General features: G+C 40.9%; 2 protein-coding genes across 2 annotated transcripts; one reads left to right on the top strand and one right to left on the bottom strand.

Annotated features, from left to right (window-relative positions):
• Positions 1 to 16,470: 16,470 nt before the first annotated feature.
• On the bottom strand, positions 16,471 to 78,305 carry TDRD1 (tudor domain containing 1). Its single transcript, XM_068961364.1, has 28 exons — positions 78,223 to 78,305; positions 78,031 to 78,182; positions 69,622 to 69,798; positions 69,316 to 69,509; positions 59,015 to 59,345; positions 56,179 to 56,237; positions 51,291 to 51,435; positions 49,445 to 49,550; positions 48,865 to 48,928; positions 47,938 to 48,042; positions 47,535 to 47,717; positions 46,903 to 47,046; positions 46,167 to 46,341; positions 44,859 to 44,945; positions 42,918 to 43,085; positions 42,685 to 42,792; positions 41,494 to 41,664; positions 38,985 to 39,227; positions 38,491 to 38,631; positions 36,794 to 36,904; positions 35,915 to 36,085; positions 33,297 to 33,572; positions 28,159 to 28,278; positions 26,618 to 26,734; positions 24,066 to 24,233; positions 22,634 to 22,894; positions 21,789 to 21,871; positions 16,471 to 16,524 (listed from the first exon to the last, which is right to left on the bottom strand). The coding sequence occupies exons 1-28, from the start codon at positions 78,303 to 78,305 to the stop codon at positions 16,471 to 16,473; spliced, it is 4,197 nt and encodes a 1,398-aa protein (XP_068817465.1).
• A 9,677-nt stretch (positions 78,306 to 87,982) lies between these two features.
• Positions 87,983 to 115,038, top strand: CCDC186 (coiled-coil domain containing 186). Its single transcript, XM_068961696.1, has 15 exons — positions 87,983 to 88,617; positions 93,803 to 93,929; positions 96,868 to 96,996; positions 97,758 to 97,970; positions 99,161 to 99,280; positions 102,209 to 102,313; positions 102,792 to 102,890; positions 103,055 to 103,141; positions 104,623 to 104,765; positions 107,497 to 107,752; positions 108,545 to 108,734; positions 109,861 to 109,941; positions 112,097 to 112,307; positions 113,804 to 114,023; positions 114,701 to 115,038. The coding sequence occupies exons 1-15, from the start codon at positions 87,983 to 87,985 to the stop codon at positions 114,782 to 114,784; spliced, it is 2,700 nt and encodes an 899-aa protein (XP_068817797.1). The 3' UTR covers positions 114,785 to 115,038.
• Positions 115,039 to 134,823: the final 19,785 nt, after the last annotated feature.

The raw sequence follows: 134,823 nt of genomic DNA, 5'->3' as shown, positions 1-134,823 counted from the left end.
TTCAACCTGATGCCCTCGAAAGTTCCTTTAACATTCTCAATGAGGGCCATGCTCCTGCACCTAAGAACATGGATAGGGACTTCCCAGGTGGTCCAGTGGTAAAGAATCCACCTGCCAATGCAGGGGACAAGGATTCCATCCCTGGTCCGTGAAGATTCCACACACCTCGGGGTAACTAAGCCACAACTACTGAGCCTGTGTGCTGTAACTACTGAACCCCATGCACCCTCGAGCCTGTCTCCAAAACAAGAGACGCCACAGAAGTGAAGACTAGCGCCTGCTCACTGAAACCAGAGAAAGCCCACACAAAGCAACAAAGACCCATCAAAGCCAAAGATGTATATACACATACACAAACTCGGAAAGCAAGGCAGAGGGCCTAAGATTCCATTCATGCATCTTGGCCCTTGGGACCGCCCCTTCCCCCCTCCATTAGGGACACCACTTCTCCGAAACACCTGGCAGCGGTCTCCTGGTCATCTTCGGTGCCTCAGCCATGTGCCTCTAACTTAATCTGCGCTAAAATGAATTGTGTTACTTTTCTGACGCACCCCAATCACCTCTGTCTGGGCACTGAAGACATACCTGGCCGACGCAGGAACAAAACACAGCTGGATTCTGAATTCAGAGGATTTGCCAACCAGTGCTGACCCCCTCCTCCCTGGACCTGCACTCCTACCCTCAGGGGGCGCGCTCTGGTATCAAACTAAGGAGGAGACACAGTGAATAAGGGTACACACCCCGGATGTAAATGGGAAGGCGTCCCTGAGGCTCAGAAGGGGAAGAGTCCTGCGTCTCTGGGTCCCCGTCCAACGGGCTTTCTTCTAACCATGCTACCTACTCCTAGAGCCGAGGTCAGCTCAAGGTCCATGGGCCATCCCCCTGAACTCCATGCACACTGAGCTGGCACACCGTGACTCGGGAGCTACCTCTGCCCCACGATGACAGAGGGTGTGCACCCTGGATCCAGGGGTCCCACTTCTCAACTGATGCCGTGCGACCCTGAGAGTAACCACAGTTTCTCACCTGGAAATGAGGAGGGTGGACCAGAGGCTGCTAAGATGTCTTCTGGTTGGAAAAAAGAAAATCCCCTTTTGATCTCCTCTCCACCATGGAACTATGATGGTCAGACCTTTCCCCACCATTTATTCAGCTCTCTGGATTTCAAAACTCCTGAAGCAAACTAAATGGAATTGCCTAACCAGCTGAGAGTCTCTGTGCTTCAAGTAACTGAGAGGCTTCCCAGCCTCACCTCGTCTAAGTAAGGACCGGAGATGAGGTACTACAGGAGGGAGGAGGGCAGGAGCTCCCCAGGCATGGTCAGAGGGGGAGAGGGGGCTGGTGGGGGCCATGCCTCCTGTTCTCATTCCTCTTACTCCACACAACAGCCGTGGGACAAGTCCAGACCTGCCACCTGGGAGCCAGGCAGGGGCGAGGCCTGGGGACAAGGGCCAGCTTGGCATCCCTGTGCCATCCAGTCCTGAGGCTCAAGATTTTCTGGGATCACAGCTTCCGACCTTGGGCACACGCAGGACTCTGAGGCTCAGGCCTGTTAATTTTTTTTTTTACAAAACTAGGATTCTAGCGGCCTCCCGTGAAGACAAGGCGAAAGAGAGCACAGAAGTTTCCTGCTGCAGAGCACGGTGTTTGTGAACACGGGGCCCCTCCCTGTACTAGGGGACAAACCTAGGCAGATCCATCTGGCTCCACCATGTGCCTCTGCTTGCCCAGGTGAATGTTTTTCCAGAGCCTCTTAAGGTTCTACTCATTAAAACAAAATTTAGGTTGGCAATCTGGAAATCAAATGCCTCCTTGTGAGCGCCAGGCTCAGGTGGTACTGACCCTGAGACCTCAGCAGCACCTCCCCAACTGACCCCCATGCCCCCACCCCCACCTCAATCCCCATTGTCACACAGCCCACACTGAACCTGCCTGCCGCGTGGCAAATGGCTCAGAGACTAGGGGCTGTGTCTCAGTCTCTGCATGTGCCTGGCATGTGGTAGGTGAGACACGTGCTTGCTAGAAATCAGCATCATAACGCTTCAGGCGGGTGGGCTGGAGGGATACTTCCTGATGAATCTGTGCTCATTGCACTCACAGTATCCTTTTTTATACCAAGATAAATGAACCTAACGTTGTTTCAATGATGATACAGAATTAATAGTTCTCTACACTATCTATTCCCACTCAATCATCTCAAATATTCAACTCAATCCCCCTTCCTCAAACACCAAAACTTTCTTTCAATACTAATTCAACATTCTAAATACAACCCTACATCTAAGACTTGAAAGGATGAATTCCACAGTAAAGAAAAAAAAAAAAAAGCTGCTCCCTTCTAGTGAGCATTATTTACTCACTAAAGCACCCAGTACCGGGCTCTGAGGACTTCCCTGGTGACTCAGACGGTAAAGAATCTGCCTGCAATACAGGAAACCCAGGTTCGATTCCTGGTTCGGGAAGATCCCCTGGAGAAGGGAATGGCTACCCATGCCAGTATTCTTGCCTAGAGAATTCCATGGACAGAGAAACTTAGTGGGCTACAGTCCATGGGGTCACAAAGAGTTGGGCATGACAGAGATTAACACACACCAGGCTCTCGGCTTAAGTATCTTCTCTCTCCTAATGCTCACAGCAAGCCCCCATTTGACAGATGGGAAAGCTGAGACAGGGAGAATCCAAGGTGAGACAGATGAGACAGTTCTGCCCCAGGTGAGACAGTTAATAGTGGATCCTGCTCCTTCTGGCCTCCCTGTGTTCTGTTCCATCTGTCACCTTCCTGATTGTGGGGGATCAGAACAGAGGAACAGAGCCTAGATTTTTCTGAATCTCACCTGTTGGCAGTCTTCTATCAGCTGCCAGCAGCTCCCACACCTGATCACATAACTTGAGATTTTGAGAACTTTCTGCAGTCTTGTACTAAGCAGATGGGAGTGGTCTGCAACCCATGGGCAGAAACTGAATTTCCATTTCCAGGTATACCTTGTCAAGCCTCTTCCATTACAAAACACCTGGCTCATCACATTTGCTCCTTCCTATTCCATTACTCATGCTAATCCCACACATCGTCATTCCCGGCTTCTGGGGTTCTCACACAAGGACCTGGATCACTCCCCGACTCCCTGATCTTTTCATCTGATTGTTATTTTCACATTCTGATTCCTTGCAGCACCAGCAGCATGTGGAACAGCAGAAGTGTGAGGTTTGCTGCAGGGCATCGCAAAACATCACACTCTGTGCTGCCTGGAGATTGCATTTCCCAAGAGACAGGAAGAAAGCAAAGGCCAAACAAGGCTACATTTGAAAAAGAAGGGCCAGACGGAGGAGCAATAGCTAAAGGCGGTTTTGCAGGACAATGGCCACTTTCTCCTCAATGATCGGAAATGAAACAAGGGCAGGGTGAAAAAGGAGAGCGCTTCCACCTCCTTACAAAATGCAGTTCCAACCCCAAATATTAGATTAGCCCTTGGCAGCCTCCTCTCCATCAGTAGAATGGAAATCTGAACTGTTTACAAAAACAGTCCACACCAGAAGAGAAAGACTTTCAAATTGGAGGTAAGTCAGCCAGGAAACCTGTGGTCTTTTGCTGTAATAAACATCTTCCTTGTTCACTTGGCAAAATACTTGGCTCAGACCCAGGCAGTCAGGGGAAGTGGTTGACACGTTTCTAGTCCGATAAGGCATGAAGGGCATTTCACAAGTTGTTCTGGGCACTCTATGCTTTCCCTACCAAAATCACAAATTTTCAGAACCCAACAGTCTGGCAACCAGAAATCAGCCACAAGGGACAGACTGTGCCCTTTGGGTCCCTGGATGGCTGGGGAGAAGAGGCAGATGAACCACAGGCTTCCCACACTCTGTCCATGACAAGAGATTTTGATGCTTGTTTTGATAGTATTTGAAAATCCTTTATTGAAACTCAGTATGTGTATTAGTCACTCAGTTATGTCCAACTCTTTGAGACCCCACAGACTGTAGCCCCAGGCTCCTCTGTCCATGGATTTTTCCAGAGAAGAATACTGGAATGGGCAGCCATTCCTTTCTTTAGGGAATTGTCCTGATCTAAAGATCGAATAGGTCTCCTGAATTACAGGCAGATTCTTTACCATCTGAGCCACCAAATCCACTCTCATAGGGTTCTGGAAAGTGCATCCCCAGGACTGGAACTCCAAAGATGGAATTCCAAACTAGCTCTGCTTCTAACCAGATGGGCAACTCTGCAAACACCAACCTCTCGCCTCATTCATCTGTTTCATAACTGACAGTGTTTTAAAGGTCCAGTGAAACAGCATGAAAGTCCCCCATAATGGTAAAAGACTTTTTGAACATATGGTATTAAAAGATTATCATTGCATTTCACATATTAACGTCATATAACTACATTCATATACCTTATAGGGTAGACACGATCAATTCTACTTTCACACTTGTAAAAATGGTCTTGGAAAAGTTGGGGCCCAAGGTCAAAGAGCTGGTAAATCACAAGTCTGGTGTCAGGCCCAGTTTTTCAGATGCAGGCAGCCCAGACGTGACAAGAAGCAAGCAGCACACAGTTGGTGTGCAGAGGGCACCAATCGGACGTCAGGAGACCTGAGCACCAACCTCCCAAGTATGTTCTTTCACTTTAGTCACTCAATTTTCTTCTTTCAAAAATGGGGGTGACATTATACACCCTATTTACCTGCAAAGGTTATTGCCAGGATCCCAGGAGCCCACAGTGCCAAAGTCCTCTGGGCAAGGGCAGAGGTGCCCAAGTGGAGATCAGGAAATCTAGTTAAGAGAAGGGACCCAGGATCAGGAAGGGAAGTGAGGAATTGGAGGATCACAATCAGGAAAACCCAGCAAGTGGTTTTGCAGTGGGAAAGTAAGCTGCTGGAGCTGCTTAGATGAACGAGTAAACTAAAAGAAAGGCCTTTGAGTGTGTTCAGCTATTTTGGGTTGATGGCTTGGGATACTGAAGCAGGAGTGTCTCGCATGGCGTAGACCCACTCTTATGCAGGGTCCCCAAGGGACCTCCAATAGCTTTGTCAATGATGTGAGGGGTTTATCGCATTAAAAAAATATATCCTTGTGGGATAAAATTAAAAATTAGCAATTTTGTTACAGTCCTCTCAATTAAAACTGTTTTTTTTTTTTTCTTACTGCTCAACGTGTGGGAATCACTGTTCTAACACACTCACAGTGTTGACTCTTCCACTGATACAATGACGTGAAATTTAACTTATTCAATAACAACTATTAAGCATCTGCCCTGCACTCAGCACTCTCCCAGGTGTTGGGGATGCGGTGAAAAAAACTCTGTAAGATGCGCACCTGGTGGGCACATTCTTAACAAAGGGCTTTTACATTTGCACCAGTGGTTTATCCTCAATGTCATCACTTGCCAATTAGAGACTGTGCTCATTACAGACCCAGGAGCCAGGGTTCCTGGCAGACTCTCCCGTTCTCCCTCGGGCAGTCTTCCACCCTTTCTAAGTCTCAGTCTCCTCATCTGTAAAAACACGGTCATCTGACTATAATTCATTTCAAGAGCCTGAGCCTAGTGAGGGGGAAGGGAAACAGCTACTCTAAGCTCTGGGTGGTGGACCAAAAAGCCAGATTTAAACAAAAATGTCATTGATGGTTTTCAAAGAGACAAGTATGATGAAGGAAGGATGGAATCCCCGTGGACCTCTGGGATTTGCTTGGGGATCCCGACTGGGAAATTCTTAATACATCAAGAGATGGCTCTGAACTGGATTTCTACAAAGAAGAGTAAGGGCCGTATTCCACGCAAAGAACAATCCAGTAAAGCTTTGTAGCCCATCAGTCTAAGGAAAAGAATGGCTACAAGCTACTGAAAGCCAGCAGCATTTACAAATTAACTCTCACGGCCTTTGGCTGCTGCAGCGCTGAGTCTTCGGTTTCCTTCTTTTTTCTGACTCCTCTCAATAACTGCACATTTCTTAATACAATGTCACTGAGAAAGCAAAATAGACCTTGAATTTTTAGACTTCAATTTATAAAACACTTAAGAGGTTCTAGAGGGGTTGTTTTTAAAGGACCACCTAAATTGAAAATTGTACACGTTTTATTTAGTTCCAAGATACTAAACACACTTCATAGTGTCCCCATGGAAAGGCCCTTCTTAGCAGGACAGCCACTGATTTCACATTGAAAGGGAAGCAAGGTGCCCTCCTTTCCTCTATTCTGCCTGAGTGTCCACCAAATTTTTAAATCCATGCCCCCTGGCAAGCTTTTAAGGTGCAATTCTAAGACCCTCCCTTTTCCCCTCCCAGAAAGTGGCCACAGAGCTGGGTTCTGACCTGGAGAAGGACAGGAAGCGGGCTGGACCAGCTGGCCAGAGTGGGGTTGCGATGGAAGGGGGTGTCCAAGCAGGTGAACCACCACTGAGGATAAATCCCTTAAGACTTTCCAAAGGCCAAGGACTAGTCTTTCGGGGCCGCGGGCCCCTCAGGCTCTGCATGCAGAGACCTCGCTGGGGTCACTGGGTTGCCTGGGAAAAGCACGCAGGAGTGACTTTAACACCTGCATCTGTTCTGCAAAATGGGGGGCGGGGAAGGAGGAGTCGGCTTGTCCCCAAAGCCTTATATTCAAAAGATGAGCCTTGTCCCCAAAGCCTTTATTCAAAAGATGAGCCGGGTTAGGGGTTCCAGGACTCTGGTAGGACGGCCAGGTGTAATACAAGGTTCCCTCCTCCACTCACAGTCACCGAGCGCCCGTCCCCTTTACCTGCGGTCCGAGCCGCTCTGCTTGGCGTCCCCGAGGACCCACCGGAGGGGCTGCTGCAGGGCCCCCAGCGCGCTGGCTCCCAAGACCCCCGCCGGCTCGCCCCGGGACCGAAGGAGGGGTACCCCGAGGAGGGGCGCCAGGTGCTGTCTGCCCGGGACGCCGACTTCCCGGAGAGGCGTGCGGGCCCCGCCGCGGTGCTCGGGTGGAGCGCAGACAATGCCGAACCAAACCCGCCGCGCCGACGCCGCATCCAGGCGGGACGCCCCGTCTCTGCACGCGGGGCAGGGGCTCCCGGGGGCGGGGCGTCTCCTCCGGTGCGAGCGCCGGGAAGGAAGGGGGTTCCAGCGACGCGGAGACCACGCTGGCTGGACTCACGGCGAGGAGCGCGCGGCGGGACCCGGCTCGGGCCAGGGGGCGCTGCAAGCCCGGGGAGGGGAGCCCGGGCGGGAGCCACGTGGGACACCTGTGCTCTGCACCGAGGGGAGGCGGGGAGCGCGGCGCCGGCCGACCCCGCTAGGGCCGCTCTCCCGAGGGCGCTGCATCGCTTTGCTGGGAAGCCAGCCCGCAGCCGCCCCTCGCGTTCTTAAGCAACGCGTTGGCCAAGGTCGGGAGACAAAGGTACTTACTTCTGCTCTGGTCTCCCAGCCCCCAAGCGGTGCAGCAGAGAGCACTGTGCCATCCGCCTTGGACTCCGCAGGATTTATCGCTTTGACACTTGCGAAAATGTTGGCTTTGGCATGGTTACTATTTGTCATGGCAGTTGCCCTTTGTTTACCTGTGTGTTCTGTTACTGCCGTTGGGAGGTAATAATTGGGCCTTTTGGCCAGCATCCTCGTTGAAATCTGGAAGGTGCCTTGATTTTTTAAAAATCGAATACCATAAAGCAAAAATAGCTCAGTCTGGCACAACACCTTGTGCATAGTAAGCACTCAAAAAAAAAGTCTCTTATTGCATAATCTATAGTTTCCATATTTCATCAGAAAAAAAGTGTCATTGCATAACGTGTGCTCATTACAAAAGAAAAAAATCGGCTAAGCAAACCGCACCTACTCCACCACCCAGAGATAATCCCGGTTAACATTATGGTGTTTCTTCTTCCAGCATCAGTCTACTCAAAATTTTATTGTTAGCTCATTCCATGCATGGGCTTCCCTGGTGGCTCAGTGGTAAAGAACCTGCCAGCCAATGCAGAAGTAAGAGACTGGGGTTTGATACCTGGGTAAGGAAGATCCCCTGGCAAAGGAAATGGGAACTCGCTCCACCATTCTTGCCTGGGAAATCCAGTGGACAGAGGAGCCTGGCAGGTTACTGTCCTTGAGGTCACAAAAGAGTCCAACATGATTTCATGACTAAATAGCAGGAGCATTCCATGTATAGTGTATCATAGCCAGCTTTTCTTTGCCCCTTTTGACATCTTTCTTTGGCTTTTATCCACTTATAAGAATGCTCAAACTACCGCACAATTGCACTCATCTCACACACTAGTAAAGTAATGCTCAAAATTCTGCAAGCCAGGCTTCAATAATACATGAACCGTGAACTTCCTGATGTTCAAGCTGGTTTTAGAAAAGTCAGAGGAACCAGAGATCAAATTGCCAACATCCACTGGATCATGGAAAAAGCAAGAGAGTTCCAGAAAAACATCTATTTCTGCTTTATTGACTATACCAAAGCCTTTGACTGTGTGGATCACCATAAACTGTGGAAAATTCTGAAAGAGATGGGAATTCCAGACCACCTGACCTGCCTCTTGAAAAACCTATATGCAGGTCAGGAGGCAACAGTTAGAACTGGACATGGAACAACAGACTGGTTCCAAATAGGAAAAAGAGTACGTCAAGGCTGTATATTGTCATCCTGCTTATTTAACTTATATGCAGAGTACATCATGAGAAACGCTGGGCTAGAAGAAGCACAAGCTGGAATCAAGATTGCTGAGAGAAATATCAATCACCTCAGATATGCAGATGACACCACCCTTATGGCAGAAAGTAAAGAGGAGCTAAAAAGCCTCTTGATGAAAGTGAAAGAGCAGAGTGAAAAAGTTGGCTTAAAGCTCAACATTCAAAAAACGAAGATCATGACATCTGGTCCCATCACTTCATGGGAAATAGATGGGGAAACAGTATCAGACTTTATTTTTTTGGGCTCCAAAATCACTGGAGATGGTGACTGCAGCCATGAAATTAAAAGACGCTTACTCCTTGGAAGGAAAGTTATGACCAACCTAGATAGCATATTCCAAAGCAGAGACATTACTTTGTAAACAAAGGTCTGTCTAGTCAAGGCTATGGTTTTTCCTGTGGTCATGTATGGATGTGAGAGTTGGACTGTGAAGAAAGCTGACTACCGAAGAATTGATGTTTTTGAACTGTGGTGTTGGAGAAGACTCTTGAGAGTCCCTTGGACTGCAAGGAGATCCAACCAGTCCATTCTGAAGGAGATTAGCCCTGGGATTTCTTTGGAGGGAATGATGCTAAAGCTGAAACTCCAGTACTTTGGCCACCTCATGCGAAGAGTTGACTCATTGTAAAAGACTCTGATGCTGGGAGGGATTCGGGGCAGGAGAAGGGGACGACAGAGGATGAGATGGCTGGATGGCATCACTGACTCGATGGATGCGAGTCTGAGTGAACTCCAGGAGTTGGTGATGGACAGGGAGGCCTGGCGTGCTGCGATTCATGGGGTCGCAAAGAGTCGGACACGACTGAGCAACTGAACTGAACTGAATGTTCCAGTGTGCTTAACCTGTCTACTATCAAATTTTAATCTTTAGATATTTGTGTTTTTGCCCAGTAACTCCCTGGAGTAAACTGCAAGAATAATGTACAATTCTTAGATATACATATATACATATACACACTCTAGGGTATATATACAACTTAAGGCTTTTGATGTGTATTATCAAGCTGCCATCCAGGAGACTGGCCTGTTTCTCCTTTTCCAAGCTCCTCCCCTATTATTCTTATAAATGTCAATCTGTCAGACTAATAACAATTTTGTTTTTACACTTTCCTTCTTCAGAAAATTCTAAATATATTTCATTGCCCCCTGTGGTTCTCAGTTGGTTTCCAAGCCTTTCAGTATTGACAGCTTCCAGTGAAAGTGGCCTAGGGTAATGTTGGTGTTGCAAATTTCGGTAAAGAGGGGAAAAGATCTTCATTTTTTCACTCATTTATTCCTCCCAATAATATTTACTGGGCACCCAGATGAAAAAACAGCCAACCAGAGCAGCATAAGTAATGCACGAGCATCTGTGCAGGGGACTCATCCTCAGGGAGGGAGGCGTGGTTTCTCCTCTAGACGGGCACTGCCCCACATAAACAGGCTGCGAGCCACACAGGTGATAGCAAATGCTCTAGTAGCCGTATTAAAGTGGACTTAATAACCCAGTAGATCCCAAACAACTCCACAGGTAATCAAGGTGAGATATTTTAAGTTGTGCATGCATGCTGTCACTTTAGTCATGTCCCATTCTTTGTAACCCTGTGGACTGCAGTCCGCTGGGCTCCTCTGTCCACGGGATTCTCCAGGCAAGAATATTGGAGTGGGTGGCCAAGCCCTCCTCCAGGAGATCTTCCCGACCCAGAGATTGAACTTGGGTCTCCCTCATTGCAGGCAGATTCTTTACTGTCTGAGCCACTAGGGAAGTCCCATTTTCAGCCAAGTCTTTCAAATTCTGCTGTATCTTACATTTACAGCAGATCTCCTTTGCACTAGCCAGATTATAAGTACTCAAGAGCCACAAGTGGTGAGTGGCCCATGCCACTCTAGATAGAGCAGGGGTTTGAAGCAAGCAGAGCAAGTCCTGGCCAACGTGGGAATTTCATGGCCCTCTCACCTACTTGTTCTGACTGGTTGTTAACAAGTTACCAGCACACCTTTGCCTAAGCGAATTTACTTTAGAGAAGCTACATTTTAATTCTGGATAGCCTGACAGCTTTATATCTGGGGTTTTCATTCCATGATTAAGAAGTAAAAAAGCTGAAACTATAAATACTGGTGGAATCACCGAAACAGAGCAGTACCCTTGGTCCTGGGGGACTATGACCTCAGTCAGTCTTCTGTCTGTAAGAAAACTTCAGCCAAAGAATAAATTTAATCAGAGAAGTGAGAAGAGGCAGAAACAAAGGAAAACAGTCAAACAAGATTAAGTAATAATAGTTTAGTCATTAAGCATAATCAAGGATTTTTAGTTCAAGGGCTATAGGTAATATTCTTCAGCCATATCCTTTGAACTATCTTATAGAGACTAAAATCCCAACCAGGTGGAAGATGTTAACCACATGAAGACATGCAGCCGTGACATAAGCTGCTACAATTCTGAGAGCTGGTCTCAAAGAAATGGAAACAAACTGACCCTGGAACAAAAGACTAATTATACTTAAATCAAGATGCCACTGATCAAGCCACCACATGACCAATTTCAAAATGACTGTCAGGGCTGTTTCTTCAAGTAGTCCCTTCCCTTTACCTATAAAAGCTTTTGCCCGCTGATTGTCAGTGTAGGGGGAATCAGCCTTTGGACAGGAGTCTGCCCTCCTCTCAGGTTGTCGGCCTTGAAAATAAAGCAAATTTCTTTTCCAGCAACTTTGCCTCTTTATTGGTTTCAGAGTGGCGAGCAGCTGGACCCCCACTTTGGGTAACAATATTAGTTGCTTCAAACTCCTTCAATCAAAGTTTAATCACCTGTGCCTTTTCACCAGGTATGTGTGGGAAGGAGGCAGAAAAGCCAGTGGCCCAAGCTATGGAGGGTGCAGGGTGGTTGACTAGCAGGGGTAAAAGCTTCTAATACAGAGAGAAGCTGGGCAACTACTTTCATCATCCATGGCAATTCCTGCTTTATGAAGCTTTGTGGAAATTTTAAAAATAGTCACCATGAAAGATCTTCATCCCAGAGAGCTTGCGAGCCCCCTGTTTCCAAGGACTTGGCAGATTCATCCTTGTGGCCCCAGTGCCCAGAAATTATACACAGTGAAAGTTGCTCGGTCATGTCTGACTCTTTGTGACCCCATGGGCTATACAGTCCACGGAATTCTCCAGGCCAGAATACTGGAGTGGGTAGCCTCTCCCTTCTAAGGGAATCTTCCTGACCCAGGGAATGAACCCAGGTTTCCCACATTGCAGGCAGATTCTTTACCAGCTGAGCCACCAGGGAAGCCCAAGAAATCAAAATGTGAATTAACTTGTGATCTGCCCTGTAGGGCATGTCTCAGTTGTAAACACACAAGGCATGAAGACAACTTTGAATTCCTCGAAGAGATAAAGGCAGACTGCAGCTCTCAGCAATGTGCAGAGGGAGACGTCCCTTTGGAGATGAGGAGGCATGGGATTCCCCGTCCAGCTCTCTTCCCTACTGGCTGTCTGATAAAGACAAGATGCTTCATTTTTGACTGTTAAGGTTCCTGGACTACAAAATTAAAAGTTGATGGGCATGGTAGTTCCCAAACTTACTGAAGCCCAATTCAAATTCTTCATATGCTGTCCCCCAAATGATGAACCAAGGTGAAGCACATATTTTAAAACCCTGAGGAGGATTTGTAACAGAGCCACAAAACTTCTATCTTTTCCAGAACTCTGTTAAAAAATAAAATAGGAAACAATGCATATTAAATGGCAAGGAAACCATCTCAGAGGAAATGAAAGGCTTGGTTCTCAAGTAGTCCATAGGCAACAAATGAAGACAGAGCAAAAACTGTGGCGCTCATGGCAGCGACAGGAAACCAAGGCGTGGTCAGGGGGCATAAGGAACAGAAATGTCACCATCTCCCAGCTGAAGACCCTTAGGTTCGGGGCAGGCACCAACTGTTGTTCTTAGGGTGAAGGTATCTCCAGTCCTTAAGACAGTGAGAAAAATTATGCAGAAGATACAGCTGGATTTGCTTTTAGAAAATGTGATGTCTTCTGGCTGCAACAAGTAAGCATGTATGTCTACAAAGGCAAAAGCTTGGGTAACATTTCGTCATTCAATCTACATCCAATACCACAGAAGCACTAAGTCAATGCCATGAAATTAAAAGATGCATGTTGCCTGCAAGAAAAGCAGTGACCAACCTAGGTAGCATATTAAAAAGCAGAGATGTTACTCTGCTGACAAAGGTCCATCTAGTCAAAGTTATGGTTTTTCCAGTAGTCAAGTATGGATGTGAGAGTTGGACCATAAAGAAAGCTGAGCGCCAAAGATGCTTTTGAACTGTGGTGTTGGAGAAGACTCTTGAGAGTCCCTTGGACTGCGAGGAGATCAAACCAGTTAATCCTATAGGAAATCAGTCCTGAATATTCACTGGAAGGGCTGATGCTGAAGCTCCAATACTTTGGCCATGTGATGTGAAGAACTGACTCCTTGGAAAACACCCTAGTGCTGGGAAAGATTGAAGGCAGGAGGAGAAGGGGATGACAGAGGGTTAGATGGTTGGATGGCATCACCAATTTGATGGACAGGAGTTTGAGCAAGCTCCGGGAGTTGGTGATGGATAGAGAAGCCTGGTGTGCTGCAGTCCATGGGGTTGCAAAGAGTTGGACACAATTGATTGAACTGAATGCTTCCAAATTCTGTATCTTTAGCTTTCACATACGTATGCATGCCCTAATGTAAGTATTCATTGAAGGCATTTTCAGAGGAATCTGGGTACAACTTTGGAGGTGGCGAAGTAGGCCCTGCCTGACCTATAATTGACCTCACAGACCATCCCATTTCCTCAGTTCAGTTCAGTCAGTAGCTCAGTCATGTCCAACTCTTGGCAAACCCATGGACTGCAGTAGGCCAGACTTCCCTGTCCATCACCAACTCCCGGAGCTTGCTCAAACTCCTGTCCATTAAGTTGGTGATGCCATCCAACCATCTCATCCTCTGGACATGAGTCTGAGCAAACTCTGGGAGAGGGTAAAGCACAGGGAAGCCTGGTGTGCTGCAGTCCATGGGGTCGCAGAGTCAGACATGACTGCACAACTGAAGGATTAGCCCATGAGTGAGCCCTGGGACCCTAACCAGTGTGGGTGGTTCTGTAGGCAAGACTCGCAGCCAAGCCAAGTTGACTCATAAAACACAAGATCCTCAAGGCTGCTGTCTGTTGGCTTTGTTTTTCCAAATAAGAGGAACTGGAGGGCAGCCTGTGGTTCCAATCCTGTGCAGTTAGGAGTTGTAGGATGGTTGCTGGAATTAAACAAAAGCTTCAGATTCTGCAAGACTGCTGCCTACTTGCACAGGATGAGAGTGGTATAAGTCCCACCCAGAGAAGTGCTAACCTTTTTTCTATGCCTGAACATTGTTCAAGCTACCCTGTATGCAAGTGGTCTAACTTCCCTAGGAAGGCTCTCAAATCTTGGCAGTAGCTTTCACATAACACAGAATTGGTTTCATTTAAGGCTTAGCTGCCCAGCCTCAGTCACTTTCATATGCTTTCACCTTGAGATGCTGAGGTCAGTTCAGTTCAGTTGCTCAGTTGCGTCTGACTCTTTGGGACCCCATAGACTGCAGCACGCCAGGCTTCCCTGTCCATCACCCACTCCCAGAGCTTGCTCAAACTCCTGTTCATCAAGCCAGTGATGCCATCCAACCATCTCATCCCGTTGTCCCCTTTTCCTTCCGTCTTCAATCTTCCCCAGCATCAGTGTCTTTTCCAAGGAGTCAGTTCTTTGCATCAGGCGGCCAAAGTATTGGAGTTATTGGGCTAATCCTAGAAGAGCTCAATTTGCCAAACCTGGGCAGCTGCAGTGGTGCTAGCGATAAGCCCACCAGTTAGTTACACACTCAGCTTACTGACCTGGGCTGGCAGCCTCAGAGTGGCAGGCTTCACAGTGACTTTATTCCTCCTCTACAATCTGGCAGTTTAGGGCTCTGCTGAGAATGATCCTCAGGTTCTCTGGAGCAAGAGAGCTCGAGTTTAGACTATCCCTCACCCTCATTCACAATCTTGAAACTTTCACATTTCCAGCAGCCCTAGAAAAACACATTCCACCAAAAGAAAAGGCATACCAAATATATCTCCTTCCCCTAATCCCCCCACTATCCTTAATCCATTCATGCTTAAGAATTTCCTCTTGCAAAATGGATCTGATTAGTCTCAATATACAAGACCTCTGCCAAGGAATAAACTATCTATCTGATTATCTGGTCTCGGCTCTCGAGTACTTCTCTATGAGTGAACTAGGTATTCTGAGGAAACCCCAAGTCTGGGATTGGTGCGTGTGATGGACCATACATGGCCCTATTGGATGATAAACACATCACTAACCTCAGTGCCAGGCACACAGCTGGAGCTCAATACATATGTGAATGTGAAAGATCGAAAACAAGATCTGGTGGTCCAGTGTGAAAATATGCTGAATCAATCCAGGAGATATTCAATCCATCTGGTGTGAGACTAGCTGAATCATCAAGTAATATTAAACTGCATTTAATTTAAACTGTTTCTATCCCGACTTCCAGAGTGTAGCATAGCATAAAACCCTGGGATCTGAAGAACGTTGACCTAAGCGTTCCTTAGTGTGTTCTGTGACATATCTCTAACTTCCCTTAATAAAAAGGACAGTTCTGTGGTTCCACAGATTTCATTTGCATTTGCACTGTGGCTGGAACTGAACAGAGTATGAACAAACTCAGTGCCCAGTGCCCCTAGTATGTGCAGGAAGAAAAGGAAATTAGCAAAACGCTGCTGGTGATAACAACACAAGGGAAATCTGGCTGTGACGTAAAAGGATTTTATTGGGCACAGCAGCTTAAATTTTTATCTCATAGAAGCATATCAATGTTTGAACAACTTTTTACATGAGGGAAAACTCCATTTAATCTAGCTAACACATTACCAGCAAAGGTACATTTTAAAAGAATAAACAAACAAAAAGTCAAGTTTCTTCTTTTAGTTGGTGACAACATCTTCTTAGGCTTTCACAGTCTGATATTTAAATCGTGGAAAAATTCCCAAACAGAAACTTATGGGCTGGCAGGAAGGCTGGCTGGCCCGTAATTCCACACATGTGAGTTTACAGAGTTTAAGATGTCTTTATGTGCTTCAAGAAAAATATATACTCTAACTTGGCTTTTTACATTAAGCTGTTAACTGTTCTCCAGGAATCTGTGCTTCTGAAAATGTAAATTCCACTACACTAATAATCCAAGTGGCCACAGATCTGGAAGGGTACCTACAGATGGCAGGAGCAGAAAGTGCCTTCCTGGTCAGAGTGGGTGAGAGCCCAAGGGCAGATTGTGCCCACGGGCTAAAAGAAAAGTGATCTCAGTGAGGACGGAGAGAGAGAAACTGATGACCTCAGAGACAGGAACAGAAGGGCAGAGACCCGAGCAACAGCAAACCAAAGAACTTTTATTATGTGGAAGAGACAGGTTGTGACAGGGAGAGCAGGGTGTATTTTATTATGAAACACATCACACATGCAGAGAAAAGTCCAAAAAATACAACCTGTGTGTCTAACAACTAAACTGACCCAGTATTAACCTGGAGCCATATTTTCTTCAGCACCTTTAAGTAATAAAAAACTCTATGTAGACTAGACAGCCCCTATGTATCCCTTCCCGATGCTCCCATGTACTTACTGTGTATCTTTAATGTGAGACTTACTGAGAGGATGCATTTAGAGTGGGGAGGTGGGGGTGGGAGGGGGGAAGCCTACCCAACCTACACAGAAGCATGGTAAGCAAACAAAAATGCAGACATAAAAGGTCATTAAAGAAAAAGTTTCCAATAAACAAAGACACAAGATGTGGTACTTTCTCTCCTAAATCTAGCCTTGGCTACTTCCAGTCTCGTAAGTGTTGCTCTTCATTAGAGGCTGTATCTGCAAGACAAAAATCGATTCTCAGTATGCCTTATACAAAAACCCAGTCACTGTGGTTCTTAATTTCTATTTTAAGTACAAGAAAACCAAATACTCACTTTTAATCTGAAATTCCACATTTCTTTCAGTCAGATCTGCCAGTTAAAAAATATTCACCACTGCAATAACAGGGCTTTATGTTCAGTGTAGCTGTTTGTATTCCCCTTCACAGATATGCTCCCCTCCAAATATAAAAAATATTTTATACTAACCTGTATGCTGAAATACTTCTCTGATGAAGAGAGTTTTATGTTCCCATAACCACACCATTCCTAGTTCAGCAATATTACAATTATATATATATGACATATACATGCATGCTCAGTCGTGTTTGACTCTGTGACCTCATGGGCTACAGCACATCAGGCCCCTCTGTCCATGGGATTTTCCCGGCAAGAATACTGGAGTGGGTTGCCATTCTCCTCCAGGAGAGGCTTCTCAACGCAGGACCAGAGTTTTATGTTCTTGTAAGCGTATCACTCTTAGGTCAGCAGTTTTACAATTAAATTACTAACAAATTTTTCCAATCAGCAGTTCATGATCTGAGCCACAGTCAGCTCCTTGTTTTTGCTGACTGTATAGAGCTTCTCCATCTTTGGCCGCAGAGAATATAATCAATCGGATTTTGGTATTGACCATCTGGTGATGTCCATGTGCAGAGTCATCTCTTGTGTTGCTCAAGAGGGTGTTGGCCATGACAAGTGCATTCTCTTGGCAAAACTCTGTTGGCCTTTGCCCTGCTTCATTTTGTATTCCAAGGCCAAACTTGCCTGTTACTCCAGGTACCTCTTGACTTTGTACTTTTACATTCCAGTCCCCTATGATGAAAAGGACATCTTTTTTTGGTGTTAATTCTAGAAGGTCTTATACGTCATCTTAGAACTGTTCAACTTCAGCTTCTTCAGCATTAGTGGTTGAGGCATAGACCTGGATTACTGTGATATTGAATGGTTTGCCTTGGAAATGAACAGAGATCATTCTGTCATGTTTGAGACTGTACCCAAGTACTGTATTTCAGACTCTCTTGTTGACTATGAGGGCTACTCCAATTCTTCGAAAGGATTCTTGCCAACAGTAGTAGATATAATGGTCATCTGAATTAAATTCACCCATTCTAGTCCACTGTAGTTCACTGATTCCTAAAATGTCAATGTTCACTCTTGCCATCTCCTGTTTGACCACTGCTAATTTACCTTGATTCATGGACCTAACATTCCAGGTTCCTATGCAATACTGTTCTTTACAGCATTGGACTTTACTTTCATCACCAGTCACACCCACAACTGGGTGTTGTTTTCATCTTGGCTCCATCACTTCATTCTTTCTAGAATAATTTCTCCACTCTTCTCCAGTATGATATTGGGCACCTACCAACCCAGGGAGTTCATCGTTCAATGTCATATCTTTTTGCCTTTTCAAACTGCTCATAGGATTCTCAAGGCAAGAATACTGAAGTGGTTTGCTATTCCCTTCTCCCTTTTCCTTACTGCAAAATTCAGACTTAAATTGAAGAAAGTAGGGACCCCACTAGACAGACCATTCAGGTATGATCTAAATCAAATCCCTTACGAGTATACAGAGGAAGTGACAAATAAGTTCAAGGGATTAGATCTGATTGACAGAGTGCCCGAAGAACTATGGATGGAGGTTCATGACACTGTATAGGAGGCAGTGATCAAGACCATCTCCAAGAAAAAGAAATGCAAAAAAGCAAAATGGTTGTCTGAGAAGGCCTTAAAAATAGCTGAGAAAAGAAGAGAAGCTAAAGGCAAAGGAGAAAAGGAAAGATATACCCATCTGAGTGCAGAGTTCTGGAGAATAGCAAGGAGAGATAAGAAAGCCTTCTTCAGTGATCAATGCAAAGAAATAGAGGAAAACAATAGAATGAGAAAGACCGGAGATCTCTTCAAGAAAATTAAAGAGATACCAAGGGAACATTTCATGCAAAGATGGGCACAATAAAGGTCAGAAATGGCATGAACCTAACAGAAGCAGAAGATATTAAGAAGAGGTGGCAAGAATACACAGAAGAACTGTACAAAAAAGATCTTCACGACCCAGATAACCATGATGGTGTGATCACTCACCTAGAACCAGACATCCTGGAATGTGAAGTCAAGTGGACCTTAGGAAGCATCACTAAGAACAAAGCTAGTGGAGGTGATGGAATTCCAGTTGAGCTATTTCAAATCCTAAAAGATGCTGCTGTGAAAGTGCTGCACTCAATATGCCAGCAAATTTGGAAAACCCAGCAGTGGCCACAGGACTGGAAAAAGTCAGTTTTCATTCCAATCCCAAAGAAAGGCAATGCCAAAGAATGCTCAAACTACCTCACAATTGCACTCATTTCACATGCTAGCAAGTAATGCTCAAAATTCTTCAAGCCAGCTTCAACAGTACATGAACTATGAAGTTCCAGATGTTCAAGCTGGATTTAGAAAAGGCAGAGGAACCAGAGATCAAATTGTCAATATCTGCTGGATCATCGAAAAAGAAAGGGAGTTCTAGTAAAACATCTACTTCTGCTCTATTGACTACACCAAAGCCTTTGACTGTGTGCATCACAACAAACTGCGGAAAAGTCTTCAAGAGATGGGAATGCCAGACCACGTTACTTGTCTCCTGAGAAACCTGTATGCAGGTCAAGAAGCAACAGTTAGAATTGGACATGGAAAAACGGACTGGTTCCAAATTGGGAAAGGAGTACGGCAAGGCTGTATAATGTCACCCTGTTTATTTAACTTATATACAGATTACATCATGCAAAATGCTGAGCTGGATAAAGCACAAGCTGGGATCAAGATTGCAGGGAGAAATATCAATAACCTCAGATATGCAGTGACCCTTGTGGCAGAAAGCAAAGAGGAACTAAAGAGTCTCTTGACGAAAGTGAAAGAGGAGAGTGAAAAAGTTAGCTTAAAGCTCAACATTCAGAAAACGAAGATCATGGCATCTGGTCCCATCACTTCATGGCAAATAGATGGGGAAACAGTGGAAACAGTGACAGACTATTTTTGGAGGCTCCAAAATCACTGCAGATGGTGACTGCAGCCATGAAATTAAAAGACGCTTGCTCCTTGGAAGAAAAGCTATGACCAACCTAGACAGCATATTAAAAAGCAGAGACGTTACTTTGCCAACAAAGGTCCATCTAGTCAAAGCTCTGGTTTTTCCAGTAGTCATGTATAGATGTGAGAGCTGGACCATAAAGAAAGCTGAGCACTGAAGAACAGATGCTTTTGAACTGTGGTATTGGAGAAGACTCTTGAGAGTCCCTTGGATAGCAAGGAGATCCAACCAGTCCATCCTAAAGGAGATCAGTCCTGGGTGTTCATTGGAAGGACTGATGTTGAAGCTGAAACTCCAATACTTGGGCCACCTCATGTGAAGAGCTGACTCACTGGAAAAGACCCTGACACTGGGAAAGATTGAGGGCAGGAGGAGAAGGGGACAACAGAGGATGAGATGGTCGGATGGCATCACCGACACAATGGACATGGGTTTAAGTGGACTCCGGGAGTTGGTGATGGACGGGGAGGCCTGGTGTGCTGTGATTCATGGGGTGGCAAAGAGCCGGAAACGACTGAGTGACTGAACTGAATTGAACTTCAATATATTTAGAAACAGAAAACACTGGTTTCATCTGAACTCGTATATGCAACACTCAATACTCCTATGAGGTGAAAAAAACTTATTTCACAGATAAAAAGATGAAAGCACATACAAGTTAATCAACTTGATTAAAAGTATGATGACTTGGCACTAGGACTAAATGCCAGAAGTTCATGTCATTGCATGTTCCCCAAGCTATGAAATTTAAAGTATCATCAAATTTCAGATTTTAAACTCAAGTATACAAAACAGCTGTCAGTATAAAGACAATGTATTAGAAAGGATTGAAAGTTGGAACTGCAAGTTAGCATTTATTAAAAAAAAAGTAACCCAAACTTGTGAAGTAAATAAATCATCTGAAAATAAATCATGAGAATCAAAACTGGTGATCCTGCATGAATGACAGTTAGCTTAGAACTTAGTCATACTTTCTCAGAAACAGAAACCAAACAACTGTGCGTTAACACATGGAGAATACATGTGACCCCAGTAGGTACCTCCTTAAGAACTGCTACACTCACAGAGCCCCAGAGAGCAGGAGGACCTTGGGAGCTACTTGCAATGGTCAGATACAAACTGCACTTTAGCCTGCCAGAGTGTGGGAATTAAGTCAAAGTTTCTTGCTTTTAGCTGAAATTCTATTGATTCAAAGTGCCAAGAAGGGCAACTTCATTTTGACCAGAATCCTAATTGGTTACTGATCACAAAACACTTTCCAAGGGTCATCTTAGATCACAGCATCCCAGGCAGAAAAAAAATAAAATGCAGCAGCAGCAAGGGAACCACTATTTAAAATCCACTCTGGGTTCACAGAGTCGGACACGACTGAGCGACTGAACTGAACTGAACTGAAGGGTTTGCTTGTGACCGATGGCAGATTTGTGAGGATGTATGGCACAAACCAACACCACGTTGTAAAGCAATTATCCTTCAATTAAAAAGAAAAAATAAATAAAACCCACTGATAGCATCTTTAACCACTAGAGTCACCGTAGCTAAAGAAGGAATGACATGCTTTGTTCTGAAATGAAATCTATCAGTGCAGCCCATTTTCTTGACTCCTCAGAACTTCTTCACAAAAAGTATTAACCATCTTCATAGAATTATGTACAAGGAAGTATTAATTTCACTCTAGACACAATGAATTTCAGGCTAAGCTTGACCTCACAATAATTTTTACATATCCCTGCGCATACCATCACGAGCTTTCTCTATGTCAAGCAACAATAAGGACAGGATGGCCCTGGACTCAGTTCCATAAGCAGTGTCAAAGGGAGGCTACCAAACAAAACCTAGGAAGACGGCAGAATCATTATAGCCAGCCCTCTGATCCTCAGACCACAGAGTAAAGCACAGCCTCCAAACACACGCTCTGCCCTGAGAAAAAGACGGGCAATGTCCTGTTGGGGGTTGCCTAAGAGAAAAAACATCAAATTTAACTTACTTTTTAACAATTTTTTCATTTCAATAAATTTATTTTGATTGGTTGGATTGTTCAAAAGGAAGAGAAGAATTTGCTCATGCTTTTCAATCTGAGGGTGAGAAAGAAAATAGTGTTATTTCATTTCTTAAAATGTTGGGAGTATAATTTCACTTTAGGGACATTTACCCACTTGTTTCTGTAGCTTCGTGCAGCAGCAGGTCATCCTGTCTGCTGTTTCTAAAAGCAAATGCAAAGACCTGTTAGACCTCTTAGCTATTTAAACAACAGGAAAAAAAAAAAAAAGAACCCTGGAGTTTGAACATACACAAGCCTGCCCCGCGGGGCAGATCCTTTCCAACCACGAAGGAGTAGATGGATTAAACTTGTCATCGGCGCTTTAACGTCACCTACTACTCTGTCCTGGGTTCTACCAAATGAGTACCCTCATCCGTCCAAGGTTTCAGGTCTTGCCTATGGGTAAAGCGCCTGCCCGCAATGTGGGAGACCCGGGTTCGATCCCTGGGTCGGGAAGTTCCCCTGGAGAAGGAAATGGCAACCCACTCCAGTATTCTTGCCTGGAGAATCCCGTGGATGGAAGAGCCTGGTGGGCTACAGTCCATGGGGTCGCAAAGAGTCGGACATGACTGAGCGAGCTCACTATCCTGGACAGTGTATCTCTTTTTGGTGGCGATCAGGCCTGCCTAATCATCTTATGAAATAGCTAGTAAGACCCAGTCTCAAGTATATGAGTTCTTCTCACTTCGATCAGGACCAAAAGGAAGTGGGAAGTAACTCTGAATGCTTGACCTTTTTAAAGCTTGGAACATTATAATGCTATGGACAAGGTTGCTGAGCCTGATGTAAGAAAATCTGGACTGGGAGGCTGGCTTCCTTCCAGGCTCCTCTGAGGTGGCAACATGAGGCAGTACCCCACTGCCGGATTCATAGACGAGGACGACAAAGGGAACTAACATAGCCGTGAGAATAAAGATCAGACCTACTAAACTGATTACATCTGTTCCTGATTACACTTACATCTGTTATTAATTAAACTTGAAAAAACAATAGCTGTATTTAGAGCAGTTGGCTTTTTAGATGTGATGTTTTTTGCCAGACCATACATCACCAGCTTATCAGCTATGTTGACAGTACCATTCTCGGAACACTTCTCAACCGACACCGTGTGGACATTCTTGATAACTCCTTTTACAGAAATCATTACGTTCTGATTCAACATGAAATTCTTCAGTAGCTCTATCATTAGGTGAGAACATCTTCCATTCAATTCCATTAGTCCTGGAAAAAAATTGAGTATTAGAGTTAACCAACAAGTTTCTAAAAGATAATATTTAACTTAATTGTCTAAGGATAATAAACAAAAGGCTCACTGATTTTAGCTACCTCTAGTTATGTATGCTGTAATGTACAACTGCTGCTGCATTCAAAAAAATCAAACTTGACAAATATTCCTCAATCCCTATTATGTGTCAAGCACTAGTGAAGTGAAAGTTGCTCGGTCGTTTCCTACTTTTTGTGACCCCACAGACTATACAGTCCACTGAAATTCTCCAGGCCAGAGTACTGAAGCAGTACTGATCCCCTTTCCCTTCTCCAGGGGATCTTCCCTGGATCAAACCCAGGTCTCCTACATTGCAGGTGTATTCTTTATCAGCCAAGCCACAGGAAAAGCCCAAGAATACTAGAATGGGTAGCCTATCCCTTCTCCAGGGGATCTTCCCGACCCAGGGGTTGAACTAGGGTCTCCTGCACTGCAGGCAGATTCTTTACCAGCTGAGCCATCAGGGAAGCCCTGTTAAGCCCTTAATTTAGGTCTGAAAGCCAGAACACTGACAAATGTCTGCCTGTGTGGACTTTCATTCTAATGGGAGAAGCAAACAGTGATAAAGAGAATTTTCCAACTTTCCGAGTCAAACCCAAAGTAGACTGTGAGGCAGTCTGTTATCACCTGGTGGAAACTCCAGGTAAAGAACACAGGAGCAAGAATAAAAAGCTACTTTAGCATTTTGGTTCCTTTTGTTCAAATTCCAACTGAAGGGTTGAAAAAATACACAAATATCATAAGAGCATGAATAGCAAGGTAGCCCAAAACAGTGTCCCGTGAATGCCTCTAGTCTGCAACAAAGCCAAAAGACTCCTACAAGAGAGGTCAGAGGAGTGACCCCAGTCGGTCCTGGCTCTGCCACTTACTAGCTTTGCAACCTGAGGCCAACCAGAATCTCTGAGCCTTGACTCTTTGACACTAATCTGTGAAACCAAAGATGGAATGACTGAATATAATTTTTGTGAGAATGAAAGAAAGAATAAAAGACATGAGTTATTTTTTTGTTTTTTGGTAAACTCTGCTTGATATTTAGAAATAACCATTTGTTTCAGACTTAATGCTATAGAAGAAAGAAAGAAAAAAATCCCACAGACACCCATACTGGAAAGTGACTTAATTGTCTACCATCAAGGGAACATTTGATAATTTGGAAAGGAAGCTCCAGGTGGCTGGCAGAGATGGGCTGCACTCTGCAGAGAGGCAGAGTTTCAATGTTTCCATAGTCCGCATAGAGCACTTTGACATCAGCATCTGATGTCCCCAGCACAATGGCACGATACCAGCAATCATCACCTAAAAATGGAACAGAGTCTCAGGTGAGAAGTTACATTCAATGAAGCCCTCCTCCCTTAAGGTGGTTATTCACAGTTACATTGACATCACTTGGAAATTCACACCAAGATTTCTGGTTATATGCCAAGGATTCTAGATTAAATACAAGCATCACCTCTACTTCTTGCAGATTCTACTGAAAAGACAGTTACAGGATTGAACTGAAAAAAGGCTAAAACCACAAGGATAGAGAACAAGAGAGAAGACAATGTAAGGTTGGGAAGCTGGAAAGCAGATACATGAATGGAAATGACTTAGCAGAGCTCAACTGAAGCTGCTGTAAGGAAGCCAAGAAGCGTCCCAGTTTGCATTTCAAACCCCTAAGCAAGCAAGCCTCAATAATTGGTGCTACTCATTCAAAAGTAGGAGTAAAGATGGAACTGAGATGGTGACTGAATAGCGGAAGCAGAGTTCCTACCCCAAGACACGTGTGTAAACTTTAGTTTATAAACACATTTACACATAATAACTATTTTTACAGGTGCTGAAGCTTCACAATCAGCTTTGTGTTTACATGCTTTAATAACACTTAGAAAAGTCCCCCTTTCTAGGTAACGGCTCCTACCCACGGTCAGAAGACTAGTTTCTTCTCCAGAGAGGACGCACCAAAGAGACTATGGACTGGGGAACACGAGGCAAAGCAGAGGAGAGAGTTTACAAGATCCCTGTCAGGCACGTCACGCACTTCAGGCAGGGGACGACCGTCTCAAGCAAAAGCACTTCAAGACACCAGTGTGAGGACTTCCCAGTGAAACAGCAGAGCCAGCCCACAGGGAAGCCCACCAAGCAGACAAGCTCTGCTCCTACTCAAAGGAACACCCAATTAGCTTCTTAGTGCCTCACCTTACAAAGACAAACAGCAAAGGATGACCAAGTAGAAGAAGAAAGAGAAGACCAGAGCAAACAAACAGGATCTCGAGGAAACGGAGATCAAGGACCGAGGAAACCATGAAAATTAAACTATGACCATCCTCAGAGAAATGACCTTCCATCCTTAGAACAAGTACAAGGAAGCGTTAAAACCACACATTTGAGAAACATAAAAACTACTGGAACAAAAAATGTGATATTAAAAATGAGATAAGAAAGGCTGGAGGAGAAAACTCTTGAACAGAACAAAAAAAAGATGAAACAGCAGAGGAAATTCAGCAGAAGAGTTTAAGCCCAACATTAGAAAACTTGGGAGTTCATAAAAGAGCAGAAAATGAAAGAAAGGAATAAAAAAAAAATTCAGGAAAAAAATTTCAAAACTAAAGCTCATACATTTCAAGACTAAAGTGCCTGCCTGCTGAGTGCTCACTCAGGACAATGGTGCAAAGAAAGCCAGTGCTGGGGGAAGGCCCTGGATAGGGCTCCACACTTCCACTGACAGGGCCCGGGTTCGATCCCTGGTTGGCGAACTAAGATTCCACAAGCTGTGTGGAGCAGCCCAAAAAAAGAAAGAGAGAAAACCAATGCTAAGTCACATCAAAAAAATTCAAAACTCGGGATGAAGGGATTACAAGTTCCGGAAAGAAGAAAAAAAAAATATGTACAGAGTTTGGAGAACCTCAGTGACGTCTACCTCTCCACCAGCAACACCTACAGCTAAAAGACAATATGAAAGCAATGCCTTCAAAAATTTAAGAGGAAGATGATTTCCAACCTGGAATTCTATCTATAGGTAAGCTGTCAAGAAACTATTAGGGTAGAATACTTTTTCAAACATGAAACATAACAGAAAACTTATTTTACACATAACTTTTCTCAGCTTCCAGAGGATGATACCCAAATATTAAGAGTAAATCAAAAGTAAGGGATCCAGAAAGCACGTTGAGATGAGGGAGGGAGACAATCTCGCAACAAGGGGGAGGGGTGGGAGAGAAATCCAAACAACAGAGGGCTGGCGTGATGGTGACGCAAAACTTCCAGGAGGACAGCTCAGGTCCCAAAGACAAGCAGTCTAGACAGGAGCTGGCAAAAAGGCCAGGGCTGCCTACAATTATGACAAAAGTTGATTCAGTACATAAAGTACTCTTGGAGAGAATTTATACCAGTGCAGAGGACTGGAGATCATTACTGAAAGTATACAGAACACGAGTAACAAAGAAAAAAAAAAAAAGGCTGCGTAAGTATTTATAGTGACTACATGGCTAGGCTGTGAATCGCTTTTATGCAACCCTAGTTATCGTAACACAGAATACTTATCTAACCAAAAATTATGACACATTTCTACCGGGAAGAAAAGAGAGGGAAAACTGAAGATCCAATTGTCATATAAAATAAGTAGAAAGTTAAATACTTTTTAAAATTTTAAGTCTCATGTTTTAAATGCACACTGTTCTGGGTAAGAGAAAGAATCTTACTTGTATATCTGGCACAACACGCATCTCCAATTTTCGGTATATAGGGCGATCGGCTTTTCTGAGCATTGCAATATTCTAACAATTCAGCCGTCAATACGCTCAGTTTTTCCTGATCTTCTAAAAAATATATATAAAAAACAACGTTCTATGAAGAAACTTTCAGTTCCAATATGTATAAAAGTATGTAAAAAGGAAGATCAAATCTAAACTCCAAAGATCCTGTATATTTTTAATTTTTAATATTTTAAATATTAATATTTAAAATATTTTAATTTTTACTATTTTAAAACATTTCTGTTTTAAAAATAGGTAAAACCACTAGTGGGTACACTGTGGGGAAGGGACGCAGTACTGGGAGGGGGCAAGAAGAAAGCCACCTTCCTTCTTGGGAAGGTGGGCTAATTTGTTCATCAGGGTGTCTAGTCCAGTGTGCTCATTCTACAAAAGTTTATGATATCAGGCTACAGATTCACAACTGTTCCGTATACTTGTCAGTGTGTTATAGGTAAGAAAGTGAAACAAAGTACTTCCAATTCATCACACCGTATGTAGCTGCCAGGATGGAATAAGCCTGAGCCCATGCTTCCTACTATACGGTTTAAAGATGACTGTTCCTAATACGGAGAATAAATTTAAGAGCAGTTATTGGTATTACCACAATTCTTGGTTTGATCACTTCAAAAAGATACATTTTCAAGCATCTGCAAATAATTCTGAATATCCAACTTGTACTAACTCAGCTTCTGAACTACAAGGATAAACTCAAATACACTGACGAGATGACTGAATTGTAATCTTTCATGAAACAAAAAAGGAAAATTGAAGTCAACATTTAGATGCTACTCTTCTTCACAATTAGAGACACTGTAAAACAGTTCTCTAAGTTTCTAAGACTCAGTAACATTGTGATTAAAGAGTGATTTCAAAGTACTCTGCCAACATATCTAAAACAGAATTCAGTTCAAATTCTCTCAATGCTCGTAGAAGGTTAGGTTAGTAAGTACAATTCCATAGACAGTACCTACTTTTAGACAAGAAATTACACAGTAATCGAGGACACTGCCTTGTTATAAAAAGCTGCAGATGATCAAGACCAGGCAGAGTAGAGACTGAATGCAGGGCATATTCACATCTGGTTTTAAAATCGAATTTTCCTTACATATTACTATGATCAATTAAAACACTGAGTGGAAAAGAAATCATCACTTCTTCTCCCCGTCGCTTCCTAAGGAGTTCAGGTAAGTTCATTCTATAATTCCACTCCAGTACTCTTGCCTGGAAAATCCCATGGACGAGGAGCCTGCTGGCTGCAGTCCATGGGGTCGGTGAGTCAGACACAGCTGAGCGACTTCACTTTCATGCGCTGGAGAAGGAAATAGCAACCCACTCCAGTGTTCTTGCCTGGAGAATCCCAGGGACGGGAGAGCCTGGTGGGCTGCTATCTATGGGGTTGCACAGAGTCGGACACGACTTAAGCAACTTAGCAGCAGCAGCATTCTACAATTAAAAGACTAGCATAAATATGTCTCAAACTTTCTTACCTGCTATTTCATTTGGTAGAGCATAAAACAAGTTTGGATTTGTGATTTCTAAAATGCATGCCTGTACAGTTTTATTAACTGGCAATTCTATTGTACTCCACTGATCAGCTGAAGAGATGGCTGAAAATACATGAAATACAGTCCTCTCATGAAACAGATAAACTTTAGTATTCAACACTCCCAAAGTCCCAAAATGAAAATCTGTATTTCCACAAAAGACTTTGTTTAATTTTAGGGACTCTGGTGTGCATTACAAAAAAGCTCAACCTATGTAACAAGAATCTGTAAACTATGACACTCATATACTCTATTTTTATTTCTATAGTACATTTAATTCTTAAAATTTACTCAAACTTTAAGGGATACATAGCTGTATGATGTACGTTTGTTTACCTGACAAGTAACTACATTAAAAATGAGTACAGTGTCAATACAACCTTGTTTCAATAAACATTCAGTTCAGTTCAATCGTGTCCAATTCTTTGCGACCCAATGTACTGCAGCACGCCAAGCCTCCTTGTCCATCACCAACTCCCAGAGTTTACTCAAACTCCATGAGTTTACTCATGTCCATTGAGTCAGTGATGCCATCTAACCATCTCATCCTCGGTTGTCCCCTTCTCCTCCCGCCTTCAATCTTTCTCAGCATCAGGGTCTTTACAAACGTGTCCGTTCTTTGCATCAGGTGGCCAAAGTACTGGAGTTTCAACTTCAACATCAGTCCTTCCAATAATATACAGGACTGATTTCCTTTAGGATGGACTGGTTGGATTTCCTTCCAATCCAAGGGGCTCTCAAGAGTCTTCTCAAACACCACAATTCAAAAGCATCAATTCTTCACCGCTCAGCTTTCTATCTGACTCTCACATCCATATATGAATACTGGAAAAATGATAGCTTTGACTAGACGGACCACTGTTGGCAAAGTAAGGTCTCTGCTTTTTAATATGCTGTCTAGATTGGTCATTTGAAACAGTTCAACTGGAATTCCATCACCTCCACTAGCTTTGTTCGTAGTGATGCTTTCTAAGGCCCACTTGACTTCACATTCCAGGATGTCTGGCTCTAGATGAGTGATCACACCATCATGATTATCTGGGTAGTGAAGATCTTTTTTGTACAGTTTTTCTGTGTATTCTTGCCACCTCTTTAATATCTTCTGCTTCTGTTAGGTCCATACCATTTCTGTCCTTTATCGAGCCCATCTTCGCATGAAATGTTCCCTTGGTATCTCTAATTTTCTTGAAGAGATCTCTAGTGTTTCCCATTCTGTTCTTTTCCTCTATTTCTTTGCATTGATCACGGAAGAAAGCTTTCTTATCTCTTCTTGCTATTCTTTGGAACTCTGCTTTCAGATGCTTATATCTTTCCTTTTCGCCTCTCTTCTTTTCACAGCTATTTGTAAGGCCTCCTCAGACAGCCATTTTGCTTTTTTGCATTTCTTTTCCATGGGGATGGTCTTGATCCCTGTCTCCTGTACAATGTCACGAGCCTCATTCCATAGTTCATCAGGCACTCTATCTATCAGATCTAGGCCCTTAAATCTATTTCTCACTTCCACTGTATAATCATAAGGGATTTGATTTAGGTCATACCTGAATGGTCTAGCAGTTTTTCCTATTCTCTTCAATCTTGATGAAAGTGAAAGAGGAGAGTGAAAAAGTTGGCCTAAAGCTCAACATTCAGAAAACAAAGATAATGGCATCTGGTCCCATCACTTCATGGCAAATAGATGGGGAAACAGTGGAAACAGTGTCAGACTTTATTTTGGGGGGCTCCAAAATCATTGCAGATGGTAATTGCAGCCATGAAATTAAAAGACACTTACTCCTTGGAAGAAAAGTTATGACCAACCTAGATAGTATATTCAAAAGCAGAGATGTTACTTTGCCAACTAAGGTCCGTCTAGTCAAGGCTATGGTTTTTCCTGTGGTCATGTATGGATGTGAGAGTTGGACTGTGAAGAAGGCTGAGCGCTGAAGAATTGATGCTTTTTAACTGTGGTGTTGGAGAAGACTCTTGAGAGTCCCTTGGACTGCAAGGAGATCCAACTAGTCCATTCTGAAGGAGATCAGCCCTGGGATTTCTTTGGAAGGAATGATGCTAAAGCTGAAACTCCAATACTTTGGCCACTTCATGTGAAGAGTTGACTCATTTGAAAAGACTCTGATGCTGGGAGGGATTGGGGGCAGAAGGAGAAGGGGACGACAGAGGATGAGATGGCTGGGTGGCATCACTGACTCGATGGACGTGAATCTGAGTGAACTCCAGGAGTTGGTGATGGACAGGGAGGCCTGGAGTGGTGTGATTCATGGGGTCACAAAGAGTCAGACATGACTGAGTGACTGAACTGAACTAGGTTGGTCATAACTTTCCTTCCAAGGAGTAAGCATCTTTTGATTTCATGGCTGTAGTAACCATCTGCAGTGATTTGGGAGCCCCCAAAGATAAAGTCTGTCACTGTTTCTATTGTTTCACCATTCATTTGCCATGAGGAGATAGGACCAGATGCCATGATCATAGTTTTCTGATTGTTGAGCTTTAAGCCAACTTTTTCACTCTCCTCTTTCACTTTCATCAAGAGGCTCTTTAGTTCTTCACTTTCTGCCATAAGGGTGGTGTCATCTGCATATCTGAGGTTATTGATATTTCTCCCGGCAATCTTGATTCCAGCCTGTGCTTCCTCCAGCCCAGCATTTCTCATGATGTACTCTGCATATAAGTTAAATAAGCAGGGTGACAATATACAGCCTTGACATACTCCTTTCCCTATTTGCAACCAGTCTCTTCTTCCATGTCCAGTTCCAATTGTTGCTTCTTGATCTGCATACAGATTTCTCAAGAGGCAGGTCAGGTGGTCTGGTATTCACATCTCTTTCAGAATTTTCTACAGTTTGTGGTGATCCACACAGTTAAAGGCTTTGGCATAGTCAATAAAGCAGAAATAGATGTTTTTCTGGAACTCTCTTACGTTTTCAATAATCCAACAAATGTTGGCAATTTGATCTCTGGTTCCTCTGCCTTTTCTAAAACCAGCTTGAACATCAGGAAGTTCACAGTTCACATACTGTTGAAGCCTTACTTGGAGAATTTTGATCATTACTTTGCTAGTATGAGATGAGCGCAACTGTGAGGTAGTTTGAGCATTCTTTGGCATTGCCTTTCTTTGGGATTAGAATGAAAACTGACCTTTTCCAGTCCTGTGGCCACTGCTGAGTTTTCCAAATTTGCTGGCATATTGAGTGCAGCACTTTCACAGCATCATCTTTTAGGATTTGAAATAGCTCAATTGGAATTCCATCTCCTCCACTAGCTTTGTTCATAGTGAAGAAAATTATGACCAACCTAGACAGCATATTAAAAAGCAGAGACCTTACTTTGCCAACAAAGGTCTGTCTAATCAAGGCTATGGTTTTTCCAGTGGTCATCTATGGATGTGAGAGTTGGACTATAAAGAAAGCTGAGCGCCAAAGAATTGATGCTTTTAAACTGTGTTGTTGGAGAAAACTCTTAAGAGTCCTTTGGATAGCAAGGAGACCAGTCCTGGGTGTTTATTGGAAGGACTGAAGTTGAAGCTGAAACTCCAATACTCTGGCCACATGATGTGAAGAGCAGACTCATTTGAAAAGACCCTGATGCTGGAAAAGATTGAAGGCAGGAGGAGAAGGGGATGACTGAGGATGAGATGGTTGGATGGCATCACCAACTCAATGGACATGGGTTTGGGTGGACTCCAGGAGTTGGTGATGGACAGGGAGGCCTGGTGTGCTATGGTTTATGGGGTCACAAAGAGTTGGACATGACTGAGCGACTAAACTGAGTGCAGCACTTTCACAGCATCATCTTTTAGAATCTGAAATAGCTCAACTGGAATTCCATCACCTCCACCAGCTCTGTTCGTAGTGATGCTTCCTAAGGCCCACTTGACTTCACATTCCAGGATGTCTGGCTCTAGGTGAGTGATCACACCATCGTAGTTATCTGGGTCATGAAGATCTTTTCTGTATAGGTCTTCTGTGTATTCTTGCCACCTCTTCTTAATATCTTCTGCTTCTGTCAGGTCCCTACCATTTCTGTCCTTTATTGAGCCCATCTTTGTATGAAATGTTCCCTTGGTATCTCTTAATTCTTGAAGAGAGCTCTAGTCTTTCCCATTCTATTGTTTTCCTCTATTTCTTTGCATTATTTACGGAGAAAGGCTTTCTTATCTCTCCTTGCTCTTCTTTGGAACTCTGCATTCAAATGGGTATTTCTTTCCTTTTCTCCTTTGCTTTTTGCTTCTCTTCTTTTCACAGCTATTTTGAAGGCCTCCCCAGTTAGCCATTTTGTTTTTTTGCATTTCTTTTTCTTGGGGATGGTCTTGATCCCTGTCTCCTATACAATGTCATGAACCTCCATCCATAGTTCATTAGGTACTCTATCTATCATATCTAATCCCTTGAATCTATTTCTCACATCCACTGTATAGTGATTTAGGTCACACTTGAATGGTCTAGTGATTTTCCCTACTTTCTTCAATTTAAGTCTGAATTTGGCAATAAGGAGTTCATGATCTGAGTCACAGTCAGTTCCTGGTCTTATTTGTGCTGACTGTATAGAGCTTCTCCATCTTTATCTGCAAAGAATATAATCAACCTGATTTCTGTATTGACCATCTGGTAGAGTCTTCTCTTGTGTTGTCACAAGAGGGTGTTTACTATGACCAGTGCGTTCTCTTGGTAAAACTCTGTTAGACTTTGTCCTGCTTCCTTGTGTACTCCAAGGCCAAATTTGCCTGTTACTCCAGGTGTTTCTTGATTTCCTACTTTTGCATTCTAGTCCTCTATAATGAATAGAACATCTTTTTTGGGTGTCAGTTCTAGAAGGTCTCGTAGGTCCTCATAGAACCATTCAGCTTCTTCAGCATTACTGGTAGGGGCACACAGTTGGATTACCATGATATTGAAAGAATAAACATTAAACTGATTACTGTGATATTGAATTCAATAAACATTAAACTGATTTCAATTGCCTATTACTAATCTACTTCCACAAATGGTATTTCTACAGGAAAATTCTGTCACTTGAAATAGCACAATTTTCATAGCCTATAAAAGCAAAGGAGAGCACAAATTTAAATAACAGTTTAAAAATGTTACCTTGAAGCCCTGGGGTATCAATCTGAAGGTCATGCTTATCAACAGGTCTGGTTTTCGCTAAATCTGTATGTGGTGAACCAGCTTTTAAAACCAGATGTTCATCAATCAGAATATCACTAATGATTCTGGGATAAGAAGTGGAAAGGTCAGTGAGTTCAATCCCCACTCCGTTTTCAGTGATTTCAACCACTTGGGCTTGGAGTTTCATCCTGGCAACACACGTCTGAAATCTTGCTATGGCTTCTTTACTCCAGTGTTTGTTTCTAGGCTGTATACCTGACAAATAAGAACAGCATTAACAAGAACTCTGTGCCGCAAGAACTCTGCGCCCCAAAGCTACATTTTTTGGTTTCAATAACATCCAGGACTCCCCTTGCCAAGTTTACCGTTGAGGTCAGTGATCTTGAGTATCTGTTCTCAATAGTCAATTACGCACCTACATCCTCTGTGCCTGTGTTGCAGATAATGCATCTGCAGATACACTCCTGGGGTTTCAGGAGACTCAGGGTCTGTCATGACTTTCCTCACTAACTTATCTTCACCTGACATTTTTCCCAACAGGCAAAAACAGAAATACTGTTTCTAGAAGCCATGATTCTTATATATACAATCATGAGTATCAATTATTCTGATTTAAAAAAAAAAACATACTTTCACATAATTTTCCAATGATAATTTCAAAATGTCATCTTAAATTTGAAACCAAAAATTATTTCTAGGATAACTTTGACTTACACCCTAATTTTCATAACAGTGATTCTCAAATGTGGCTGTGCATCTAAATTACCTAGAGGGCTGGTGAACACAGATTTGGGGGACCCACCCTAGAGTTTCCAGAATGATGCTAAAGCTGAAACTCCAGTACTTTGGCCACCTCATGAGAAGAGTTGAGTCATTGGAAAAGACTCTGATGCTGGGAGGGACTGCGGGCAGGAGGAGAAGGGGACGACCGAGGATGAGATGGCTGGATGGCATCACGGACTCAATGGACGTGAGTCTGAGTGAACTTCGGGAGTTGGTGATGGACAGGGGGGCCTGGCGTGCTGCGATTCATGGGGTTGCAAAGAGTCGGACACAACTGAGCGACTGAACTGAACTGAACCGAACCGAACCGAACTGAACTGAAGCAGGTCTTGGATGGGGTCTGAGAATCTGTGTTTTTAACAAGTTCTCATACTGATACTACTCACTGGTTGTCGGGTGGGAGGGGATCACACTTTAAGAAGCACTGACATAAAACATGGTAATTGAAAATAATAATCCTAATCATACTCAGTGTAAAATAAGTAAAAAGAAACCAGATATGTGAAAGGAAAAATGAAAAGCATCTAATGCCTCCCTGGTGGCTCAGAGGTTAAAGCATCTGCCTCCAATTTAGGAGACCTGGGTTCGATCCCTGGGTCGGGAAGATCCCCTGGAGAAGGAAATGGTAACCCACTCCAGTATTCTTGCCTGGAGAATCCCATGGACGGAGAAGCCTGGTAGGCTACAGTCCATGGGATCGCAAAGAGTTGGACACGACTGAGCAACTTTGCTTACTTCACTTCACTTACTAATGCTTCCATACATGACTACTATTAACATTTTTGTATGCAACCTTCCATAATCTTTATGGGCATATGGAAATACTCATATGCATATACACTCATAATTCTTTTATAAAGAAATTTTATAATACTAAAAACTTGTAAAAATAATACAAACTTATAAAAATTTTATAATATAAAAAATTACTATGTTAGGCACTATTCAGTGCTTTATACTTTATTTCTCTTTTATTTTTTGAGGAAGGTACAATAATTCTCCAGATGAGCGAAAAGAAGCACATAGTCTAACCAGCCACCTAAGATCTCACAGCGAGCAGGCAGCAGAGGTGGTTCTAATCTGTTCTCTTAATCACAATACTACCCTCCATCTCTTTTATTAACTGGCTTCCTTCACTTAATTCATGAACTGCTCTTCGTGTCAACAACACATATTTAACATTTTAATGACTATGTAATAAGAGCAAACATTTAATGGAACTTTCTGAGTGCCAGACCCTGGTCTAAACATTCACTCAGTAATCCTCACAACATCCTTATGAAATAGGCAACACCACTACCCACTATGGGCTTCCCTGGCAGCTCAGATGGTAAAGCACCTGCCTGCAATGCAGGAGACCCAGGTTCAATCCCTGGGTTGGGAAGATCCCCTGGAGAAGGGAATGGCAACCTACTCCTGTATTCTTGCCTGGAGAATTCCATGGACAGAGGAGCTTGGCAGGCTACACTTCATGGTGTCACAAAGAATCGGATGTGACCGAGTAACACTTTCACTACCCACTATCTGGATCCTCATTTAACCAAGGCTCTATTTCTGGATATTTAGGTTGTTTTGCTACTATTAACAGGTAGTGTATTTCCATGTAGGTGAACTTGGTGAACTCATAAGACTGTTGTGGGGGGATGAATTATTAGAAGCAAAACTGCTAAGACAAAAGGCTGAACTACTTGAGGCTCTTTGAAACAAAATAGCTTACACAAAATATTAAAATTAGAGATACATTAACACTGAGAAGTTTATGTAATGTAAGTATTAGAAGACAATTGAGAAAATGTCTCATTTTGGCATCATACCTACTAACCAGCACTGTATCCCTTGAAATGGAAGTTTTAGAAACTTGGATGGGATCATTTGAAGTTCATCTGCAGTAACTTCTTCAACGTTTCCATAATCCACAAAATGTACTTTAAAGTTTCCATTTGGTAAGATTTCCTTGACCAAAGCACGATACCAATTACTGTCACCTAGATTTAACACAAAGTTTGCAACATGGAGTATTTCCCTTCTATTGAGATTTGAAATTTTTATTTTGAAAAGGACCATCCTTTGTCTAAAGTAGCTAATAAATTTGTTCTTTTTCCAGATGTTACCTTTAGCTTTTAATTCAGAAATCTCAAAATTCATTCTTAGAATTATCTCCAAAGGTTTTATAGCATCACACTTCTACATCTACTATAAAGATTTCATGCATAACCTAACCAGTAAGCAGAATATTAAGAAAAGACTTAATAAACTTTAACATATTTGTCAAACTGGAGGACATAATTCTCTTATTGCTAATGAGACTGTTTTCCCTGTTACTTGGTAAATAATATAAAAAATAAACAGAAAAACATGCAATAAAATTAAGGGATTTCATCAAATATATTTTCAAGATAAACATGCAAAGGGTAAGCAGAAGAAACAATGACTCTGCAGTGAACAGGTCTCCATTTCATTACTATCAGAAATTCTGCAAAGAAAAGCATTTGACAAACTTAAGTAAGAAAAGTATCATTTGGAACTTCTTGTTGTGAAGAGAGAAGACATAGGATCTTAAGCATTAATTTAATTTTGATTATGAAAAATATCTGCCTAAACAACAGAAAGAAAATACACACTAAAAATGAAGTTTGAATGTCAAGGAAAAAAAAGATTCTAATATAGTCAAGATTGTGCCAACTGCAACTTACCTACGAAGAAAGCACAACAAGGTTGCCCTATTTCTGCCTTAAAATCATTAGGCAACTTCTGCTGGCAATATTCTGCTAGTAAGTTGTTCAAATCATTGAGTTCCTTTAGGGCTGAAAGCACAACACACATACAGCATTTAACATTTTTAAAACATGCTGAGTAGCAGACTTTCCTTTAAAGCTGGAAAGTGTTTTGATCATAAAAATCCAGGTACATTTCTAGACAATTATAAAGTACACTAAATGCCGTTCCCTTTTCCTTATTAAGAACTTGGGCAAGTCAGTCATTATTTAGTTCATATTCTCGGTAAACCCCATACCAACAATTCACTGGGCACAGAGCCACAATGATGGCATCACTGTCAGTATGCTAGAGCATCTGCGTGTATACCAGGAAACAGCGGACGAGCCTGCACAGAAGGAAGTTACATACAAGTTGTCCTGAAGGAGAATATATGAAACCACCACGAAATGGGGGGTACAGACAGTGTCTGCTAAGGAAATCCAGAGAGGTGGGCTCTGTGCACTAAAGGTCTCACAGAGAAATCTCAAAGGAGAGGGCTAGAAAAGAAGAGGGCATTCCAGAAAAAGCAATGGCTCTGAGGCAAAGGACCAAATTAAGCAGCCAAAAACACTTGGTGGGAGCAGTCTGGCAGAGAAGAGTGGAAAGGTGAGCCACTGAAGAAAAGTACCAGAGACGTGCTTAGAAAGACACAGACCATGGAGAACTTTAAAAGCCATCTTAACACTATACAAAGGAAATGGAAAATATCTTTTAAACACGTGGCAAAGGCCCACTCACAGAAATGGAAATTAAACTCCATCAAGTTAGACCTGTCACCTTTCAGATTAGTCGAAATAAGAAAATTTAAGGACACACTGTTGGAAATGGTGTGGGAGAGGGCACTTTCACACACTGCGGAGGGGAAGTGGCCCGTCTGACCTCAAGGGCACCCTCCTCAGAGCCCAAGCACACACATCACTCTTATTTGTGCACTTCTCTATGTGTATGTTATACTTAAATGAAGTCAACAATTCAGTTTTTTCAAAAATAAATTTAGGAGACATTCTGTGAAACCTGCTGCTGCTGTTAAAGTCGCTTCAGTCGTGTCCGACTCTGTGCGACCCCAGAGACGGCAGCCCACCAGGCTCCCCCCTCCCTGGGATTCTCCAGGCAAGAACACTGGAGTGGGCTGCCATTTCCTTCTCCAATGCATGAAAGTGAAAAGTGAAAGTGAAGTCGCTCAGTCGTGTCTGACTCTTGGCGACCTCATGGACTGCAGCCCACCAGGCTCCTCCATCCATGGGATTTTCCAGGCAAGAGTACTGGAGTGGGTTGCCATTGCCTTCTCTGTTGTGAAGCCTAAATTGGTTTAAAAGGAGACACTACTGAAAACAGAAATCATGGCTTACAACAGAATAAAAGGCAACCAAGTATAACCAGGGGGCGTCCCTGTAGTTCAGATGGTAAAGAATCTGCCTACAATGCAGGAGACCCAGGTTCAATCCCTGGGTCGGGAAGATACCCTGGAGAAGGGAATGGCAACTCACTCCAGGATTCTTGTAAATCTTTCTTGGAAATACAAATAGCCACTTGGCCCTCACTGAAGAGGGAACAGTTATCATCAGCCAATCACAAACTTTTCTTTCTTTATTATCTATAACAATGTAACATAAATAGGTAAGAGTCAACTTACCATCATCCCCTTTAAGCACATGGCAGTAAAATTCTCCAGGACTATCAATCACACAGACCACAACATCCACTGTTTGATCAACAGCAAGTTCAACCCACGTCCACACCAGTGGATTGACTTTTGTTTCTATACCCAAGGGAACTGTGAAAATAAATGGACATTTTGCTAAACAAATGGCCAGAATGGTGTGTTGAAGGCAGGAAGAACCTGCTCTCGAAGAACAGAACTTCCAATGACTTTCTTAGTGACTTTACAGAAAAGTTAGTTAATCTCAGAATTAACCATTACTATCTCACTGAATTTCAAATTTCAAATTCACATTTCTGATCAATCTCTAGCTGCCAGTGACCCAAACACACACTCTGGATGAATGGTTGATTGAAAAAGACAAAAGGTACTCAACGTCCATTCTTTTTAAAAATATGAGAACCCATACATTCACAGAGCCATTTGAACTCCAACAGGGAGATTAACCTGGTGGACAATTTACTTACCACTGGCTTCTTTCACGTCACTGGGCTTATCTGTCACAAGCCCATTGTCCTCCACGGCAAAGCCTGCACTGAGGAGCGCTTTGGTGACACTGATGTGGGGTGTCACAGATCGATCTATAAGTTCCACCAGGGAACTGTTTTCCAACTTGTCCACCACGTTCACTGTGATAATTTTGTTCTGTACAATCTTCTTCATCAGACAAACAGCTTCTGGAGTCCAAATTCCTAATGATGGCTTTACTCCTAACAAAGAATTTTTGAAAGAATGTTCAAATACTTCTTATCGCAACCATCTAGAAATTTAGCTCCTAATTTCCACAAAGTTAGCCGTAAGGAATCTATGACAAACACTGGAACCAGCAAATTCCACTGGAGAAGGATTTTCTAGACATGAAAATGAAAGCAAAATTATAAAGTCTGTAAAAAGCTTCTCTATTTCTATGTAAACAATCCGTCATAAATCCATTGATAAGAAATGTCCAAAGAAGCAAACCTATTAGACAGAACAATCCGTCATAAATCCATTGATAAGAAATGTCCAAAGAAGCAAACCTATTAGACAGAAAGCAGATTAGTGGTTGCCTGGGAAGCTAGGATTAACTACAAATGGGCATGAGAGATCTCAGTGGGGTGATGGAAATGTTCCAAAACTGGGCTATGGAGATGATGGTGCAACTCGATAAATTTACTAAACATCACTGAAATTACACATCTAAAACAGTGACTTTCATGATATATAAATTATTGAAAGGTCGGGCATGGCTCTGATCAACGGTCCATAGAGGTGGCTCTTTCTTCCCGTGGCGTTTCTTACAATAATAACTCAATAAGGTTAAGAAAATCATAAACAACAGTATAAAACAATCCAAGAAGAAACCCGGTCACTGACACTGATGTATGAAACATCTGTACTATTTACTGAAAGAGCACTTACAGAATCAACAATCCTAACGTTATGCACAGTCATTTCATAAAACTAAGAGCCACGTGACTTACGAGAAAACCTCCGATCTCACTTGTAATGCAACAGACTAAAATGTTTTCGTTTATCAAAATTAGCCAAGATGAAATAACACAGAAGTATCTATTTGGCGCGCTGACGAGTGAAGGAACTGACTCCCTCCTACGTTTCTGGCTGGTGTGTAAAGTAGGTCCACCTTTTCCAAAGAACTATCAAAACAGGTACACAGACACGAAAAGCAGCAGACCTCCGACACCTCCATTCCACCTAAGGAGGCATTTTGCAATATAACTATATTTTACAACCTATCCCAAGGAAATGATCTTTGTAAAATATTAATTTTTAAATTGAGGTGTATTTGATTCACAGTACTGTATTAGTTTCAGGTGTACAACACAGTAATTCAGTATTTCTATACTCCACTCAAAGTTATTATAAAATATTGGTTATATTCTCTGTCCTGTACTATGTATCCATACAGCTTATTTAATTTATACGTAACAGCCTTTATCTCTTCCTAACAAAATGATCTTTGATAGGTTGTGAAATGTAGTTAAGAGAACACTACTAGTAGCAAAAACTTGGAAAGATCCTTCCGATAAGCAGATACTAGTTAAATTATGGTACTTTGAATCACAGTTGTAGAAGCCAAACTTTTAAGTTGGAAAGAAGCTCCTGCTCCTAGAGGGGCACATTACACGTACAGCAATTTCTAAGCATACGATCATTCATGTTCTTATGGTTTTTACGAGCAATGAAAATAAAAGTCGCTCAGTCATGTCCAGCTATTTACCACCCTACAGACTACAGCCCACCAGGCTCCTCTGTCCGTGGAATTCTTCTGGCAAGAATAGTGGAGTGGGTTCCCATTTCCTTTCCAGAGAAATCTTCCTGACCCAGGGATCGAACCGAAGTTTCCCACATTACAGGCAGATTCTTTACTGCCTGAGATCCCTGGGTCAAGAAGATCCCTACAGAAGGAAATGACAACCCACTCCAGTATTCTTACCCAAAAACTTCCATGAACAGTAGAATTTAAAAGCAGGTTTCCCCCTAATACACACAACTGACAAACTGCTGTGGTTATATTAAAAGGCAGTATCTATAAATAAGGAAACAATAATCAATTTCATAAACACAAGTATATTCAATTTTATTTCAGATTGCAAGGGCTTCCCTGGTGGCTCAGATGGTAAAGAATCCACCTGCAATGTGGGAGACCTGGGTTCAGTCCCTGGGTTGGGAAGATCCCCAGAGAGCATGGCAACCTACTGCAATATTCTTGCCCAGAGAATCCCCATGGACAGAGGAGCCTGGTGGCCTACAGTCCACCAGGTCGCAAAGAGTCAGACACAACTGAGCGACTAAGCACAGCACAGATAGCAAAAGAGTCACCTGTATGTCCCAAATGTTTTATTAAGGATTATTTTTGCATTAAGGTAAGTTGTATCTAAACATATTCCTTGATCACTAGTTTAATTTCAATTCCAATGCTCTTACTTTAGGTTTCAGTATTTTAAGAATATGAGAACCATAAAAATTACATACCTGCCAGCACACACTTTATAGCTTGCATTGGCAATTCCAGCAACTTGGGAGTTATGGGGCAAAGTCTTGTCAAGCTAAGGATCTCAAAGTTTCCATAGTCTACATATCCGACTAGTACAGATTCCTCAGAAGCATAAGCCAGAACAGAGGCACGGTACCACTGGTCATCCTCTGAAAAGAGAAGAGACTCATTGGAAACGTTTTTCCAAGGTAGACATAAACAAAAACCTTCCCTCCTCAATTTAGATGGTCATTTAGACTCCCTTTTCATGTAACATCAAGCTTTACTGACAACGTGTGCTTATTCAACACTGCTACTTCTGCCTATCAGAAGCTTGCAGCTCCTAAAATGTCACTTTCATTCAGCCCTCACTAGGCCACTCAGGTTGCATGCTGCTGTCGCTATTTCCTTTCATGCTCTGTCTCCCTAGGAGACAGTTAACTCCATTAGGACTGGGAAGATGTCCTGGTCATGTAAGTGAGTCCATGAAGTCTTGATCAACTATAGAGTACCTGACAGTGTGAGTCAACCAGACTCCATCACCCAAGCCACAGATTTACTGCAGGCCTACTCGGATCTGCCCTTTCGGGAGGGCCACTGGACTGCCCTTCAGCAGATGACTGAACCCGGTCATCACAGGGTCATCATCTGAGGAGCAACCGAGGCTGGGCCTCCAGACCCTTTTCCAGGTCCAAAGAAAACTAGCCAAGACATGACCCTGGGCAGTTCCGCATTCCCAAATGACATAAGTAAGTACCTGTATCAGTCTCCTAAACTAAAGACTTGATAAGATAAAAACCTCCTGCACCACCATACCCTCAAAGCCTGTTCACAGGCTTCCTCCCTCACGCACTTTGATTCTGCTTAATTGGATATATTTTAAAATATAATTGGTGCAGGACAAACTTCAAATGCAGCCATCTAATGCAAACCCAAGATTCTGTTTCATTTGTTGGTTCAGTTCAGTTTCGTCGCTCCAGTCATGTCTGACTCTTTGTGACCCTATGGACTGAAGCACGCCAGGCTTCCCTGTCCATCACCAACTCATGGAGCTTGCTCAAACTCATCAAGTTGGTGATGCCATCCAACCATCTCATCCTCTGTCATCCCTTTCTCCTCCTGCCCCCAATCTTTCGTTTGTTGGTACCTAATTGTAAGCAGAAAATTTAACACTACTCCCTTCTCCTTACCGGAGAACTGAGCACAGCAGATGTCACCAATGGTGGGATAGAAATCCGAGCGCGGAGGTACCTGGCTGCAGTACTCGCCAAGCGACCTCTGAAGCTCAGCAAGCTTGCCTGGAGACAAAGACCACATCTTAAACCACAGAAACCAAGTCTACATGTTACCTGCACAATTGCAGGTGGAGTCTCTTAACAGATGGGGTATGAAATGTTGACAACACTGATCCAGATTTACTTACGGCCACTTTGTAGCTGTTGACAAAAGAAGTCTTCTGGAGTCTGAACATGGGCGACCACGCCACAAAACTCATCACCTACATTCAGAGTCAACACTTTGGGGATGAGGTCACTTCTGTCCACGACAATTTTATTTTCAGCCATCATTCTTCTGACATCTTCAAGATCACCTTATCAGAAAACAGAGAGGCAAGCCATTGTGGTTTCCTTAATCCCATCCCCTGGTTTTTCAGAACTTCCTGTGCTTTTCACACTTCTAGGCCTCACTACATGCTGGTCCTTTTTCCAGAACATACTCCCAGATCGCCCAACAACTTGAGTCTTCCCTGCTCAGTATGACGTCACTGCAAAAGGCTTCCCTCCAAATCTGGGTCAGGTGCCCTTCCCAGGGTCCCCAGTACAGACCTGTGCTTCTGCTACCAACCATTTGACAACCTCTTCCCTCTGGGCCTTCCCTGGTGGCTCAGACGGTGAAGCATCTTGCTTATAATGTGGGAGACCTGGGTTCGATCCCTGGGTCAGGGAGATACTCTGGAGAAGGGAATGGCAACCCACTCTAGTACTCTTGCCTGGAAAATCCCATGGACGGAGGAGCCTGGTAGGCTATAGTCCTTGGGGTCGCAAAGAATTGGACATGACTGAGCGACTTGACTTCTACTTCCTTCCCTCTGGGCCTGCACTACCCACAGGTATTCTGCTGGGCGGCTTTTATTCCTTCCCCTGGACCCCTTGGTAGCATCTGTTACTGCTGATGACTCCTGCTCAGAAGACTGACTCTTCTGTTATTCTGGCAACATTCCCCACGTTCTCTTTCCACCTCTCCCAGCACAGCTTCTCTCTTGGTATTGTAAGCCCAGGTTCACCTCCCTCACTTTACCATCTCCCTAAGACACCACCATCACTAATGGTTCCAACCGTGACTACTTTCAGACCATGACGCGTTGGGTTTTTGCCTCCAGATGGCAAAAAACTACTGACAGCTTTTTTAGCAAGCCTGTCACATCAAGATTTATGTTTCAGGGACTTCATATAGGCAGTATTATAAGAATACAGACAGGAGACAAGAGATAAATTGGAAGGCTGCTGCAATGATCCATGAATGATAATGACTCCTGAACCAGAAAAATGTTAGGAAAAAAAAAAAAAGATTTTTTAAAAAGAAAGGGAAAATAAATATACAAATGCTCTTTAGGAAGAAGAACGAATAAAGATCTAGCAACCAATTATACAGAATAAGAGATGGGAGCTGAGAGAGAGAGTAGATTTGAGAAGGACTAGTTTCTCTGTGACAGGATGTGTCCCATCACAGCATTGTAAATCTGGCAACCATCTCCGAAAGAATGAGAAATAGAAGATAAAGTGCATCTACATCTAAAGTAATTGGAAAAAGAGCAAAAAAAAAAAAAAAAAAGAAAGGAGAAAGCAGACTACAAAAAGCAATACATAAGGCGAGGTAAAGAGAAAATAAAATGCCAACAGCAGAACTTCTTGGTTTTCTTGTTAAATAAAAACTACACAATTAAAAAAGTGGAAAATTTAAGAAGAAATACCACCCTACCAGAAGAGAATGTTATAGCCCTATTTATTATTACCAGCATGCGAAGGAAGGAGGAAATACAAATCACAGTATGGAAATGTTAGCTAAAAATCCCTCAACTCAAAGTGTTGTGATGTTTTAGTATTTCATAATCTCTGGTAATTATAAAATGGAGACTTAGCTGATAGGAGAGGGAAGGAAAACAAGCAGGGAAAACTGATTAGAAATAAGGAAATAATATACTAGTAAATTCAAAAGTATCATTTTTCTTCTATAAAGTTTACAGGACGGTCATCATTTCCATTAAATCTGACGGTGTGATAGTTGTGCCTTTTTCATTTAGTAGAGAATATATTCTTCAATAACTAAAATCACTATACCGTTCAGTATTAATCTGTATACTCACTTGAATCTGTACTTTGCTTCTTAGAATTCTGTCCCTTAGGTTTCAAACCATATCCCATTTCTATGAGCACATGGTCTAAGAATTTTCCTAAAAGTGATTCAGAAAACATATTTCCACTGAGATGTACCAAGTATTAGAGGAAGAGAATAAATACAAAACAAATGTATCATAATCACATGATTTAAAGATTATAAGTATTCACACACTGGCCTACTTTTTTTTGTTTTTACTAGTTCAGCTTCTATGTGAAAAACATAGTTTATTAATGCTCACCTTTAAAAACTGAGGCAAAAACCCCATCAGTACTTGACAAAAACCTTAATAAAAATATTTCACTTAAAAATGATGACTAACATGAAAGATTTAGCTACTACCTCACTGGCATGCTTAGAACAATCACCATTTACAAGAAAAAATAAATTTGGGATATAAGACGACTTCATCTCAGATTTAAAGTATGGTTGGGAAATATCAACAGTATCCAAAAGCTCAGGTCATAACATGAAACATACACAGAAAAGAAACAAAACACACAGATTTTATACTTAATTTCACAAAAGAGTGAACTGAATTTTCTACCAAGTAATCAACCAACGATGGGTCTCAAAATCAAGAGTCAATTAAAAGCTCATAAAGGGAATATAAGAAGTCGCTTTTAAAATATGTACAAAGCCACAAAGGAAGGACAGGATCTCAAACTGCTTCCGTTTCTACAACTCAAATTCTTGTTGTTGATTTGCTAAGTCACGGTGGACTCTTTGTGACCCTATGGACTATATAGCCCTCCAGACTCCTCTGTCCACGGGATTTTCTGGGCAAGAATACCGGAGTGGGTTGCCACTTCCTTCTCTAGGAAATCTTCCCTGACCCAGCAGAGGAGCCTGGTGGGCTACGGTCCATGGGGTCGCAGAAGAGTCAGACGTGACTTAGCGATTCAATGACAACAATGCTAACCAAATCCAGTTCTGTGAAAAAGCTCTGATGGTGAGGATGGACAAATTCAGAGAGAAATTCCTGAATTTTCCCAGTAAATGAGTAGAAATTAGGAATAAATATTACAGTAGCTGTATAAAAAAGATAATACAGGTTTCCGACACTAAGTCTACATCTAGCCCTTAATATACTCAATTCTATAAGCTCATGCTTTGTCTCTGACAAACTGCCAACTCCAACAGCAGAGCCACGGCGTATCTTCCATCAGAATCCAAGCGACTCCAGACTAGGGCTTACTTGGTCTCACTTCACGCTTCTATTTCTTTCCTGTGTCACACTAAGTGTTCCCCTTAAAAAGAAAGAGTCAGATCTTACCTGAACTTGTCATCATAACATCCACAGCAAAGGTAACCCCTTCTTCCTTTTTTAAGATGTCCACTATCTTTAAAGAGCAGTACTGCTCCATTAACAGCGATTTAATAGTTCTGATACAATCATTGCTCCAATTCCCCTCTGCCGGGATAACACTGGCCACAAAGCATCTTATGGCCTGAAAGATTTTATGTAAGGTACTAGAGATTAGTATTTGAAAATGACTTTTTTCTCATTATGTAAAGATTTTTTTGAAGAACGAGGTATTTCATGCTCAAGATTTGTCAAAAATCTTCAAGTACGAACCTGATAAACAATTTTGTGAATAAGTATTTGTCCCTCTTGATATTCTATCCACAACATTTTACCTTTTGCGACTTGAAGCTTGAGAAATCCATGAAAAGATAGTAATTATCCCTCAATTACACATAAATTCCTATCGATTTCAAATAATGCAATAAATATAGAAATGATTGCTTCTAAACAGCAGACTGATAAAATGTCCCTAAAAATGCCAAGTTTCTCACCCGTGGCAGTACTTTAAGTAAGGCCTAATAGGCTCCTAAAAAATGGAGCCAAGAAAGTCCATTAGTATTTCTCTACATAGTTAAAGAGATATCAATTGGTACTTTTTCATAATAACCATGGCAAAAGAACATGCAAACACTGTGTCCATCAAAACATAAAACATAGCTTCTCTGGGACACTAGCAGGAATTTAGAAAGTAAGAGAGACTCACACAAGGAGGAAACAAGTCAATTTTCCTGGTTAGTTGGTGAATTCTGTTTATTGGGATTATCTCTTCATTTCCATAATCAATATATAAGACTTGTGCCACCTTCTGCAGCAGGTCAACATCTTGAATTATTACTCTGTTCCAGGTCTGAAAGTGAAATATGACAGCATTCTGCTTCAAAGCAGCATTTCACAACCTTAGGTTTGAAAACTCTCAATCAATCTACAGAACTTGCTAAGGAAAGGTTACTGTTCTGTTCTGAGATGCTCCATTAACAAGTTAACTTCCTAAGAATCTGGCTCAGAATTCCCCAAATTCGACCGTTTTAGATGCTTTAGTATGCATGATCCCCAGGCTATTCTAGCCCAGCAGACTTGGCTATGCAAAATAAACGCAAGCTCTACGACTCTTACCCACCCAGCAATTGAGGAGTCTACGTGTTGAGTTGGAGAGGCCTGGGGCATGAAGGAAGTAAGCGAACAGGCCTGGACTCCTGACTGAGGAAGAAAAACTGCAGTGTGACCAGAGTCTCACCCCAAGCCATCTAACCCATCATTAAGAGCTCTGGTGACAAGCCGATAGAACCAAAGTAAATTAAAACATCTTATTTAATAATTCATTTCATTAGGGGTTACCTGATCAACAGTGTACTTGGCAACACAAATTTCCCCCTTCACAGGAACATGCTCTTCTTCATGTGCCCTATTTGCGTAAGTTTCCTTTAAGCTCGCAGAGAGTCGGTTCATGTATTCTAAAACTTCTGAAGAATATAACTGCACATAGAAGTCACCTGGGTGTTTGAATTCAGTAACTGTGCCCTTTCAAAAACAAAAAGTTGTAGTAATTTGTTGAGAAATACAGCAAATGCTAATTCTATAAAGCTTTGTAACAAGATACAAAAAGTGTTATAAGCAGTTTCCACAATTTGTATCAATTTCAGTACTATTTTGGAGCTATCTTATAAATTCAAATCAAACAAGGAAACAAGGAAAAAAGTCTGTAGTGCTTTGGAGCTCTGTGGAAATGAACAGCAAATACCTTTATTTCCATGGTCTTCCTGAGTTGTTGGCTTCTCAAATCAGAAAACATTATTTTATCAGCACAAACAGCTCTTTCTTTAGTGACTCTGAGAGGACAGTCACTCTGGTTTGAAAAAAAAACCACATAAGTGAGTTACTTTACAAGCACCCTTTTAAATACCATGGCCGGGATTTGCTAGAATCAAGGTCAAAACAGCTTAGGTTTGAATAAAAGCATAGAGAAATAACATTATCTTCAAGAATCATTAAAACAAACTGTCCACAGGCAGAGTACAGAGCATGGGGACCACCCAAGAATCAGGCCATGGCGGTGATAACGAGGTTGAGCTTATTTTAAAAAGGGGAGGGGGAGGGGAAGCGGAGGAGGCAGTGTTTCAAGTTTTCCCTTGTGATCGTTTTTATAGGGAAGTGTTTTCTGTTTGAAAGTAGAAGCCAGGACCAGCTAGAGAAGACTACAAGTTATCTATAAAATATGAGTTGGATTCAGTGATACTTTTCAGATTACAAATGATTTACTTCACATAGTTACCTAAATGGAAGAAAGGTATTAACAGGAAAAAAATGTTCTTTTAGATAACAGGGCCCTATCAGAATCCAGTACACAAAGCTAGAGAGCTGTGCACACAGGGACTATAAAAAGAAAGGACTCTCAGTCATCCGCCTACAGCCAGACACAGCATCTCAAGTCCTTTTTAGGGAAAAAAAAAAAAAAAACAGCTGGGCATAAACAATTCTTGTAGACCCCTGAAGATCACTAGGGTATACAGATTTATTTAACAGGAAAACAAAAACAAAAACAGAACACTGGTGAAATGGAGAAATAAGTCATAAATATTTTATTTAGCTTCAGTCCTCTTATTTTGAAATAATCGGCATCATTAAAAATTTGCTCTTAGGGCAAAGAAAGAGTATAAATATATCATACCTCATCTTTCACTTCCATGTTCTTTGTTTCAAAAGGTGATTTATAATCTTCAAGTTTGTGGAAACTGAAATAAAGCAACCAATTATAAAACATATGGCGCAGAACCAATTAATGGTAGCATAATTGTGGTGGGGCCACAGCTATGTTAAATTCTCCAGAAAACCCAGAAAGAACAAAACAGCTTCTTCCAGAGAGAATCACAGTAGTAACGCGGTAATACAACCCACGCTGGCTATGCAATGGTCTGCTCTGTACACAGGTGTGCTTTTGCCAAAAGCCGCCTAATGAAAGGGAGACAGTCCCATTCTCCAAGCCTCAGTGTTCCTAACTGCAAAATGGGAATACGTTACCTAAAACAGAGTTCTGAGGATCCAAAATTATATAGCTGTTCACTTCGGATTTGTACATTCTGTATCATACTTCAGTAAAAAAAAGTAAAAAGGAGCAACATTTACATACTTATGCCTGTTTACCTGATTTGATCCTATACTACCAAAAAAAAAAAACCCCATATTTTAAAATATCCAAAAAAATAAAAAATAAAATATCCTCTAATGAAATTTTTAAAACTCACACTTACTTTTGCTGGACAGGTCTGCACACAATTTTGTGGGCTGCCCAGTCCCTTCTCTGGCATACGCTGGAGCAGTAGTACGTCTGCTTACACTGTGAGCACCTCAGCGACCCTAGGGAAGACAGCCCGTGACACCGCCAGTGTGTTATTGCAAATATCTGTCACCAAGAGCAAGACAGATTCAAAGACCAGACATATCAAACGCCACTCTATTCATCATATCAAGGAGACTATGTGAAGAGGATCATGCTGTTTACGGTTCCGGGTTAAGACTGGACTTTTACAGCTCTCTTGAACTGCAGCAAAAGGGGAATGCCGAGATGAAAACCGGGAGGACGACAGACTGGAACCACCACTGACTTTCCTTGAGTAGAACCCAGAACGCGCGCTGGCAAAGGAACAATCAAAGGGGACAGGAAGTCTGGGGTGGTGGAATCAGTGCACAAACTGTCTCACAAGGTTCACCTTGTGCTGTTAAGAAAGCACAGAACAAAAACCAATGGGACAACCACACCTAGAAAAACCCAGGAAGTTTCTGAAATGAAGCTGAAAGAAAAAATGCTATGGGTATCCAGACAGAGGAAAACAAGTTATCTAAAAAGCAAAACAGAACCCACAAAATTAGGCTGACCTCGAATGCCTCCGCTCAAAGAGAAATAGGAAAAAAGGAGCAAATATCCAAACAGACAGTAAGCACAGGAAAACCGCTTGAGATCACTGATCATGAGGGGAAATGAAAATTAAAACCACAGAGAGATACCACCACACACACCCATGAGAAGAGCTAAAACTAAAAGGACTGGAAACACCAAATGCTGACAAAAGATGTGGAGCAATCAGAACTCAACAACAGAGGGAATGCAAAATGGGACGACTCTTTGGAAAATGGTTTGACTTTTTCTTATAAAGTGAACCATATATCTACCTTTGACTCAGTAATCCCACTCCCTAGGTCTGCACCCAAAAGAAATGAGACCCTAGGTCCACACAAAGATTTATGCAAAAATGTGGAGAGCTCTATTCATAATAGCCAAAAGGTGGACACAAGCAAAATGTTCAACAGAACAGATACACAAACGGTGGTATCACACAGTGAAATGCTACTCAGCAACAAACAAAAAAATTAATTGTACATGCAACAACATGGATTAAACTCAGGAATATTTTCTAAACAGAAAAAGCTTCACACACAAAGAGTCCATACTGTATGATTCCATTTATAAGAAATTCTGTAACTGGAAAAATTAAATTATGGTTAAAACACCACAGTGGTTGCTTCAGGTGGGGCAGGTATATGACTGAAAAGGGACAGGAGAGAACTTTCTGAGGAGACAGAAATCTTCATTTTGACAGGGCTAGGAGTTTGTGCACTTCAGTGCATATCATATTTTACTGAATATCTCGAAAGTATAAAAATAATCAAGCAAAGAAGCAGTAAGAGTGGGAAGATATGGATGAACAAGAATGGTAGGACGTTGGCAGCTGCTGAAGCTCAGAAATGGGTATATGATGTATACATTCATCTGTTTATGTTTTACATAAAAATATTTTTCAAATGTGAAAAGGAATAATTCAACAGGCAATACTGGAATGGGTAGCCTTTCCCTTCTCCAAGGGATCTTCCCAACCCAGGGATCAAACCCAGGCCTCCTGCACTGCAGGCGGATTCTTTACCAGCTGAGCCACAAGGGAAGCCTAAAAATACTGGAGTGGGTAGCCTATCTCTTTCTCCAGGGGAATCTTCCTGACCCAGAGACTCAAACCCGGGACTCCTGCATTGCAGGCAGATTCTTTACCAACTGAGCTATCAGGGAAGCCCAATCCAACAGGCATCTGAGAGCAATATGTTTACCGAACAGACCGCAGCGATGGCAGGTTGTCGATCGAAGAGAAGGTCCTAAGGAGTTGAAGAGTGCTGGATTATTTATAGACAAGGAATTCTCAACCCACTTGTATACTTTCTTTGACTTTGCAGGAGGCACATGATTGCTAGGCTTCTATGAAAAAAAGAGAAGAGCAGTATTAAAACCTGGTAAGAATATTCTGTTTTCTTTTATTTGTTAAATATAGATTTGGGATTTTGCTTCTGAGAAGTATATTAAGTAGATCAACTTTTCCTTACTCCTACCATTAATTATAACTGAACACCTTGGACTTACGTGGAAAAACACACAGCAACTCTGAAGGAAGGCAGAAGACAGACGAGCTACGCTGGGGCCCAAAGAAGGACCCAAATGGGGTACTGGAGAAGCCAGAAACACCCGAAGGCACATACAATAAAAGCCCCGGCAAAAAGCCTGCTCGCTCTCTCTCTGGCCAAAAGACCAAGAAAGGGGCAGCCCAGCAAGACAGAAAACCTTAATCAGTAACTGCTCTGGACAATCACCGCAGAAAAAAGCTGTGGTCCCCCTCCCACCAGCAAAGGTAGACTGGGGAGCCTCCACCTCCACCAGCACCAGGGCACTGGGAGGTACCCCTCTCTCCCACCCGGGGATATGGGAGAAGGCCAACAGAGCAGGGAGCCGTACTTCATCCCTGTGGGGGTCTCCCTGTAGAGGCCATGCGGAGGGCCTGGACTTTCTCCTGGCAGTAACGAGTGTCCCTCTTACCCCCATCACCACTACAACTCGGGTGGTTAAGAGGAAGCCTGGTGGACAGTCAGGATTTTCCACCGCCATTCAACAGGAAGGCGTGGAATCTCTCCAGATCCTCCCATCTCCAGTGCCCCCTCCACCCCATGCAAGTCGAGAGGATGTGGTGGGGGGCACGGGGAGGCGGGTAAGGACACTAGGGAGCTGAGCTCCCATCCTTGTCCAGCTGAGCACATTCTGGGCCGTAAGTCATACAGGCAACGGTGTTCTCTGACTACAGTGGCCTCGCGTTACAGATCAGTAACAGAATGAGAACAGATAAGCTCCACACATTTGGAAACTAGACAATACACTTCTAAATAACGCATGTATTGCTAAGACAGAAATTTATAGCACTAAAGTCACACATTAGAGAAGAGGAAAGTCTTAATACTGTAAGTTCTCATCTCAAGAACCTGAACAATAAGAATAAAACACGCCCAAAGCAAGCAGAAGGAAGGAAACAATAAAGATAAAAGTAGAACTCAATGAAATTACAAATAAAACTGGGAGAAAGAAATCATACAAGCCCTGGTTCATTGAAAAGATTAACAAAATTGATAAATCTCCAGCAAGACTAGCAATGGAGAAAACAAAGGCAGAAATCATCAATATCAGGAATGAAATAGGTATGTATTACCACAGACCATGAAGATACAAAGATGATAATGGAACACTTCAAACAACTCTACATAAATTTCACAATGTGGCAAAAGCGACCAATTCCTGAAAAATCACAAATTATCATAATATGAAATAGATAATTTGAATAACCTATAAATATTAAGGAAAATGAATAATTTTAAAACTCCCCAAAAAGAAATCTTCAAGCCCAAATGGCGTTTACTATTGGAGAATACTACCAAATGTTTAAACAATTTACAGTGATTCTATACAATCTCTATCCCAAAAAACTAGTGTTATCTTGACACCCAAACTATACAAAGACAATAAAAAAGAGAAAATTACAGACAAAACTCATGAAAATGGATACAAAAATCCTTATTCAAAGCAACACTAGATATAATTCAGTAATGTATAAAAAATAATTATACATCATAACCAAGTGGTGTTTATTCCAGAAATATGAGACTAGTTACATTTTTAAAAAATCAATGTAACCTACCAAATTAACAAGCTAAAGGGGAAAAGAATCACAACAGTATCAATGAATGAAGAAAAAGCATTTAAAAAATTCATTACCTATTCATGATAAAAAAAGAAAGCTCTCAGCAAAGTAGGAAGAGAGAAAACTTCATCAACTTGATAAAGATCATCTACAAAAATCCTATAGCTAACATTCTCAACAGCGCAAAGACTCAATGCATTCCCTGTAAGCTTGGAACCAAAGATATCCACTCTCATCACTATTAACACAGCGCTAGAGTTTTAGCTCACGCAATAAGGCAAGAGAAGGAAATAAAAAGCATATATTTTTAAAAGGAAGAAATAAAACTGTCTTTTATTTGCAGGTGATATAATTACCTATCTAGGAAATCCCAAGCAATCTACAAGAAAATTCCTAGAATAAGTGACTCCTGGAGGGTCACAGGATACAAGATAAACATGCAAAATCAACCATATTTTTACATATTAGCAATGAAAATGAAGACACATGGAAATAAAATGTATAATAGCATTTAGTCAGAAAAAAAAACCCACTTAGTTGTAAATCTAACAAAATATACACAGCTTATAAACTGAAAACCACAGTGAAAGAAATCAAAGAACATTTAAATGAATTGGAAGACAGATTGTGTTAATTAGAAGATTCAACCCAGCAAGTTCAGTTCAGCTCAGTTGCTCAGTTGTGTCCGACTCTTTGTGACCCCATGAATTGCAGCACACTAGGCTTCCCTGTCCATCACCAACTCCCAGAGTTTACGCAAATTCATGTCCATTGAGTTGGTGATGCCATCCAACCATCTCATCCTCTGTCATCCCCTTCTCCTCCCGCCTTCAATCTCTCCTAGCATCAGGGTCTTTTCAAATGAGTCAGTTGTTCACATCAGGTGGCCAAAGGACTGGAGTTTCAGCTTCACCATCAGTCCTTCCAATGAATATTCCCTTTAGGATGGACTGGTTGGATCTCCTTGCAGTCCAACAGACTCTCAAGAGTCTTTTCCAACACCACAGTTCAAAAGCATCAATTCTTTGGCTCTCAGCTTTCTTTATAGTTCAACTGTCACATCCATACATGACTACTGGAAAAATCATAGCTTTGAATATATGGACCTTTGTTGGCAAAGTAATGTCTCTGCTTTTAAATATGCTGTCTAGATTGCAGGCAGATTCTTCACGAGCTGAGCCATAAGGGAAGCCCCAACTCAGCAAAGGTGGCAATAATTCTCAAATTGATATACAGGCTTAATGCAATTCTATCAAAATTCCAGCAAGATTTTTCCTAGTTACAAACAAGAGTACTCCAAAATGTAGACTGGGAAGAAAAGAAACAAGAGTGGATAAAACTATTTTGAAAGATGAAAGAGAAAATGGGAGGAATCACTGTACCCAACTTCACGACTATCTATCACAGCTGCAGTACTGTGTGGTACTGATGCAGGGAAAAGACCCAGAGATCAGCAGAAAAGACAGCAAATCCAGAACAGACCCACACAAATTAGTCTAACTGGTGACAAAAAGGCAAAAGCAATCCAGTGGAGGAAAGATAACATTTTCATCAAACGGTGCTGGAGCAACTGGACATCACTAGCCAAAAAAATTTACCCTCAACCTAAGTCTCATGAGTTGGAATTAACTCAAAATGAACCACACATTGAAATATGAAACTATAAACTTCTTTGGGGAAAAAAAAATCCCAAAAGTTTCTGGAGCTAAACCAGCAAAGAGTTCTTAGACATGACACCAAAATACTCCATAAAAAGAAAAACTGACCAGAATTTAGTTAAAAACCTTTGCTCTGCTAAAAAGCTTGTTAAGAGAATGCAAAGACAAGTCAGGAACTGGGAGGAAATATTTGCAAATCATATATTTGACAAAGGACTAGAATCTGGAATACATAAAGAACTTTCAAAACTCAGTAGGAATAAATAAATAAATAAACAATTCAAATTAGAAAATGGACAAAAGACATGAAGAACATTTCACCAAAAAAGACACATGGATGGCAAATAAGTACATGAAAAGATGTTTATCCTTAGCCATCAGGGAAACAAATTAAGATCACAATGAGCTGTCAGTAGATAAATGTGAAAATAGGGAAACTAAAAATACTAACACTAGCAAACACTGGAGAGGATGCTGGATGGAGAGAATCTGGATCACTTATGTATTCTCGATTGGAATGTAAAATGGTAGAGCCACTCTGCAGAACACTTTGGCAGCTTCTTAAAAACCTGAACATGCAACTACTATATGACCCAGAAACTGCACTCCTGGGCACTTATTCTAAAGCAAAAACAAAAAACTCATGTTCACATAAAACTCTGCACAGGAATGTTTATAGTAGTAGTAGTTATAATAGGCAGAAACTGGCAACAGCCCAGATGTATTTCAATGGGGCCAGAATTAAATAGGCCTCAGCAATAAAAAGCAATACACTACTGATATCAACAACAGTCACGGTGAATCTTCAGAGAATCACACTGAGTGAAAAAAATTCAATCCCCAAAGGTACACACTGCATAATACTGTTTGTATAACATCCCATCCTTGAAATGACAGTTTGGAAATATGGATTAGATTAATAGCTGCCAGGGGTTAAGAAGGAGGTATAGGGGACAGGAGGGAAGTGCATGTGACCTCAAAAAGGTGCAGAAGGGATCCTTGGAGTGATGGAACTATTCTGTTTCTTGACTGTATTGTTTCATTATCCTGGTTGTAATATTATACTGCAGCTCTGTAGTGTGTGACCATAGGGAACACTGGGTAAAGGCTACAAAGGATCTCTATTATTTCTTACAACTGCATGTCAATCTGTACCGAAATAGAAAAAGTTTATGCTTTTAAAAGATACTAGGCTAAAGATAAAACAATGTGACCTTGAATATTACCTGCAAATTTAGTAATTCTTTACTAACATAATACAGAAACATGTTTAGAATCTTTTATCCAGAAACGCCAAAGAGAAGAAAATCCACATTAACTTACACTATTTACTTCCTTGGGTGGTGAATTATTTCCAACATTTAATGGTGACACAGAGTTACCTGGGGATATAAAACATAATGCCGAATAAAAGTCAAATATTACTTTATTCCTGGAAATGTACAATAACATAATTAGGTAATATTCAAATAGAGCTATATACCATAATAGCCTTAAACCCACACTATGAATAAGCAACATCCTACTTTTCCTAATGGAAAATAAGGATTTGCCTGAGATTTCCTCTACTAGTACACCCTGCTCACTGTGAACTTTTCTCCATTCACAACAGAAACAATTACCAGGCTATCTAAACTGCAGACTCATTTACCCTCTTATAAATTACTGAGGACCTCAGAGAGCTTTGGTCTACATGGTTTATATCTACCAATATTTAGCATTATTAGAAATTAAAACTGGGAATTCCCTGGCAGCCCAGTGGTTAGGACTCCATGTTCTCATTGCTGAGGGCCTGAGTTCAATCCCTGGTAAGTCCTACAAGCCACATGGCATGGCCAAAAAAAAAAAAAAAAAAAAGAAAGAAATTAAAACTAAGAAGTAGAAATTAAAACTAGACATTTGAAAATATTTATTAAAAATAACAAATGTATTATATGTTGCCATGATTTAAAAAAAAAAACAAACTGCATTTTCCAAAGCAAACAAAAAGACAACAGTTCGAAGAGTGGCATTATTTTGCATTTTTTCACATCTCTTTAATGTTTGGCTTCACCAATGATAGCTGGATTCTCATATCTGCTTTTGAATCCAATCTGTTATTATATGTTGCTTTAATTGACGTCTCTGAAGAAAATCTGGCCTCACGCACACATACGGTTACAAACAGGAATAGTATTTCATGGCCTTCTCAGACAACTGTGGATATTTTCCTTTAATTCACACCAAAACTCAAGTGGTAGTTTACGGGTTAGTTGCAATATGGAATCTAAAGCTATATCAATAAACTTTTCATCTGTTACATTAGAATCCATTGATTTATCTTGCTCTTTAAATGGATTTTTATCCATGCATGACTACAAAACACTACACATTGGTTTTTTGGAAAAGACTAAGAAATTCTTGAGTTATACAGATCTTACAAATGCTGACATATTTCATCACACAATATCAAAAAATCTTAAGTGTTAATATCACTGTGCACCTCAGCAGAAAAATCTTCTAAGTACTGGGAAGCTCTCTAGCTCACAGTGGCAGATACATATTTCCTCAAATTGTATTTTATCATTGTATGGCACGCGTCAGTCGTGTCCGACTCTGTGCGACCCATAGACAGCAGCCCACCAGGCTCTACCGTCCCCGGGATTCTCCAGGCAAGAACACTGGAGTGGGTTGCCATTTCCTTCTCCAATGCATGAAAGTGAAAAGTGAAAGTGAAGCCGCTCAGTCGTGTCCGACTCTTCGTGACCCCATGGACTGCAGCCTACCAGGCTCCTGCGTCCATGGCGTTTTCCAGGCAAGAGGACTGGAGTAGGGTGTCATTGCCTTCTCCGGTTTTATTATTAGCAACAAAATATTGTCGGCTGTTTCCTTTGAAGTGACAGGCCCCACTTTGCCCATTTTTGAGAAAATGACTGCCAGATATCTAAGTCTGAATGATCACAATTTGTCATTCTTTTCAAGCAAAAATGAAAAACTTCAAAAAAAATTCCAAAAAAATTTCCATTTAGCTACAATTCAAACAATTGCACACATGCTTTTCATACTTCAGTAAGCAGCAAAAGTTAGGGGTAATTCTCATTTTGTTACACAGAATATTAAAAATACCTGTACACAAGGGTCAAGACTTATTAATAAATTTGTACTGCCTTATCAAAGGCATTCTTACGTAAAATTGACATTTCTGGCTTGCTTTTGTCTTAAATGCAACTGTGTGACAATGAAAAACAATGACCCCTAACCCAGGCTGGCACCCCTGCTAAAGACGAGCTAATGAGGTGTCACAGGCTACCCACTTCTGCTTCTGCACCACCTGCATAAACTCAACACAGTGAAGAAGAGCAAATAATGTTTTAGTATTATTAGGAAAATACTTGTGACCCTAGAGGCCCATGGGCTTCCCTGGTACCTCTGATGGTAAAGAATCCACCTGCAATGCAGGAGGCTTGGTTTCAATCCCTGGGTCAGGAAGATCCCCAGGAGAAGGGAATGGCTACCTGCTCCAGTATTCTTGACCAGAGAATTCCATGGACACTGGAGCCTGGAGGGCTACAGTTCATGGGGTTGCCAAGAGTGGGACACAACTGAGCAACTAACATTTTTACTTTTTGGCCCAAGGGCCAAACTCTGAGAACTACATCACCATATTAGAAGGTCACACCTTACATACATTCACAGAGGCTGAATTCCACCAGGCTCCAGCCTCCTTAAAAAGTAGATTTTTAGAATTAAGATTAAAGGAATGATTTTTTAAAAAATCAAATGAAACAAATTATAGTCTTAGATACATCTTTGTGAACTATTATATGCACAAAATTTGCACAGTATTTCTAGCCTAAGGCCAATCTTTAGAGCATTCATAAAAGGCCAGTGTTTCCTTTCTACATTTCTAGTATATCTTTGGATTAGGTGGAGGGTTGGGGAGAGAAGTTCATTTGCAGACATTTTCTCACAAATCTTTCTGTGATTAGTGTAACCAAAGTAGCTACTTGGCACATGGTTTTCCTTTCTAAATTAATATTTACATGCAAAAACTGTAAGTTAGCCATTTGGTTGTTCTGTCAATCAGCACCTGGTGTGTAGCTACAGATACTTTCAGTAAGTCTAAGAAACCATCAGAATCAAGTGACTGTTAAATATTAAACCTGCAGTTTGTACTCACCTGTTGGCAATGTATTCCTGTCTTCCTTGGATCCAGCCATTTCTCCACTGACACCGTTAGGGTGTGAAGATAGTGAACTGTCTTCCTGACTAGCCAAAAACTGTTTGGTTTGCTCACAAAGCAAAAAATTGTTCTTTTTATTTCCATTCTCTGGGCTTTTCAACCTGAAATTAGGATGGTTAGGATGTCCTCCAGGACTTCTTAAAGACTCGTGTGATGGAAGCTTGCTTTCATTTTTCTCAAAATTAAATGGCTCTGTCATTTTACAGGTAGATGCCGCCAAACTATTTCTTGACATCATATTAAGCAGCAGTTTGACATTCACAGAAGTCTAAGGGAAGAAATGTATTCAAAAGGCAACTTTTAATTCCAAAAGTAGAAGCACTGCAGGCCCAGGTGGTTTCTTTTTTATGCAACAGCTCTTTCTCATAAATGACTCCAAAGCAGATGTAACTAACTGGGATACTGAACAGGAGGGAAAGGGGCAGGGCACAACTTTTGAAAGAATGACATAGAAAGTCAAAGAGGAGAGTGAAAAAGTTGGCTTAAAGCTCAACATTCAGAAAACAAAGATCATGGCATCTGGTCCCATCAATTCATGGGAAATAGATGGAGAAACAGTAGAAACAGTGTCAGACGTTATTTTTGGGGGCTCCAAAATCACTGCAGATGGTGACTGCAGCCATGAAATTAAAAGACACTTACTCCTTGGAAGAAAAGTTATGACCAACCTAGATAGTATATTCAAAAGCAGAGACATTACTTTGCCGACTAAGGTCCGTCTAGTCAAGGCTATGGTTTTTCCTGTGGTCATGTATAGATGTGAGAGTTGGACTGTGAAGAAGGCTGAGCGCAGAAGAATTGATGCGTTTGAGCTGTGGTGTTGGAGAAGACTCTTGAGAGTCCCTTGGACTGCAAGGAGATCCAACCAGTCCATTCTGAAGGAGATCAGCCCTGGGATTTCTTTTGAAGGAATGATGCTAAAGCTGAAGCTCCAGTACTTTGGCCACCTCATGAGAAGAGCTGACTCACTGGAAAAGACTCTGATGCTGGGAGGGATTTGGGGCAGGAGGAGAAGGGGACAACAGAGGATGAGATGGCTGGATGGCATCACGGACTCGATGGACCTGAGTCTGAGTGAACTCTGGGAGTTGGTGATGGACAGGGAGGCCTGGCGTGCTGCGACTCATGGAGTCGCAAAGAGTCGGACACGACTGAGCGACTGAACTGAACTGAAGGACACAACACTGAAGCATTAGAATCCAATGGGGCCAAGCTGGCGGACAAGACTAGACCTTTGTCCTCAATCAGCAAGTGAAATGACACACCCGCGAGTGCCAAGACAGTTCCAAGGCACTGTTCAAAGACCAAGGAGTGGGTGGTGGCCCAGATCCTGGAAAGCTCCGCCCCTTCCCTAAAACATGGAATAATCCTCCCACTCATTAGCATATGAAATTACCCAGCACGCCCATTTTCAGTCACACTCGTCCTCTGCCATGGCCCATACTCTGTGGAGTGTTCTTCTCTCTGTATCCGAATAAATCCACTTCTTACCTACCTATCACTTTGCTCTCACTGAATTCTTTCTGCGCACGATGAGACATTAAGAACCCGAGCTTCATTTGGTCCTGAAACCAGGTACCGTGGGTTTTGGCTGGGTTTGAGTCCCAGCCACGTGGGTTCAAGTCCCAAGCCAGGTTTTGACTGGGTTTGAGTCCCAGCCACATGGGTTCAAGTCCCAATCTGAGGTAAACGGTTTCAATACCAAAGCCTGCTCTACAGGCACAAGAAAAGAATGGTTCTTTATCATTTAAGTACAAACTCCAAGTTGAACAAAATTCAACAGGGGACAATTCGAGAGACATTAAGCATTACACCTCTGAGTTCCGCATCATTCCTTACTTTTAAAAGCTTCTGGAAACAACAGAGGTAGAAAAGGACTATTAGCTCAGTCGGTAAAGAATCTGCCTGCAGTGCAGGAGATCTGGGTTCGATCCCTGGGTCTGGATGATATCCTGGAGAAGGAAATGGCAACCCACTCCAGTGTCCTTGCCTGGAAAAATCTCATGGACAGAAGAGCCTGGTGGGCGGCAGTCCATGGGGTCACAAAGAGTCGGGCACGGCTGGGCGACTAACACTTACTGATTTACTCTTTTTTTTTAATGTATTTCTGACCTAGAGCCTACAACTCAGTGGTGAAGTATAACAGAGGGTAGTGTTTAAATCGGGTCATCATCTGCCTATGTAGCCTTTCAGAACCCCTCTACCCTCTCCTGCTTGTTGCTCTGCTATGACCTTGAACCTGGTCCCCAGAGTGGCCTCGCTCTCATCCCCCTGGTCAACACTTTGTTTCCTATTTGCCTCAGCTGACTTCTGTTTGGTCTTTTTTTTTTTTTTCCCTCAAGTCTTCTATTTCATAATCTCCATTTGGGTTTTATAAATTGTAACTTGCATCTGTTGCTTTTAAAGATTTATCTGTGTGAGCGGTTGGCTGTAAGTAAGGTACACATATTGTTGCAGAGAGCCTCTGAGAAACCTCTATCCAGACAGTAGGCTGGCTTGTTGTTTTTCTATTACTCCTTGAGAATACTAAGTGCTCAGGGGAAGTTGAAAAAGAGAGTGGAGAAACAATCTTACTTTGAAATACTGACCTATAGCTTTGTTTTCAGCCTGCAGGCAAAACGTCTGCCTATCTTCCCAAAACAGCTCAGAAAGGAAAAAAAAAAAAGGCAACAGATAGCCCAAATTGGTATGAGTAACAGCTAAATGTTATTTACACTACATTTTACATTTAAAGTCGCTCAGTCGTGTCCAACCCCTTGTGACCCCATGGACTATACAGTGCATGGAATTCTCCAGGCCAGAATACTGGAGTGGGTAGCCTTTCCCTTCTCCAGGGGATCTTCCCAACCCAGAGATCGAACTCAGGTCTCCGCACTGCAATCTGCATTGCAGGCAGGTTCTTTACCAGCTGAGCCATAAGGGAAGCCCAAGAATACTAGGGTGGGTAACATTGTTTTAAATAGAAGATAAAGAGCAGAAAAATCCTCCCCCTTGGTGTCCTAAAACTGCTCCTTGTTGTTGTTGTTCAATTGCTAAGTCGGGTCTGACTCTTTTCAACCACACAGACTGTAGTCCGTCAGGTTCTTCCATTCTTCACTATCTTCCAGAGTTTGCTCAAATTCATGTCCACTGAATGACAACACAGGAAAGATAATGAAATTTTAAAAGAAAAGATATACACAAGCAGACTTCGAGGTGAGGGAACTCTCAGGGGACCAGGTCCTGGGACAATGCCTAACAAGGCCTGCAGATGGGCAGCCGTGCTGGGAGGCAGGGTCAGGGAAAGCCTACCTGTAGCAAAAAGCACACTAAACTGAAGGATCAGACTGAGAACTACAACTCTGGATGCAGTAAGAGAGAAATACTGTGAAACTACAAAAGGAAAAATAAGTTCCAGGGGATATTGGGTGGGGATATGAACAGTGAGTAACTAACTCTGTGCAAGAAATATAAAGAACATCCAGTTAAATCATTAGGGCAACTACCACAAGGATAGAAACAGTGTGTAACTTCAAAATCCAAGGGGGGCGGGGATTCGAGTATGATAAAATGATAAATAGAAAACACCAAATAAGATGACCGCACAAAACCCAACTAACCAAAGTATCAACGATTAAGTCTCAATTAAAAGAGAGAGAGACTCAGGGAGAAAAATACCCAGATAGATAATATGCACAAAAGACATACATTAAACAAAATATATGGCAAGCTTGCAAATAAAAGGACTATAACATGTGCTATGCAGATAACCAAAATAAAGTTGATCTGCTAATGGTTAATAGCAGATAAAAGAACCTAAGGTAGAAAATATTCAGATAAAGGGAAATATTTTATATTGATAAAAGAAACACTCCCAGGAGAGAGAGCAGTGACATCGCCTTGAGATATATCAATATAAAGTAAAAACGGATTAAAGAGAAATTCAGCCTCCAAAAGGACACACCAGCTTTAGAAACATACTAGTCAACAATCAGTGATAAGATGCATTTTACTACCGCAATGAAACTTGATCTAGTAGAGACCAATACAACCAAGAATATTCATTTTTTCCAACATTGGGATATACCGGAGTACCAAGTCCACCTCATCTAACTCCAAAAGAAACTAGTACCATACAAGCCACATTCAAGCACCACACTATACCAATCTCCATCTCAGATTTTACTTCCTCGAAAACCAGCATGCAAACCCACAGTGGACGATGAAGGGTCCACTGTGGGTTTGGTTTTAGTTTTTTTTCCCGCCACCCCCTGAGGCATGTGGGATCTCAGTTCCCCAACCAGGGATCAAACTCATGCCCCTTGCATTGGGAACATGAGATCTTAATCATTGAACTACCAGCGAAGTCCCTGTTTTAGTTTAAAAGTGGTAAAATATTACACAGGAAATGATGGCAAGCCTGACTATAAGAACAATCAAAAGCTTACCAATAACAGTAAAGAGATCAGGAAATAAGTATTAACTCAAAGGTGACAAGTTGGATGCCTTTAAAAAGTGGGATAAACAGTAAAGAGACATCGAGACACTTGTGGGTGACTGGCCCAAACACCACCTTTCACCTCTGATTTGCCAGCCTCAGTTAGAGACAACATTGGCCATCACCAGAGTTCTCCTGAGTTGAGCTTCTCAGGAAGCTCTGTCCTTTTCTGACGAATAGGGACAGATTCAGCTAGCAGGGTCTTTCACTCTTTTCTTCCGGCAACACAGACCTGAGGCCTGAAGATGTACCACCCACATCACAATGAGGAAGCAATAGGCATGATCAAGCCGCACAACTTCAGGACACTAGAGGAGAAAATAACCAGGCTGGTGCCCCTAGCAAAGGCTCTGACTCTAGCCCGCATCAGCCTATGCACAGACTTGCTGTGGCATCAGAAAAATACACCTTTGGGTTTTCCCTTATTTGCAGCCCAAAGGATACAGACACCAATAAAATAAACGAGCAAAAGGTGTGAACGAAACACATAGAGGATAAAGATTACTTGATTAACATAAGGGGTTGGGAGGAGGGACATTAAATCTCACTTGTAACAAAAAAATTCAAATGGGAATACCTATGTATCACTTCCTTCGCAGCATACATATAATTAAAACACTCAGTGATGAAAGGAATGTAAATGAATATGTTCTGTCTGGGAAATAATTTGGAGATTTATATATGCATTTTGTTCTCTTGCATATATGTGTACATATATATGCACATATACATATGTAAACATATATATAATATATATTCTTAAAAATGTCCATAGCCACTCACCAGACAAATCTACTTCTAGAAATCATCCCACTGAAATAATTGTAAATATCAAAAAATACAGTATGTATAAGTATCCATTTAAAATAAAAAAAGAAAAAATAAAAATAAATTAATAAAATAGAAAAAAGAAAATTAACTGTGATGCCTCTACTAGATAGGATATTACACTACCATTTAGAATTTTAGTTTTCAGAAACACTGGAAAATGTTAGAACAGCAAACAAAAAATCAGAAAAACACTGTTATTTAGTATAATAACTGCAAAATAAAAAAGAACAAAACTCCATGTAAAAAAGAAGACTGAAATACATTAAATTTTAAATTTTAAAAAACAGTGGTCTGGGGTGGGTAAGTTGACAAGAAAATCTTTTTCACTATTGTTTTCATTTTCCAAATTATATTAAAGGATGAGTTATTTTATATAAAAAAGTATTTTAAGGTTAAAATATCATTTTATGTTCAATTAAACCTTTTTCCTAAAGTGTGGCTAATTTTAAAGCAAGTAAAAAATCACAGTAATACTTAAACCACAAAACTAGGGTACAGACAGCTTTTCAAAACACCACCAGGACCCTCAATATGCACAGTCTTTAACTCCTAAAATAGCCTCCCTAACTTTCTCTTTATTTGATAAGGCTGACAGTCAGTCCACAACTGCTTACTACCCTGTACAGTTACCCAAAGACAGTTATTTTAAGTTGGTGCTGGAATCATGTCTTACTAAAAAATTAACAAAAACCCTTCTAATTTCCTATAGCACCTACTGTGGTGTTTGGTATAAAGAAGCATTCAAAAGATACCTGTATGACAAACACTATCTAAAATGCCCTATTGCACTGTCTTCCTGACAACCTGGACAGGACAGTTAAATTCACTGTCCGAAAATCTCATCTGACCATTCTAAATGGAGAATTGCATCCTAGTATGAGGTTTATTGAAATTTAATAGCAATAATTCATGTCTTAGCTCAACTCTTCCAAAGTCCAAAAATTAATAAATATATATTGACTTTAGGAAGGATAACAGAACCAGTCTTAGACCTAACGTAAAAAGTTTAGTCTGCTTAGTGAAAGTTGCTCAGTCATGTCCGACTCCTTGCGACCCCATGGACTACACAGTCCATGCAATTCTCCAGGAAACAATACTGGAGTGGGGAGCCTTTCCCTTCTCCAGGGGATCTTCCCACCCCAGGGACTGAACCCAGGTCTTCCACATTGAAGCAGCAAACAAAAAGGATTTAAGCTTAAAAGAAGCTCCACCTATGGTGGAATCTTTAGGTTAGAATTTAGGTTCACTCGCCTCACCCAATTTAGGAATTTTCATTACAACCCCCAGGGTAAACAGACATCTAGACTGGTCCTATAACTAGAGACTTATAACATCCTTTAATTTTGGACAGCCAACTGTACTGCACGTCTCTATAAAATGATTTCCTTCCCAACTAACTACTGACTCCTGTTGTGACCCCAACCTTTCAAACATCTGAAATGGGCACCACATCCACTTTCCTCCAGGTCCTTCACCAGCTGAGGATCTGCCAGAGCTCCCACAATTTAGCATGTTCTCTAGTTCATGAACAACCTAAACACAGACAGGACTCTCCTAAAAGCACAGGATTCAAGATGTGGGCTGACAAATGGTCAGCAGGAGAATTGTGCTATCCCTGACTCTGAAAACTACTTTCGCTCATGCTCTAGCTTTTGGAGGAAGTAGGATTACTGTGAGCACACATACGGAGCTATCTAAAATCTTTTGGAAATAAATTTTTTTTTAATGTGTAATTATCATACCACGCAACTGCCTTTTTTCTTCTGATTTATAAAGTTCTATGAATTTTAACACATATATAGATTTATGTAACCACCACAACTGGGATACACAACAGGCTTTTAAAGCTGAATTTCAACATTATGAAACACTGAGAATGTGCATGTATCTTCATTTGGCTTCATCCTGGGTCAATCAGTGGGGCATAACTGAATATGAAGTCAATGGGCCCTATACCATAATGCTGTGCTTCCCAACCTTGGGTTGCAAACTTCCAATATATATAGGTACAGATATTGCTTTGAAGGTCATAATACCTCGAGGACTGCCTAACCTCACCCAGTTTTAAAGTAGTTCCTCCATATAAAATCCACTATTTTTTTTTTTTAACACGCTACTGGTGATGAATAACACAAACTTATGATCATCCTCAAATCCACAGTAAATAGTTTTGTTGTTTCCTTGGCCAACACAAGAGGTTAATTAGAAAGATTCCCAAATTTCTTTGAGGAATCACTGATGATGGAAAAAGGAAGAGAGTTTCAGAAAAACATCTATTTCTGCTTTATTGACTATGCCAAAGCCTTTGACTGTGTGGATCACAATAAACTATGGAAAATTCTCAAAGAGATGGGAATACCAGACCACCTGATCTGCCTCTTGAGAACCTGTATGCAGGTCAGGAAGCAACAGTTAGAACTGGACATGGAACAACAGACTGGTTCCAAATAGGAAAAGGAGTACGTCAAGGCTATATATTGTCTCCCTGCTTATTTAACTTCTATGCAGAGTACATCATGAGAAACGCTGGGCTGGAGGAAGCACAAGCTGGAATCAAGATTGCCGGGAAAAATATCAATCACCTCAGATATGCAGATGACACCACCCTTATGGCAGAAAGTGAAGAGGAACTAAAAAGCCTCTTGATGAAAGTGAAAGAGAGTGAAAAAGTTGGCTTAAAGCTCAACATTCAGAAAACGAAGATCATGGCATCTGGTCCCATCACTTCATGGGAAATAGATGGGGAAACAGTGGAAACAGTGACAGACTTTATTTTTGGGGGCTCCAAAATCACTGCAGATGGTGACTGCAGCCATAAAGTTAAAAGACGCTTACTCCTTGGAAGGAAAGTTATGACCAACCTAGATAACATAATTTAAAATCAGAGACATTACTTTGCCAACAAAGGTCTGTCTAGTCAAGGCTATGGTTTTTCCAGTGGTCATGCATGGATGTGAGAGTTGGACTGTGAAGAAGGCTGAGCGCCGAAGAATTGATGCTTTTTAACTGTGGTGTTGGAGAAGACTCTTGAGAGTCCCTTGGACTGCAAGGAGATCCAACCAGTCCATCCTAAAGGACATCAGTCCTGGGTGTTCTTTGGAAGGACTGATGCTAAAGCTGAAACACCAATACTTTGGCCACCTCATGCAAAGAGTTGACTCATTGGAAAAGACTCTGATGCTGGGAGAGATTGGGGGCAGGAGGAGAAGGGGACGATAGAGGATGAGATGGCTGGATGGCATCACCGACTCAATGGACATGAGTTTGAGTGAACTCTGGGAGTTGGTGATGGACAGGGAGACCAATTCATGGGGTCACAAAGAGTCGGACATGACTGAGCGACTGAACTGAACTGATGTAACAGAAGAGCAGTGGAATGAAAGTAACTAACTTCTGCAGTTCTATAGGCAAATATAAGGCCTTGGTTTTGTGTTGTCCATTAGCTCTATGCTTCACGAACTTATCTCAGTAAGACTGGACACACCGTCAAGGGTAAAAACTTTCTTTTATTTCCTTAGAATTCTCCAGCCCCTCTCCTATGAAGACAGGAACATCCCAGGATACACTGCAAACCGTGACATAAGGTCTCTCCTCTCTTCAGGACACCACAGCCAAGAGGTGAGAGTAAATTCACAGTGTGCTGTGCTTAGTCGCTCAGTTGTTTCCAACCCTTTGTGAACCCATGGACTGTAGCCTGCCAGACTCCTCTGTCCATGGGATTCTCCAGGTAAGAATACTGGAGTGGGTTGCCATGCCCTCTTCCAGGGGATCTTCCTAACCCAGGGATGGAAGCACTGCAGGCGGATTCTTTACGGTCTGAGCCACGAGGGAGCTAAATACCGAAAGTGCATGCAGCAGATAACTCACTTTTTCCCTTTTCTCTTTGCTTTTGTCTTCCCAGTAACCCCTTGCATTCAGAGAGAATGGCTACCCAAAAGAAACATTCAACTTTTCAAGCTCTGAAGCTCAACGATTCCACAGGAACGTGAGCTTTAAAGTCCGTCAGATACAAGTCTGAGCAGTTTTATCTTCCTCATTCAGTATGCTAGCTCAGGCAAATCACTTCATCTTTCTAGGATTCAGTGACTATAAAGTCTAGCCAGCAGCAGTAACTTCCTGACAATATCATCCTGAGGATTAAACATGAGGCTGTATGTCAACTACCTAGCACCGTGGCAGGTGCTTACTAAACCCCTAAAAGGCAGCTATTATTTTTACTTTACTTTTGTAGCACTCCCACACTCAAAGAATTTCTTCCACTCATGCGGAATTAGTTTGCTCCCTCAAGAGAGAAATAATTTGAGAATTCAAGTAGTCCTATTTCTTTATTCCCACAGAGAAGGAAAGAAGACCTGAGAAGGTTTAGTAACCAAACCCACAAGGACCAGCGCCCTCACACAGTTGAGATGAAAATTCAGCTCATGTTCCTCGGCCTTGCAATTGTGCATTCAATACCCGGATGGCTCAACAAGGCAACCAGAGGCATGTTCCTTAATTCCAGAGGCCAAAAAGGCAAGCGTATTTATCGCAGGGCCTGATTACCAAGAAAAGCGACTGGCACACTGCACACACGCTACAGACACATGTTAAACGAACCAGGGTTGCATCACCTATATCTAAGTAAATGCTGCAATGCACCTTCCTTTTACAGGAGGTAGGAAGGGGGCGGGGGGTAAAAATCTAAAAAATATTTTTTGCACTGTAGCTTTGAGTCAAATGAAAGCACTGAATCCACAAGTCAGATTCTCCTAGAAGGGGAAAGGGGTACTTGAAGGGGATGCAAGCGGAGGTTTGCACTCTGGAGAGTCACGTCTCGAAGTATGAGCTATTTTCCAAACCTGCTGCAAATCCCCCTTACGGCCAAAGCTCAGCTCTCACATCTCTCGCCCCTCCCCCCAGTATGCGATCTTCCCCAACCAGAACCTCCCACCCGAGACGTGCCTTCCCCGCCCAAGTTCTCAGGACCTCTCCAACCTTCGATACTCTCTCCACTTCCAGGCCCCTGGTACCCGCTCAACGCCCGACCCCAACGTCCAGCGCCCAACGGCCGGCCCCCAACGGCCGAAGTTCGGCAGCCCTCATGTAGCGCCCCTTTCGCTCCCCCGTGCGCATGGGAACCCCGACCTGGAAAAAGGCAAAAGGGCTGTGTATCCGACCCGCCTCTGAAGCCTCGTAGTGGTGGTGGCGTTTGCCCGTGCCAGGTCCCCTGCCGCCCAGTTGCGCACTCAGAGCTCACCTCGCTCCGGATGCCTAGCCGGCCCTCCTGGAGCCAGCGTGGCGCCTGCGCAGTCCACGCCCAAGTGCTCACGCTGCGTCCACGTGCATCCTCCGCGTGCATGCGGAGGCGTGCCCAGGGCCTGGTGGTGCAGCTTCGTGGGGGCTGGTACAAAGGCTGCGGGCTCAGGGCGATCCTCTGCAGAAACAGAAGGTACCTACTGTTTCAGCTTCTAGAAAGGAGTTGCTGGAAATTCCAAAGGCAAAGATACAAACCTTGTCTCCTCAAAGGTCACTTGGGTCATATTAACCACTTAAAGTCTTAAAAAAGGTTTTCAAATCAATCCCTGCTTCTGTGAGCTTGCGGAAAGTAGGTGCAGGTGATCACAGTTTGCCCTTAGAGCACTTCATTATAGGTTGATGTTTCTCAAAGAAGAACAATTGTAAACTTGTTTTTTTAAACGATGACTCTCACAAAAAATTCAGAAGAAAAACGTTACTTGTATGTACCCATCACCTAGTTCCAAGTGTATCTATTTAAGGTCTGTCTTGTCTGCATCAGTCGGTTTGCCACTGATGCAACACTCTCCGTTGATTGTTTGAAGCAAATTCCTGCTTCTGCTAAGCCGCTTCAGTCGTGTCCAACTCTGTGAGACCCCAGAGAGGGCAGCCCACCAGGCTCCTCCGTCCCTGGGATTCTCCAGGCAAGAACACTGGAGTGGGTTGCTGTTTCCTTCTCCAGTGCATGAAAGTGAAAAGTGAAAGTGAAGTCACTCAGTTGTGCCCTACTCCTAGCAACCCCATGGACTGCAGCCTACCAGGCTCCTCCGTCCATGGGATTTTCCAGGCAAGGGTACTGGAGTGGGTTGCCATTCCTACTTGTGTACTATTATCTTTTTCAGTTCAGTTAGATCGCTCAATCGTGTCCTACTCTTTGCAACCCCATGAATTGCAGCACGCCAGGTCTCCCTGTCCATCACCAACTCCGGAGTTCACTCAAGCTCATGTCCATCGAGTCGGTGATGCCATCCAGCCATCTCATCCTCTGTAGTCCCCTTCTCCTGCCCCCAATTCCTCCCAGCATCAGGGTCTTTTCCAATGAGTCAACTCTTTGCATGAGGTGGCCAAAGTATTGGTGTTTCAGCTTTAGCATCAGTCCTTCCAAAGAATACCCAGGACTGATCTCCTTTAGAATGGACTGGTTGGATCTCCTTGCAGTCCATGGGCCTCTCAAGAGTCTTCTCCAACACCACACTTCAAAAGCATCAATTCTTCGACACTCAGCTTTCTTCACAGTCCAACTCTAACATCCATACGTGACCACTGGAAAAACCGTAGCCTTGACTAGGTGGACTTTCGTCAGCAAAGTAATGTCTCTGCTTTTGAGTATGACATCTAGGTTGGTCATAACTTTCCTTCCAAGGAGTAAGCATCTTTTAATTTCATGGCTACAGTCACCATCTGCAGTGATTTTAGAGCCCCCTCAAAATAAATTCTGTCACTGTTTCCACTGTTTCCCCATCTATTTCCCATGAAGTGATGGGACTGGATGCCATGATCTTCGTTTTCTGAATGTTGAGCTTTAAGCCAACATTTTCGCTCTCCTCTTTCACTTTCATCAAGAGGCTCTTTAGTTCCTTTTCGCTTTCTGCCATAAGGGTGGTGTCATCTGCATATCTGAGGTTATTGATATTTCTCCCGGCAACCTTGATTCCAGCTTGTGCTTCCTCCAGCCCAGCGTTTCTCATGATGTACTCTGCATAGAAGTTAAATAAGCAGGGTGACAATATACAGTCTTGACGTACTCCTTTTCCTATTTGGAACCAGTCTGTTGTTCCATGTCCAGTTCTAACTGTTGCTTCCTGACCTGCGTACAGGTTTCTCAAGAGGCAAGTCAGGTGGTCTGGTATTCCCATCTCTTTCAGAATTTTCCAGTTTGTTGTGATCCACACAGTCAAGGCTTTGGCATAGTCAATAAAGAAGAAATAGATGTTTTTCTGTAACTTTCTTGCTTTTTCCATGATCCAGCGGATGTTGGCAATTTGATCTCTAGTTCCTCTGCTTTTTCTAAAACCAGCTTGAACATCTGGAAGTTCATGGTTCACGTATTGTTGAAGCCTGGCTTGGAGAATTTTGAGCATTACTTTACTAGCATGTGAGATGAGTGCAATTGTGCGGTAGTTTGAGCATTTTTTGGCATTGCCTTTCTTTGGGATTGGAATGAAAACTGACCTTTTCCAGTCCTGTGGCCACTGCTGAGTTTTCCAAATTTGCTGGCATATTGAGTGCAGCACTTTCACAGCATCATCTTTCAGGATTTGAAATAGCTCAACTGGAATTCCATCAACCTCCACTAGCTTTGTTCCTAGAGATGCTTCCTAAGGCCCACTTAACTTCACATTCCAGGATGTCTGACTCTAGGTGAGTGATCACACCATTGTGATTATCTGGGTTGTGAAGATCTTTTTTGTATAGTTCTTCTGTGTATTCTTGCCACCTCTTCTTAATATCTTCTGCTTCTGTTAGGTCCAGACCATTTCTGTCCTTTATTGAACCCATCTTTGCATGAAATGTTCCCTTGGTATCTCTAATTTTCTTGAAGAGATCTCTAGTTTTCCCCCATTCTATTGTTTTCCTCTATTTCTTTGCATTGATCACTGAAGAAGGCTTTATTATCTCTCCTTGCTATTCTTTGGAACTCTGCATTCAGATGCTTATATCTTTCCTTTTCTCCTTTGCTTTTTGCTTCTCTTCTTTTCACAGCTATTTGTAAGGCCTCCTCAGACACCATTTTGCATTTTTGCATTTCTTTTCCATGGGGATGGTCTTGATCCCTGTCTCCTGTACAATGTCACGAACCTCCGTCCGTAGTTCATCAGGCACTCTGTCTATCAGATCTAGTCCCTTAAATCTATTTCTCACTTCTACTGTATACTCATAAGGGATTTTATTTAGGTCATACCTGAATGGTCTAGTGGTTTTCCCTACTTTCTTCAATTTAAGATCTTTATTTTCAGAACAGTTTTAGAAGAGTAAGTGGATTCAGAAGACTATGGAGAATTCCCACATAAGCCAAATTGTTTCCCCTATTATTAACATACTAGTAGAATACATCTGTTACAATTAAGGATCCACTAGGACTTAGGGAGATCCAACCAGTCCATTCTGAAGGAGATCAACCCTGGGATTTCTTTGGAAGGAATGATGCTAAAGCTGACACTCCAGTACTTTGGCCACCTCATGCGAAGAGTTGACTCATTGGAAAAGACTCTGATGCTGGGAGGGATTGGGGGCAGAAGGAGAAGGGGAAGACAGAGGATGAGATGGCTGGATGGCATAACTGACTCGATGGACGTGAGTTTGAGTGAACTCCAGGAGTTGGTGATGGACAGGGAGGCCTGGTGTGCTGCGATTCATGGGGTCGCAAAGAGTCGGACACGACTGAGCAACTGAACTGACTGATTGACTGAGGACTTCCCTGGTAGCTCAGAGGGTAAAGAAACTGTCTGCAATGTGGGAGACCTGGGTTCCATCCCTGGGTTGGGAAGATCCCCAGGAGAAGGAAAGGGACAACCCATCCCAGTATTCTGCTAGAGAATCCCATGGACAGAGTAGCCTGGCCAGCTACAGTCCATGGGGTTGCGAAGAGTCCGAGGCAACTAAGCACAAGGATCCAATATTCATGCTTTATTAAAGCCCATGCTTTATTGAGAACGTTTTAGTTTTTACCTATTGTCCTTTTTCTTAGCCCGGGTCCCATTCAGGATAACACACATCATTTAGTTGTCTTGTCTCCTCAGGCAGTTTTTCAGTCCCTGGTTTTGATGGTCTTCATGGCCTCCAGCCCTGCGATTTCTTTGGAGGGAATGATGCTAAAGCTGAAACTCCAGTACTTTGGCCACCTCATGTGAAGAGTCGACTCATTGGAAAAGACTCTGATGCTGGGAGGAATTGGGGGCAGGAGGAGAAGGGGACGACCGAGGATGAGATGGCTGGATGGCATCACGGACTCGATGGATGTGAGTCTGAGTGAACTCCGGGAGTTGGTGATGGACAGGGAGGCCTGGCATGCTCCGATTCATGGGGTCGCAAAGAGTTGGACACGACTGAGCAACTGAACTGAACTGAACTGATGGCCTCCAGGGGTACTGGTGAGACATTTTTGTTGGATGCCCCATTGATGTTTTCTCATAATAAGAGGGTAGTTATTAGAAAGACTGCAGAGGTAAAATGTTATTTCTGTAGCATCACATCAAGCATTCTTTGAACATGACTGTTGCTATTTTTTGTGATCACCTGGCTAGTATTTATCAGGTTTCTCTACTATGAAGTTATTTTTTCCCTTCCTTTATGTCGTGAACACAGAAGTCATTTTGTGCAGTCTACACCTAAACAAAGGGAATTATGCTCCTCTTCCTTAAAAGTAGAGTATCTACAGAAATCATTTGAAATTTTTTTTGCATGGGAGATTTGTCTCTCCTCTTCAACTTACTAAATATATTCAATCATCAGTCAGTTCAGTCACTCAGTCATGTCCGACTCTTTGTGACCCCATGGACTGCAGCACACCAGGCTTCCCTGTCCATCACCAACTCCCAGAGCTTACTCAAACTCATATTCATAGAGTCAGTGATGCCATCCCACCATCTCATCCTCTGTGGTCCCCTTCTCCTCCTGCCTTCATCTTTCCCAGCATCAAGGTCTTTTTTCCAGTGAGTCAGTTCTTCACATCAGGTGGTAATAGTATTGGGGTTTCAGATTCAGCATCAGTCCTTCCAATGAATATTCAGGGCTGATTTCCTTTAGGATAGAATGGTTGGATCTCCTTGCAGTCCAAGGGACTCTCAAGAGTCTTCTCCAACATCATAGTTCAAAAGCAATTCTTTGGCGCTCAGCTTGCTTTATAGTCCAACTCTCACATGCATACATGACCACTGCAAAAACTATAGCTTTGACTAGACAGACCTTTGTTGGCAAAGTACTATCTCTGCTTTTTAATATGCTGTCTAGGTTGATCATAGCTTTCCTTCCAAGGAGTAAGCATCTTTTAATTTCATGGCTGCAGTTACCAGCTGTAGTGATTTGGGAGACCCAAAAAATAACAGTTTCCACTGTTTAACCATCTATTTGCCATGAAGTGATGAGACTGGATGCCATAATCTTAGTTTTCTGAATGTTGAGTTTTAAGCTGACTTTTTCACTCTCCTCTTTCACTTTTATCAAGAGGCTTTTTAGTTCCTCTTCACTTTCTACCATAAGGGTGGTGTCATCTGCATATCTAAGGTTATTGATACTTCTCCTGGCAATCTTGATTCCAGCTTGTGCTTCTTCCAGCCCAGCATTTCTCATGATGTACTCTGCATATAAGTTAAATAAGCAGGGTGACAATATACAGCCTTGAGATACTCCTTTCCTGATTTGGAGCCAGTCTGTTGTTCCATGTCCAATTCTAACTGTTGCTTCCTGACCTGCATACAGATTTCTCAGGAAGCAGGTCAGGTGGTCTGGTATTCCCATCTCTTTCCGAATTTTCCAGTTTGTTGTGATCCACATAGTCAAAGGCTTTGACATAGTCAATAAAGCAGAAGTAGATGTTTCAATCATATTCAATCATACATACATCAATAGAGACTCAGATATTCATTTTATGCTCTGGGTTATAATCCAACACTCCTTTATTTCCTTGCTCAAATTGTTCCAACTTTGACTATTGGCAACTCTTTCAGTTATGTTTTGTTCTTCTTTGACATACCCCCTCATCAATGTGATTGTTTTTATTTTTTGAAGTATGTTCTTTCTTTCTGGTATATTGTATCTTTACATCCATATATATTTATGTATGTATATTTAAAAGATCTTAACTTCTGAAAAACATCACCCAAATTTATCCCGTCTTTAAAAATAATTTCATAATATCATAAAGTTAGTATTTATAATTTCTGAGGTAGTCTCAAATGACTTTTAATATGTATGGTCAAATCAGATCCTATATTTGCATTCAGTGATGTATTTTATTTTATTTATTATTTTTTTTTCAGTGATGTATTTTAAAAAGAGATTTCTCTTTTAATCTTTTCATTTTCTTGCAACTTATATATTGAAGGAATGTCAGTTTTCCTCACAATTCTGTTGATTACATTCTCTCTGGCAAGAATACCGTGTTCCTCTGTTGCTTCACTCAGAAGACACTTAATATCTAGTCATTTCTATTTGGGGGATATACACTCTAAAGTTTCCAGCCAGCTTTCCATATGGTTCTGGATTTACTGGTGATCATTATCTAGATACATTACTTCATTGAAAGTGAAAGTGTTACTGACTCAGTGTCCAACTCTTTGTGACCCCATGGACCCTAGCCCCCCAGGCTCATCTGCCCATGCAATTTTCTAGGCAAGAACACTGGAATGGGTTGCCATTCCCATCTCCAAGGGATCTTCCTGATCCAGGGATTGAACCCAGGTCTCCTGCATTGCAGGCAGATTCTTTACTGTCTAAGTTACCAGGGAAGTGTTTCTAAAATGATAATAGTCTTCTTCTCTGCATTTGTTACCTGAAAGTCCACAAAGAAAAACTTTCTCCATCAACTAATTGAGATTCAGTTTGTAACAGAAAAGGCAGGATGTTTGATTTTTTTAGTTTTCAAAATGTGATGATTTATTGGCATCCGCAGTGGCACCCCACTCCAGTACTCTTGCCTGGAAAACCCCATGGACGGAGGAGCCTGGTAGGCTACAGACCATGGGGTCGCTGAGGGTCTGACATGACTGAGTGACTTCACTTTCACGCATTGGAGAAGGAAATGGCAACCCACTCCAGTGTTCTTGCCTGGAGAATCCTAGGGACGGAAGAGCCTGGTGGGCTGCCGTCTTTGGGGTTGCACAGAGTCAGACACGACTGAAGTGACTTAGCAGCAGTAGCAGCAAAGGTGACCAATACCATTTTAAAAAAATCAACACACTCATTACTTTTTAAACTGGTAGATTTGTCTCATTTGTTGTTACTTTTAAATGCTAAAATTGTCTTCTCTGTATGGGGAACACCTTTAAATTGGCTCAAATCTTTTTGACACAACTCCTTTGATCTTTACTTTCTGGTATAACCAAAATATCCTAAATTTTATTGTACATTTCTTCCCTTGTAGATTTAGCTCTTGAGTTCCTAGAGGAGCCTAGGTTACTTTTAGTGGGAAATTACATTTAGAGATGATTGGACAATAGGGGTGTCCATTGGGTTGATCATTATTCTAGGCCTTTTCAGTAGACAGCCTTTTTTTTCTTTTTAATGGAAATGAAATATATCATGAGTTCATGTTGAAATTTCTAATTTCAAATTTACTAATTCATACTGATGTTTCTAAATTCAAATTTAGGATTGCAGTGTTTTTATACTTAATTTCTTTGATTTTTATATTTGTATTTCCTTTCTCCAATATTGAAAATCTTGATTCCAAGGATTACATACATGCTTTATACTAATATAGTTCAGAAATAAGTGTCATTACTGCCAATGAGCATACTGAAAAAGCTTAAAGTTTCTTTTATATTTTTCCCCTTGGAATAACATCTCAGTAGGAATGCCTGGTGAAACATTCCAGTATTCTTGCTGGGAAATCCCATGGACAGAGAAGCCTGCTGGGCTTGGGCTACAGTCCATGGGATCACAGAGTCGGACGCGACTGAGTGACTAAACAACAGGAATGTTTGGTAAATTTATTGCTTGAAAGTCATTTCTTTACTGTCACACTTTAACTGCATAATGTGTTTTAACCAGTATCTTCATTGAAGGAGGGAAGTGCCATTTCCTGTTGGAAAGAGGAATAGAGTTAGACAGTGTTGAATGCTTTTTAAGTGAAGACTTTTTGTTTGTTTGGGGGGTTTTGTTTTTTCAGTCATGAGTTGTGCAGTAAGAAGCTTTAAATCCAACAGCAGCACTAAACTGGGCAGAGTAGGTTTGCAAAACCTCCAGACTGAAACTGCTCACCTTCTCCGGACGTGACCAGGCAACTGTATTCAGTACACGTTTTCCCCCCAGTACACAATATATATATAGGTAATTATTGAGCAGCACTGGCGTGCCAAACCCCACTTTGCATGCTAGGGTGATGACACTTCCCGTGCTCAAGGCTCACAGTCGGGTACTGGAGAGGAACGCACCAACAGTTTATTATTAAACAATGGCAGTAGGTGCCAAGCGGTGGGCATGAATGCGGTGTTATGGAAACCCCCAGAGCTTCTCCCAGAGATGAATTGTCTGAGGGGCAGGTAGGCAGCTCCTGCTGACTCCGCCCACGTCAGGTGCAAGACTAACGCATCAGAGCTGGGAGGTCACAATTTAAAATTCTCTTTATAGTCCCTGAGTAAGATGAGTAGGGGCCAAAGGGTGAAGAGGGATCAGCTCCAAGGAGCGCGTCCTACAGGAAGCAATAACCTACTTGGATTGGGGAGGGGCGTGAGAAGTAGGGCCGGTCTAGAGAGGCAGGACAGCCGGCTCGCCAGGATGGCCAAGGGGTGGCGAGCTCCGAAGACGAAGTGCCCGGGCAGGACGCTGGCCGAGCTGGAGACAGCGGAGCGTCGGCCCCGCCCACTGCAGACAGGTTCCCCAGGCCCAAGGTGCGTTGCGTCACGACGCCTTCGCCTCGTTGATTGGCTCCTCCGGGGAGCCCCGCCCCCTCAGCTGTAGCCGGGCCGGCTTCGGCGTCGCCGCCATCTTTGTTGATGTGTCAGCTCCGCGGGGGCTTGGGGCAGCCGCGGCGGAGGGAGCGTGCTGTTGGCCCTGTTCCCACCTCTGTCCCCACCGCCCCCGCATTTCCAGGTCTGCTGGGCCCCTCTATGGAGAAGTTGATCCCTGAGCAGTAGTTCCAGCGGCTTCTTTAGGGGTGTGGCCTGAGGCTCGGATCAGTGGGGTAAGTACCCTAGAGGGGCGCCCGGGGAGGACTGGGGAGTCGCGGTGGCGGCACGGCGGGCTTGCCACCTCCTGCGCCATCCTGCACGTCCCGGGGCGGCTCCCTGGCCTGGCTTCTCGAGGGAGTTAGGCGAGCGCTTGGTGGAGGCGTTCCCTCCTCTCTCTGCCTCCCGGCCATCAGTCCCGGGCCGCCCGGGCAGGAGGCGGCGGAGGGGTCGCCGGGGGCCGTGGGGGCCGTGCCTCCCGAGAGGTCCCTAGAGAGGTGCAGAACTTAGGCCGCCGGCCGGGTCTCCCCGAGTGAACAGCAGCTAAGCCCCACCTGCTCGGCCACCCCTCGTGGACTCGGCGTCTGTTTCTCCTTTCCTTAGTTGACTGTGTTCGTGTTTCATGTTTACTGCAGTGACTTTAAACCCTCTTCCAAACACTTTCATTACTGTGATTTTAAGTAATTTTAGAGACGATTCTTTGGGATCGTGGTTATGAAGGAAATCGTTCTTGGTATTTATATTGCCTCCCCCCTCCCCCCCGCCAAGGACATCAAGGCATTTGATAAATCTTGGTTGCTAAGGATCAGATTTCAAATTTATGTGTCTGTCAAACCTGTAAAATGGTAAACCCTCTTCTGCATGTCCCCTCGTAGCGATCTTGGGGAACAGTGCAGGTATAATTATTGATCGCCTGTTAACCATGGAAGAACTTTAGCTAGTTGTTACATCTTGATTTTGCTTAGAGGAAAGAGGCCTGGATTTGAAACATCTGGATTATCTTCGACTTGATGATCTTGTTACCTCCGAGAGTTATGTAGTATAGTAATGCCGGGCAGCTCCAGTCATTCGGCAGTTTTCTCTATGTGTACCTGTGTAATCTACCTTTCGTGCCTAACTTTTTAAATTTCTTCTAAAATGATAGGTTAGGAGTTTTTCTGAGGACAATATGTGGCAAATCAGTGAAAGTGTTTCAAGAGGTATGCTGGTAGTCGCTCAAAAACGAACAAAAACACACCAAAAAACTGTAAGTGTTTAGGTATGCTTGTGGGTGTAGCCTTCCGGACTGCTAACTACATCTTCATATTTGCAGAGTGTGGGAAAGATTAAGGTGCGAGAGATGTTGATAGTAAAACCGACCATCTGCTTGTGTATCTTCTCTCTTCAGCTACTTTCAAATTCCTTATCCATCATTGTACAAATAGAAAGCAGTGAAGATTGGCTTTGTTTTTCTTTTTCTCTTTTTTCCTTCCTTTTTGGTCCTTTCCTATAATTTTAAATTGAGTGGAAGATATTGAGTGATTCACAAACTTTGCAGTATAAAGAATTAAAACCCCTTGTTACATTGTAATAGGTGGGGATGTATAATCACTAAAGATTCTACCTGGAAATGCCTGGCTTACATTTATATTGGTTTTATTCTTTTTAAGACCTTTTCTTATTCATAATACCTGCATATAAATTCAGAGGTTCCTTTAAACAGTGGAGATTCCATAGAGTATCATTGGTATTTCAGAGTCTTGTTTATTGCTAACAAGGAAGGAGTGGTGGAGTACAATAACCGACCTTTAACCTTTTAGTCCCTTCAACCGTAAACTAAAGAGTTGTTCTTTGATGCTATTCAGTGACAGCATAGCTAATGAGGATTGCTTAGTATATTCTATTTAAAACCATCTATTTACAAATACATGCTAACTTCCTGGAAGTCTGCTCTTTAGGAGAGATGATAGGTTGATGCAGCCTTTATTTGAAGATGTAGTAAAATCATGTTTTCCTTTGAAGAATGACTAATAATCTGTACTAGTTTTCCAAATTCATCTTAACAGTTTCATGTTAAAGACTCCTTAGCCTGAAGTTATGTTTCTTTCACAAAGTAAGGATTTTTCTTTTACCTCTTATCTCTAGTTTTAAATAATTAAAGCTGATTCTTGAATTTCTTATAAACATGTCACTGGGTTTACTGTCGGAGAAGGCAATGACACCCCACTCCAATACTCTTATCCTGGAAAATCCCATAGATGGAGGAGCCTGGTGGGCTGCAGTCCATGGGGTCGCTAAGAGTCGGACAGGACTGAGCGACTTCACTTTCATTTTTCACTTTCAGGCATTGGAGAAGGAAATGGCAGCCCACTCCAGTGTTCTTGCCTGGAGAATCCCAGGGACGGGGGAGCCTGGTGGGCTGCCGTCTATGGGGTCGCACGGAGTCGGACAGGACTGAAGTGACTTAGCAGCAGCAGCAGGGCTTACTGTGTTGGGAATATTATGTTCAGTGTCATTTCGGGGCAGCCTTGGGAGCATCAGTTCAGTTCAGTTGCTCAGTCGTGTCTAACTTCTTGCGACCCCATGAACTGCAGCACTCCAGGCTTCCCTGTCCATCACTAACTACCCGAGCTTACTCAAACTCATGTCCATTGAGTCGGTGATACCATCCAACCATCTTGTCCTCTGTCATCCCCTTCTCCTCCCACCTTCAATCTTTCCCAGCATCAGGGTCTTTGCAGATGAGTCAGTTCTTTGCATCAGGTGGCCAAAGTATTGGAATTTCAGCTTCAGCATCAGTCCTTCCAATGAATATTCAGGACTGATTTCCTTTAGGATGGGAGCATAGATAATTTAAATTTGGGAGTGACCCTGTAATCTTATCATATTATTTCAGAAGCCACTTTTGAACTTTATTTCTCAGCTACTGAGATTTTAAAAATCTATCTGGGCTAAGAAGTAAACAAAAGAAAAAGTACTGGCGTGAAGGGGCAATAGACAGAAAGTAGAAATCAAACCCAGCAAAGTATCGATTGGATTGTGAGTATAGTTGCCTGTCATTAGGAAACACAAACTATTCACCTACTTCAGAGATGATCATGTCATAGCTAATAATTTAATTTTTTGGTAAACTGCATTGTACCAAATTAACCAAGCCCAGGCCAAAGGTGGCTTCAAAATATAAACATTAACCAGAACTTCTTAATATAAGGCAGACTTAAAACTTACCTTTTTAAAATTTTTTTAAGGTTATTAGCTAGTCCCATTTTGAAAAGGAAACTGTAGGTCAATCCTGCCCCCCCCTTTTTTTTTTTTTTTTTAGTTTTTAGGTTTTTGAGGGGGAAATTAGCTGAAAATCTTTTCGTGTTTTCTTAGAGTCATTGAAGTTTTTTTGATGAGCTCTATACAAGGAGCTTCAAAATGAGATTTCTATGCTAATAACTTTTCTGATTTAAAAGTTACTGTAAGAGATGTATAAAATTCCATGGATCTAAAATACCAAACTGATAATATGACATATAACTTGTAACGTGGTATATGATGTGGCTACTTTCCTTCTTTTTCCTGGAGTCTTGATGGACTGTAATTTCTCTTGTTATCATATCACAGGTTTTCATACTGTCTGGGGGGGGTGAGTGTCCTGCTGCATCTATTGCCCTGAGTCTTTTCACCATCTTTTTCTGTGTGTGTTATAGTATACATACTGTAAAATTCTGAATGCCCTGACCCCTGGGTGCAAAGCTAAACAAACCCCTACAGGGATAATTGAGCTTGGCCTCAGATGATACTTTTTAAACTAATGGACAAAGAGCTAGTGATGTGTTTCACAAAAAGGAAACGCAGTATATTAAAGTTGAATTTTACCAAAAAGCTCATTTACAGTGTGACTACTTTACAAATAAATCTTCCTTTTGATAGAACAAGTCTAGAGTTCTTTGAAATAACCAGCTCAAGTTTTAATCTTTTAAGAGTAGAATTTGATTCGCCGTGTATAAACTTCAGTGTCAGATATTTTCATTACGTGAAACGAAGTTTTATGTCTCTTGTATGGGTTCTTTTCTGTTCATTATTCTGTGTTTTAAAACTTTATCCAGGAAAGTATTTATATTTTGTAGTTCATGTCTATCAAAAATCAGACGCTTGGGAGTTGTGATCAGTTTATGTTGGACTGAGGATGATGATTTTGATTGCTTCTGATTTTAATTGTTTTATTAGAACATTATTAGAACTGGTCAGAAAGATAAGTTATCATTTTGTTTATTCTGTTTTCAAAGTGTATTTGAGGAATGTGTAAAAGACCTTTGGATGTACTTACTTTTTTTTCAAAGGACAGTGAACTATTATATTGAAGAACAGGAGTGCCATCACAGGCTCAACTTGCTTATCTTAATGTACATTACTTGAGAAGCTACAGCTGGTATTATTTGAGACTCAAATGGTACAATTTGTAAGTTTAAAATTTGTAGTTTGTTATAGATAACATTTATGCTGAATTGAGTCACATGTTTCTGTTGGAGTTAAACACTCATATGTTTCTTATATAGCTTCTCATGGAAGGCTGACCTTCCAGTTAAAATACTGTAAACAAAGAGTAAAAGATTTAACACAGATTTTTTGTGTTGGTTCATTACACCAGAAAGTAAATTCCAGAAAGATATCTGTTTTATTCACTGCTTTGTTCCCAACATGTAAGACAGTGCTGAACATAATACATATTCAATACATATGTGGTGAATAAATGAATTAATATTTAGTTTAGAAATGTATTTCTGGTTTGGCACTTTGGTATGAGGTTGTATGTTTGATAATCTAGTACCAAATGTCTGGCTTTGGATTAGTTTGTATTTGCATTTATTGAATAAGCTTAAATTCTTTTGTTGTTTGTTTATACTGCTAATTACTGGCAAACAAGAAATAGTATTAAAAGTTGTTATAAACAGAGTTTTTGTTTATAAGGTTCTTATATAGAAATAATTTTGTACATTGCTGGTTCTTAAAGAAATAAAATCTGTGCTGGATAATGGTTGGCTTTAAGGCAAGTGAAGAGTGTTTCTTGACCAGTTGCCTACAGCTGATGAGCTCCAGTAAGAGCGAAACCACTTCTCACTCTGCTGAAACAGTTTTGAAGTGCGAATTGGTCCTGTAGTACTGCGTCAGAAGCAGAAACAACACTGGTGGGAAAAAAAGTCCTTGAATTAAGAGGAATTTTGTGACTTGGCTAAATTTAAATATAGTGTCTTTCCTTAATGAGTAAGAATTGCTAAAATGTCAAATAACCTGTGTTTTTTCTTACCTCAGCAATAGAGATTGTAATTAGTAATTGTAGTCACTGTCTATATATGAGTGTGAATTTGATTTATACAAGCACTTCTTAACTAAAGCAATCTTATATACAAGTGTATAGTTTTGCATCCTATCCCTTTAATAATACTTCTAGGCTATTCCATCGCTGGTAGCTTTAATGACTTCTACTCCTTTACCCCCACCCCGAAGAAAAAATTTGTACAGCAGCCAGATGGGCCTGCATCAGCATTGCCAGCTGGAGGCCCACAGGAGGACTCAGCTGACTGCTTTTCCCCTGCTTAGTTGCAGACAGTCAAGCACATGATGGGGCCCCTCCCTGCATCGTTCTTGTGTAGTTACTTACTCTTGGTGATGGCTTTTTACACATAGACACACAAATCTTCTTTAACGCCTTTCCTTTTGCCCCTGATCAGTATTCATTTGAACATCAGAAAACTGAGTTTACAGACTAAGTGGTTATCAGATGCCAGTTTATATGGATAGTTTTTCCAAAGATCATGGCATATTACTGAGAAAATATAAAAAGTACTTGCCTTTTGACGGTGAACTGTGTGTGTGTTGGTCGCTTAGTCGTGTCTGACTCTTCGTGACTGCATGTATTGTAGCCTGCCAGGCTCCTCTGTCCAGGCAAGAATATTGGAGTGGGTTGCTGTTTCCTTCTCCAGGGGATCTTCCTGACCCAGGGACTGAACCTGGGTCTCCCGCATCTCAGGCAGATTCTTTACTGTCTGAGCTACAGCCTTCTTTAATTTGCAGAAGGATGATCTGTAAAACAGAATCTAAGCTGAGGTGTTTATAGCAACAGGTGTGTGTTTATTCATTTATTACCTATGAAGAGCCAGCAGAATGAGACATTTTTGTTGTTCTGTGCTGTCTTGCACATAGCAAGTCTTCTTACAGCCTGGTTTCCACCCTCTAAATGCCTTTGGCACCCCCAGCTCATTGTGTAAACTCAGTCCCACCCTCACTGAGAACCATTGAACAGCATTTGCAAGAATGACTGTAAATGTAGTAGAGAATGTATTTGTTGGATTTGTTTATCTATTTACTGTTACTGTTATATTGCTTGGGGTTTAAGAAGTTTGAATCAGTTCAGAGTGAGGTTCCTCTTCCTTGCGAGTACAGAGATCTTTTAAAAGGCTGTTGAGAAATGTCACAAGGAAGGCTATGATTGTGTACCTGATGGGTATAAGTACAGTATGTTTCCATTTACATGAGAGGGTTTTTTTTTTGTGCTTGCCATTAGGGAAAATTTGGAGGAGACATGACCTTAGGGTCTGTCCTTTAAGTATAATTAGGCTCTGGATAGACGGAAGGGAGGGCTTTCCTTGGTAGCTTGGCAGTAAAAAATCCTCCTGCAATGCAGAAGAAGTGGTTCAGTCCCTGGGTGGGAAAGATCCCCTGGAGAAGGAAGTAGCAACAGGCTCTAGAATTCTTGCCTGGAGAATCCCATGGGCAAAGGAGCTTGGTGGGCTACAGTCCATGGGGTCACAAGAATTGGACACAACTTAGGGGCTAAACTACTGCCACTAGACTGAAGGGCAGACCTAGATGAGAGCAAAGCCACAGAGATGTTAATGCGCACATTGTTTGGAGGAATCTAGAGTAGTCTGGTCAAGGGCTGGTGAGGTACTATAGTGAAGTACTAGGATTGTAAGATTGTGTTGAGAGATAAGATTGAAAAAATAGTACAGTTGAAACTCTGAGGTATAAACATGAAATGCTCACATCCCCTCCGCTTCCCTCTGAGGTACAGTCCTTTAATAATGTCTTGGTTTGGTGTCAAAACTCTTCTGCCACTTGTGATTACTAGAAAAAACTTATTCCAGGAATTAAGACAGGTTTCACGTGCTTACAAAAGCAGGCAACAAAAACATGTTAATCATAAACTCTTTCTTCTCTATGAAGAAATGTTGAAACTGTTAGTTCCCAGCTGCTTGGATTAAAGAAGAGATGTAATTTGGCTCTAAAATTTGTCCCCTCTGCTTCCGCTTAAGTGGCCCTTTCAGAGCTGGGGAATAGCAGCCAGTGGAGGCAGAGTTCTCACTACCTGAAACGCGAAGGAGGGAAACAGTAGCTCTGCCTTTACTCTGATCATCTGGTTGTATTTGGTGGTGATCTCTCCGGAGGTGGGGTGTGCGGTATTTGGGAGAGAAGGGGCAGTTTTGTAACTCCCTTGACCCTCGTGCCACTGGGGATTCACTTTGTAGGGCAGCTCCTGTTCCTCTGTGGCAGAGCCAATGTAGTGTACACTTAACGCCTTCTCTGGATTGGATGACACTTATCTGGTGCTGTCTCAGGTCCTCTGCCCTTATATTAGCCTCCTTGCTCCTTGACTTGGAGTTTCAGGAACGAGAACTGGAGGGAGGGTGGAGTGAGACTGAGAAGCCAACAATTCAAGTGTTCCAGATAGGAACTTATCAGGCCTGGGCTGAGTTGCAGGTAGGGGGCCAGTGACAGTAGAAATGAGGGTGTAATTGCAAGAAACATGAAATCAGTGAAAGAATATGAGGCTGAAGGAAAGAAAGAGTCATGACTAAGAAAAATGATAGCATTGACAGAAATAAAAGATTAGGGGTTCTCAACCCCAGAAGCTATTGTTGTGATTCTGGGTTTAGCCAGTTTTTGAATTGAGCCATTGGAAATGCCACCGTTCGTGTGAGATTATTATAGATGGAGAGGTTGAGTGGAAACAAAGAGGTAATTTGTTATCTATAATTCAAGAGCACAGGAATGAAAACCAGGTGGGCCTCAACTATGAGTCTGTGGTTTCAGTAATCATACTGGATGAATTCTAGCAGGGAAAATAAAGTTGTGGACTGAACCCTGGGGAATGTGAGAGCTGGATAAGAAGATAACCATTGTTTGTGTAATGCTTTTCTGTCGACAAAGCACGGCACACAGACAAGAGCCATAGAGTTAGCAAAGGAAAGTTTCTTCTGACTTGGTCAGCCTATGCTGGAGAGTCACAATGCCTTCACAGACTCATTCTCTTTTAAACAGATTCTTTATCTTCTGCCCATTACATTTGGTCAGCTCTGAGTTCGACTTCAGTAGATGTCACATAACATTGACTAGTTATGACTAGTTATGATGTTTGAAAGCACTTTTTAGATTGATTTCCAAATTAAGATTTCAAATTCAGCAGCAACACATTCATAAGTTGTATGTTAAAATTAGTTATTTTGAGGAAGGTAGTGGCTTCCTTCCAAATGAGGAAGCCACATAGTGGTTAATGTCCCTGTTTGAGAATTATTTTACTTTGTCCTTGATTTGGAATACACCTTACTCATAAGGGTTTTTATTAACTTACTGCATTTATTTGTATTGCCTAAACCAAACTTTTATTGCTAGTGTGGACTTTGTCTTAGTTGTAACATACACGCAGCAAGATAATAATGATAATTTGTTTGATTGTTTGGAAATACGTTGTACAATTAGGTAATTTATAGTATTAAGGCCAATGTCTAACTAGTTGATGCCAGGATATTTAACAGGCAAGCTGGTCTTTTGCTTTCTTAGAATTCTTCATTAAGATTGTTGGGATGTTATATATTTTTCTGTCTCAGGATAATTTTTGAAGTTGACTAATTTTCAGAAAATAGCTAGCTTAGTAACCCTCGTAAACAGCTTAAAAAATATTTTCTAACATTGTTGAATTAGGTTTGTAAATGTTTCTCTTATGAACGAAGCAATGCATATGGGGTCCATTTGAGTCGTGCTGAACATTGTTCTTAATGAGAATGTTTGGAAATCACTGTGATGCTTCTTGTATCCCAGGGTGAAACGTGGATTCCTGTCAGGAGTCCTTTACGCCTTGACTTCTTTCGGCTCAGCTATAGGTGTCTGGGCTGCAGGTAGCTGTGTTTTATTGTCTAGTTTTCCTTCTGCAGCGAATACCATTGTTAATGTACGTTGTTTTATTGCCTTGATTTGTAATTTCTTGCCTATTGTTTTCATTGCTATCTGATTTCTGCAATAGTTTGTTATAAGTTCTTTACATAGTCTTTTTTTCCCCTTGTGGAGCTGAAGGAATTCTACTAATAAACAATTCTTGGCACTAATCTTCTCATTACTGGTATCATTCTGTGCCCAGCATCTTATGGGGCCAAACTGCAGCTGAAGTGAAGTGGCAGGACTGGACCGAAGGAGAAGAGAGTGAACCTGTGTGGTACCTGACCCGTGGTGACTCACTTGGATCAGCTGTTTTATTCTTTGTTTGTTTTTCCCCTCCAAGGAAAGAAATTTTAAAGAACTATTACTGGTAAAATGTGTAGCCTTAGTTTTTCCACGGCATGAAATGTATGCAACTATATATGGGGTCTTGGTTTAAAAAAAAACCTTTTAAAAAATGTGTCTTTTGACTTTCTTAGATGTAAGACGAAGATCAGGAACAGATTTGAACAAGTACACGGTGAATCGGCGCCAGTCAGCATGTCAGAGACAGAGCACATAGCCTCCATTTCCTCTGATCAAAATATTGAGGAAACAGCGGAAACGAAGGAAGACTCGTGCAACTCTCTTTCTGGTGATGAAAGCAGCAGCTTAGAAAATGAGTCCAAACTGTCATCATTAAACTCTGATAAAACTGTATGTCACCCTAATGAACACAATAATCAAACTGAAACACAGGAAAATTATATTCCAGATCATGGTGGGGGTAAGGATTCCTCTGCTAAAACAGACACAGGCCCAGAAAATTCTGAACAAATAACTAGTTTTCCTGGTGGAGATTTTACACAGCAAGTTTTGAAAACAAGTGAAGCAGAACAAACAGTGACACAAATATTGGCTGAATTAAGGTCATCTGCATTTACAGAAGCGGGGAACCAAAAGATTTATTCAGAGAGTCCTTATGATACAGACTGCACCAAGAAACTTATTTCAAAAATAAAGGATGTTTCAACGTCAGAGGATTTGTTGGAAGAAATAGAATCTGAGCTCTTATCTACTGAGTTTGCAAAAGAACACCGAGTACCAAATGGAATGAATAAGGGAGAAAATGCATTAACTATGTTTGAAAAGTGTGTGCAAGATAAGTATTTGCAGCAGGAACACACCATAAAAAAGTAAGTTTTTTATTCTTTCAAGTTATTTTTTTACATGGGGATTAAAGATTAAATTCTTTAAAGTATCATTTTATTTGCTTTTATTTCCACAGTAGTAAAGTTATTGAGCAAATGTCAAGTTTGCCTAGTTAATACATAACTTTTTTTTAGGATGTGATATTTTCGTTATTTCAGAAATAGTAGGTAAATAGTGTTTTTACAAGTGTTATATATAACTATGTTAAATATGTTAGCATATATAGAAATATATATCTATAAAGGCACTGTTTTGAATATGATTTAAAATTTGTTTTACATAGAAGTCCTAATATGTTAAGTTTAAAAGAATAAATGTTTATTAAAGTGTAAGTTCATTAAAGGTCTAGAAATGTCTGTAAAGACAGCTCATTTTTTTCCGTTTTAAAAGAATGTAAAGCATTACATTGTCAGAACTAAGATAAATTCAAAAGGCATGGGAAGTCGTGAAATTAAAAATTTTTTCTTAAAATCCCCACTGTAAATTTATTGGTTAAAAAAATGAAAATTTAGAGAACAGAAGAATTGGTATATTATCATTCAGTAAATAATAACATAGTTAATTTTTGACTTCTCTTCAATTTGTGGAGTTAATTTCTATTTTAACAACAGTTTAAATTTCATTTTATCTTTTCCTAGTGTTATATCACCCTGTGTTTTTATTTTATATTTATATGTGTAAGTGATGCATATATTTGGATACTCTTATAACTGTTATAAAGGAAAATAAAACTTGCTAGCCTTCATTAATATAAACTGATTCTCTTTTTTAAGAAGTGATACTTTAAAAAAGTTTTTTGGAATGGAAGGGGCATGTGTAGAGAAAGGGGAGGAGGAAATTGGTTTATCCAGTGAATTTTAATCCCAGCATCCAAAGCCTTTTTTTCCTGTTTTTTATTTTTAAATTGTGATAAAATACACATAGCATAAAATTTGCCACCTTAACCATTTTTAAATGTGGAGTTTGGTAGTATTAAGTGTATTCACAGAGTGTGCAACCAGCACCATAGCTTTTCATGGGTTTGAAGCTCTATATCCTTCAAGCAACTCCCTATTCCCCTGGCCTAGTCCTTGGTAACCACCATTCTGTTGTACTTTCTAAGAGTTTGACTGCTCTTGATACTTTGTGTAAATGAAATTGTACAGTATTTGCCTTTTTGTGACTGGCTTGTTTCACTTAGCAAATGTCCTCAAGGTTCATCCAAACTGTAGTATGTGTTAGAGTTTCTTTCCTTTGTAGGGTTGAATAATACTCCACTGTATGTATGTTGTTTATTGTTTATCTGTCCATCCATCAGTGGACATTTGGGTTGCTTCTACCTTTAGACTGTCGTGAATATGCTGCTGTGAACATGAGTGTACAAGTATCTGTTGAGACTCCAGATATCTCTCGATACTTTCTTAATACTGCCTAAAAACTAATGGCAGCTACTGCGGCTAATAACTTTACTGGAATGCTGCTGTTATGAAAAAAAACTATGATTTTATACTTGAACCATCAGTTTTTCTGCCATTCTTGCTTTTCTGGGTAACTTCCTTATTTCCTGCTATCTATACTTTAATCTTTTAAACTTTCCCTTTGAGATTATTCCTGATCCTTCCTTCCTTCTACGTTCCTTAGATTTTGAGTCTTGACCACTTTCATATTTCTCTTGTAAATTATAAGATCTTATAGATTTGATAATAATAGCCAGAAGACTTAGTGTGCCTGGCACTTTCCATGTATTAATGCATGGAATCCTTACAAAACAACTCTATGCGGTATGAACAGTTATTCCCATCTTACAGATAAGGTACCTGAAGCACAGAGAAGTTAAGTAACTAACTTGCTCAGGGTCACAAGATACTAAATGACAAAGTTAAAATCTGAACCCATTTAGTCTGGCTTAAGGGGATTTTTTTAATGTGCTTATCAGAAATGAACAGGTTACACGTTATTAAATTTAACTAAAAACATTAGGAATACAGTAGAAAGTTAATTCCTCTTTTGTGCTGTATCGTGTCAGGACAGAGGCAGCGTGGTAGACTGGGGTAATATGCTCAGTTGGAAGGTTCCCACTCCCAGTTGCAAGCTTTTAGTTAGGTCAGTCTCTCTCAGACAAAGATTTTTCATCTGTATGAAGGGGACAATACTTACCTGATAGGATTGTTTTGAAGACATTAAAGGGTTAAACTATTATTACTTTAAATCCCAAGTTATTTTTTATTATGCATGTAATATTTTAAATTTCAAATAAAATGCTTTATGATTCAGGTTAGCTCTAAAATAACTTGTCTTTTTTTCTTTTGCCTTCATTCAATTTCCTGTAAAGAAAACTACCTTTTAGTTGCTTTGGCTTGGATTTTCATGAATGCATCTATTTGCAAATGTCTTTGTTTAATACTTCCATCCCCCCCTTTTTTTTCATTCCCCTGTTTTCTAATATCAGTATTATTATCCAATGTCCCAACCATATTTTTAATTAGGAACAATTATTTGTGTATAGGATGTGCACTTGGCATATAAGAATAATAATTTCAGGGCTTGCTCTTCTTCACTTCTCTCTCCCTAAATTGCTTACTTTATGGACTGTAGTCAGGATTCTCGTGTTTCTAGCTGTTTTCTGCAACAGATTGAGTGTTCGTCTTTGTCATATAATCTGAGTTAAATCACTGGGCCAGAAAAGGCTTGAAGAAGCTTGTATGCTACACAGTTTTCTGTTCCCAAACATTTTCGCAACGTTCCTGCTCACTGCATTCCTGTCCTGTGAGAGAGGTCTGTCCTCATCACCTGGAGGATAGTCAGAGTTCAAGTCATTTTCCCTGTCCTCTTGCCATTTTATTAGTTTTCTTAATAGAACTTAATCCCAACTTGGCGTTGCATTATATTTCTGTTTATTGTTTAATTTCTCTCTTAGAATGTGAGCATCATGAGTGCAGGGACAGTTCACTGACTTTAAAAAAGTAGGATATTTAGTAGCAACCCTGCCTCTACGCATAGAAAGGCTGTAGCAATACTTTCCACAGTAGTGGGTGGCTTCCAAAAGTGTCTGTCTCCAGACAGGCGCTTGGAGGGGAAACACTGTGCCTGATTGACCCCGACTGATTTGAAGGGAATTCAGTTCGGAAGGGATGGAGCACATAATTCATAATTCCCCCCAGATATAGACTAGTATAGGTACATAGTAGGTACTCAGTCAACATTTGTGGAGTATGAGGGATTGAGGGATCTTCAGAGTAGAAGATGGCAAGGAATTAGACCTGGGTCCAAATCTAATCTTCACCCACTTACTGTGTGTGTTAGTTGCTCAGTCGTGTCCAACTCTTTGCGACCCCATGGCTTGAGCCCACCAGGCTCCTCTCTCCATGGGATTCTCCAGGCAAGAGTACTGGAGTGGGGTGCCATTTCCTTCTCCACTTGCTAACTATATGACTTGGAATAAGTTCTAGGCTTCGTTTTTGGTTTTTCAAATTCATAAAGCATAAAGTAATGATTTTATAGACTTATGAATTTATAGACTTGAATATTAAATAATATATTTAAAGCTACACTTAGGAAATAGTAATTGTGCCATAAATGTTAAATAATAGCTGTTGCTGTTGTTAGTAATCCTAAAATATTAGCTGTTAACCCTCTTAGATATCTTATTTCTAGTTCTAAGTACTTTTATGGGTAATTTTTAAGGTTTTATTTATATTTTTTAGATAACTCAAAATGAAATTTCTGCTTAAACATTATTATTTTACATTGACTACTTCTGTAATTAGAATATCATTAGATATTAAATTAGAATATCATAGATATTAAGTTAGAATATCATTAGAATTCTAATTCTATTCTAATTTAATATCTAGTGGTATCTAATTTAGTTGTGTCCAACTCTTTGCAACCCGATGGACTGCAACCTCCCAGGTTCCTCCGTCCATGGGATTTTCCAGGCGAGAGTACTGGAGTGGGTTGCCATTTCCTTCTCCGGGGGAGGATCTTCCGACACAGGGATCAAACCTGGGTCTCCTGCGTTGCAGGCAGACGCTTTACCCGCTAAGCCACCAGGGAAGCCCAAGAATTAGAATATCATTAAAATCTTAAGTGAAATTTTTTCGTCTCAGCGTTATTGACATACGGGGGCAGATCGTTTTTTGCTGGTGGTGGGCTGTCCTGCATTATAGGATGTTTAGCAGCAACCCTGCCCCTACTCGTAGAAAGGCTGTAGCAATACTTTCCACAGTAGTGGCTTCCAAAAGTGTCTGTCTCCAGACAGGTGCTTGGAGGGGAACCATTGTATCTGATTGACCCTGACTGATTTGAAGGGAATCCAGTTCCGAAGGGATGGAGCACATAATTCATATGCCTTAAGACATAAAAGAGTGTGGTGTTCTTTATCTGCTTATATGCCACTTAATTTGAAACATACAGATTTCTAGAAAAAAGGTAATAGCCTGTTTGCCAGAGAATGTTTTGTAAAGTATAATATGTTGTTCAGTCACTCAGTCATGTCCGACTCTTTGTGACCCCATGGACTGCAGCACACCAGGCTTCCCTGTCCATCACCAGCTCCTGGAGCTTGCTCAAACTCATGTCCGTCGAGTTGATGATACCATCCAACCATCTCATCCTCTGTCACCCGCTTCTCCTGCCCTCAGTCTTTCCTAGCGTCAGGGTCTTTTCCGATGAGTCGGCTGTTCACATCAGGTGGCCAAAGTATTGGAGCTTCAGCATCAGTCCTTTGAATGAATATTCAGGGTTGATTTCCTTTAGGATTGATTGGTTTCATCTGCTTGCTCTCCAAGGGACTGTCAAGAGTCTTCTCCAGCAGCACAGTTTAAAAGCATCAATTTTTTGGTGCTCAGCCTTCTTTATGGTCTGACTCTCACATCCATACATGACTACTGGAAAAACCATAGCTTTGACTATATGGACCTTTGTCAGCAAAGTGATATCTCTGCTTTTTAATAGGCTGTCTAGGTTTGTCATAGCTTTTCTTCCAAGGAGCAAGTATCTTTTAACTTCATGGCTGCAGTCACCATCTGCAGTGATTTTGGAGCCCAAGAAAAGTAGAATATATCATTACAAAAGAATTACTTGGAAATATTTGTTTATTGATCTTAAGTATCTCCACCTCAGTCTGCAAACAGATTATTTTCCACATTTTCAATTATGTTTTACTTATACTGGCCTTTTTATATTTAGGTTAATTAAAGAAAATAAGAAGCATCAGGAACTCATCTTAGACATTTGTTCAGAAAAAGACAATTTAAGAGAAGAACTTAAAAAAAGAACAGAAACAGAGAAACAGCATATGAACACAATTAAACAGGTAAAAAGACAAAAGTCTTGGAAGGCTGTTCTTAAATACATTCCTGAAAATTTGTATATAAATTGAAGTTCTGTAAATTAAATCATACTTTAAATGCAGAAGATTGCTTGGTGTGTGAAGCATTCTCTTCTATGAAATGGGAGTTCTAGCCTTATCTTTCTGTTTTATGTAAATTAATATTTTTATATGATATGTGTGGCAGTATTCTATGTATAATAGATATCTGAGAAGGAAAGACAGTTTGTTTGGAAGTCAAATAGATTGTTTCAGAAGAAGCAGTATATACCTAAATGCTTGTATCTGGCCTTAGAAGGTTTTACAGCTTATGCGTTACGTGCATGCTAAGTCGCTTCAGTTGTGTCCCACCCTGTGTGACTCCGTAGAGTGTAGCCCACCAGGCTCCTCTGTCCATGGGATTCTTGAGGCAAAAATACTGGAGTGGGTGGCCATTTCCTCCTCCAGGGGATCTTCCCGACACAGAGATCGAATCTGCGTCTCTTACAGCTCCTGCATTGGCAAGCGGGTTCTTTACCACTAGTGCCGCCTGGGAAGCCCTTATGTAATTCTGTTCTTAGTATTTTGTAAATTATACTGAAGGCTGACTCTCTTACTTCAGATTTTATCTGGTTAGCTAGTTTCTCCAAGCCTTTCCTTTCCTTTCTTTTTTTTAAAATGTACTGTGATGCTTGGATCAGCAAAGTGCATATTCTAGACTGGTAGCTCAGCTGCTCTTTATCTTTTTGAGCTGCTTTTTTTAAAATTTTTTATGTTTTCCCTGGTAGCTCAGCTGGTAAAGAATCGCCTGCAATGAAGGAGACCCCAGTTCGTTTCCTGGGTCAGGAAGATCCTCTGGAGAAGGGATAGGCTACCCCCTCCAGTGTTCCTGGGCTTCCCTTGTTGCTCAGCTGGTAAAGAATCTGTCTGCATTGTGGTTCCATCCCTGGGTTGGGAAGATCCTCTGGAGAAGGGGAAGGCTACAACTCCAGTACTCTGGCCAGGAGAATTCTATGGCCTGAATATAGTCCATGGGGTTGCAAAGAGTCAGACATAACTGAGCGACTTTCACTTTCACTTTTCTTCCGTGGACAAGGTTAGAAACGTGGTAGCCTTAAAATCTTTCTTTTTGCCTCATCTTTCACAGAAAGCTGTATGATGAAAATAAAAGTAAACAGCTGGTAATACCATAATGAAAAGTTAAACCAAGTTTCACTTACTTATACTTTGTTATACTTAATCAGGAAAGTTTAATCCTGATTTGTGTGTGTGTGTGTGTGTGTGTCGTCTACCACATGTAGACCAAACTTAGAATTTTAAAGTGAGGGTGCCTTAATTTTAAAGTGTGGGGCTGAATATGAATTTTGGTAGACAGATCACTGCTGATGACCAGAAACATCAGAATAAACAGATGGGGGCTAAGCAGAGCTGTTCTTTTCTTGAACTTGTGAGTAGTTGTGCCTTTTTAAAGGAGAAAATTCGATTTACCTTTCTTTTGCTAGCCAGTATAGCAGAGTTTTCTTTCCTAATTTTATCTTTGAATTTGTACCACTTAATATGGCTGCCACTAGCCATCGTGATATTGGGCATGTAAAAGGTGTCTTAGAGAAGGCAGTGGCACCCCACTCCAGTACTCTTGCCTGGAAAATCCCATGGATGGGGGAGCCTGGTGGGCTATAGCCATGGGGTCGCGAAGAGTCCGACACACGACTGAGCGACTTCACTTTCACTTTTCACTTTCATGCACTGGAGAAGGAAATGGCAACCCACTCCAGTGTTCTTGCCTGGAGAATGCCAGGGACGGGGGAGCCTGGTGGGCTGCCATCTATGGGGTCGCACAGATTCGGACACTACTAAAGCGACTTAGCAGCAGCAGCAGCAAAAGGTGGCTAGTCCAAATTAAGAGGTGATGTAAGTGTGAAATATGCACTTCAAAGACTTAGTACAAAAAGGGGTAAAATGGCTCAGTTTTTTAATGTTGACTACCTGTTGAAATGATATTCTGTATACGTTGAGTTTAATAAAACACTTATTTCACCTGTTTCTTTTTACTTTTTAAAATGTTGCTACTAAAATATTGGGCTTGTATTGCTGTTGGACAGTGTTGTCATAAGGAAAATTAGCACATGTGTACTATAAGCTAACATGTAGGGTTTTTTATAGCAGTTTCATTGATAGATAATTCACATGCCACATAATTTACTCATTTTTGTATACAGTTTGGTGGTTTTCAGTTGTACATTTTGTCACAATTTTAGAAAATTTCATCACATGAAAAAACTACAAGCCCATTAGTAGTCACCCCTCATCTCCCTCCAGCCTCTGTCAGCTGTCTCTCCTCAGCCCTAGGGGACAACTAACCTGCTTTCTGTCTCTCTATTTGCCAGTTCTGACTATTTCATATAAATAGAATCACATATGTTTCCTTTTCCTTCATATGAGTGCAGCCATGTAATATCTAGCTTCTTAGTGTAATTTTTTCAAGATTTCTACCAAATTGTAGCTTTTACAATATTTAAGACTAGGGTTATGGGTTAGGTTTATACATTTATGTCCACCATTTTTGAGTATTTTATGTCTATAGTTTCTTTATGTCTTTTTTGGTATGTTCCTGTTTTGTTTCCTTATTCCTCACTTACTGCTTTATATTGCATTAAGTAAATATGTAACATTTTAATTTTTTTCATGATATTTTAACTATTTTTTGAGTTATTTCATTGATAATTACTCTAGAGCTTACCATCTTTCTTCTCAGAGTCTGCTTCAGATTTATACTGACTTAATTCTAGTGATATATTGGGACATCATTAATGTTTACTTTTTCTGTCTATGGCTGAAGTATATTCTTGAATTCTTTATGCTCATATAATTTATATTTATTTGAAATGTTAGTGGTCTGTTTGTTATAGCTATAAAAATGATCTGGAAATAATTTTCTTTACAGTTAGAAACAAGAATAGAGGAACTTAATAAAGAAGTTCAGGCTTCCAAAGATAAAGTATTAGCTCAAGACATTGCAGCCAAAAACGCAATTCAGCAATTACACAAAGAGATGGCCCATCGGATGGAACAGGTATTTTCCAAATCATCATTATTAACTCTCTGTTGACTTTTTGTTTATTTAACCCTGTTAGATAATTTTAGACATTAGTGTGTACTAGGAATAGGATTTTAAAAATGCTAAAGCATTACATAAATGTATGTTAACTACAAAAAACTTCAATTCTTATTTCTGTGATTCTTGACAATATGCTGAGCCTGAGCAGTAGGATTGTTACATGCTTAACATTTACACTATCAGTTCTCAAACCGTTTATACTAATTAAAGAAAAATCTAGAGGATAAGACATTAAAAAGTTGATAGCTTTAGTGAACCTAAACATAGTTTCATTAAAATAACTGTTAGGATTAGGATTATATTTTAAAATAAAAACAGAATGATAATAAATTGCACACAATAACAATTCAAACAGTAAAACATGTCTTCTTCCAAACTTTTCTTTGTATGAGGACAAAGAAACTTGTTAATATGGTCCCTGATGGTCATTTTCCCAGAGCACAGGGCAGGCTAGGAAAGAGTGGAAAAGTGATCTGAAGGCATAAATGGAATATAGCATCTGTATTAGCTAAAGGAAAAGAAATGGGAAAGGGAAGAAGCAAATGTTAGTGATATTAATTTGTTCCTTGTATCATTTCTTTTTTATGATTTCATGACACAGGTTCCCAAAATGTAAGAAAATTAAAACATGGTGATATTGTAGGAAAATATATTTGTTTTAGTTTATTTTTACTTTAAAAACCATGTTTTATTAACGCTAGATACTTTTTTCAAAGGCCAACAAGAAATGTGAAGAGGCACGCCAGGAAAAAGAAGCAATGGTAATGAAGTATGTAAGAGGTGAGAAGGAATCTTTAGACCTTCGGAAGGAAAAAGAGATACTTGAAAAAAAACTTAGAGATGCAAATAAAGAATGTGAAAAAAACACTAGCAAAATTAAGCAACTTTCTCAGGAGAGAGGACGATTACACCAGCTGTATGAAACAAAGGTATCACTTTTGATATTGTACCTTACCTGAAGATTATTCTCTTTGCTTTTCCTTATTTAATCAAATAATCATAAATTAACATGGTTCAATCACTGTTAAACATAAAGCTGTTTTTATTAGTTTACCTTCAAAGAATGTGAATGCTTTAATAATTCCAGTATCTTGTTAGCTAGCTGCAAAAACATTTTTCCTGTGAAAATATCAGAAACTAACACATGTTGTTTATTAGATCTTTTTTAAAACTATCTTTTAAAAGCTACATGTTTTAGAAATGACTTCGTGTTTCAAAGGAAGATTTTACTTTCGTAAAAGATACACATGAAAGTGAAAGTCACTCAGTCATGCCCAACTCTTTGCGACCCCATGGTCCATACAGTCCATGGAATTCTCTAGGCCAGAATACTGCAGTAGGTAGCTGTTCCCTTTTCCAGGGGATCTTCCCAACCCAGGGATCGAACCCAGCTCTCCCTCGTTGCAGGCAGATTCTTTACCAACCTAGTTACCAGGGAAGCCCAAGACTACTGGAGTGGATAGCCTGTCCCTTCTCCAGGGGATCTTGCCAACCCAGGAATCGAACTGGGGTCTCCTGCATTGTAGGCATATTTCTTTAATAGCTGAGCTACCAGGGAAGCCTAGTTTTTGAGCTAGAAGTATAATTTGACCAGAATTTTAATGTAACGCTCATAGAATAGGATTTATATTTTTCTTGCAGAAAAACATGTTTTTAGATGCTGTTTAAAGAGATTTAATTACTGAGCTATTCAGAGCCCTTGCTTTTAACTAACAGCCTCATGACATAGTTTTTGTGTCCAGCAGGTTATCATTTCTTGATAATCAGTGTTATTTTCTACTAAGTTTTAGTTCAGAAATGTTGTCATTCTCAGGAATTCTGGCAAAACCAATTTAATTTATATTTCACCTTATGTCAGCCTTTTGGGAAGCACCAGAGGTATGCTTATACTCACAAAACATAGTAATTGGTTAAAGTATAAATGTTAATCATCTTATATCTGTTCATTGGTTTTAGGATTTTACTTTCCTCTTGTGATTTAAACTTTAAATCAGTTTTATCGTTTGTGAGCCATAAAGTGCTATCCCCTGGATTGCATTGATTTTCTTGAGATATGAAACACACACAAATGATTGTTCATTGTTTAAATGAAAAATATGACCCAGTGATATTATTTTAGGAAGGTGAAGCTACCCGACTCATCAGAGAAATAGACAAATTAAAGGAAGATATCAACTCTCACGTCATTAAAGTAAAATGGGCACAAAACAAATTAAAAGCAGAAATGGATTCACATAAGGTAAGTACTGTCACACAGTGGAAAACCTGTTAGAATCAGTTTTAAGAACAAGTGTAGCAATAGTTATTAATCAAGCATAAAGCTTATTTTAGTGACTCCTGTAGGATAGCTTGAGCCAAAATATTTGGTGATTCAGTTCAGTCCAGTCACTCAGTCATGTCCGACTCTCTGCAACCCCATGAACCGCAGCACACCAGTCCTCCCTGTCCATCACCAACTACTGGAGCCTACCTAAACTCACGTCCTTGAGTTGGTGATGGCATCCAGCCTTCTGTCATCCCCTTCTCATCCTTGCCCTCAATCTTTCCCAGCATCAGGGTTTTTTCAGATGAGTCAGTTCTTCGCATCAAGTGGCCAAGGTATTGGAGTTTCAGCTTCAGCATCAGTCCCTCCAATGAACACCCAGGACTGATCTCCTTTAGGATGGAGTGGTTGGCCTCTCCTTGCAGTCCAAGGAACTCTGAAGAGTCTTCTCCAACACCACAGTTCAAAAGCATCAATTCCTCAGCGCTCAGCTTTCTTTATAGTCCAACATTCACATCCATACATGACTCCTGGAAAAACCATAGCTTCGACTAGACGGACCTTTGTTGGCAAAGTAATATCTCTGCTTTTGAATATGCTGTCTAGGTTGGTCATAACTTTCCTTCCAAGGAGTGAGCGTCTTTTAATTTCATGGCTGCAATCACCATCTGCAGTGATTTTGGAGCCCAAAAAAGTAAAATCTGACACTATTTCCACTATTTCCCATGAAGTGATGGGACCAGATGCCATGATGTTCGTTTTCTGAATGTTGAGTTTTAAGCCAACTTTTTCACTCTCCTCTTTCACTTTCATCAAGAGGCTCTTTAGGTCCTCTTCACTTTCTGCCATAAGGGTGGTATCATCTGCATATCTGAGGTGATTGATATTTCTCCTGGCAATCTTGATTCCAGCTTGTGCTTCTTCCAGCCCAGTGTTTCTCATGATGTACTCTGCATAGAAGTTAAATAAGCAGGGTGACAATATACAGCCTTGACGTACTCCTTTTCCTATTTGGAACCAGTCTGTTGTTCCATGTCCAGTTCTAACTGTTGCTTCCTGACCTGCATACAGGTTTCTCAAGAAGCAGATCAGGTGGTCTGGTATTCCCATCTCTCTGAGAATTTTCCACAGTTTATTATGATCCATACAGTCAAAGGCTTTGGCATAGTCATTAAAGCAGAAATAGATGTTTTTCTGGAACTCTCTTGCTTTTTTGATGATTCAGCAGATGTTGGCAATTTGAGCTCTGGTTCCTCTGCCTTTTCTAAAACCAACTTGAACATCTGAAAGTTCATGGTTCATGTATTGTTGAAGCCTGGCTTGGAGAATTTTGAGCATTACTTTACTAGCATGTGAGATGAGTGCAAATGTGTGGTAGTTTGAGCATTCTTTGGCGTTTCCTTTCTTCGAGATTGAAATGAAAACTGACTTTTTCCAGTCCTGTGGCCACTGCTGAGTTTTCCAGATTATGAAAAGGTATTTCCTTGCATGATTTATATATTAGATAGGATTTTTTAAATTTGGCTTTTTAAAATTTATTGATAATGATTGGGCTGCACTAGGTTTTAGTTGTGGAATTTGAACTCTTAGTTGTGGCGTGGCATTTGAAATCTAGCTCCCTAACAAGGGATCAAACCTGGGCCCACTGCATTGGGAGTGTGCAGTCTTAGCCACTGGACCACGAGGGAAGTCCCTGTTATCTCTTTAAATAATTCAAGTTGGTAGAAATGTTAGTTGCAAAGAGATGGACACGACTGAGCGACTTGGCTCAGATCTTTTTTATAAAGCTTTTCTCCATCTTTGGTTGCAAAGAATATAATCAGTCTGATTTTGGTATTGACCATCTGGTGATGTCCATGTATAGAGTCTTGTGTTATTGGCAGAGGGTGTTTGTTATGACCAGTGCATTCTCTTGGCAAAACTCTTATTAGCCTTTGCCCTGCTTCATGCTATACTCCAAGGCCAAATTTGCCTGTTACTCCAGGTATGTCTTGACTTCCTACTTTTGCATTCCTGTCCCCTATTATGAAAAGGACATCTTTTTTGGGTGTTGGTTCTAGAAGATCTTGTAGGTCTTCATAGAACCGTTCAACTTCAGCTTCTTCAGCGTTACTGGTTGGGGCTTAGACTTGGATTACTGTGATATTGAATGGTTTGCCTTGGAAACAAACAGAAATCCTTCTGTCATTTTTGAGATTGCATCCAAGTACTGCATTTCATACTCTCTTGTTGACTATGAGGGCTACTCCATTTCTTCCAAGGGATTCTTGCCCACAGTGGTCATCTGAATTAAGTTTACCCATTCCATGAGGTTAGTAACTTCTAGTGATTTGCTGAAAACTATCACATTAACTTTATTTAATGACTTGATCAATCAGCTGTGCAGGCCACATTAGTTTTTTGTCAGAAGTGCAAAGTGTTATTACTGAATCATTTCTGACTCCAGTGGCAGTGCTGAGACAAGAACTTTCTCTACTCTCTGGCCGTGGTTCTCACCATTCATCACATCAGTGTGCCAGCCTTGTTGCTGTCTGTAAATTAAAAAAAAAAAACCAACAGCTTTCTTCCAGCAAAGGGAAGAATCCAGTTCTCCCCTCCTGTGGGTTTCTTCTTGTGTGTCCCCTTTACTTTTACACAAAACAATTGACTGCTGACTCATGTCACCAGTGTGTGGAGGCTTTTCCCTTAGTTGTGTGTGGCACCAGCCGAGTGACCTGCAGTTGAACTCACTTTGATATTGTCCATCCAGAAAGAGTGTCAGTCCCACAAAACCTCCCCAACCTGCTAGTTCAGACCCCAGGCCCAGGCCCAGGCTATGAGGGGTTTCAGGAGCTCTGTCAGGAATTGGGGGCAGAGACCAATATATATTTTCTGTCATCTCACACTGTCTTTTTGTCAATGCAGGAAACCAAAGATAAACTCAAAGAAACAACAACAAAATTAACTCAAGCAAAGGAAGAAGCAGATCAGATTAGGAAAAATTGTCAAGATATGATAAAAACCTATCAGGTATGCTAAAGTTTTGAATAGATTTATTTATAACAAGTTATAACAAGTTTTAGCAAATATTAATACTCTTGTTTCATAAATTTTTGTATCTGTAGTATTTGAAGTGTGGAATAGATTTTCTAGGGCAGCCAAATTAAATGCAGGCTATTTCCTATGTTAAAATACTTGCAGCTTAAATAGAAATCTTATTAGAAAAGTGTTTGGACAAATAAAAACACTATAAAACTTTAGAAGAAAGGTGAGTACAAGGAAATGTATAACTTAGGAAAAAAAAGCCCACTCTGTGTAATATGCATATTAAATATGCTCTTCTGTTGGTGCAAAATTGATATATTAAAATTTTTAATGCAGTCATCAATTTTAGATGCGTGAGCTATGTATTTTATGATTAGTAAACTTACTTGCAAAAGCTGTCTTCACATTTCAAAGCATAAAACTTTAAGAACTTGCCATACTTTTGTCGTTTCTTTTCCCTTAGGAGTCAGAAGAAATTAAATCAAATGAGCTTGATGCCAAGCTTAGAGTCACAAAAGGAGAACTTGAAAAACAAATGCAGGAAAAATCTGACCAGCTAGAAGTGAGTAGCTCTGTATTTGTATACCTTAGATGGTGTAATATTGAAGGAGAGAAACAAGTGCTTATTGCCATCTACTTTTAAGGCCTTTTAGAAGGAGCAGGCAATAAATGTTGGATCTGGTTTAGCATATAACGATTTGTGGTTTCTTTTGAACTTTTATGAAGATGCATCATGCCAAAATAAAGGAACTAGAAGATCTGAAGAGGACATTTAAGGAGGGCATGGATGAGCTAAGGACACTGAGAACAAAGGTAACTCAGTCTTCAGTCGTGACTCTAGAGGACGGGTAAACAGCTTTAATTTAGTACTCATTCTGATTTTAAATATTGGGGAAAGGATATTTATATAGAAATAATCTAAAATCAAAAAGTAGCATGTCAATTCCCTAGCGACAAAACTGACTCTTAAATAAAAATGTCTTCCATTTCAGTCCTTTTAAAGTGTTTGCCAAACATTCCTGTTTCACAGCACATTTGCTCTATCTGTAACTTACCCTTGGACCTCTGATCTAAAGGCAGTCTCACTAGCAAATTAATTGGGAAGATACATGGGCTTCAGAACTATGTCAGGAAGTAATAGCAAGACTGTACATTTCTCTTGAATATATTTCATAGTCTTGTATACAGGTTTAATTTTTAGCAGTCTCCTAAATCTTCTCTAGTGTTTCCTTATAAGAATAGTATCCCTTTTAATGTAAGTGTCGAATATGTTATCATTGTGTATCTTTCATTTACTTAGAAATAAGCTTTCAGGTAACCATCTTGAATTTATGATCACTTAATTTTTAAAGTGTCTGTCATATGCCCTTCTATTTTTTCTTTATGCCAGTACTTTGAGGTAGGTTCAGTTCAGTTCAGTCACTCAGTCGTGTCCGACTCTTTGCGACCCCATGAATCGCAGCACACCAGGCCTCCTTGTCCATCACCAACTCCCGGAGTTCACTCAAACTCATGTCCATCGAGTCAGCGATGCCATCCAGCCATCTCATCCTCTGTCGTCCTCTTCTCCTCCCACCCCCAATCCCTCCCAGCATCAGAGTCTTTTCCAGTGAGTCAACTCTTGGCATGAGGTGGCCAAAGTACTGGAGTTTCAGCTTTAGCATCATTCCTTCCAAAGAACACCCAGGACTGATCTCCTTCAGAATGGACTGATTGGATCTCCTTGCAGTCCAAGGGACTCTCAAGAGTCTTCTCCAATACCACAGTTCAAACGCATCAATTCTTTGGTGCTCAGCCTTCTTCACAGTCCAACTCTCACATCCATACATGACCACTGGAAAAACCACAGCCTTGAGTAGACGGACCTTTGTTGGCAAAGTAATGTCTCTGCTTTTGAATATGCTGTCTAGGTTGGTCATAACTTTCCTTCCAAGGAGTAAGCGTCTTTTAATTTCATGGCTGCAGTCACCATCTGCAGTGATTTTGGAGCCCCCCAAAATAAAGTCTGACACTGTTTCCACTGTTTCCCATCTAGGGAAGGTATATCCTCTTCAGAGGAGAAAATGGAGGTGCAGCAAAAATGAAGTGGCATGCTGAAACTGCCATGACTAAATCATGAGAAATCTGAGACTGAAACACAGGAGTATTAACTTCTTGCTGTATTTTCTTCATGTTAATTAATACTGCTTCACAATTCAGTTTAGATTATTAAAATATAACCACTGTCTGAAATAGCTAATAAGGAACAAGAAAATATCATTTTGTAGTTTAACTTGCTTGTGATTATTTGATAGGTAAAATGTCTAGAAGATGAACGATTGAGGACAGAAGATGAATTATCAAAATATAAAGAGATTATTAATCGCCAAAAAGCTGAAATTCAGAATTTGTTGGACAAAGTGAAAACTGCAGATCAGATACAGGAGCAGCATCAGAGGTATAAAATGAGCAGCTTCTGTTGGTGCTAATCAAGAGGCTTTTTGATTCTACCTAAGTTGCTGTTTTTAAATGCAGTCATTGCATTAAATAACAATAATCTTATATTTTACTGGGCAAAAAAAATTTTTTAATTCCTATCTTCATTTGAACAGTTTTGGGTTATTTTTGAGGTTCCCAACACAGCTTCTAAAAATCAAAGTTTATATTCTTATGTAAACATTGGCAGTAATTATTTATAAGACAAAATGGATTATGGGTTTTTTTTTTTTTTAATCCATTCCTTAGCGTTCAAATTCTGTTACTTATACACAGTAGTGTTTCTTCTAAAGGGTAGATTTGTATCTCTGTCTGTATCTTTGCATGTATATAGCTTGCGATCAGGAGGTAACATTATTCCTTGTCTTCTTATAACACCAGTTAGCTGAGTTCTACTTAGGACTTTACCTGACAAAGCCTGGATTCAGACTGGATCCAAATATCTTCTTTTTTATACCCTACCAACACCAGGCTGCTGAGTGTTGCTGAAGAGATCTTCACCATCATCCAGATGCTGCTGCTATAAATTCATGGTTAGCAACCTCAGCTGGGACTACTACTGCACCCCCAGGCCTACCATATGTCCTTAGACTCTTCTCCCCTGTCTTAGCGTCTGTTCCAGACCATCCTGCTTTCACGGTGATCTCCTCTCTCTCCTTGCTCTTTACTCTTGGCAGAAAAAAGGAGCTGTAAATGGACAGCTCCGCCTCTTGCTGTCAGTCCTATGAGCTTGCCTGCATCTGCAGTCATGTTTCTTTTCCTTCTGTTTTTGTGCAAGAAATGTTCCTGTTTCTGAATCAGATTGTGGTCTCTACTTCTACTGTGGATCCCATGCTCTTCTGCCTTCTCAGGGTCTTCCTTGATCATTGCTTCTTTTTCCTTTATCTCTTACCTCCCTCTTTTCACTGTCTGCCTCTTTTCTTCTGTCTACATTTAAATGTTACTCCATCTTAAAAACTTCAGAAATCCTATGATCGCTCTTCTCCTTTTCTTCACAACCACGTCTTTATCGAATCATCTGTAGCCCTCCTCCATGTCTTTGCATCCTTTGCTCTTCTGTTTCCCTCCATTTTCTTCAAGCTTCCCCAGTGTACCATTACAAACTGCTAATACATCCTTAAATATAGTAGATACTTCCCAGATTAAGCCATGCTTGAGTGTTCAGTATGGACACACTAAGCCCCTTACCTTTCTTGACATGCCTCCATTCCTTTGTCTGAAGCCAAATGAATTTCGCTGTGCTCTCCTGGTGTTCCTCCCCAACTTTCTGGCCAGTCTTTTTTGTCTCCTTGGCAGCCCTCTCTTTCTGTCATAAAGCTGTCTTTTATTCTTATTTTATTATACCCCTGGGTGATCCTAACTCTTCCTGTAATGTGTTGCAGAACCTTCACGTTATTGTTTTTAACCCTTTTTGCTGAACTCTAGACATGCAAGTATCAAAGACACCTCAGACTTTTTAACATGTCCAAAACTGGTTCATCTGCCTTGCCTGCAAATACGTTTCTCTGATGTTGCTGAGATGAGTGATGAGTGTGACATCCAAACGATTTTCCAATCCAGAAACCTGGGGGTTACCCTTGGCTCTTCTATCCTTTCCCTCCCACGTCACCAGTCACAAAATATTTTTGATGCTAACTCGTTAATATCTTTCAAGTCCATTTACTTTTTACATTCCTATTGCTACTACCATCATCTAAGCCATTATCAGCTCTCATCTAGAAAACTGCCACAGCTTCTAAACTGTTGTTGTTGTTTGCTTACTTCCCTTTTAGTCAGTTTACTACAGTGTAGTTAACATGATCTTTTTAAAAAAGGAAGTCTCAGACCTTTCAATGATTTCCCATTGCCTCAAGGATTGCCTGGTGAGTGCAGATGTCTTAACGTGGCTTGAATGATCATTAGTAACATTGCTTCTCCTTCTCTGCGTCCTCCTTTTTCATTCCGTGTTTCAGCAGTAGTTGGTTAACAAACATTGATTAATTGTCTCCTAGTTAGGGTTATATAGATGTGGAGCCCTGTGTAAGTGCTAGGATATAGTATGGTCTTTATCCTCATCAGTATTGAATATCTGTCTGTTAGTATCAACAAGACGTCCTTCTCTCGTTCCCTTCCCAGCTTTGCACATGCTGTTTCGTCTACCTGGAATGTGTTGTCTTCTGCTCACTCCTACTTCTGCTCTTATTCAGGAATTTGCACTCTGTGGCCCATAAGGCAATTCCAGCTCACTCCCTCTTTTTGTAGAGAAACTTTTTTGGGGTACACAGCCACTCTCATTCCTTTATGTATTGTGTGGCCGCTTTCACACTGCAGCGGCTTAGTTAGAACAGTTGCAACAAAGGCCATGTGCCCCAGAAACCGATATTGTTTACTCTCTGGGTCTTTTATAGGAAAAGTTTGCTAACCCTTTAAGTATTATTTTAATCACTTACACTTTGTGCTTTCATCATCAAAAATGTTTTTTCACAGTGCTTGATTAAAAGCTCTTTGAAAGCAGGAGTTAAATCAGTCTTGCTTATAGCTCTTAGTGAGCTCTTAGTTCCTAGCATATATTAGGCATTTGTAGTGATCCAAATAAGTATTTGAATGAATGAATAAAAGTACCTTTATAAAGCATTTCAGTCAATGAAAATTCTCAAACCCTTAATGTCCTTTAATAGTTAATTTTTTTCTTAAATATAAACTTTGTTTTTTAGAGGTAAACAAGAAATTGAAAATTTGAAGGAAGAAGTGGAAAGTCTTAATTCTTTGATTAATGACCTACAAAAAGACATCGAAGGCAGTAGGAAAAGAGAATCTGAGCTACTACTGTTTACAGAAAAGCTCACTAGTAAGAATGCACAGCTTCAATCTGAATCCAATTCTTTGCAGTCACAATTTGATAAACTTTCCTGTAGTGAAAGTCAGTTACAAAGCCAATGTGAACACATGAAACAGACAAATATGAATTTGGTAAGTATTAGTGTACATTTAACTTTTAAGGCAACACAGCAAGAAGCACAAATTAAGTTTTACTTTCATGCATTGGAGAAGGAAATGGCAACCCGCTCCAGTGTTCTTGCCTGGAGAATCCCAGGGACGGGGGAGCCTGGTGGGCTGCCGTCTATGGGGTCGCACGGAGTCGGACGCGACTGAAGCGACTCAGCAGCGGCAGCAGCAGAGATGTAACCCTAATGGTGGATGATTAAGCTCTTCTTGGTGGGACGGGCACGGACTTTCCGATCATTTCAAATGCTATGAGAAATGTCAGTTTTTCCTTTCAACTTACGTGTTTTGTAATAAAATTTCTCCCTAACATTGTTATGAAGATGTATTTCACTTTTGAAAGTAAGAAAACCAGGATTTTTGTCATTCCTAACTGGAATTACCATGTATTTCTTAATAGGACTTTAAATTTCTGTATTTTTATAGCTTAAATTAAAATGGTTTTAATATTTCCAAGTTGTGGGGGGGTCTTAAGTTACTCCTAAAAATAATTTAAGACTTTAGTCCAAAACTACAGAAACCTGTATCGCATGTTGTTTTGCTTGTGTGGGGTGTCAGATGCATTAATATATCACTCCTCCCCTTCACCCCCCCACCTCACTTTACTGCATCAGAAATTTGAGGAACACAATTAACCACCTGGTAAGGAGTGATGACAGAAGAATTTAGTACCAAAGACCTTGTATTTTTAAGGTTTTAAACTCTGAGCAATAATTAAAACATATCAAAAATTGGTATTTTTATCATTTTAATATTTAGGAAAGTAGATTGTTAAAAGAAGAAGAACTGCGAAAAGAGGAAGTCCAGGCTCTGCAAGCTGAACTCACTTGTACACAAACTGAAGTTAAAGCATTGAGTACCCAGGTTGAAGAATTAAAAGATGAATTAGTGACTCAAAGACGTAAACACGCCTCTAGTGTCAAGGATCTTACCAAACAACTTCAGCAAGGTATACAGTTCTTCTTCATTTAGACCTTAAATGTTCTTGTTTCTTTTTGTTGAAGGATTTATAGAAAAAATATGTTTTACATTAGTTTCTCCCACATTGGGTAGAGCTGTAGGTTCTTTTTAATGTTCATAAACCAAATGACTGACCTTGTTGTTTCATCGTTTAAAGCATGTTCTATGCTAAAATACTTATATTCACAGAATCACAGAATATAAGACTGGGGAAAGTGCCTTTCCAGGACAGCAATTACATGATACTGTCAATGAAAAGCGTTTAAGTATTTGTTCTCCAGTTTGTAAATTGCAAACATGTATCACTCTTTTATGCACATTAGAAAAACATGAGAAATATAAACTTAAGAAGATCAGATTAAATACAAGTAGAGTGCTAGTATTTTCTGCCTGCACTTGTCTATGTATTGTTATGTACAGCATCTAGGGTACCTGCACCCACCTTGATGACCTCTAACTTAGAGATCGTTGAATCTTAACCCTTAATTTTAGGGGAAACTGAGATCCAGAAAAGTTATAAATTTCCAGAACACGACGATTGACAGCTAGAACTGGAACTCAAATTTCTGTCATTTAAAAATTTATACAGTTTTTGGAGTCTGCTATGTGATTGGATACACAGCTGAATAAAAGATAGTCTGACGTCCTGTTCTCTGCTACTGCCCACTGTTTTATTTGTATTAAAATAGGGTGACATACAGTAATATGGTAAAAGGGACTTAGCATTTACTTAATAGAAATATATTCAGATACTTGCCAGAAGAATTTAGTTTTCATAGATGTAATTGAAGGGAAATTTGGGGGGATTTTCTGGTACTGTGGAGTTCTTTTAAATCTTCCAGGACTCCAGAAGTTAGATTCTGTGTGCCTAAATGATGTCAGTATCAGTTGTTATCATAATGTTATTTCCATGTATTTTGTATTTGACCTGTGCGTTTCTAGATGTCATTTTATGTGAATGACCCTACAGACCTCCTGTTGAAAGTATGTATTCAAGAAATTTCTTTTGTCACTTATGCCATTTTGGCCTAAGTGATTTTAGCAGTTAAAATCAGAGATAATGGGGGCAGGTGGTCATGATTGTTGTTACAAGTAATCCATTTCTTTTCCTGCAGCACGAAGAAAGTTAGATCAGGTTGAGAATGGAAGCTGTGATAAAGAAGGCAGCAGCATGGGAAGTCGTTCTAGTTCATCAGGTAAAAACTAATGCTTTTATAGTTGTTTTTCAGTGATTGATTATCAAAAGAAATAGCATTTTTTGTTTTACAAGGTATCGATATGTTTTTCTGTCATTCTGAATTATATAAAACAGTGGTTATACACAGTTACATTGTAAAAAATATTTCCAGTTAAAACATTTAAGTTCTAATCATTACACAGGATTTTAAGTTTGTCATGGGGTTCTATACCATCTGTCTCCTTACCTGCTTTTCCTTACCTGCTTTTTCATTCTGTGCATCAATTTCTTCTTCCGTTTTTCAGTTCAGATTTGTATCCATCTCTATAGAAAGATACGGTATAGCACGTCTTCCATTTTCTTTTAATTTTATATTGCTTTTAACACCTGAGACCTAATGAGATGGGGTCATCATTATATTTCAGATTATATATATATGTATGTATTTCTGAATCTTTTTGCTTTTTCATGGTAAATATGCCTCTTGTTGAGTCGCTCAGTCATGTCCAACTCTATTTGCGACCCCATGAACTGCAGCCCCTCCAGGCTCCTCTGTCTATGGAATTCTCAAGGCAAGAATACTAGTGTGGGTTGCCATTTCTTTTTCTAAAATATGCCTCTAGTTTAAAGCAAAAATTAATAGTCTATAAAATTGATTGATAGCATTGTGAAAATGATAATTAGCAAAATATCAGCATATTTATCATATTTGGAATGCCAGGAACCATGCTGAATGCTTTAAACATATCATCTACTCACAGAATAGTCATGCGAGATAAGTGTTGTAATTCCCATTTTATAAATGGGGAAACTTAAAATTCATAGTGGTTCCATCAGTTCAGTTCAGTCACTCAGTTGTGTCCAACTCTTTGTGACCCCATGGACTGCAGCACGCCAGGCCTCCCTGTCCCTCACCAGCTCCCTGAATTTACTCAAAGTTGTCCATTGAGTCAGTGATGCCATCCAACTATCTCATCCTCTGTCGTCCCCTTCTCCTCCCACCTTCACTCTTTCCCAGCATCAAGGTCTTTTCCAATGACTCAGTTCTTTGCATCAGGTGGCCAAAGTATTGGAGTTTCAGCTTCAGCATCAGTCCTTCCAATGAATATTCAGGACTGATTTCCTTTAGGATGGACTGGTTGACTGCAGCCATGAAATTAAAAGACATTTGCTCCTTGGAAGAAAAGCTAATGACCAGCTTAGACAGCATATTAGAAAACAGAGACATTACTTGGCCAACAAAGGTCTGTCTAGTCAAAGCTATGGTTTTTCCAGTAGTCATGTGTGAATGTGAGAGTTAGACTATAAAGAAAGCTGAGCGCCGAAGAATTGATACTTTTGAACTGTGGTGTTGGAGAAGACTCAGTCCTGACTTTCCCCAAATCCACAGTGACAGAACTCAAACTCTAGAAGCTGCATGCCACAACATTTTCACTCCCTCCTAGGAGTTGCACAGTAGGGGAAAAACATCATTAACTCTTATAATAGTGGAAAAATTGTATAGTAGAAAGAACATGGGTTTGAGATTACACATAGGTATTTAGATCCCAGCTCTACCATTTACTAGTGTATAACCTTGGATAAGATAATATTACTTAAACCTATAAAATGAGATTGGAAAAAAATATGTCTTTGTAGTATTAAAAGAGATTAGAAATTCTTCTCAACGGATATTGGTAAAAAGAAATAGCTACCATTTAGTTATTGCTTATGGTATGATTTATTAACTCCTTTAAATGAGGATAGCAGTCCAATGAGGCAGATCATATTATGGTTCCCAGTTTTAAATGATGTGACTGTGATAGAGTCCAAAGTCACAAAGCTACTAGGAGGGCTAGCTCCAGAGCTTAACCTACTGGTTATATTCTGTCCTGTGACTTTTTTTCTCTTTCTGTGTGTCTCTGTTTAATTTTGGTGTCTCGAGTTTCTCATTTCTCTATTGCCACTTCCTATTTCTGTTTTTAGAAACATACTAGACCCTTTATTCTATCATCAGTCTGTTGAAAAACAAGAACTCAGGTTAGATATGGTCAGGTATGACTTGAGTTCTGTGCCCAACACTGTTAGATTGAATATTTGAAAATGATAGAAGAAATAATGCCTGAAATTAGAGTTGACTCCAGACTAAGTACAATAAGTTATTTATTTATTTATTTATTTATTTTGGTCTTAAGGGTCCCTCAATGCCCGAAGCAGTGCAGAAGACCGATCTCCAGAAAATACTGGGTCGTCAGTAGCTGTAGATAACTTCCCAGAAGTAGACAAGGCCATGCTGATTGAGAGGATAGTAAGGCTGCAGAAGGCACATGCCCGGAAAAATGAGAAGATAGAATTTATGGAGGATCACATCAAACAGCTGGTGGAAGAAATTAGGAAAAAAACAAAGTATGTATTCTTTTCATTTCTTTTCCTTTGTTTATGGCTGCGCTGGGTTTCCGTTGTCGCGTGCCAGCTTTCCCTAGGTGTGGTGAGCCGTGGCTACTTTGGTTGTGGTACTTTGGCTCCTCACTGTGGAGGCTTCTCTTGTTGCAGACCACAGACTCTAGGGCATGCAGGCTCCATAGTTGTGGCGCACGGGCTTATTTGCCCCTCGGCACGTGAAATCCTCCCAGACCAGGGATTGAATCTAGGTCCTCTATAGTTGGCAGGTGGATTCCTAACCACTGAACCAAAGGGAAGTCCCGAAGTGTGCGTTATTATGGTACTGGGATCTGTGTTCAAAATACCATTATTCATACGATAAAGTTATTGAGTTCAAATTTAATTATTTCAAGAGCCTTTCTTTCAAAAAAATTTTTTAAACTATGATCATTTAGTTCTCAATCTTATGGGTCATGTATTTTTGTTCTAGGTTTTGGGAATACAGAAAGGAAAGAAAGCATAGGTTTTTCCTTTAAGGTGATACAGAGTTCTGTAGGTGTTGATTTTTTTTTACTAGAATAACTTTGAACTTAAAAACAGATTGTGCTGTGCTTAGCTTCTTATTTTCAAGATGGTGGTTCTAAGAGATAATGGGGTTGTGGATTATCATTCCTATTGAGCAGGACACAGTGAGGTATTATAGATTTAGGGAAAAATTTGCCCATGAGTTTTATTTAAAAAATTTTTTTTAAAGTTACCAAAGCCATTCTTCTTTTTTTCCCACACATTTATTTGTATTTCTTTATGTTTGTCTCTGCTGGGTCTCTGTTGCAGCGTGTGGGATCTAGTTCCTCTACCAGGGATTGAACCTGTGCCCCCCTACATTGGGAGCATTGAATCTTAGCCACCGGACCACCAGGGACATCCCTGCTCATGACTTTTAAAAGAAGAAGAAGACAACACAAGTTTTAAGTTTAGTGACAAGAAAATAGAAAATATTAACTGAAACTGGAACAATAAATTGTTCACATATTTTGATTTACATAAGGAAAAAAATAGAGCCATGTTTATATATCTTAAATCTAAATACCATGTTTTAACAAAAATGGGATCATTTGAGAAGCCATCTGAAGAAGAAAAATTCCCTTATTTTGTAATACTTGCTGAGTTGCTTCAGTCATGTCTGACTCTTTGCGACCCTATAGACTGTATGTAGCCTGCCAGGCTCCTCTGTCCACAGGAATCTCTAGGCAAGAATACTGGAGTGGGTTTCCATGCCCTCTCCAGAGGATCTTCCCAACCCAGGGATTGAACCCGAGTCTTTTATGTCTCATTGGCAGGCTGATTCTTTACCACTAGCGCCACCTGAGAAGCCCCTATGTTCTAATATAGTTCTGTTATTAACCTAATATGTAATTATTTCATGCATCATCTTTACACTTATGATTAGCTCACTCTTGAAAATTGCAGTGTTTATAAATTCTGCAGGGACGTAATTGTCATAGTGTTTTATTTTACAGAATAATTCAGAGTTACATTTTACGAGAAGAATCAGGCACACTTTCTTCAGAGGCATCTGATTTTAACAAAGTGCATTTAAGTAGGCGGGGTGGCATCATGGCGTCTTTGTACACGTCCCATCCAGCCGATACTGGATTAACATTGGAACTCTCTTTGGAGATCAACCGGAAACTACAGGCTGTTTTGGAGGATACATTGCTGAAAAATATTACTTTGAAGGTATTTGTATTTCTCATTCACTTACCAACCAAGAAACATGGCAGAAATGGTACCTCTCTTATTCAGTCTAACACATGGATGGACTGTTTCTTTAAGGAAGGGTAGCAGTTGTTTCCATAGATGAAATTTTATCTTTTTCTCTTACTGAAAAATGTAATTTTTAAAATTAAGGAAAGAAAGATATAGCAAGAAAAAATGAGTATAGCTATTGGATAGACTCCCTGAGATGAGTCATTTACTTTGCAATGGAAAGTCTTTAACATATATTACAATAGTTATAATTGATTACTGAGGCATTAAGATTGAGGTATTTATTTTCTAATGTATTTTCCAGCTGTATTTTATTTTTTGCAGCTGTTATCTGACCCAGCTATTCTGTTTGTGCTGTTTGGGCGTTAATGGTTAGTAATGGGTTAAAAAAAATTTTGTTTTAATCTGATAATACTTTTATGCACTAAAATTTGCTATAGCTTTAGTGAAAAGATTAAGTGTGATTCTGAAGTATGCAGGATTGCTGCACTGAAAACATGTATGTGCAAAGTTTATCTCACGTGGCAGATACGACTGTGTATCACTGTTTAGTTCAAAATTTAGGGGAAAACAGTTCGAATAGAATCTTTTTACTTATTACACTCAGTAGTTCTGTTTTCTTTTCCCTCTTTTTCCAACTGTTGAAGGAAAATCTGCAGACGCTTGGAGCAGAAATAGAACGTCTCATTAAACACCAGGATGAACTAGACCAGAGGGCGAAGAAAGCCTGACTCAAAGCTCTTCCTCAGTGAGCAGGCGAAAGCCGCACGAGGAGCAGGTGCCACTGCCCAGCACTGCGGGAAACTCCTCCCTTCGTGTGTCAGCCAGTAAAAAGTTTGTTTTGCTCCATCTGTATAAAAAAGTACCTTTTTACAATACAAATGCATTGCTGTGTATACTGTAAGAATGTAAGCTCTGATGAAACTTGTTCTTGTACAGTGACAGCCTGTTATTGAATCTGAACAACTGAATTTAATTTGCTGATAGTCATATGAAGTGCTGAACATTACAACAAGGGCTTTTGAAAACCCCTTCTCTGTATTTCTTCCCTTTAAAATATATAATGTCAAAAATGATTTCACTTTCTAAAATTATGCATGAAAGGACAGGTGTTAATCATTCAGTAATATGCTATTTCTCCAACATGAATAAAACTAAAGAAATGAAAAAAGCTTTGTTTTTGACATTCTGATACAGCGTTTGCTTGTGTGTTAGGGACGCCAGTGAGTTCTTAAATCCTTTGGTCTTCATGGAAGCGGATAGGAAAGCTGCTCTTGGTGACTAGCAGGGACCGGCACTGTATGCTTCTTTCAGGTTTCCTTATTTGTGCTAGGAACATTGTTTTCAGGTTTGATTTGAGTTGTTACATTTTTTAAAATCTCTAGTTACATAAACTATGATTTGAAAATTCCTGTGGACTTCAGCTATATTTTAAAATGTGAAGTGAATTAGTCATTAGAACCAAGAGATGAGTAATGAATTCTTTGAAACAGAAGTACTTTAGTTTTACTGACATCAAGTATAAAGATGAATATAAGATACTTATGAAGAACCAGTTCCCAAGAGAATCCAGCACAGGGCACCGTTAACCATTTTATCTGTGCACCATTCTTTACTGTTAGTTTAATTATATGTTATAGTGGTGTGATCTTACAGCCCCTAAATGTGCTGTGTTTCAATAAATAATTACATCCTTGTAACCAAAGGAATTTTAGAGCCAAATTTATGTATCCTGTTGGATTTTTACAATATTTATTTAAGATATGCACTCAAGTGTTGCTGGTCACAGTATCAGTATTTCTGTCATTGAACTTTTTTCTCATCTCTCATAATTTCTCACTGTGATTTTCTACATTTCATTATATTCAGATCATTTCTGTAATGATACCTTGGCATATACACAGATGTTGCAGCAAACTTCATTTTTGTTTTGAATTTTTGCACCCTTCTTTTCCTCTCAAGAGAAGTAAGCATTGAGGTGATGAATTAAAAGCCTTTAAAGAATTGTATGGTTTTACCAGTTGGGCTGGGCTTTTGATGGCAATGTCCCTTTAATGTATTTTAACTTTTTTTTTTTAATTGACTTACCATTGTGTAAAAAGATCATTTACAAGGTTAGATGATTCATTGTAGCATCTTATTTTTTCTGTATATTGAGTTAATAGGTTTCATCCAAAAACAAAATCTTTTCACTTCAAAATGGAAATATAAGTTCAGAAACACCTTATATTTAAAATAGCTGTAAGTTTTAGTCTTACCGTAATGTGTCTTTTTACCAGTAATAATTTATCAAAATAAAGAAATGGGGGTAAGTGCAATCACATCTGAATTATTTTCCTAGTTGTTTTTGATAATAGTTTTGATGCTCCCAAAGACTGGTTAGTCAATGTAACTAAATTTTTACAGCTTCTTATGTGATACAGGTTCATACACTACAGTATTTGTTTTTTTCCTTCCAAGACACAAAATATGTTAATGGAGACCAAATAGTGGTCAGATCTACAATATTCTATGTCTGTACACTTTAAAAATATATATGTACACACACACATTTTTGCATACATATATTGCATATGAAAATGGAACATTCCAATATTAACATTTGTTCCAGCATTCATTTAAAGACGTTTAGTGTTTAAACAGTTTTAGAAGAATGCAATTATAAACCATATATTGACTTATTACTTCCCCCATAAATGTAAGGAACTGTGAAAAATTTGAAGAAAATGTTTATTTTCCTTTTGTTCTTTAGTTTCTACTATATCCTTTTGTATATAGATCATGACTGAGGAAAAGTGTGTACAGCAAAGTGCATTTATCAGATCTCTCTCTAGACTGACCCACAGATCCTGATTAAGCATTTAGAAGGCAATATACGGAAAGAAGAATGTGGTGTCCAGGAAAGGAAAATGGTGTAGATAAATGATAAACTTGACTTCTGGGAGAAATTTTAGTTTGTCTGTTTATTATTAATTAAACACATCAAAGGCTGTTCTTGTTAGCACTATTTCGATTTCTTTGAAGAGGAAATTATTTTTGTGTGTATGTATACATACATATGCACTTTACTAGGTTTTAATTTTAAAACAGGCTAACTTTTAACAGGCTAAAGTCTGAAGTGGTATGGGAAAAAGGCAGTCACAGTAAGTATGCACTTTTTACTAGGTTTTAATTTTAAAGTTGAATACTTACTGTGACTGCCTTTATCCCCTACCACTTCAGACTTTAGCCTGTTAAGCTCTAAGGATTGAAAATGGTGGGTGTGAACAGTAGAATGAGTTTAAACTTCAGTTTGTTTTTTAAACTTTCTATCCATAACCATTTAAAGCAACTTATCTTGAAATTAAATTTTGTCAGGCTACCAACAAATGTTATTTATTCATATAATAAACACATTTATTGAAAACCCCTTTATTGCCAGGCACCATACAGGGTGTCAACATTATACTGTAGACAAGCTAGACAGGGCAGTTTGTGTCAGCATGGAGCTTATGGTCTAGTGAAAACCGCTGGGAGGCAGCCTTTGAGTCTCTGCAGCCCAAAGCCAGCCCTTGTCAGTAGAAGGTTAATGCACTGTGCACATAGGTGATCCAGAAGTCTCACTCTGGCATGAAGCTTTGGGAAATGAATCCTTGCTGAGATACACTGAGAGCAGATCATTGTTTTTGTGGTGGTTCTGCACATTTCCTAACTTTTTTCACAGTTTGATGTTTAATTATTGTTTTAAGAAGGGGAAAAAAAAATCCAATGACCATAAAATGGCACTTAATTTTTGCCGTTTTAGTAAATTATTAATGTCCACTTGATGCTCATAAAGATGAGTCTAATCATGGTGTCATGTTTGTTTCTAAATTGTTTTGCAGTATATTATTTTCTAAAGATTTTTACATATAATTTCAGATGAGGATTTATCAGTAGAAGAAAAAAGCACTAGAAACTATTAGTACTGTAAATGTTGTATATGTTACCCTGATGAAAATATTTGTATCAATCATGGTATTCCATATGGTTAATTTGCCTTATGAATGCTGGATTCAGTGGTCTGTCTTCCAATAACCTTATTTTTAAAACAAAAAATTTCTTTTTTGACACTAAGATTGTTCGTGTTTAATACCGGTTGGTGGCACTAGAAACCTGAAAAATTTTCAAGACTGAACAAGAGAAGATAATCAGAGAATCCAAACAGAATTTTTCAGGAAAATAAATGAAAAATATAATTGTATATTAAAGATGTATTTTCTTCTGAAATGAAATTTTTTTAAAATGCATATAGCTGTCCATTTTGACAATGATGAAACTTGTTTATCTTCCAAAGTTCATATATATATGTGTGTATTGTACAGATAATCTTTAGTTTGATTACACTGTTCATTTTGTAAATATCTTTCTGTATAAAATGAAGCATTTCAAGAGAATTTTATGTATATACTGTACTTATTAAATAGGAAATGCCTGTTTACCAAGTTGTATTTTACTGGCATCTTTGATTATTTACACATACCACTACTAACAGACTTGATTGTCCAGACTTCACAAGACTGAAATTGCTTAAATGTTCCTTTTTAAACCAGATTAAGAATTTTTGCTTTCCATTTTTGTCTTTATTCTACTAATTACAAGTCAGTGAACAATAGTAAACTAATCGAATACCAAGTTGTATTTTAAATTTTTGTCTAAATTATTGATAGCAAAATCTGGCCTTTTGTAAAAGGCTGCCTATGTGAAAATTTCTCATTGAACTTGACAAGCCAGAAATAAATTCAGATTTTCCACAAAACTATGGAACATACTTGCCCAAATTATCTAGGTTTAATAATAAAGATCTAATCGGTTCAATAAAAAGATATTGAAATGGCATGAGCTTCATACAGGTAACCTGTATAATGGATATTTCACATCGTGGTGTGTTGTTTTCCGTTTCTCATAACAGTTCAGGTACACACAGATTATGCCACATTCCTTAAAGAGTTCAGTATTAGAATCCCCTGAAATCAGGATCCTTAAAATAAAGGTACAATTAATAGAATTGAGGAAGCTTTGCTGACTTACTTAGTAATCTGTTTTCAGTGGTTTATAGATTTGTTTGCAAGAGAAAGGAGTATATAAAAGAAGAGTGAATTTTTGGAAGAGAATAGCTTATGGTTCTTAACTGGTCAGTGTGACCTGCAGTTAGTTATAAAAGACCATTTCATTCCAATGAACTTGAATCCAAGCCTGCTTTTTTTTTTTTTAATTTCTTTTTTAAAAACTTATATTTCGGCTGCACTGGGTCTTTCTTGCTGCATGCGGGCATTCTCTAGTTGCAGTGGGCAGGGCCTACTCTTCATTGCAGTGCACGGCCTTCTCGTGGTGGCTTCTCTCGTTGCCGAGCACCGGCTCTAGTAGGTGCGGTACGCTGGCTCGGTAGCTCTGGTGCACGGGCTTAGTTGCTTCTCAGCCTGTGGAACCTTCCCAGACCAGGGATGGAACCTGTGTCCTCCGCGCTAGCAGGCGAATCCTTATCCACTGTGCCGCCAGGAAGTCCTGCTTTTTCTTACTAAAGTCTGCTTCAATCAATGAGTGTAGGATGAGTGCACACTTCTTCACGAGGACCAGCAACTTGGGAGGATGCCTCTGGCTGACCAGGACTAATGCTGAGAACAGTGTGACCAGACTAGATGTCCCTGCCCCTGCAGAGATGCACTATTCTAAATTACATTTAGGAGACTTGATTCTAATTTTTTAAAAGAAGCACCCACTTAAGTCATATTCTATTTCAGAGGAATTTTCAGCCTTTTGAATTGTCCGAAGGCTGTGCTGCTAGCCAGTCAGATGATCTACCCATATTGCATTTCAGAAAAAAGCGAAGAGGTAGGATGTTATATCTGAAAGAGGAATCTCTGCCATTTAACCCAGTGCAAAAAGAGTTCTATTGAAATTTTAGGATTCATTGAAATAAAGAGTTAGCCAACTTTTAGTTACATTTACTTAGAAACTAAATACTGGAATGGCTTTCCGTATCATGCATTTCACTGTTTTTATTTTTAATAATTAAAGACCCAAGGGCAAGATGTGTTTTCAGCATCCTAACATCTTACTTGTCCCAAAGCAGTTAAGCCTGCCATGGTATTTCTTAGGTTCTTTTCTTATGAAGTCTGACCAAATGCTGCCGTTGATCTAGGGTACCCGCCAACACGACAGAAACACTTTGAGCTCTTCCCACCAGAGCCCCCAATAGATCCCAACTACCCCGCTAAAACCCAGCTCCCTAGGAGTTCATGCTAAAGGGCTGGCTATTGCTTTGGGCTCTGAACCAGCTTCTCCCTGGATTTTATGTTTTTGTGTTGTTTGTCGTTTTTGTGTTTTTTGTCATTTTTGTGTTACCAGGCAAGCCTGGAAGGATGGAGGGAGAACCTGCTTGGGACTCGCAGGCCAAGAACAGTCTCTTGCTTGCTGCCTAACTGGAATCCAGAATCCACTTTCTTATAGAAATGGTGTTTTCAAACAGTGACTAACTCTCATCAAAATTTATGGGCTAGAAGGCTGTGTTTGCCTGTAACATTTATTACATTTTTTTTTCTTTACTTTTATGTGTTTAAATGCTTTCTAAGCTCCAAGGCACCAACTTTCAAAAAAAAGTTAAAGCACAGGCTTGGAAGCTTCAAGGCAGAATGGTGCTCCGCACACTCAAGCCCCAGATACCTCCTGAGAAATTTGATGATCCAATATTACAGTCTCATAAAGGTGTCCTGAAGTCTCAGAAGTCAGTCCGAGTCACTTGTTTGCAAAGTCCATCCTCTAAAGCGCAAATGTTGCTGATAATTTTTAAAGATGGCACTCTATCTACAGGCACAGTGTAGTTTCATTTCAGTAACAACTTTAGGATAAAGCGGAAGAGAATTTTTCCTTTTGTCTCTGTCCACACTCCCATCTCACACACAAAACTTCACACACACCCAAAACAACAACCAGAACACTACTTGCCCAGAGCTGGTTTGGCTGTCTCTTGAGTTTCCAACCTTCATCACTTCCTTCAAATTCTGCTTGGATAGGCTTTTTATTACAAGTCAGTCAAGTGAGGAAGAGATAAAAAGGAAAACTGAGAAAGTTCAGCAAGATTCCTTGTCACATTCAGTTCCTTGTCAAATTGTATTTTGATGGTGGAAGTGCTCCATACCACGTTTGCCTGTGCTGTGGATGGTATGCCACAGGAGGCAGGACCCACATAACGTAGCTGTTTATAGAGGATGTTCCATAGTGATTCCTGATGTCATTTTGTACATTTTTGTAAGTTCGACTAGAGATGTACAGCTTAACATATATCTTTTTTTTTAAAAAGGAGAGGATTTCCAGAAAGTTAAACACTGAATAGGAAACACTGAACACCAGAAGAAATTACTTTGTCTGATTGTTGAGGGGGGATGGAGGAGGGGGTGCCAGGTTTAAGGACTGTTCCAGTTTTTTAAAGGATGGAAGTGAAAGTGAAAATCTGTCGTGTTTGACTCTTTGAGACCCCTTGGATGTCCATGGAGTTCTCTAAGCCAGAATACTGGAGTGGGTAGCCTTTCCCTTCTCCAGGGGATCTTCCCAACCCAGTGATCGAACTCAGGTTTACCCGCATTGCAGGTGGACTCTTTTCCAGCTGCGCCACAAGGGAAGCCCAAGAATGCAGGAGTGGGTAGCCTGTTGTTTCTTGAGCGAACCTTCCCAACCCAGGAATCAAACCGGGATCTCCTGCACTGCAGGTGGATTCTTTACCAACTGAGCTATCAGGGAAGCCCCTTTTAAAAGGATAAATTCATGTATGATATAATTTAAAGTTGATTCTATTAAAACTTCCCCTCTAAAAAGAAAAAAAGCCAGTCAATCCTAAGAAACAATTAGAGTACACTGAAATGTTTTTCTAGGTTAATTTTCTGCCTTAAATGCTCATTAACATATCAATAGGTGTCATAGAGTAGTGGGAATGAGAAGCAGAGACCTTATCAGATTTTGGGGTGGGTAGGGTAGAGGTAAGGACCAAGTTCAAGTGAAGGTGAGGTCTGCAGAGATGGCTTGAGGGCCCTGAGTCTCACGTTCTGATACAGCTGGTTGCATGATCCCTCCAACAATGAAGTTAAAAGCCCCTCTGATTGGTTTTGGACACTTGTCAGCATAAGAAAATAGTTTCCTATATGAGCATGGTTTGTCACGCAAGGTGTTCTTACGTCTTCTAGGGGTTTACCCAATGCTGTACTTACTTAGCCCGATAGCATTTAGCACCTCGTGTCTCTGGTCAGAAATAAATATAATGTACTATATTGCTTTTGCATGTTAAGAATGTGTATTTTCCTTTTGAAATGATAAGGAACACAGTTAAAGCACAAATATATCCATGAGTGGGTTGAAGTCATAATTAGATTCTTTTTCTTTGTATTAATATGGTTTAAACAAAAAGACCAATCAACTGTTAAAGAAGATGGATGTGCGAGCTCGGGTGATTTAACAGACTCAGCTGGAGACTTGGCACCCCTCTTTTCTTCCTCTTTCTGATTGTCTTTTGACTAAGCCCTTCCTCTAACTGCAATCAGAGAAGTAGAAAAATCAGTCATTTTGTTCTCTGAAACCTCAGTAATGGTTTTGCAGAGGATTCAATTAATGGATGATACTATAATTGTTTCAGCACTTTGAGTTCCTTGAGCTTCTGAATTACCTGTGGGTATATCTTTTCCTGCTGCCCTGTTGGTGACTGTAATGGAGCCTCCCTTTCCGGCCCCATCTTCATCTAAGGCAGCTGGAGAACGCTGAGGGATGTAAAATGATCTGGACACGGATTTGCATGACCCTGCCCTGCCACTGACTGTGAAACCTTAAACACATGACTTAACCTCTTTAAGCTTCAGTTTTCTCACCTGTAAAATGGGGATGATAAAATGCACTTTGCAGAGCTGTTCTGAGGGTTAAATCGGGCACTGAATACGGAAGAACTGTGTAAACTGTGAAGCTCTGAGATGTGGCCAGATAAGGTAAATCTTTAAAAAGAAAGGGATAATTCCTGTTTTTACAAATACTATTATTAAAATGTTGAAGGATGTATATATAATTGTATTATAAAGATGATTGCTTTAATAGAATAGCCTTTACAACAAAGTGAAAAAGCACTGTTAAATATACAACTATGTGTGTATGTAAAGGCAAAGTTCTGATCAGATACATAGACTCAACGCTGGCTTCCGCTGAGGCTCGCTACACTTTCTTTTAGAAAGACTTTTTAAATGTAAATGCTTCCCTGAGATTGCCATGTACACAGTGCTGTACTATTTGTTTCTTTATGGCAGTGCTGGGTCTCCATGGCTGTATGTGGGCTTTCTCTAGTTGCAGAGAGTGGGGGCTACTCTCTCGTTGGAGTGCACGGGTTTCTCATGGAGGTGGCTTCCTTGTTGTGGAGCGTGGCTGTAAGCACACGGGCTTCAGTAATCACAGCACAGGGCTCATTAATTGTGACTTCCAGGCTCTAGAGGCATGCAGGCTTCAGAAGGCATGTAGAACCTTCCTGGACCAGGGCTCGAGCCCATGTCTCCTGCATTGACAGGTGGATTCTTAGCCACTGGACATGGACTTGCAAGTGTACCACCAGGGAAGTCCCTGGTATACTTTCATATTTCGCTTTAAATTCTTGTTTCCAAGATATTTTTCAATGTGTGCTCTTTTGCTATAGGTGGCTTGTAGAATTGTATTCTAAGAATCATATCACATGCCAGGCACCATAGGAGGTGCATAGTAAGAGAAAGGGGGCAGGAATGGAGATTATATACATACACACACATACTTATTATCTAGAAAGACCGTATTGTTCAATTTTCTAATTCTCCTGAAAGAGATTGTTCAGCTTTCTCATATCGTTGGAAAGAGGTAAGAGAAGGTGATGTATTGCCAGTGTTCATTTGAGCAGCCTTCCCTGAGAAGATCTATAATTCAAGCCTAGCTTCAGACCTGGTGCTACTTGGAGATGCCTGCAGCCTGATGCTGTTTCTGAAGGTGGAAGAGCAGGTGCAGAATGAGAATAAATAACGAGAAGGACGCAGGTGCCTTTGAACTTACTCATTTTCCAGCCAAGCCCATCCTCTCATGCACAGCCACTGAGGTGTCAGCAGGGAGAGTGCTTAGACGGCTGGACCTTTGAGATGTTTTTGACATGGTCACACAGACTCTGTGCTAAAGGCCAGGTTCTACCGTGGACAAACTGTGGGTGTTTCACCTTTGCTAGGAAGGAGGAAGAAACGGGAGGAAAAGCACCACAAGGCTTGGAATTTCACTAATACCAGCCCAAGGAAGGTGTTGGCAGCACTTGCCTGCTTTAGTCCTTGGTCAGGGGGTTTAATCAGGGCTCCGATTTCAGCCACCCCAGCTTAACACCAGGCAATGGTGTGCCATTGAAGACAGGAAGGCAGACAGGTGCTGGCCACTAACCATGTGCCCACCCCTGCCACAAGGTTGGCACTCATTCTCTGAGTTTAAGAAAGCTCCATTGTCAATATTTCATTTAAGTTCTGTAGTGCTTTTCAAAGCAATCTAGGTAACTCAAGCACGGCTCCTGAGTCAGTGTGTGTATGTTTAAACATTTTACATTTTATTTTTTAATTAATCATTTAGGCTGTGCTGGGTCTTTGTTGCAGAGTAAGGACTTTTCCTTTTCTCTAGTTGCCAGGCTTAGTAGTTGCTGCTCACAGGCTTAGTTGGGATGTGGGATCTTGGTTCCTCGACCAGGGATGGAAACTGCATCCCCTGCCAGGTGAATTCTTAACCACTGGACCACCGGGGAAATCCCTCAAGGTGTGTTTTGATAGAACTCAGGTTGTGTTTGCAGCCACTAAGATTCAATCCTTAAGCTAAGCCATTTTACATATGTAAAATAAATTCTCCATCCTTTTCTAGATTTTCTGCCTGCTTTTGGATTATTTTGTACAATTCAATTATATCTCCATTATTGGCTTAGGAGTTAATCCTCTTTGTAAAATGTGTTAGTGGTTGCCCTGGGGTTTACAAAATATCTTAAAAATATGAAATGCTTTACTTATTCACGAGTCATCACTGTATAGGGGCCACATGAATTCTGTGATGGGCCCAAATTTATTACACGTGCTGCTGGAGAAAGCACCTTTGTTAGATTTTATTCTGCCCGTTTTAGAGTTGGATGATGAGAAGCAAAGACTGCGGGGCCATGTGGACCACAGCTCTCAGAGATGGAGAAAGGCTTGAGAGAGCATCTAGGCTTAGGGCGAACAGACTTTCAGGTCCCACAGGCTAATAACATTTCAGAAACAAAATTCTGAGCTTGCAGACTTTTATTCTGCTAAACAAGGATCAAAAAGAATTACAAAAAAAAAAAAAGAATTGCCATTTATCACCATAATTTCATGAAAGAGGAAGCTTGAACAGTTTTCAAAAGAGGCTGAAAGATTTAAAATTTAAATTGCATGAATTTAGTACTGTGAAAAGCTCTATTTATTTTTCTCCCCTCAGTGGAGTCTGGTATTTGAAAATCACAGATCCAATCCAGCCACTCATAAGATGAGGGGAAAGGCCCATGGGAGGAAGTGATCTGCCTGAGGTCACACTTTGCCAGGCTTTTCCTTGCTCCAGAGGCACCGATGACCCTGATGGTGCCTGAATCACAGTTGATACCAATACTTTATGTTTCTACATATTCTGTTCCAAGCACCAAATAAACTAAGGAAGTTCTGAAGATGGAAAGTATGTGGGTTATTGAATTATTGACTCTCAGGTCCAAATGTAATGTGAAATATCTGCCTTGTGACCAACAGGAGAATTCCTTTAACCATTTCTCCTTCAAAGTGAGCACAGTGTTAAGCTTCCTTAGCAGAGGGCAATGGAAGTACATTACAGGAGGAAGAACCTTCTAGAAATTGGGGAAGGGGCTGAGTATCAGCCTTGTGAGTGAGAGGACATCTAGTGAGCCTGCCCCAGCCATCCTTCTGCAACTCTGCAGCACCTGATGACCTTTCCATAGCCTTCTCAGCATGGAAGGCAAAGCCCCTGCAGGGATACACACAGTTACATGTGGTCCAGAGAGTCGTACAAAGAAGCCACTGCAGGGCCGCGCCGCTGATTGCTGACCACCTGCCCCCCTGCTGGCACTCCTGCCTATTGTTTGCCAAACAATCCGGACCATCTCCCTGCTGGCCAAACCAGCCAACACCTCTGCTGCCCAGTGGGCTGGACCACACCTTCTACAAGGAGGTCTGAACCCCTGCCAAGTTTGTGTTTTCTTGGGTTTTCTCCATCAGCCAAAGGTACAATATAGAATTTCCTCATATCTTATAGTAAGTCTTTTCTCATAGTTAGTAATTCTTTGTATTTAAAATTTGCTTAACCTATTGCATTGTTTCTCTCTCCTGACTAGACCCAGACTACCCAGATGACCTGAAAAAACTTCTTTCTTTTTTAATGTTGAATAACATTCCATTGAATATAAGCACTACATTTTTTAATCCATTCATCTGTTGATGGATATTTAGGTCACTTCCATATCTCAGCTTTGTGACTATTGCTGCAGTGAACATGGAATGCCGATTTCATTTCCTTTGGCTATGTACCTGGAAATGGGGTTGCTGGATCCTATGGTAGGTCTACTTCTAATTTTTTAAGGAACTTCCATACTGTTTTCCATAGTAGCTGCACCAATTTACATGTTCACCAACAGCGTAAAATGGGTCCCTTTCATGCAGCACATCCTTGCCAACACTTCTCCTTTTCATAAAAGCCCTTCTAACAGGTGTGAGTTGATAGCTCATTGTTGTTTCGATTTGCATTTCCCTGATGGTCAGTGAGGCTGAGCACCTTTTCATGTACCCACTGGCCCGTTGTATGGCTCCTCAAAGCCATGATGTTCTTTCATTATGCCTGGCTCCTAAAAGTCTGGAGGAGGAACCTAACTGTGCATGCTCATTCTCTACAGTTGTGTCCGACTCTTTGTGACCTGATGGACCATAACCCTCCAGGCTCCTCTGTCCATGGGATTCTCCAGGCAAGAATACTGGAGTGGGTTGCCCTGCCTTCCTCCAGGGGATCTTCCCCACCCTGGCATCTAACCTGCATCTCCTGCATTGCAAGAGGATTCTTTACTGCTGAGACACCAGGGAAGCCCAACACCCAGGCTGTAGATAATAGACATTTCATTTGGAAAAATAAGTCTGGAAATCATTATAAATTACTTTTGGGGCAACTGGTGGTATTCAGACGAGATGACTGTTGAGCTTTTGCTCTCAGCAAGGACACCAGAGTCCTAGTTGCCAGAATCCTTAGCCCTAGCATAGCCCAGCACTGAAAGAATGCAGTCACCACTTGTCAAATAAGTGAATGAATTATAAATTATTCAGCATTCTCTTAACTACTATTTATCTAAGCAGTTGCAAAACCAAATTACACAATGTCAAAGAAAAATTAACACAGGCATATAAACAATATCTCAATAGATCTCTGTACTGGTCACATTTTCCTTGGGTATTTCAGATTAATTTGTGCAGCCCGAGGTACAATTTGCTCTGCAGGTCATTAAGAAAGAGTATGGCATTCTTGGATTGTTATAATTTACGAAAATGGCATGTATTTCTTGCCAATGGGATAGAATATCTAGGAAAGATACACCTTCTTTGCCAACTTTCTCTAGCAGGATATGCGAGAAGACGCTGACTTCAGGAAAGACAAAGAAGTGTCCTGGCCATGGACTGCCTTTGGTATCTGGCCATATTTTAGTTGCAAGGAAGCAGAGCTTTGTCATTGCATTTTAATGTGTAGTAGAAAACAACACATTTTTTGTTTTGGGACTACTTCAAATTATACGTATATTTGGCCACGCTGCATGGCTTGTGGGATCTTAGTTTTACAACCAGGAATGGAACCTGGCAGTGAAAGCCCAAGTCCTACCCACTGAATTGCCGGGGAATCCCTCACCTTATATTTTAAAATATGTCTTCTACTTATAAATATGTATTTATATTCTAAAAATATTTGTTTTCTGTACTGAAAAGTTTCCTTGGCAGACATTTTGCTAAAAATCTAACAATGTATTAAAAAATGTTTTTACGTTAACTACTTTGGTTATTTGATTTGCCAACAGCCAAGGTAAAAACTGTTGGAGTTCAGCGTTATTGGATGCGAAAGGGTTACAATATGTAAAATTCTATCATATATTGTAAAATAAAGATATGGCCCAAATCGACCCAAGATTTCAAGGCCAAGTACAGCTGGTTGCCAGTTTCTGACTTATTGACATTTCTTTACTCTCTTTTTCTGTTTTTTGGTCAAGTAGCTTGCAGGATCTTAGTTCCCCACCCAGGGATCGAGCCTAGGTCCTAGCAGTGAAAGCACAGAGTCTTAACCACTGGATTCCCTTATTGACATTTCTTACATTAATTAATGTATTATTAATTGTTAATTATTATTTAAATATTATTTTAAACAACATTTAATAAAAATGTAATTCAGTTCAGTTCAGTTCAGTCGCTCAGTCGTGTCCGACTCTTTGCGACCCCATGAATCACAGCACGCCAGGCCTCCCTGTCCATCACCAACTCCCGGAGTTCACTCAGACTCACATCCATCGAGTCAGTGATGCCATCCAACCATCTTATCCTCTGTCGTCCCCTTCTCCTCCTGCCCCCAGTCCCTCCCAGCGTCAGAGTCTTTTCCAATGAGTCAACTCTTCTCATGAGGTGGCCAGAGTACTGGAGTTTCAGCTTTAGCATCATTCCTTCCAAAGAAATCCCAGGGCTGATCTCCTTCAGAATGGATTGGTTGGATTTAACTAAAATAATTAAGTGTCATTATTAATTGATTATTAATTAATATATTGACAACAAGATTATTAATTCTTCTTATAATTGGCATGAATCAAATGCCTGTTGTAAAAGATGCAGTGAAGGTAGAAATATGCAAGTAGAGTTCAACAAAATTAATCATATAGGTGAGATCAGTTACTGCCCTGGACATCATTGTTCAAAAGGAAAACTGAAAAAAGAAAAACTTTGAACAACCTCAAATGACATGAGTATCAGTTTTTCTGGAGTCTGTTCCCTTTAATATTACTAATTTTGACTCTTCTCATTGCTCTATCCTCAGCAGAGTGCCCTTTCTCTAAATGAAAATGAATTTTAAAAGATTTAGGAACACCCTGAGGCAACAAGACCATCTAACAGAGTTAGCGACACTTGGCCTTAAAACCTCAAGTGCCTTTAAAAATTGAAAAGCACAAAACTGAATGATTTCATTCATGTCAAAGCGCTAAAGACATTCTATGCTTGCCTGAAAGTGTGGAAACTGAAGCCTGTTTTTTTCTGCTGTCACGTTTTATTTGAGATTTTAAATTTCAATGTTTATTTTCCTTTTTAGCTTTGTCAAAAGAATGATGTTTAGCAATTGATGAAAGTAGGTTTTGAATTCATTTGACTGCATAGGAGGCCTCGGCGTCTGACTTTGGATCTGGGCTCGTTTCATTCCTTCACACCGTCTACAAGGTCTTCCTTTGAAATGGCTCCGAGAAATCTTCCCTGAGATTTGCTAGTCTGAAATATGCTACAAATTTTTCACATGTGTAATTCACTTCCAGGCCTCTGCTTCAGTGCTAAGAAGTCCTTGATATAATGTGATATGCATTGCCAATATGGCACCCACCTCCTGGAATCAGGCTGTGGTTTTTTATGCTGCATACTAAGTAGCTTCAGTCGTGTCCAACTCTTTGTGATCCAATGGATCATAGCCCTCCAGGCTCCTCTGTCCATGAGATTCTCCAGGTAAGAATACTAGAGTGGGTTACCGTGCCCTTCTCCAGGGGAGCTTCCTGACCCAGGGATCGAACCCAGGTCTCATGTCTCCTGCTGAGACCTTATATTTTGCACAGTGATGAGCTTGGACTATTAATCAAGCAATTTGATCAACTTGAAAAATTCTGTGTTTCATATCATCAAAAAGTCCAACAGTGGAGATATAGGAATATGAAGGCAGTTTTGGCAAAATAGCAAAAGAATGTACATTTCAGAATCGGACCATATGGGTTGGATCAGTTGATCAAACCTCTACATCATTTTTTAACAATTTATTTGTTTTTAAATTGAAGGATAATTGCTTTACAGAATTTTTTGTTTTATGTCAAACAACCTCTACACCTTTTCATGCTTCAGTTTCCTCGTAGGTACAATGACGGTGAGGGTAGGTACCTTCCTTCCAGTATTACTGTGAGAGTCAAATGAGATGATGAGTCTACACTATGTACTCTGTCACGCAGCATGAGCACTGAATAAATGTTAGCCATTGTCATGGTTGAGAGTTCAGAACACCAGGACTGAACATGGCTCTTCCAGGCTTAGAACAATGCAAGGTCATAGGCACCAGGCAAAGACTACAGGCATGTAAATAGCATGATGTCATTAAAGATTGGCCTGATCCTTATAAAAGAATCCCCAAAGCAGTACATATGGTAGAGGCTAGTCAAGGAATTATGGTGGACCTCCTTGTCTCTAGTGATGAAGAGAGCAAGGATTGTGTGTGTGTGTGTGTGTGTGTGTGTGTGTGTGTGTGCGCGCGCGCGCGTGCATGCACACACGCATGCATGTGTGTATGTAGCTTTTGTGCTGTGGATCACATTATGATGATGGAAAAAGTTGTCACTTGGTTCAAGTTCTCAGGCAAAGGGTCCACATGGCAAAGTGGTCATCACCCCACACAGTAACATAGACCCGAAGTCAATTCTCATTGATCTCCTCTCTGGTAAGCCCCAGGAAGGATGTTTTGAAAACTGATTGAGTAAAACAAAGTTAATTCATAAAAGTCTTGCAGATAATCCCCCCTGACATAGGAATCCCTAGAAAGTTCTGTGGAATTTACACGTAGACTCTGCCACTAGGTGGCAGAGGAAGGTTATGAAACCCGCCAATCATCACAGACTAGGAAAAGTACGCGTCTCCCTTTCCTGATCTCCTGGAGGGAGCCCTGTCTGAAGGATCCTGAGAGACCTTTCCTGTCACTTGGACTTTTAGCCCCTGTGGTTCCACATACTCACCCCCCTCCCCGCCCAGAGGAGTCTGTGGCCCTGGATGGCTGGTACTAGCATAACCTAGTGTGTGTGTTGCCCAAATCCCTAAAAAGAAAATACCAAAAGTTTTCCAACCTTTGAAAGATTGTCGAGTCTCCTAGAGCTGGACATTTGGAAGAAAAGCAACATTCCTGCAGCGCTCTGCAGACACTTTTTAGAGAGAATGAGCCCAATATACCGCCCAGCTGTCTTGCTCCCTTTCTGTGGTCAGATCCATTTCTCAACCTGCCCACTCCCAGGAGGAGCCAGCAACACTACTGCTATGGAAACCTTTAACTTTTTAATCTCAGAAATCATTCATTTTGGCTGCTGAGCATAGTTTCTAACACTCCAAAGTCTGAGAGGCTGCTGCTGCTAAATCACTTCAGTCGTGTCCAACTCTGTGCGACCCCATAGGCGGCAGCCCACCAGGCTCCTCTGCCCCTGGGATTCTCCAGGCAAGAATACAGTTTGAACTTGAATGTTTCATCAATGGGCCTTTTCTTTTTTAAAATTTTCTTTCTTTTCTTTTTCTTCCTTTAAAAATAAGGTTCTGAGTCTGAGCTAGAAAGCACTGTTTTTATTTCTGAGCGCTGGCTCAGTTATACTCTATCTGGAGAGAGTTCAGGATGGGATTGATCAAGCAACATTGTAAGCAGAGAGGAAATGCTTTCTTGGAGAATGTGCTGCTTTAATGTCATGTCACCACCCTGTGAAGAAAAAATCCAGCAGCCTCTGCTTTATGACTCAGAATTTTATTATATTCAACATAGATTACTAAGAGCTACAAAACTTTCTCCTATCATTTATAACCATTCAATTAATTGTTCCAATTTCTGGAGGAAAGCCGAAGGTTAGCTGAGGCCCTTGGTTTAGGAATCAAGTCCTCCTCTCCTATTTCCACATGACAGATGTGACTGGGGGTTGGCACAGGGCCAGCTGAGATGGCAGCAGGGTATGTGATAAAGAGACAGAATGGAGACCTCACAATGTGAAAGGACGCCTTGTCCAGGTGACAGTGGAGGGGGTGTGGAGGTGGCTCCCGGGAGTGTGTCCCCAGGTGCAGCCCACTCTCCTCTGTCTGTGCCCTACTTGTGTTAAGAGGACTGCTTCAGTCGTATCCGACTCTGCGACCCCATGGACTGTAGGCCACCAGGCTCCTCTGTCCATGGGATTCTCCAGGCAAGAATACTGCAGTGGATAGCCATTCCCTTCTCCAGGGGATCTTCCCAACCCCGGGATCAAACCCGCGACTCTCACATCCCCTGCATTGGCAGGTGGGTTCTTTAGCACTAGTGCCACCTGGGAAGCCCACCTGTGCCCTAAGCCACCATCAGTTAAAGCCTCAGTGTGCCCCGGATCTGTTCAGGGCCTCCATGTCCTGCTTGGGCAGTGCTTTCTTACTGAGGCGCTCCTAGCTTCTGGTGTCGGCTGAGATATTGCCAGAGCATTTTTTCTTTCTACCCATCGTGCCCTTCCTCCTGCAAGTGATTGCTGCAGTGGCCATAGGCTCCCTCCAGGGCTGGAGCTTTCCAGCAAAAGGATTTGTTTCTCAGCTTTGGGAAGAAAGTAAGAGAGAAATCCAGCTTTCAAATTAAGGGCACATGAAGTTCAGGGGCTTCCAAGTTAAGTCAAGACAATCATTCCCTTCTTTGAAGGAACCCTACTGCCCTCGCCCACGTGAGCCAAGCTGGGGGCTGGAAGTTCCCCTCCTCTCGCTGTCTATCAAGGGTTATTGGAAGCGCAGCCAGCTGTGAACTGAAGGAAGCCCAGGGAGGGAGCAGAGTGCCTGTCCATGGTCAGGGGCGGCTGGAGGTGGAAGGAATTGTAGAGGGGAGAAGCCTCAGGCAGCCTCATTTCTAATAAGCTGGCTCATCTGTTGGCAGGTGTTTGGACAGCGCTTTGAAAGATGCCCTGGGGGTGGGGAGTGAGCCGGAAACTGCCCCCCTTCCAGACGCTTTGCTCACTGCTGTGGGTCCCCATTCACTTCCCAAATCTTCAACACTTGAGGATTTCCCATGGCTCGAACTACGGCCCAGGCCTTCTTTTCTTTCCAGAGCCCCAGCCCCATCTCCAGCAGGGCCCCTGCCGCCCCCCTCCCCGCCCCCCAATCCAGGTGTATGGCCGGTTTCTCCTCCTTTTGCATGGGGTCCCTCCCAGCCCACGGGGAGGCTGATCCCTGCTGCCAGTAACCTTCTCTGTGGTTTTCATCCTAGGAAGGAAAACCGCACTCATTTCTTCTTTCTTGTTCTAAGTGGTTCCTGGCTTGACCTGCAGGGAATTTTTTTTTTCAGGGAGCTATTCTCATTTAATGTAGGATCATATTTGCTTTAGTAGTGGGGTGCGTTTCTTGAGCTTTGGTCATAATGCTGAAGTATTCTTAGACATTTCCAAACTGGCTTTAATGGGGAGTGTAAAATACGGTTTTCCTTAATAAAGTCTTGAATAGAGGACTGTTGTGCTGCATTGGGAACCAGCAGTACATCCTCCATGGTGGCTGTTTAGATGAACAATTACCCACCTCCTGGGGCTTCCTGTGCCTCATTTTATCATGCTTGGGGACCAGTCGGTTTAGTTTTGCCTTTACTTCAAAGGCCACTGGAAGAGAGGGAGGAGCTGCGTTACTTAGAGCCTACTGGGTCTAAAAATTCACCCATTTCCCAACCCTCGTTGTCACCCCTATGCCACAGCCTGGGTGGCATGCCAACTTCCCCACTCCTCATAAAGATCAGAGATTCCGAGATTGGCCTTTATTGGCATGGTTGGCATCTTTGCCAGTTGTGCATATATTGATAACAATCTAATGATGATCCCGAAAGCTACAAAGATGATACTGAAGACAGAGGCACATTTTTAAGGAAACTAGTTAATGTTTTTGTTTTTCGGTCGCTGAGTTGTGTGCGACTCTTTGCGGCCCCAAGGACTGCAGCACACAAGTTAATGTTTAGCACTTACCTTAAAGAACAGGAATGCAAATTCTCAAAGCACTTAGGTTTTAGTCCTGGAGCCGGGCAGGATACAAAATGATCCAGGGCGGTCCTCAGCCAGAATGTGGCTGGAGCACTCAGATGGTGACTGCTGCACGCATGGATTATGTCGCTGTCACTTTCAGCAGTTACTATTTTAACCAGGTCGCACCTGATCTCTGCCTGCTGGGAAAGTCAGCTGTGTCCTTCCTTGGGCCCCCCTCCTGCCGCAGCATAACACAGGCGTTTCTAGCCCTTTCGGCAGGGGGCGTGTCCTGCCCAGAATAGAGCTTGTCTCCTGGGCCACCTTGGGCTTCCCTTGTGGCTCAGCTGGTAAAGAATCCTCCTGAAATGCAGGAGACTTGGGTTCAATCCCTGAGTTGGGAAGACCCCCTGGAGAAGGGAAAGGCTACCCACTCCAGTATTCTGGCTTGGAGAATTCCATGGACTATATAGTCCATGGGGTCGCAGAGTCGGACACAACTGAGCGATTTGCACTCACTCACTTACCTGGGCCACCTGCTACAGAGCTGTCTTAGGGACTGAGGGGGCCTCTTGGCTTCAGAAAGCCAACCCCAGAGGTCAGACCCACGTGAAACGGTGAGCCTTCCTCCAGAGGGTGGGAGGAAAAGGGGAAATGGGTTTCTAATGTACATCATTGCTCACACCCAAGTTTCAGTTCCATTTCAGAATGCAAAGGGGGCTTCCCAGGCAGGTGCAAAGAAGATGCCTGCCAATGCAGGATACGTGAGAGACA

Source organism: Capricornis sumatraensis, chromosome 23, assembly GCF_032405125.1.
Source record: "Capricornis sumatraensis isolate serow.1 chromosome 23, serow.2, whole genome shotgun sequence".
In the NCBI taxonomy this organism is placed as follows: Eukaryota; Metazoa; Chordata; class Mammalia; order Artiodactyla; family Bovidae; genus Capricornis; species Capricornis sumatraensis.
Note: the sequence above shows the minus strand (reverse complement) of the source record. Positions and strands in the feature narration are given on the sequence as shown.

Bases quoted from the DNA above. Each gene is read 5' to 3' on its own strand.
- TDRD1 (XM_068961364.1), bottom strand. From the start codon at position 78,305: ATGGCGGCGACGCCGAAGCCGGCCCGGCTACAGCTGAGGGGGCGGGGC. The intron at 59,346-69,315 runs GTGGGAGGTTCT...TTCTTCCCTTAG, and splicing joins GCGGGGAAGGCACGTCTCGG to ACTTCTGTGAATGTCAAACT. The intron at 42,793-42,917 runs GTAAGTAAATCT...CTTTGTCTCCAG, and splicing joins TCAACAGCTACAAAGTGGCC to GCAAGCTTGCTGAGCTTCAG.
- CCDC186 (XM_068961696.1), top strand. From the start codon at position 87,983: ATGTCAGAGACAGAGCACATAGCCTCCATTTCCTCTGATCAAAATATT. The intron at 93,930-96,867 runs GTAAAAAGACAA...TTTTCTTTACAG, and splicing joins ATATGAACACAATTAAACAG to TTAGAAACAAGAATAGAGGA. The intron at 103,142-104,622 runs GTAACTCAGTCT...ATTATTTGATAG, and splicing joins TAAGGACACTGAGAACAAAG to GTAAAATGTCTAGAAGATGA.